The 110,905-nt window shown below is 36.6% G+C and overlaps 11 protein-coding genes and 7 long non-coding RNA genes across 25 annotated transcripts; 7 read left to right on the top strand and 11 right to left on the bottom strand.

Annotated features, from left to right (window-relative positions):
• Positions 1-4,682: 4,682 nt before the first annotated feature.
• On the bottom strand, positions 4,683-5,287 carry LOC124460486. The gene is made up of 3 exons (XR_006954385.1): positions 5,242-5,287; positions 5,010-5,176; positions 4,683-4,953 (listed from the first exon to the last, which is right to left on the bottom strand). It is a non-coding gene; the product is annotated as an uncharacterized LOC124460486 (long non-coding RNA).
• A 14,601-nt stretch (positions 5,288-19,888) lies between these two features.
• On the top strand, positions 19,889-20,814 carry LOC111519317. The gene is made up of 2 exons (XR_002724319.2): positions 19,889-19,982; positions 20,180-20,814. It is a non-coding gene; the product is annotated as an uncharacterized LOC111519317 (long non-coding RNA).
• Positions 20,815-31,050: 10,236 nt separating this feature from the next.
• On the bottom strand, positions 31,051-31,976 carry LOC111519315. Its single transcript, XR_002724318.2, has 2 exons — positions 31,883-31,976; positions 31,051-31,685 (listed from the first exon to the last, which is right to left on the bottom strand). It is a non-coding gene; the product is annotated as an uncharacterized LOC111519315 (long non-coding RNA).
• A 3,053-nt stretch (positions 31,977-35,029) lies between these two features.
• Positions 35,030-36,372, top strand: LOC6648891 (hatching enzyme 1.2). The gene is made up of 4 exons (XM_002071782.3): positions 35,030-35,215; positions 35,292-35,465; positions 35,518-35,954; positions 36,193-36,372. The coding sequence occupies exons 1-4, from the start codon at positions 35,056-35,058 to the stop codon at positions 36,370-36,372; spliced, it is 951 nt and encodes a 316-aa protein (XP_002071818.1). The 5' UTR covers positions 35,030-35,055.
• On the bottom strand, positions 36,330-39,221 carry LOC6648890 (serine/threonine-protein kinase fused). The gene is made up of 5 exons (XM_002071781.4): positions 39,017-39,221; positions 38,189-38,952; positions 37,503-38,123; positions 36,872-37,434; positions 36,330-36,810 (listed from the first exon to the last, which is right to left on the bottom strand). Exons 1-5 carry the CDS (start codon positions 39,125-39,127, stop codon positions 36,461-36,463), a joined length of 2,409 nt encoding a protein of 802 aa, XP_002071817.1. The 5' UTR covers positions 39,128-39,221; the 3' UTR covers positions 36,330-36,460.
• A 111-nt stretch (positions 39,222-39,332) lies between these two features.
• LOC6648889 (nucleoporin Nup35) lies at positions 39,333-40,763 on the top strand. Its single transcript, XM_002071780.4, has 2 exons — positions 39,333-39,599; positions 39,660-40,763. Exons 1-2 carry the CDS (start codon positions 39,419-39,421, stop codon positions 40,565-40,567), a joined length of 1,089 nt encoding a protein of 362 aa, XP_002071816.1. The 5' UTR covers positions 39,333-39,418; the 3' UTR covers positions 40,568-40,763.
• Positions 40,764-40,890: 127 nt separating this feature from the next.
• LOC6648888 (glucose-induced degradation protein 8-B homolog) lies at positions 40,891-41,956 on the bottom strand. Its single transcript, XM_002071779.3, has 2 exons — positions 41,710-41,956; positions 40,891-41,569 (listed from the first exon to the last, which is right to left on the bottom strand). The coding sequence occupies exons 1-2, from the start codon at positions 41,825-41,827 to the stop codon at positions 41,010-41,012; spliced, it is 678 nt and encodes a 225-aa protein (XP_002071815.1). The 5' UTR covers positions 41,828-41,956; the 3' UTR covers positions 40,891-41,009.
• A 424-nt stretch (positions 41,957-42,380) lies between these two features.
• Positions 42,381-45,238, bottom strand: LOC6648887 (inhibitor of growth protein 3). Its single transcript, XM_047011379.1, has 2 exons — positions 45,033-45,238; positions 42,381-44,971 (listed from the first exon to the last, which is right to left on the bottom strand). Exons 1-2 carry the CDS (start codon positions 45,130-45,132, stop codon positions 42,747-42,749), a joined length of 2,325 nt encoding a protein of 774 aa, XP_046867335.1. The 5' UTR covers positions 45,133-45,238; the 3' UTR covers positions 42,381-42,746.
• Positions 45,239-45,408: 170 nt separating this feature from the next.
• LOC6648886 (chromosome-associated kinesin KIF4A) lies at positions 45,409-50,254 on the bottom strand. Of its 2 annotated transcripts, none has more exons than XM_002071777.4 (5): positions 50,028-50,254; positions 48,893-49,608; positions 48,667-48,818; positions 45,940-48,589; positions 45,409-45,857 (listed from the first exon to the last, which is right to left on the bottom strand). In XM_002071777.4, the coding sequence occupies exons 1-5, from the start codon at positions 50,058-50,060 to the stop codon at positions 45,812-45,814; spliced, it is 3,597 nt and encodes a 1,198-aa protein (XP_002071813.1). In that variant the 5' UTR covers positions 50,061-50,254; the 3' UTR covers positions 45,409-45,811. The 2 variants fall into 2 exon arrangements, with proteins under 2 accessions (XP_002071813.1, XP_046867068.1); XM_047011112.1 differs by lacking the exon at positions 50,028-50,254 and adding an exon at positions 49,684-49,860.
• An 889-nt stretch (positions 50,255-51,143) lies between these two features.
• On the bottom strand, positions 51,144-54,835 carry LOC6648885 (C-mannosyltransferase dpy-19 homolog). Its single transcript, XM_002071776.4, has 8 exons — positions 54,776-54,835; positions 54,550-54,682; positions 54,220-54,481; positions 53,833-54,154; positions 52,279-53,775; positions 52,016-52,209; positions 51,772-51,897; positions 51,144-51,580 (listed from the first exon to the last, which is right to left on the bottom strand). Exons 2-8 carry the CDS (start codon positions 54,593-54,595, stop codon positions 51,376-51,378), a joined length of 2,652 nt encoding a protein of 883 aa, XP_002071812.1. The 5' UTR covers positions 54,596-54,682; positions 54,776-54,835; the 3' UTR covers positions 51,144-51,375.
• Positions 54,836-55,287: 452 nt separating this feature from the next.
• On the top strand, positions 55,288-74,038 carry LOC6648884 (rab11 family-interacting protein 1). Of its 4 annotated transcripts, none has more exons than XM_023178933.2 (7): positions 55,288-55,889; positions 69,199-69,343; positions 69,414-71,278; positions 72,061-72,215; positions 72,284-72,444; positions 72,741-72,776; positions 73,305-74,038. In XM_023178933.2, exons 1-7 carry the CDS (start codon positions 55,859-55,861, stop codon positions 73,309-73,311), a joined length of 2,400 nt encoding a protein of 799 aa, XP_023034701.1. In that variant the 5' UTR covers positions 55,288-55,858; the 3' UTR covers positions 73,312-74,038. The 4 variants fall into 4 exon arrangements, with proteins under 4 accessions (XP_023034701.1, XP_023034700.1, XP_023034702.1 ...); XM_023178932.2 differs by lacking the exon at positions 73,305-74,038 and adding an exon at positions 72,922-72,974; XM_023178934.2 differs by lacking the exon at positions 72,741-72,776.
• Positions 74,039-76,045: 2,007 nt separating this feature from the next.
• LOC6648807 (otefin) lies at positions 76,046-77,056 on the bottom strand. Its single transcript, XM_002071774.3, has one exon. It carries the CDS (start codon positions 77,054-77,056, stop codon positions 76,046-76,048), a length of 1,011 nt encoding a protein of 336 aa, XP_002071810.3.
• Positions 77,057-81,654: 4,598 nt separating this feature from the next.
• LOC124460436 lies at positions 81,655-82,963 on the top strand. The gene is made up of 3 exons (XM_047011180.1): positions 81,655-82,289; positions 82,347-82,739; positions 82,816-82,963. The coding sequence occupies exons 1-3, from the start codon at positions 81,997-81,999 to the stop codon at positions 82,961-82,963; spliced, it is 834 nt and encodes a 277-aa protein (XP_046867136.1). The 5' UTR covers positions 81,655-81,996.
• A 3,133-nt stretch (positions 82,964-86,096) lies between these two features.
• LOC111519323 lies at positions 86,097-87,270 on the bottom strand. Its single transcript, XR_002724322.2, has 3 exons — positions 86,978-87,270; positions 86,540-86,907; positions 86,097-86,474 (listed from the first exon to the last, which is right to left on the bottom strand). It is a non-coding gene; the product is annotated as an uncharacterized LOC111519323 (long non-coding RNA).
• Positions 87,271-87,418: 148 nt separating this feature from the next.
• LOC124460463 lies at positions 87,419-87,788 on the top strand. The gene is made up of 3 exons (XR_006954362.1): positions 87,419-87,461; positions 87,533-87,674; positions 87,745-87,788. It is a non-coding gene; the product is annotated as an uncharacterized LOC124460463 (long non-coding RNA).
• A 1,494-nt stretch (positions 87,789-89,282) lies between these two features.
• On the bottom strand, positions 89,283-90,456 carry LOC111519322. The gene is made up of 3 exons (XR_002724321.2): positions 90,164-90,456; positions 89,726-90,093; positions 89,283-89,660 (listed from the first exon to the last, which is right to left on the bottom strand). It is a non-coding gene; the product is annotated as an uncharacterized LOC111519322 (long non-coding RNA).
• A 614-nt stretch (positions 90,457-91,070) lies between these two features.
• LOC6648805 (tumor necrosis factor receptor superfamily member wengen) lies at positions 91,071-108,932 on the top strand. Of its 4 annotated transcripts, none has more exons than XM_002071772.4 (5): positions 91,071-91,326; positions 100,231-100,886; positions 100,964-101,228; positions 107,915-108,172; positions 108,802-108,932. In XM_002071772.4, exons 2-5 carry the CDS (start codon positions 100,233-100,235, stop codon positions 108,894-108,896), a joined length of 1,272 nt encoding a protein of 423 aa, XP_002071808.2. In that variant the 5' UTR covers positions 91,071-91,326; positions 100,231-100,232; the 3' UTR covers positions 108,897-108,932. The 4 variants fall into 4 exon arrangements, with proteins under 4 accessions (XP_002071808.2, XP_046867234.1, XP_046867233.1 ...); XM_047011278.1 differs by lacking the exon at positions 91,071-91,326 and adding an exon at positions 92,016-92,042; XM_047011277.1 differs by lacking the exon at positions 91,071-91,326 and adding an exon at positions 92,335-92,486.
• On the bottom strand, positions 96,692-103,945 carry LOC124460457. Its single transcript, XR_006954356.1, has 3 exons — positions 103,865-103,945; positions 103,201-103,485; positions 96,692-96,817 (listed from the first exon to the last, which is right to left on the bottom strand). It is a non-coding gene; the product is annotated as an uncharacterized LOC124460457 (long non-coding RNA).
• Positions 108,933-110,905: the final 1,973 nt, after the last annotated feature.

The raw sequence follows: 110,905 nt of genomic DNA, 5'->3' as shown, positions 1-110,905 counted from the left end.
ATCACAATTGAAACAGAAAAGAGTTTACAAATGATTACTAAATTGTAGGCAGCCTTTTTAGACTTTAGTGCCCAGTTGTTGAGTTTCGGCCATCTACCAGGACTTAGCTTTACTCTTCTTTCCAAAGGCTTGCACTCTGGATTGAACTTAAATCGTAAAATATTTCAGGATTATTGATTGGCCTTAAATGGTGGCAGTTTGTCGACTTTTTTAAGTAACTTTTTTTGAATACTTTATTTCCACCTCACTCTCTAATTATCTATAAGTGATTTAATAAAATGGCTAGCAATTAGTTTTCCTTTTTCTTTTTATTTTGCTTAAATTGTATTTGTTTACATTGCGTTAAAAAGAAGAATAGAAAAACCCAAGGACATGATATAATAGATGGCTTTTTCAATTTCGAGGGAGATACAGATTGAGATTGAAATCGAGATCGAAATGGCGATTTGAATATCATCGTATCGCTTGACTGACTTGCATATACACACACATATACATACATATATGGATGTATGTTATATATGCATACTATATAGTGGTAGCTGTCGCCTGTAGTTGCCTGTCAGCTTGCTTGGCAAGAACTGCATTTTGTTTTACACGTCAAGTAACCAACAGCCACAGCAACATCACATGTGTATTGGTGTTTCTGTGTATGTTTACCTGTTTTAAAAGACACTTTTTTAGTTTATTGAACTTTTGCACTTTGAGCCGCCCGCGCCATTACCCGCATCCATTCCGCCATTCCTACGCCATTTGCCATTACATATTGCCTCCCCTTCCATATCCTACTCTACCCTAACCAACTCTACCCTACTTCTATCTCCTCGTCTCTCTGGCGTTGGCGTTGCGTCTCCATCTCGGGCACAAGTTCGATCAAGGAAGGGGGTGAAGACAAGGTAGGTGGGAAGTTGTGTGTGTGATGCAGAAGGAGGGGTTGGTTGTCGAGGGGATTTCTACTATTGCGCATGCTTAGCTAGCCTCGTTCGCCGATCATTTTCATATATACTCGAAAATGGCCTTCAAAACGATAATTCAAGCGCTTAATTTTTATCCACACTCTTTGCAAAGTTTATTCAACTTGTTGCTGCTAGCTGCTTGCTGCTGCTGGTGCTGCTGCTGCTGCTATGGTACACATGCAAACACACACACACACCATCATACTGCTCTCAGATTCATTGAGGCACACACTCACATTCATATTTTTGGGCTGACTTTTGAGTAAATATTAATTTTTCTCAACCCTGTTTGACCCCCCACCCCACCCGCTTTTCACCAAAGAAAAACTACTCAAGGGTGTAGAAAGTTTTCAATTTACATATGCTGATTATCAGGCTAGCTAGATTCAAATGCAACCAACTTATACCCAATCGAAATGTGATTCCCCGTTGCATGTGATTCACATAATTTGATCATAAATTCGTATGTACAAGAACTGAAAACTGAAACTGAAAGTAACATGGCCATGATCGTAAGTGTTCGGTTCGATGACCCCATGTGAATTGCGGGTTGCTTAAGATTTCATTCAGGAGAGTAAAGTGGAAGCGACAAATTGTGAAAGGACTCAACGATGGGGTGAGTTTATGTATGTGTGATGTATGTACATATGATGCTTACGTGATAGATAATTGATGTACATAAATTTGAATTTACTCGAAAAAATAGTTCCTGCTAACCTTGGACAAAACGTATAAAATATAATTTAACTTAAACGTAAACGAAACCAAATTGTACACTCTTTTTGTATGAGTTCTCGTTCCAAGAAGTTTAAGTTTTCTCATTAATGAAGTTCATAGGAAAATAGAAGACAGCCAAACCTAAATTTATTTTCATAATGAATTGTAAATTTGTTTTGGGAGATTTAAGAGTCCTTTCAGGAGACATTGATTTAAAACGTAACTCTATTTGTTTTTCCAATATCAAAGACTTTGTTCTATGAACTCATTTGAAAACTGAGTGACTCATTTAGGCTTTTGAATATATTCATGCAAGAATCTAGTAGAAACCTAGATACATATATAATATATGTAGTTATGATTAAACGATTACGTATGTTAAGTGTATCGTGTGCTTCTGCTGTATTTATCAAGTATCATTGATGTACGTATGATGTACGTATAATGTACATACGATGAATGCATATAAAATTAAGATATAGATGCTAGACTTCACTTTATTGCTGATATAGTACAAAATTAATAAGACATTTTATTAAATGATTCAATAAATAAAATAAATACAGACAAATGATTGGATAAAGCATTACCAGCTAACCCGGATGGCCATGTTATAGTTGGTAATATACATACCACAGATCCTTTATCATCATTATCTGATATTCAATTCCAGAAACAGTTTGATCCAGTTTGAAAAAATTCGGTCTAGACCCTTAAAAGTTCCCCAATCACACATATACCTTAAAACAAAAGAAAAAAGAGTCTTCTGAAAAAAACTTTCAATATAACATTCGGGACCAAGACCCCACAAACATACATATGTACATCTCTGTGTAAATATACCTATGTATATACATATGTATAAAAAAAGAAAAAACGATTATTTAATTTAATTTTAATTGGAGAAAGTGCGAAGCCCCTCAATAAAAAAAAATATAAATAAATAAATAAAATAAAACCCAACCAAAAAAAAAAAAAAAATGTAAAACAAAAAAAACTGGGCTGAAAAGCAAACCAAACTGAAAGAAAAAAATGCTTAATCACTTCAAATTACAAACGCATTCGATGACAAATTATGAATGTTGACACCGCTCCAAACCCAACCAAACCAACCAGCGGCCAAACAACAGCAAACACACTTCGAGAGTTCCAACCAGTTTTCTATACCCTCTTGCCCAAAAAGGGTTAATGGGGTATATAACGATCGAGAAAGCCCACAGCCGAATGCCCTATCAAAAAGAAATCGAGTCGATCTGTGCGAATCCTGAAAAGAAGAAGGGTCTTGGGAAATTTCGCAAACTATCAAAAATTATTGATATATTTTATCCACAGATCACTCCTAAGTTTTGTTTACATTAATCATTGCATACATTTGGGGGGTAAATTTCGCTTCGGATTCGCCATTCCATTGGACTGGCTTAATTTAGTATTTCCAAATGAGTGAAGGGTATTTTGTCTTCTTTTTACAGGGTATTTTGTAGTCGACAATCCTTAACTAACTCTGATGGATTTTTGGATTTTTTTTCTTTTTTCTTTTTGATTTAAAAACCCAAAATAAATAAAATTAATGACCGCAATGGCAAAGAAATGCAAATATAAATACAAAAAAAAAAACCATCGAAAAAAGATTTCTACTTATGCAAAGTAGAAATATTGCCTAAAGACCCACCGACCCTAAAAGCATGTCACAATCTGCCCATAAGTGAGCGCTGAAAAGATGAAACAAACTTACATTTTAATCGAATCGTTGAATGCCCTTTCGACCCTAAGAAAATAGTTTATTTATTTATAAGTACAAACATACATACAGATGATTGAAGTTGCGTTGCTTAAGCATAGGATAGATGTCCATGGACACCGAAGGGAAGAAATGAATCCCATCCTTATCCCCTTCATAGTATGCACTCGCCCTACAAACAAACGAAACTCTTTTCACCGTACATGTACTTAGGAAAAAGAACTAAGATGTCGATCAAAAACTTCATCTAGACTAATTAAAATTAATAAGAAGTCTTGCCCTTAGGTATACAAAGTATTTCGATAAACTATTTTCCTTTCCACTATCCTGTATAGAACTATCTTGTCTAATATTGTTCAAACGAGGTAGATTTGCGTAAGTTGTAATTTTATTTGTAGGAGTCGCTTTAGTATAATCGCATGTGATAACCCGATTGCATGTTGTTCCTAAAATCCTGCATTTCGAAGGATGTTTGACTCACACATGCCTAACAAGCACTCAGCTCTGATCAAGTAATGCCATCGAAGACCCTTTCGATACACTTTCGTATCAGTTTTTCTTGAGTGTTGTTAAGCCTAACAAATACAATCCAAGGCAGTGAAATAGACGCATTCAAGTTTTTGCAAAACAAAATTCTTCCGGAGAGATCGGAATTAGTTGACGATCCTTGTCATGCCCACAAATTCATACCTAATCCGGTTCGCAGTTACACCTTTACACTATCAATTCGAGGATGGCTCGTGGTCAAAGTTTTGTAAAGTTTCGATTACAAGTGTTAGCCAATATGCCCTGTTTTGCTAGAGAGTAACAACAGCAGGCGCATTTTTAAGCGCCAGTTACATTAATTTTGAACCGATTATTTCTTTTTTTTTTATCTGTGTTTCTTAAAGTTTTTTTTTTTAGTTATCTTTTTTTTTTTGATTTTTGGTAGGCATTTTTATTATGCAAAACATGGAAAAAACTGAATTTTAAAATCATTCAAACTATAATTTAATTTCAATTTTTAATGCCCGGCCGTTGATCTGAAACTGGGGCGGGGGAGGTACAGGTAAGGTACGCGTGGACAATATGCGACAATCAACACACACACACACACACACACATCATACACACATACAAAAAATAAAAAAAAAACTACTGGGTTGGTTTCATTATTGTTAAATTGGTTTTTACGTAAGGCCCTTGAACGTGCAGCGCTCGTAAAGTTAAAAAAAAAAAAAAAAAAAACCAGCCCGGTGAAATTTTTTTTTTTACTCTCTGTGTGAGTTTTTTTAATTTCTTTATATTTGCTTGTAACGATACTCAAAAGTCCATCGTTCAGCCCAGTCACTAAGTCAACGTCAACAGCTGATTGCCATCGAACTCGGAATCGAACATCGGACATCGACTTGACGGATTTAAATTCGGATGCGGACGGGGGAGACAGACTTATCCAATCATTTGCGGTTGGCGTAACACAAGGGGGTCACAGGGCTCAGGGCATGGGGAGGGAGAGGGCACATCGACAATCGCAATCGAGATCGGCTTGAGAATTTGTACCGCCTACGAGATTGAACAACCATTAAAAAATTGGCTCTTTATGTAAATAGGATTATTACCGCATCAGTTATACACACATATGTATGTACATATATCCCCTTCCCCCTCTTACAGGTATACTTGTTGTGTGTTTGTTGGCCAACAGACGAGTGTACTCTTATGTAACTTTTGCACTTCATTTCAAGTGGGGCTTTTGCATTTATTCATTATCGATTGATTATCTTGGCTAAAATTTAAATATGGGAAAGCAAAGCAAATGGAAGTTACGAAAAATTTACAAACAAAACTTACTGAGAACTGAATATGGAATATTAAGGCAACACAGAGTGTTGAAGATACATAATCGGTTTTTGGGTCTGAAACTCGTGTATCTATTTGTTTAAGCTCTGAAACTGACAGCGTTAGAGGATCCTTGCCAACCTATTTCAACCTCGAATTGGAGAAACTTAAACTCGGTCGTCAATCTATTATTATCAGTATAGGATATAGTTGTCAACTATCAATCACTATACTGAATTTTACAAGCATTGGCAACTATGATGTTTGGCTTTGTCGAGAATTTCATCAATACACTAGTCTGGGATTCGAACCCATTCATCTACTGAGGAGTGCATGGTCAATTTATAGCTTATTTCAATACGGAATATTGATGCACCTAATAGCACTTCAAAAGTAACGAACCAATCAAGTTAAAAGGGATAAAAACTTTTAAAAATCGAAGATAGTGTCCAGTTGGATATAAGTAAGTTAGAAGAATGGTTGTAAGTCCAAGAAATTTACAACAATCTTTAACATTGAAACGTAATAGACATTTAAAATAACCGAAGAAATTATGTATAAACCGTTAAATCTTAATATAAGAATATAAATTTATTTGATCCTTTCACTAAACTCTGCTGATGTATTTAACAGCATAAAAACTAAAAAACAAATGAGTTATGAGCTTTACTGTGTTTTTTTTGCATCATCTACTTGTGATTCCCAATTAGTTCTAGTGTTGATTAGCGCAGTATGCTTATGAGTAGCGTGGAGTTGGCAGGGCCGAATAGGTGGGCAAGAAGAATAATCCAAATATTCTGTTAATATTTTACCTCGTCAACATCAAAAGAGCATAGAATTTTTAACTAGCTACAGGCAAAGCAGGTTCACTCGAATTGTTTAAATTTTATTGTCAAATGCAAGCAATATTATTCCCTACAGAACACTGTAATAGATAGATAGATGTCAGTGTAGACGCGTTCTTCGTAATTAGAGCTGTGAGTCGCTGTGAGTCGCTGTAATCCACTAGATTCACCGGGTTATCCATTCTTAAACCCACAAACTATGGTTTAGGTATATCAGCAATCCGTCCCGTGCCATTGTGCTGATATCCTTCGGCAGACCGAATAAAGTAAGTGGTATACCCATTCTGGCCTAGCCTTCATCTTGCAGCTCCTGCAGAGACTGTTGAAGGGGTCTTATCCTTTGAATCCGATACATACGGGGAAAGATTTCATCAGGTTGCTGCCCCATTAGAACATTGGTAACAGGCTTGACTCGTTGCTTGCAGACTTATGTTGGAATCTAATAAATGAAGCAAATGGAAAATAATTCTTATATTGTTAATATATATAATACACAGATATTATATAGACTGTATATGAATTTTTAAAAAAACCATACAAATACTGTCAGTTTTCATCATGATAACTTAAAAAACGAATGATGCAGTTCGATTCGCAAGACCCGAAATAAGGTGAAATCACAAAGTTTGGTAAAGGCTTTTTTTTTAAACTATCACAGTGATATTTAAGATCAGTAATTAAAAATTTAATTGTCATTGAGCAAGAAGTGTCCGATGCTATAGACATTGATGCTGCCAAAAAAGACTTTGACTTTGACTATGGTTAGCTATAAGTTCTAAAACGATACTGAATTCTGTTAATGTTATTGATTTGCTTTTTATATTCAATATAAATTACTGTTCCTTTCAAAGAGTTCCTTTGAATCTATATATTAACAAACATATGTAATGAAGTACACCTTCAATTTGGAGTTCCTACACCGACAAGGGGGTAAGGCAAGGCACATTTATCTTTCTTTGACTGCTGATGACAGAACGTAGGACCAAAACGACATATGTATGGATGTAGTTTTTGTCTAAATATTGTTAGTATTGTTAAAACAGTCACAATAATGTATATACCATACTGATAATAATAATAAATATTTCTATGAACTCCTTCCTTTTTATTCGAACAATTGTACGAAAATCGACAGTGTCTTTTTTATAAGTAAAAACCTTAAAGTGAATGAATTGGTAAAAAAATACAATTTTGAAAATATTTGGTTTTGTCAGCTAACGCCTTAACTAGTTGTGAATTATAACGAGTGAGGTGTAGCTGAAACTCCCGTTCAAATTGTGTGCTTTTATTGTTAATATATTGAAAATTTCATCTTTTTGAATAATTACCATTCTTAAAAAGTTATGTAAACTATTATGAATATATTAGGAATATACTCGTGCCCTAAGGAGGAATTCTATCGCTTTTGAATGTTGTAAAAGATATTAATTACGTGTTCTCTAGTATCTAGTCGTATTCAACCTTTGGCTAATAAATTAATAAGTCAAAGTCATTCATTTTCAGCAATGAAATTGCAATGATGCCAGATTCGATCGATTCCGTTTCGGATCGAATATCAATGCACGGCCGTGTTTTTATATATGTACTTGAAAATATTGTGCATACGTTTTGTATTTTTCCTTTTTGGTTGTTTTGATTTGCTTTTTGCTATTTGTTTTGTTTTCATTTCTGTTCTGTCAGCGACACTAAAAACAAAGCCTTCAGTGCAAGTCAGAAAAGAAAAAAAGCATCTAACGTGTGCAACTGCAACGTGCATATGGAAAAACACAAGGAGCAAACCAAACAAAGCAAAGCAAAACACACTGAAAGAGTTCTTTGTTTTTGTTTATCGTTTTAGTTTTTCTTTTTTTTCGTGTATTTTTTTTTATGTTTTTCTTCTCTGTGAGCATGTTGTTCCCTTGAAACATCTAGCTTTGTCCTCTCCTACCCAAACACATGAATCGGAAACTTTGGTCACGTGGTCAAAAGAACCAAGAGACATCAACTTGTGTTGTTTTTTTGCCAAGTCTGCTTAAATATTTACCCGACTCTTTTAAAGATGCAAGATATACATACATACATACATGGAGAATCAGATTCAACCAGATACTAAGTACTTGAAGAAAAAAAAACAAAATAAAATATATGAAAAAACACCACCGTAAAGCTAACTCAACTAAACTCTCTATACTCTTTCGAAATTACTTCATATTGTTTTTGAGTTTGAACTAAATTTGAAAAAAAAAACAATCTAATATTTTATATTCTTTATTTTTTTTTTTTTAAATATTTCAATCTAAATTGACGAAAATGACTCAAACAAATGAATTTGTAGTGTTGATCGATTTTCTATAGTGTATTTTAAAAATTTTCAGTACATTCCAATAAATTGTTGGAGATAAGAGACAAATAACACAAAAAATTGGCACAATTTAGATCGATTCGGTATATTATCAAGTTTTGTTTTTTATGGTTTTTGTTTTATTTGTGATTGTCGAAAGATAATATAGTAGATATATATACAAATATATTAAGTCGCCCTATATATATATATTTCACAACATAAGTAAAGAAAAACTAACATAAATGAAGTAAGTAAGTCGTCTCTCCGACTTCAATATACCATGCACCATGTTTCCATGTTTCCTTTCCGATAGCATTGAAATTCGCCTGCTGAATTTCGCTACGATAGTCAAAAAATTACGTGAGGCAATCGTTTTTTTCTAAATTATGGTTGCACAAGGGGGCGTGGCAAACATTTTTAAAAATCATAACCTGCTCGTATACTGCACAAGACTAAGTACTAAATTTGGTGACTTAAACTTGGTTAGTCTTCGAGAAAATCAGTTTTATTCAATTCTCGGCGAAAATGGGCGTGGCAAAATTCGAAAACAAACTAAATCTGCGCGCGTATTTAGTATACATACCAAATTTGGTGTCTCTAGCTAGTATAGTCTTTGAGGAAATCGGTTTTATCTAGTTTTCGGGTGCGGAAGTGGACGTGGAAAAACTTTAAAACAAACTTGATCACTGTACATACTACATAAGTCTACAAACCAAATTTGTTGCTTCTAGTTCTAATAGTCTCCGAGATCTAGGTGTTTATACTGACGGACGGACAGACGGGCAGACAGACAAAGCTAGATCGACTCGGATGTTGATGCTGATCAAGAATATTTATACTTTATGGGGTCGGAACACGTTCCTTCTGCCTGTTACATAAATTTTGGCGACTTTAACAAAAAATTTCACCCTATGGGTGCATGGTATACCAAATTAAAAGAGTTTCATTTAAATACCATATGATTAATTCCTTTCAGAAAAGTTAGGAAAAGGTTTGCCAACTTTACTCTATTAAGTAGCAAAGCACTTAAGCGCGCCTGTCGGCCAACTTTGCTCCTTCTATATAACTCGTTCATATGTATATTTGAATTTTTATGAAATTTAGTGGATCGTTAATACATCAAAAACTACATTAAAGAAACAGCCTTAAGCAACTTACTTAGATGTCTTCGCTGCGAAATTTGAGATTAATAGAAAGACAAAAAGTTAACTCTCGTTTTACTGATTCAGTGACTTCGAATATAAAAATGATCAAGTTACTTCAAAAGGGTCATGGAACTTCCTCAATAAATCAAGGTAAACCAGAGGGCCAGGGCTAACTTCGACCGCGTCAAAGTTTGTATATCCTTGCAACTTTTTTGGTAACTCTTTCCTTACCTATAGACATCAAAGTGGAAAAACGTTTTATCTAAAAAGTCTAAAGTTTGCGAAAGAATGGCCGACATTCTTAGCATAGGAAATAACGAAGTTTTTGAACAATGTCACTGTTTTCCACCGATTGTTCCTATGGGAGCTATATGATATAGTCAGCAGATCTTGATCAAATTCGCCACAGTCATTACCAAATATATTAAACTAACAAATGTTCAATTTGAAAGCAATCGCGGCAAAAGTAACGAAGTTTGTATGGGAGCTATATGATATAGTGGTGCGATTCGGCTGAATCCGAGATATACAAGCCCCGCAGTATATACAAGCCTACATGCAAAATTTCAACTCTGCAGCTCTAACGGTCTAGGAGGAGTTTGCGTTGATCCAGACGGACGGACGGACATGGCTATTTGAACTCGCCTCGTCGTGCTGATAAAGAATATATATGTATACTTAATAAGGTCGGAGATGCTTCCTTCTATGCGTTGCACACTTCTGACCAAAATTAATATACTCTTTTTGCAAGGGTATAAATATACCTAGTTTCAAGCCAATAACTTTAAAATTGACAGTCTGAAGTTGATTTGCACCGAAGTTTAGACGGACATGGCTATAGATTATCAAGCTGATCAAGAATTTATATACTTTATGTATATTTTTGTATATTATGGTGTCGAAAACGTTTTCACCTATAGTGAAGAACAATTTTGTAATAACTCCAATTATATATACTTATTAATTAGTTATAATATGGTCTCTGATTATAAATTAAGAATTCCTCTTCGATTGCTCAAAATGTGAACTTTAAAAGTATTAATTTTGATTAAGTTCTTACATAACTTTCTGTAAAAAAACTAACAATTGATTTCCTTTTTTTTTTTAGAAGTTTTTTAATTTAAAATTGCTCAAAAAAGAATTTATTTAGCAAAATTGCAACGTCAAATCAAGACTTCTTGATCTAGAGCATACCAGACGAGACTTCCATTTCCAAATAGAAATTAAAATAGATGTATGTGTGTACGGGTGAGTGTGTGTGTGTGTGTGTGTGTGTGTGTACCCACATATGTATGTATGCACATATGCATATAGAGACACTTCCTCAACTGATTCCCCCTTTCACTGTGTCAATCTTGTCGTGTTCTACTGATAATGATAATGAGAAATCATCGCTGGCCTCCGAACCAGATCAGACCAAAGTGAACGAAATGAAATAAATTTCAGACGACAAATCGATAAGCCGACTTTGCAAATACCCTGTAACCCATATGCTTACAATGTTTTATTCGATAAGAACTGAGATTGTCCCTAGATGCCAAGTAGATCAAATGGTTTTGTTTATATAAGAACAAATGATACCTTCTATAGAAGAACATTTTCAAATTCTATATACCTTTCAAACATTCTCTGGCTGTAGGGTATACAAATTGATGACGATTGTGGAGAAAGTCTCGTGCTTGGATCATCATAATGATGATGACGACGACAATGATGATGAAGATGACGCCGGAGCCAGCTGAGAGGCACACAGACAACCTCAACGGCTTGAGAACAGTGAAAAGTTCAATAAACTTCAACAAAGTTTGCCAAAAAAAAAAATAAATAAATAAATAAACCATACGCCAGCAACAACTGCGGCAGCAGCAACTGCGGCAACGACAGCAGCAACGTGCAACGTTTGTGAAAGCCACAAAAAACAAAAAAATTTAATAAAAAAAAAAAAATAAAAATAATTCAACCAAATTGTAAATGCGTTTGCATTGCGATGACGTTGTCGTCGCTGTCGCAGTCGCAGCTGAAGTCTCAGTCACTGACGTCGTCATCGTCGTCGGCGTCAGCGTCTTCCCATGTTTGCCTCTCAACCAGCCCACTCCTCCTCTTTTACCGTCCTCCCCATTATACCAATGAACTACCCTGAACACCTCTTTTAGTTCCCAATCTCTGACGGATTTTAAACGTCGCTGTTGCTGCCGCTGCCGCTGTCGGTGCCGGTGCCGCTGCCACTGACACTCTGCTGCTATCGCTATGGCCGCTCCTCTGTTGGCGTCTGCGCGACAGCGTTCGTTGACTTAACGCACTACTAACTCAGTGCCACAGTCACCGACTTTTGAAATGTGTGTTGTAAACACACACAAACACACACAGATCGTTGCGAGCTCTGTGTTTGTGTGTGTGCGTCTGTGTCTGTGTCTGTGGGTATGTTTGCTTCATTTTTTCAGCATTATTTATGCTAATGATCAAGCAGCGAGGTGTGCTACATTAGATTTCCATAAAGCAGAAATCAAAAATATATCACATGCTTTCCAAATTCCAATAATTAAGGAAATGGAATGAAATGAAACCACTTAACTTTGATAACTTATATAATGTATAGTCTGCTTTTAAGATAATCTTTTCCATGTTTTTCTGGCTAGCATTACGGTATTTCCTCACAGTTTTCTTGCTTGACTTTCTCATTGGTTCTCTTCCTGAATATAATCCCGATTACAGAGACTCTAATGTAGCAATTGATTACCATATTCCTAATGCTTAAACCAGTTGGGAATTACAATGTACAGTGAAACCTCGATATAACGAACTTCGTTATAACGAAAAACCCAATATAACGAATTTTTTGTTAAGTCCCTTGAAAGGACTAAGGTTTTACATTTCAGTACCTATAGCGAATCAATAGATATAACGAATAATTTTGCGATCCCCCTCAGATTCGTTATATCGAGGTTTCACTGTATTCCCAGTTTTTCAGGTCGCTATTCCTATTAAACTTCAATTGCACCCTTTAGTTAATAGTAAAATACCTATAAAAACTATTAGACATAATTATACATTATAGTTAATACTCAAAGTATAATGAAGTAATATATACACCAAATTGGTAAGTAGATGGATTTTATAATTGTAAAGACATTATCATACACAATGTATATAAACAATTAATTTTTCATTTTATTAAATAAACTATCAAATTTAAATTGAATTTAGTCGTTGTTCAAGCAAACTCTAGTGAATTTGAGATAATTAACAGATCTTTAGCACGACAGACATATGTCATATATACATACACACACAGAATTGTTCGAGCAACCCTCTCAAACATTTATCGTTTTGGCTCGTCCAACATCATTTTTTTCCTTCCTTCCTTTGAGCAACGCAACGACACACAAAAGTGTTTAATGGGTTTTATGTCTCGTTTTTCTATTAATTAGCAAAGATGATGAGTAAAATGATTTTAAGGAAATGCCCTTGTCAATTAGGTAAGCGATAGAGTGCGAGTGGATGAAGTAAGGAAAAGGAGGAGGAAAGGGTGTCAACTATATGCAATCTCTCTCTACCTCTCCCTCTCTCTATCTCTATATCTCTCTCTCTCTCTCTCTCTCTCTCTCTCTCTCTCTATCTCTCTCTCTCTCTCTCTCTCTCTGTTTCTCTCTCTCACTTTAGACACACTTCATTATCAGTTAAAGTGTTTCGAGCAAACAATTGAAGCCAAAATACAAAAAAACAAAACCAAAATTAATACATTCAAAAATAAAAACTTCAACTCGAACACACGGATGCAAATGCAACTTAATGTTGTTGTTGCTGTTGTTGTTGTTGTTGCTGCTGCTGTTGTTGTTGTTGTTGCTTATTGCCTTCTCTTCATACGGAAGAGAAGAAGTCAGTGAACAACTGCCAAATTGTTGGCATGGAAGTGAAAGCATCTCCGAAAGTTGTTAAATATGAATATGTGCACACAGCAACAAAAACAACAACAGCAACAATAACTACAACAAGCCATTGGTGTCTTTTTTATTTCTTCTTTTTTCATAACTTTCGTTCCCATATATGAAAACATACGCATGATATTCATATATTTATATAAATCCTATATTTATTAACATATAGATAATTTGCAAAAAAAAAAAGGTGAAAATCTGTATAATCAAACCCAATCAACACAGCTCTCAATATTCTAGATAAGTCAAATAGAAAATTATGATCAATTTGACTACCTATACATATATAATTATGATCATAGAATTAGAATCTCCCTTAACCGAATAGGGCAACAAAATGACAACCGTTCTAGCCAAGTTTTTCTATATTATCCCATAATTTCAGTTAATGCTGAATTGTATAATTTTAGTTCCATTGTTATTTTAATATATTTGAAATATTTCACTTAACAGCATAAATCTAGCGAGACACATTATAAATTAGATTAAATATACTTCCGAAATTTGTAAAGAATTCAACGAAAATTATCCAGTCTAAGGATATTTTCAGGTTAGGCAATTTTAGAGAAAACTAAACTAAGCAAAGCTGATCCAGGGGAAGAGGGACAGGGCAAACCTTAGACTCCCTGCAGGACACTGTCTGTTAAATAAACTCGTATACCTGACCAAATTTTTACAGTTTCTTTTTTTTTTATAGAACTTTGTCAATTTTCATTTTGTTTTATTACACTTCCAATATCCTTTTCGGGATCTATTCCTGAGACAAAGTCGATTAAATAAGTTAGAAACACATTAGCGCACCTAGCGGTGAACTACTTCTGTATGTCCAAGACGTTTGTTGTCTTTGGTAAAAAAACGTTTTTAACTTTTAATTTGTGCATAGTTCAAGAGATTTTTAGATATTTTTTCAAAAACTATCCAAATTTTAAATAAAACCCTCCATTTCAAATTGATAGCTCTAACTTTATTAGTTCTCGAGATCTCAATATGGGATAAGTTGGCCAGTTCAAAATTCTCTTCTTTTTGTTGTAGCTTAAATTCTTTTGTCGCCATAAGCATATTTGTTTTATTTTATTCAATAAATACAATTTACGACTGAAGGTAGGTCATGATGTGGCTTTCGCTCTGATCGCTCCAAAAGCAACGTACAAGGAAGAGAAATTTTTGCGCACAATTTTCTCTCTTTCACGTTGTGTCTCTGTGTGTGTGTGTGTGTGTGTGTGTGTGTGTGCGAGTATGTGTGCTTGTTTGATTGCCTATGTGTCCATGTGTGTGTGTGTTCAGCAAATAAATTAAATTTTAACTGCAATTGCCGTATTTCCATTCCCATCACCACCATCATCATCCGTATGATAATTTTTTGCCGCAGTTTTAATGCAAAGTTTTTTTTTTTTTTTTGTTCAAATAGGCCTAAAAAAACAGCTGGGCCAACGGTAAATTTTTGGGTTTCTTGAATTTTTTTTTCGCCGCAACTGACAATCGACAACGCAGCTCGACAACTTTTTAATTGCCCCCAAAATACCAAAAAGACTCAAAAAAGAGACACTTAGAGGGGGGCAACTTCGAAAATCGTAGACGGGCCCTCCAGCTCACAAGCTCGAGCAGCGGCAACAACAACAGCAACAGCAACAACAACATCAGCAATGGCGATGGCAGCGGCAGCGGCAACGCGTCTCTTCGCATAGGCCGTAAAAATTTCTTTCCATTGAGCGCAGAATCTGCAGTGCGGCAGCAGCGGGCACACGGAAAAAAAACCAAAAAAAAAAAAAAAACTTTACGAGCTGTGAGTTCTTGTTTAATTTTAATGGGTGGATAGGGGGAGGCGGTACGGTATGAGGAACTTTGGTTGGTTGGGGCAACGTCAGGGGGAGTCTTGTACTTTTTCACACTTTAGAAAGTTTGGCTTGAAAAATTTGCCTGGCGTTTTTTTTTTTTTTTTGTTTTTGGTTTTTGGTTGTGGAACAAAAAATATATATGTATATATATATGTATTTGTATACGCGTATGTGTAGCTTTAAATATTAAATATATTTTGCCAAACATTTCAAATTTCCACATGTTGTATTTTGAAAGTAAAAGTTTGCAATATATTTGGTTCAATTTAACTCTAGTTATTGATGCATGTACACTGCTGGTCAGTAGATTAGACGCATCCTTTGTTGAATTAACATTTTATTTATTAAAAAAGAAGTAACTATAGGAGTGAATAGGTTATATAAATTAAAATATCAAAGAAGCTAACTTCGGTTATGCTGAAGTTTATATACACTTGCAGTCCTTGGTAATAATATTTTTACATTTTGAAAATTCTTTCCCTGCAACTCAATTCATCAATACATAAGCAAAACATTATTACTCTTTTTTAAACTACAATTTTTATGATATAGTGGTCCGATCCTGATAATTTTCATACTTGATCTGCTCCAGATAATAAAAAGCACAGAAAATTTCAGAGAATTTCAGCCCGATAGCTCTTAAGATGGCCGAGTAAAACGCATACGCACGAACGGATAGACGGACAGACAGTCAGACGGACAGACGGACATGGCTATATCGACTCAGCTTCTCATGCTGATCAAGAATATATACATATACTTTATGGGGTCGGAAACGTCTTCTTCTGTGCGTTACAAACATCTGACCAATTTTATAATACCCTCTGCAAGGGTATAACAAAGGAACTTTTCTTGTTGGCCATTCAAATAGACGTATTCAATTTAATTATTTTTTTTGCCTTATTTGAAAAACTTTAAGTAGTTAAGAAGTTGGACCTACAGCTAATAATTTAACATTATAAGTTAGCTGAATATAATAGAAATAATAATAATTTGGGCCGCAACTCCCAGTTGCCTTTTCAAATTCTCATAAGTTGACACTTCTCAACAACTACTACTTTAACTTATCTAATTAAAGTTAAATTATCTAATCTATGTAAGTAATCTACAGATTCAATTACCTAACATAAGTAGTTAAGTATGTTAATTGTCAATTAACACCAGTATCGAATGCATTAATAACCTACTAGGGCCATCTAGAGGCAAGTACCTTTGAATTAAATGATTTAAGTGAAAGCCATAAACTAATAATCAGCTATGCTCTGCAATTAAACAAATTGATTATAATTGTATGTTGCATAACCTTGATCGAGTTTTGGCCAGACTTACAGATATTTCTGCGCCAAACATTTTTGGGCCCCCTTGGGAATTCAAAAGAAAAAAATATTCACTTTAGGAAGGAATTAATATCATAAACATTTCATTTCCAAATGCAATTGGATTCTATTTCAATCTCTTCTGTTAAAAACTCTAATTAGTAATTTAGTGTTTTTTTTTTGTCGTTCGTTTTTTACTTTAATTAAATTTTGTTGGTTTATTTTATTTCAGTTTATAATTCGAATTTGAATACAAGTAGGTGAAATGTCATTGAACTCGCAACTACCAGCGGCAGCAGCAGCAACAGCAACAGCAACGACAGCAACAAGCAACCGTCGCCGCCGCGGCAGCAGCAGCAGCAGCAGCAGCAGTAACCAACGTAAACAGCGGCACCTGACTGCCACGAAGTCAGCGGCGACGTCAACTGAGACGTAAAGTTTTACAACAAGAGTAAAAAAAAAAAAACAGAAAAAAAAACCCCGGGGAAACCCATTACAGGATGACATGCTGCTGCCGTGTCCTGTTGCTGTTAGTGACTGCAACTGGCAGTTTCATTGCTGTTTGGTCTGTTTGTTGTTGCCGTTGTTGCCGTTGCTGTTGTTGTTGTTGCTACTGCTGCCATCAAAAGCCGAGTTCAATAAACTTGATTTGGCATACATTTGTAGTCGTTGTCGTCTTTTTGGTTTTGGTTTTGGTTTTGAATTGGTTTTTGTGTGTGTGTTTTTTTTTCTTCTCTTTTCTTTTTTTCTTTTGTATTTGTATTTGATTTTGGGTTTTGGCTCAAGTTGCAGGTTGCAGCCTCACGTCTTATCAGAGCCAAAGCTGACTGCCGAAAATGATAAGAGCAACAGCAGCAGCAGCCAGCCCCCCCTTTTGGTGATCCGCTCAAACATGTTGGAACTCAAAAGTCACTCAAACAACAGAGAGCCACGCGAAGAGAGACAAGTGTGAGTGAGTGAGTGATCGAGAAGAGATTCCCACGAGTGCTTAAGAGAACTTTGCGGGCACAAACAGCTGATTTTGATTTAAAGAAAACACACGCGGCGTATGCGCATTCAGATCATTAGGTAAGAGCAGCAGCAGCCAATACTAAGGTATGGTAGCAGCCGCCGCATGTGGCATGCCCCAATGTCAGGCGGGCCGCGTTGCAGTCATTGTGCCACATTTTGTTTGTTATTTTGTTTTTTCTTTGCACTTCGTATGCAAAAAAACAAAACAAGGCATAGAGAGTGCAGCCCAGGCGGATGTGGCTGCTGCTGCTGCTGCTGCTGCTGTAATTTATGCATGCAAAGTTCATTAACATTGGCAACATATCGAACCAGAGAGTTAGATAGAGAGTTAGACAGAATGGGAAGCGTGGAGTGGAGTGGATGGGCTATATAGAGTGTTGTGGCAACCGGCTACAAATGTTCTGCTTTCGCTCTAGCCCGCACACACACACACACACACACACACACATACAATTTTCTTCAGGCCTCTAATCAGAATCAATTTGAAAATTGCCCCAACATTATCATCGCTCCTCTCCGTAGGAGTAGAAAGTTGGTAATCAATCAAATTTTAGTTTTTTTTTTTGTTGTTTCTATTTTGCACAAAGATAACTTTCGCTCAAGCGAAAAAAAAAGGAAAAAGAAGAAACCAAATTAAAATTGGAGTTTTCTAGCAAGTTTGTGGCCTCAGTCTTTTGTTTTAGTCTTTATATGTGCATGTATATGAAAATTATGTCAAAGGTAACTACTCCTCTGGGCACTCTTAGATTTTTTGGGCACTGAGTAATTCCTTTTGTTAATCACAGATGCCATTAAATAAATATAATAATAAAATACGAAATAAAATACCAATGACTTGAAAATAGTTCTAGGATAAGATATTGAAGTGCAACGAAATTATATTTCGTTTTGTATAAAAAAAATTAGGTAAGTAATTCGTCTAGCCATACTTAATTGTACATATAATAATAAATAAAACAAATGTTTTAAATTTGCACCAAACTTATATGATGTGAGGATTTGACTTTATGTTTTATTATATTAATTATTTAGGTATTCTGTGAATATACATTGTATTTTCAGTTACAAGTTTATATGAGAACACAAATACAAACAAAAATAATAATACTAAATTTAACTTTAGTTTACGAATTTGTGTGAAAGATTTGATCCAGGCGGGAGTGCAAGTGAGTTCTTTCGGCATCGATGTCCTCTTCAACTAAAATTTTAAAACCTTTACGAATATGATAGTTTTCCATGTAAAACATCATATCCCAAAATTTTAATAAGATCGGATAAATAGAACATAAGTTATAGTCATTATACATCGACTCTGCTCAAACTCTAACGACAGCGCTGCCAGCAGCCTACTACGTCATTGCTCGAAATGAGCAGAATGGATACACATACCGATGCAACGTTACATAAACTGCGTGATATATGTATATGTAGGAGATGTGGAAGGGCGGTTAAAGTGAAATGGAAAGGGATAGAGTGAGAGCTTGAGAGATTTAAAAATATTGCCAAAGACTGCAAGACTATATTAACTTTGGCAATTTATTATACCCTTGCAGGGGGTATTATGAAATTGGTCAGACGTTTGTAAAGTAAAGAAGGAGACGTTTCCGATACCATAAAGTATATATATTCTTGATCAGCATGAGAAGCTCAGTCTATAGAGCCATGTCCCTCTTTCCGTCGGTGCGTAGCGTTTTACTCAGCCACCTTAAAAGCTTTCGGGATGAAATTTTTTTGGGCTTTTTATTACTCGCCTGAGAAAATCGCCCGAATCGGACTACTATATAATAAAGTTATATAAGAAATATAGGTGAAGGAGTTGAAATTCAAAAATGTGATAGTTTTGGATACAGCTATATGATATAGTCATCCGATGTTTATAAAAATTGGTACAGTGATTTACAGGTATACAAAACTAAAAAATATTTATTTTTATGACAATGGCTTAGACTGTTCGTGACTATTCCATTTGTATGATGTAGATGTTCGATACGGCTGAAATCGAAATATACAAGGCGGAGTTGGCCCTGATCTAGACGGACGGACAGACGCACGGACATGACTATTTGAACTCGTCTCGTCGTGCTGATCAAGAATATATATACTTTATATGGTCAGAGATGATTCCTTCCTTCCACTTCTCACGAAAACTAATATACCCTTTTTGCAAGGGTATAAAAATCGATAAGAAAAATAAACTGTTATGTTCAATTGAAAATAAAAGTAGGCCTTGTGTTTCTTCTGTCATTTTCATTTTCAATACCCCAGATCCGATTCGGATTCATTTCAGTAGCAAAGCAGAGCACGAGCAGGAAACACATCAATTAGTCTCTAAACAAAATTAAGGTAAGTAAAAAAACCCAAAAAACAAAAGGAATAATATCCTGGTAAGTATCGAATTAAAGTAAGAATCATAGAATAAAAAGGGTTTGCCTTAGGATATTGAAAATGGGAAGGCGACACACACACACATCCTCTCACAACTTGCAACAGAACGGATGTTACTGTAATCCTTTTTCAAACTTTTTCTTTTTCTCTTCTAGGACAGGAAGAATCGCAGCAGCCCATGAAGACACTATAGATTGATTGGCGCAAAACATATGTTCAGTGGGGCCATATGACGTCTTATTTGAGCGACTTCAATCTATGGTATTTTCGTCTGCTGCTGCGATGAAGAGCCGTCCATTGTACTGTCACAGGAGTGACCTCATTAAGTTGAAATCCCGAAAAATCCCAAAGAAGTCTTCCAGCAAATTTCAAAAGTTTTGGCATTCAAGGAAGAAACGAGCAAAACAAAGGGCCTGTTCTCTGGGAGTATGGTCACGTAAGGGGGCCGCTGTCCATTCCATTTCCGATTTCATCGAGCGTGGTCTGGATTTAATGTCGCAGCCTAGCATACCGCATGCCTCCTCCATACATCCACACGAGGGGCTTTCTACACTCTCCTCACTCGACTGAATATTCAGTCACTGAATTTTCCCTATTCCTAATACTTACCGTTTAGTCTTTGTGGGTTTTCCATGTCCCTGGCACTCAATCGTGGATGGCTGTACGCATTCGCTACTGGATCCTGAGGATAGCTCACTGACGGATGATTCGCTTCCTTCGAGCGACACAACTTCAATACTGTTTGCTTATATAAAGAAGTGAATAAATTTTGCATTTTTTTATAAATTAATATGACTTTTTATATAATTCATTGTATAATTACTTTACGTCATTATGATAACATTGTAATAAAGGGCTTAAAACGTTTATTCTATAACTTTGCTGTTTTTAGTCCGACTTTATTTAAATTTGTTATGTTGCTAAATATTACCAACAAATTTAAATATAACAAGTTTAATTGCGTCAGTTAAGATGTTGCGAGAGATAAATAGATTTTTTTAATTAATATTAAAATGACAAATTTTGTTCCTATTCCAGTTAATACACCAAATTCGGTGGCAGTAGCTCACGCAGTCTCCGAGATCTACATAGATAGATATATACATACCAGAAATGTTTAATTCACCTCTAATTCTCGTGTTAAGCCCAATTAAAAATTTTTAGTTTGTTTGAATTTTTTTTTAACTGTTCTTGGCGATGTTTTTTCAATTGAAAAATATTAACTTTTTTAAGCTATGAAAGAAAATAAATTAGTTTCCCCGTCGAATGGGATATTGTCAAAATGATCAAAATCGAACAAAAATTGGATAGACTTTGCCTTAAATGTTTGTATTTCAAAATTGAGAATTTTGGGGTTTATCAGAAGGTAACGAAGTTTGCGAGTTGTCTTAATCTAGTTATCAACAGTAAATTTAAAGTGATGGCTTATCATATGATAACAACTTGAGTTAAGTCCTGTAAATTTTTTAATGTATGATCAATCACTTTGTGATTCTTGAGTGATGACGTGAGTCGATGAATAGTGACCAAGTTAGACTTAGTCTTAGACCAACTTAATCCAGTCGGGCGTTCGATTAAGCAATCATCAATATCTGTGTGAAGTGCGTTCATTGCTTCTTTCTCTTTGGCTGTTCCCTTTCACTGACCCAGAGACATCGACAAGAACAACAGCAGCAGCAACAGCAACAACAATGGGTCTGACTATACAGTATTACTTAGCTAAGAATGGACAGTAGTAGGTCAGGTTCAAATGCCAGATTCAGAGTGAAGGCAAAAGGTTCTGAGGTATTTTATTTTAACTGGCATTACCTTGAGGCAAAAGCTTTTGCTTTATGTGAAGCATTTAACCAATTAACGAGTATTTTGTTGTTGATAGATAGATATACTGACTGACAGGTAAATTTTTATTTATTTATTTTTTTTTTGTTGTATTTTTCCTCTTTCTTTCTGCCTGCACTTTCACTATGCGAAAATTACACCAAAAATCTAAGACCCACATTTCCAGTATGTTCGTACATAAATACATACATATGTATACTCTCTTGCAATGATGTGTGCTGCTGTTGTTGCTGTTGTTGTTGTTGGATAGCTTCTTTTTAGAGAACATTTTGTGTTGGTCATGGCAACTGGAAATGCGCTTGGTTTTGCAGCAGCAGCAGCGGATGCAGCATCTATCTATCTATGTATCTGCGATGTACTTGATCTTTTTTCTTATGTCTATTTTTTTGTTGTTTTGTTTTTGGTGGAAAACTTGACACACTTTTTTTCGGTCAACGACATTCCCTTGTCCCCCTCATTGTGCCACCCCTCCATTCACCACCACACACCCTCTTTGGCCAAGCTGGTAGCGCGGAAAATTCGAGGGAAATCGTCGACAACGTTCAAATGCAATTTTCAATTGAGAAAGTTGAAGCGGGGCACAGAGATTGCAAGTTTTAGACAAGCGATGACGATGATGTTGAATGTTAAAGTCGGTTCGAGTCGAGTCGAGTCAAGTTGAGTTGAGGCTTTTCCTTAAGGCGGTAATTGACTTCCTGCAACAGCTAACAAAACGCAGCAACAACTGAGAACATTTTCTATTACACTAAACAACACACACTAAATCCAACTTAGAGTTTCCAAAAAAACTAAGCTACAACCTAGTAATGAAGTATCATTGCTTATGTAATCATTACTTGGTAGACAGTTCCGATTCCCGTTCCATACATTTGACGTAGCTTACTTTTCTATGGGCATGGTCGCCTTTCTCAGTCAGTTTGAATAAAACAAAGATTACATTAGATACAAATGTAATCACACACATTATCCCTGTAATTTCTAAAAAAGTAATCTACAAAGTAAAAAGCAAGCTACATAATCAGTTACTAATTCAATTACTACTGTTGAGCATCTTAGTAATCGCTTTTACAGAAAATAAAAAAGTTACTTTAAAATTGCCATCAATACGATTCAAACCTACATCGCATTTATAATTTTGTGTTTCTTTCATGGTCTTGACTCAATGAAATTGCATTATCCCAGCCATCAACTCGGATTAGGCATTAGGATCACCTAAGTAAGGGAAATAGATCTTGATCAGTACTTACAAGAACGCTGGTGGGTCACTTATCAGTGCTTACAAAACTGATGCTAACTAAAGCAAGGGTTTTTTTGAATACTGATTACAGCGTTACAATATTCCCAAAAGAGAAAAGGGCTTTTCATCAATGCTTATAAAACTGACGGTAGAGCTTGGACAGTTTCATCGGTGGAAAAGCGAAAGTTTCATCGGCACACAAAACTTATGCAAATGATTGATTCTTTCATTGATTCATAAACGGAATGCTCGGATAATATCCGGCCGGGTTAGGATACAGTATAAATAAAGGCCGTTAAAGCATACAAGTAGAAATACGTTTAATCGAGGAAATATGAAATTTCGGATAACATGGATAAAGGCAAACATAATTATTGGTTGTATGCCCATTGTATTTCTGCAATATTCATGTGGAAAGCTCGATCCGTTCAGTGAGTCGGAATCCAGTCAATCGTTGTCTGAATATTTGAAATTTCACTCAAAAAATGTTAATTTATTTCACTGTTTTTTGTTTTAGTCGAAACTCAAAACTTCTACCAATTGAGTTTGAAACTCTTCTAATAGATTTGTTGATCAGTGTAAATCTTGGCATCTGATAAAACACAATGAAAAAAATATGAATTGATCATAGTTATATTAAGTGGATAAGAAGACTTTGCCAATACCCTGTATATTTACAATTCGAAAATGTTGTCCTTTTTCTTGTACATATAAAAAGCCAGGTGTTGATAATTCTGATAGCACGACAGACAAAAGTACATATAAAAGGTAAATTAAATGCTAATAATCATCACTTTTTGAAGCATCTGATGATCTGAGTGCTTGAATTTGACTGCTACTAAAATGTTTTAAGAACTGTTAAAAACAAATATTTGAGGAATTTTTACTACAACAATCAGTGTGACATAGTATCTGGGAAAAGAACTTTGATTTTTAGTCTTAAATCTGTTCCTTTTTATAAAGTGCTGTACACTCAAATGACCCAAATAAAAGGAATATTTTGGAATAAATATAAAAGTGCCCAAACACTCAATTGCTAAAGGGTATCGAAATTCGTGATAGTAGACTGCCATATGTTTTGAGGGGAGTCTTTGCCGGTCCTTAACTGAGACTTGCCTGTTGATATTGTTGTTGTTGTTGTTTGTTTCTGTTGTTGCTTGTTTGTTTTTCACTTTTGGCCGGCAGTCACTTTCTGCGCCAGTGACCCAGAAACAAGACACAAGAAGAAGAAAAGAAAAAAACAAAAAAAAAGGTGCCTACCTCTTTGTCAGCTGCAATTCTGCGATTCTTTTCTTTTTCGCCTAGAGGAATCGTTGCTTTTTTTTTGTTTTTTAGTGGCGTTGGGGATAGTTAAGCGCATTTGTTTGCACAACAATTGAGAAATACTCAATTAGAAATGAGCCAGGCCTGTAGAATAAAAATCTAGCAAACTTGGCATACAAAAGAAAGAAGAAATAAAAAAAGAAACCCTGAAAGGATTTTTCATTTTAGAAGTTGTTGCTCTTTCTAAATGCCTCGAATTCAAAAATTACAAAAATCTCAATGACTTAAAGGGTACCTAGGACTAGATTTGAGATTTCTTTTTAAATAGTTGCATAACTTAATATTAATATTGTTCAAAAGAATGCAATGCATCGAAGAAAGCCTTATAAATTATATATTCTAGGTCACAACGACGAATCGAGTGTAAATCCACGTGAATCTGCCGGATAGGAGAACTAAATACATACATAATACTGCTTCCATAGCAAAGATAGGTCAAACATAAAGTTTTAGTTCACCAACTTTCTTTTCCCTTATCGAAATTATTTGATAGCCTAATTTTTTGGATATTATTGTCTAGATTTTGACCCTTTAAAAGTTAATCAAAACTAAAATAACTAAAACCATTGTAAATCATTGACTTTTCCATTTCATGTAGTTGGAACTACAGTAGAATCCTATTATAACGACGCTCAAGGGACCGACGATTTTCGTCGTTATATCCGAAAGACGTACCAACTGGAAGCCCTTCCATATAAGTTTGTCTTGGGTTCAACCAATCACTCATCGAACTTTAGTCGTTATAACCGGACGGACGTTATAAGGGGAGTCGTTGTAACCTGATTCTACTGTAGTTTTATGCTTCGTACGGCCATTGCAAGCTCTTGATCGCTTAGCAAAGTCTGATATTATTATAACTTGGTGGCTATTTGGACAACCAGCTCACGTGTAAAATTTTACAAGTGTTTTCAAACGATTTAGATTTAAATTTTTAGTTGGATTTTCTTATATATGTACATACATACATTTGTATAAAAGTGTGTACAATATTATATTTGATCTGAAAATATGACTACAATGTCATCTACCTAGCTTTTATAGGAACAACCAATCAAGAATACATATTTATTATAAAACAATAGATTTATTGATTTTAAATTAATATTGAAAAATTTGTTCAAAAAATGTAATACTAATTGGTGAATTACACGTGAGCTTCTCGAATTTCATTACGATGACAATAATTGTAAGTACTTATCTCAGATAAAAAGTTTTGGGTATACAGTAGAGGTGCATTGGCCGCGAAATCTGGCCAACTCAATAACAGATCATTTTCGGTCCTTTTGGGCTTTTACCTAATATACCAAACCCGCTTCCTTCTTCTTGGCTGAATCGCAAAGTTTCTCCTAGTTCACTCTCGTTTTTCCTTCTTAGCTCCTTCTTCAAAGTTCATCACCGATTTGAACGTCAGCCTTATTATTAGGCTACAACTTTGCTTGATTTCATCAATATCTAAGTATTCAGTAATATATCCTGTAGCTATTAAGTGTGACAAAAAATTTTAAGGGAATATAAACTGTAGGCTCCCTGATTTTTCCTTCGGTTAGATACAATAATTCGTTATTGGATTGTCCTTGTTTTCTTTCCATACTTTTCAAATCTGAAATCCTTAAGGATTAATTAACTATTTTCCTTGAAAACTTTCTCATCAGTTTTATCTTATTTTGTTAGTTTGTTAGTTAGCGGAAAAAAAATCTATACAAAATGAAAAATTGTGTATAGAAATTGTCTCCACCACGTTCGCTAACATGGATGCTCCCAGCTCACTGATTTTTTTAGTCTTATTTAGCCAAGTTTTTTGAAATTCAAAATACTTTTGGAGATATGAGGTTTTTTTGTGAGGCAATGTTCTCGTCATTTGAAGCAAACTTTCAACGTCAAACTCATTTTTCTCGAAACCACTTATATTTTAACTGGCGACAAGAATACGTCCCGTAGCTCTGAACCGATTTTAATAAAATAAAGGGAAAATCGAGCGTAAAGCTAGAGAGATGAAATTTGATGACTGTATCATATAGCTCCCATAGGAACGATCGGTCGAAAACAGTGACTTTAATCAATAACTTTAGTAATTTTCACACAATTGCCCTAAAATTTTTCAGTTTAATGAAACTGTTAATGACTGTGTTAAATTTGATCAAAATCGGATGACTATTTTAAAAGCTGTCATATATACAGAATTGACTTCATATTTAAGATGATATTAAAAAAAAAACTATTGCTACAATTCGATCCGAAGAGGCACAGATCATGTTACGAAATCCTTGCTTGGGCGCCTTCGAGAAAACTTGCATATGCCTAAAATTGCATATCCCCTCTAATTCATCTAATCTATATTTCTCGAACACAATAACGTTTAGCACTTGCACTTTATTGAAGGCTAACAAAGCGTAAGTGCGTTTTCATTAATTGCTATGTATAACAAGATCGGAATGCACCTGCAAGCTGAACCTACTAACAACTTCTGCCTTAAACCAAAATGGCACTAAGATTTTTTATGATATTTATAACTTAGGACAAAAAATACAACAAACGTTAATTCGCGCCTTGTTTTGGTTACGCCCAAATTTTGACACTATAAATTTCTTTAAAGCATTAGAAAATTAAATGTGGATTGGTTCAAAAGTTACATATTTTTGCCAGTAACTATATCGAAATCAGACATTGTGCGTCGTACAAACATAAAGCCGTTAAAATGTATGTAACAGCTTTTCCGACCCCATAAAGTATATATATTCAAGATCAGTCTCAACAGTCATGTCGATTCGATTTAGCCATGTCCGTCCGTCTTTCCTGATCTCGTAGTTTATAAAAGCTAGAGGCACCAAATGTGCAGGCAGATCAAGTTTATTTCAAAATTTTGCCACGCCTACTTCCAAGTTTGGGAACTAATTAATGTTGTTCTTTTTTATTGTCATACCAAATTTAATAAAAATTAGCCTGACAATAGCCAAGTTATGCAAATAAACGATTTTTACTATATGGGCCATAACACCGTAGTTGGCCGTTGGCTGTTGGCGGCGCTAGAGTGCTGATGTGAAGACTTATGTACATGTGGTCTACGAAATTTGAAAGATTCTTTCACTTCAATTCAACTACTTCATTTAATTTTTCAACTTCAAACTGTTCTGTTTTCAAATGATAATTTTTTGAAAAAGGGTAAAAAAAAACTGGCTTCCAACCAACCCATAGAGCTCTCTAATCTCTATATGTGTACATATGTATGTATGTATTTCTCCTGTGGCATTTCGCTCTTGAATTCGATCCTTTGAACAAATGAAAGGAGTTTTTGCTTTATTTTTGCTGTGTCTCCCGATTTGTCTAACGGGGGAGACTTATTAATTTAACGCTCATCTCCATCTCCCCCTTGCATCTGTTTAGGAATGTCCCTGAACTTGACAGATCGTTAAGTCGCCCCCTGCTGACCCCTGGCTTATGTACGACTTTCGCCAACAAAACCAAATACAAAATTAAAACATCTCCAATTTTAAAACCAGAAAAGATTTCACCAATTAAACTAAAAGAAATTTCTTGAAACAATTTTGTAAAGTGGCAAAACGAAAAAAAAAGTAAATAAATGAAAAAAAAAACACAAAACACAAAAACCAAATGGGAAGCAACCAGATATCGGAAAATGCATTCAGTCATGACGTGTTGCCGTTGTTATTGTTGTTGTTGTTGTTGTTGTTGTTGTTTTTGGTGTGTGCCACTACTGACATACTGACTGTGGCAACAAGTGTTGCATGTGCGAGAGTGTGTTGGTGGAGATTGTTTTTGTTGTTGATGCCAAAAAAAAAAAAATGGAAAAAAATTTGTTGACCATGAACGTGAAAAATCAGTAAAGTGAAACATAATTGATTCAGGAAGGAAACTGCCGTAACTGGTTTTCATTGGTGGTGCAGTTGCAACTTTGCATTTAGGTGTCGTAACAGTTAAAAACATCTTTTTTTGTTTTGTTTTGTTTTTAATTTTTATTTATTTTTTATGTTGTTGTTGGTGCTTTGCTTTTCCGATGATGGGTGAAATTTTTCTCGTGGCTTGGCATTTTTTTTTTGTACGTTTCTGGTGTACAAGGAGTTGTCAGTGTAGAAACAGCAACAGCAGCATCATTACAATTGCATACCCTAACCTGAGGGAGCATGTAAAGCCAGCAATGTAGATGGACAACAGATGCCATGTGATCGATTGCGAAACTTCTTTTCCACTTGTCTTGGTTAAGGGGAAAATGGGAAAGATCCTTTCACCAATAAAGTGACTCAACCTAAAGAAGCTTTTCCCTTAAATGCGATTTTTTTTTTTGGAATAACTAGAGTATTTGATGTTCGTTATGAAAAGAAAGGGTTTTCTCTTTTTTATATATTTTATTTTGCTGTTGTTGCACTTGACATTCGCTTCGGCTGCAGCTGATATGTTGATGACAGTTTTGTGTCAACGACAGCGATGCGCTAAAAGGAAGTGGAGAAATCTGACATATGTGGTCAAGACAATTTAAGTAAACAACAAACCAAAAAAAAAAAAAAAAGAAAAAAAAAGTGGGAGACAAAAAGGAAAAATGTACAAAACAGAAATTAACTACACACATACATAAATTTGGGAAAAAATGAAACGATTTTCCCAAATTGAATGCAATGATCGAATGCTTTGTAGCTAGTACTCAATTTTTTTTTATTTTTTGCTTAGGTCTAGTATTTATACTAATAATAATAATGCAATGAATTATCTCCGACAATGCAAATGGTCAATAATCCAAGTTCAATAAAATAGCTTTTAAGTTACGGTATTTATAGTATACAAGTCATATAACAATATAACAGTAGAACAGTGCAGAAATGTTATCTTTCTTCAACTGATTCAGTTAAAAAAAACAAATCTAGAAATCACAGTTGATAAACCCTTTTTATATCCTTGTATAAGGAGAGGGTTCTTTGAAATCGATGAGATCAAGATTAGCGGAGGGGACGTTTCCTACCCCACAAAGTATATTGTATGTACATACATACATATATTCTTGATCAGCATGAGAAGTCAAGTCAATATGTCCATCTGTGCGTATGAACTTCATGTCTTCATTTAGAAAACTGCTGGAATAAAATTCGATATTGCCTTAGTGAAATCAAGTTTGAAAAGACGTTAGATCACTATAATATATAGCTGCCATAGAAACCAGCGATCGCAAAGCATCGAATTTCTTATATTGAAAGATAGATATATCAGAAAATAGAAGTATAAAAGCCTTATTAAAGTAGGCTTAGTAAGACAAGAGTTTTAAATGCGAATTCAAAGATATTCAAATTCAAAACAATTGCATAAATTTTAAAAATCAATTGAAATTTGGTCTATACCAAAAAAACTTTTACTTGGATAACTTCTTACTTCTTTGGTCGATTTCGAATATATTTCAAAAAGTTATTGCTCAATTCAGACGCAATTGAAAAATTACAAAATTATTTTCAAATAAAGACCTTCTTAAATGGGTAACTTTTGTGAATTAATATATGTAGTAAAAAATTAATTTAATAAACAATATTTAATTATTTCACTGTTTCATGCACCCATAAGATGAAATGTTATATAATCGTCGCCTGAATACGTTCAGACAGAAGAAATCTTTTCCGACCACAAAAATATATATATTCTTGTTTAGCATTAATAGTCGTGTTGGTCCAGTCATATCCGCTGTCCGTATGAACATCTAGATCTCGGAGACTGCGAGAGTTACTGCCACCGAATTTGGTGTATTAACTGGAATAGGAACAAAATTTGTCATTTTAAAATTAATTAAAACCAGAGGGCCGGGGCTAACTTCGACCGCGTCAAAGTTTGAATACCCTTGCAACTTTTATGGTAACTCTTTCCTTACCTATAGCCATCAAAGTGAAAAGACGTTCAAGCTAAAAAGGCTAATGTTTGCGAAAGAACGGCCTACAATCTTAGCATAGGAAAAAACTAAGATATTGATCAAAGTCACTGTTTTCCACCGATCGTTCTTATAGGAGCTATATGATATAGTCACCCGATCTTGATCAAATTTGGCATAGTCGTTTATATGTGTAATTAACTCACCAATATTAAATTTCATCACAATAGCTCAGAAAATAACGAAGTTGTTAAAAAAAGTCACTGTTCGTGACTTTGCCATTTGTATGGGAGCTATATGATAAAGTGATCCGATCCGGCTGAATTCGAGCCTGCAGTATATACAAGCCTACATGCAAAACAGCTCTGTAGCTCCAACGGTCTAGGAGGAGTTTGCGTTGATCCAGACGGACGGACAGACGGACAGACGGACGGACGGACGGACGGACATGACTATTTCAACTCGTCTCGTCGTGCTGATCAAGAATATATATACTTTATATGGTCGGAAATGCTTCCTTCTATGCGTTGCACACTTCTGACCAAAATTAATATACCCTTTTTGCAATCAATTTATCTCTCGCAACATCTTAACTGACGCAATTAAACTTGTTATATTTAGATTTGTTGGTAATATCTAGCAAAATAACAAATTTAAATAAAGTCGGACTAAAAACAGCAAAGTTATAGAATAAACGTTTTAAGCCCTTTATTACAATGTTATCATAATGACGTAAAGTAATTATACAATGAATTATATAAAAAGTCATATTAATTTATAAAAAAATGCAAAATTTATTCACTTCTTTATATAAGCAAACAGTATTGAAGTTGTGTCGCTCGAAGGAAGCGAATCATCCGTCAGTGAGCTATCCTCAGGATCCAGTAGCGAATGCGTACAGCCATCCACGATTGAGTGCCAGGGACATGGAAAACCCACAAAGACTAAACGGTAAGTATTAGGAATAGGGAAAATTCAGTGACTGAATATTCAGTCGAGTGAGGAGAGTGTAGAAAGCCCCTCGTGTGGATGTATGGAGGAGGCATGCGGTATGCTAGGCTGCGACATTAAATCCAGACCACGCTCGATGAAATCGGAAATGGAATGGACAGCGGCCCCCTTACGTGACCATACTCCCAGAGAACAGGCCCTTTGTTTTGCTCGTTTCTTCCTTGAATGCCAAAACTTTTGAAATTTGCTGGAAGACTTCTTTGGGATTTTTCGGGATTTCAACTTAATGAGGTCACTCCTGTGACAGTACAATGGACGGCTCTTCATCGCAGCAGCAGACGAAAATACCATAGATTGAAGTCGCTCAAATAAGACGTCATATGGCCCCACTGAACATATGTTTTGCGCCAATCAATCTATAGTGTCTTCATGGGCTGCTGCGATTCTTCCTGTCCTAGAAGAGAAAAAGAAAAAGTTTGAAAAAGGATTACAGTAACATCCGTTCTGTTGCAAGTTGTGAGAGGATGTGTGTGTGTGTCGCCTTCCCATTTTCAATATCCTAAGGCAAACCCTTTTTATTCTATGATTCTTACTTTAATTCGATACTTACCAGGATATTATTCCTTTTGTTTTTTGGGTTTTTTTACTTACCTTAATTTTGTTTAGAGACTAATTGATGTGTTTCCTGCTCGTGCTCTGCTTTGCTACTGAAATGAATCCGAATCGGATCTGGGGTATTGAAAATGAAAATGACAGAAGAAACACAAGGCCTACTTTTATTTTCAATTGAAAATAACAAGTCAATTTTTTTTTATCGTTTTCTATGCCCTTGGGAAAAGTGTATATTAGTTTTAGTGAGGAGTGTGCAACGAATAGAAGGAATCATCTTTGACCATATAAAGTATATATATTCTTGATCAGCACGACGAGAAGAGTTTAAATAGCCATGTCCGTGCGTCTGTTCGTCCGTCTAGATCAGGGCCAACTCCGCCTTGTATATTTCGATTTCAGCCGTATCGAACATCTACATCATACAAATGGAATAGTCACGAACAGTCTAAGCCATTGTCATAAAAATAAATATTTTTTAGTTTTGTATACCTGTAAATCACTGTACCAATTTTTATAAACATCGGATGACTATATCATATAGCTGTATCCAAAACTATCACATTTTTGAATTTCAACTCCTTCACCTATATTTCTTATATAACTTTATTATATAGTAGTCCAATTCGGGCGATTTTCTCAGGCGAGTAATAAAAAGCCCAAAAAAATTTCATCCCGAAAGCTTTTAAGGTGGCTGAGTAAAACGCTACGCACCGACGGACAGAGGGACATGGCTATATCGACTCAGCTTTTCATGCTGATCAAGAATATATATACTTTATGGTATCGGAAACGTCTCCTTCTTTACAAACATCTGACCACTTTTATAATACCCTCTGCAAGGGTATAAAAATAAAAATAATTTTTTTACCTCACAAAAGAAATGGGAAATTACAAGAGTTTTTATTAATTAATTAATTATTAAAATAGTCGAAATTCATGAAGTTCGATTTGTTCGATGTTCTCATGACGATATTTCTCAATGTTTACTAATCAAATTTTATCATATAATTATATGAAGCTGTCTTTAAGAAACCTTTTCAAACCTTACTTAAGTTGGCAAAATGTTAGCAAATAAAATAAATTGAATAAGCCCAAATTAGGTAATCGCAATTTCATATCGTAAAGTAAGGCCTATAAATACTTTATTAAATAGTTTTTGGAAGATAAGCCTAACAGCGGGTTTCAATAATTTATTAATTCTTTAATCATTTAAGATTAATTTTAAATACTGTTATGAGAATTATTATTTCGATTATTAGAAAACAGTAAACAGTAATATATGTACAACGATGCATCGATTTTAGTCCGATGTTTCAAACACCATCGATTATTACCCTTGAAACCATCGATGAACTGTCTATATCGAGGTTTTTATTGAATTTTACATCACTATATACTAGATATTTTAGTTTTAAGCGTTCAGAAATTATTTGCTCAAATGTTTTGCCATGCCCATTTTCGCCCCGTAATGTGACTAAAAGAAACCCTATTTTATTTGTACAACTTTTTCGGAGTCATTTCCGAAAAAACAAAAAAATTAGCAGGTTGTCTGTAAGTTCTCTCATCAGCTGACTTTGCTAACCACTCTGGAATTGTAAGCTCATACCATTTCTTCAGCACTAAAACCAGTTGTGAATTTTGAACTTTTTAACTAACGCATTTGCATACTTTAATTTGTTATTAAATATTGACTTTAAATGAAATCGTAGGTATACCATACACCACTAAAGCAAATATTTATTTTAAATAAATGCATTTTCACATGCTTTTTACAAGCACATCTTATTGTTAATATTCCCCTCACTCCAGCATACGAGCACCCTAGCGCCGCCACCACCCAACGGCCAACTCCGGCCTTATGGAAAAACGTTTATATGCATAACTTGGCTATTTTTTGTCCGATTTTGATCAAATTTGGCATTTTGCTGGATATTAGTATCAAATTTAGGTGCACAAGGTAGAAAATTACGGGAGATATTCGAGATTTTCAAATTGCGGAGTCGGAAAGGAGCGTGGCAAAATCTTAATACATGCAAAATGTGCTAATTTACTAAGCAAACATACATACTAAATATGGTGTCTCTAGTTAGAATAGTTTTTGAGATAAACGCTTTTTTTAAATTGCGGGGGCGGAAAGAGGCGTGGCAAATATTTGAAATAAACTTAATCACTCTACATACTACAGGACCAAACACCAAATTTGGTGGCTCTAGCTTTTAGAGTGTCCGAGATCTATGTATGTAGGTGTTCATCTAGGTGGACAGACGGACAAAGCTAGATCGACCCGGCTGTTGATGCTGATCAAGAAGATATATACTTTATGGGGTCGGAAAAGCTTCCTTCTGCCTGCTACATACATTTTGGCGACTTTAATATACCATTTCACCCTATGGGTGTATGGTATAAAAAGGATAGTTAGGCATGTAAACTTTTTTCACTATGTGTGTTTATGTGCTTGTTGGAATGAGCGGAATAGCGAGATATACCTGGTATGCAGGATGTAAATAGAATTTGTAATATGTACATGCATTTATCTTATCTTATGGTCGTATAAAATTAAAACATTTGTTTCACTTGCTTCATTCCTTTGATTTTGGCATTCAGAAAACCGATTTTTTGTCTCGAAAAGTACATATATTTTAAAATGTTCTGCCTTCAAATAGCACCTGAGAAAAAGGAAATATGTAATAAAAAAAACCATTATATGTTGTCAACATAAAGTTGACAATTTGATTTCGTAATCCATATATTTGGCAATGAAAACCTGGCACTAACCTACGAACTCTTTCACCTACAGGTGTGTACAGTGGGCTGTACTACTGTATATGCATATGTTCGAACCACTGTAAGTACCATCGAATGACTGTGCTATTTTTATATGCGCACACTGTTGCCACTGATAACCCAATATCCCAGTTAAATATTTATAAAATCAAAAGCCATAAAAGCACATCAAGAAAAATGTTGAAAATAGTGGAGAAAGAAAGACAGAGAGAGAGAGAGAGAAAGAAGAAAAGAGTATATACGTATAATAAAAAGAAACACAAAAAAAATATATACATACATAGATATGTAAATCCGTTAGGCATGAGCTTGGCGTGGGCGGAGGGGCCCGCCGATCAATTACCAACTCATATGCATGTACATACTTTCAAATTGATCGTATAAAAGCCAAGACCCATACAGGGCCGCGTTTCTTTCAACTCCAAACAATGTGGAGAGCGAGTGAGCTTCTTATTATCATCATCATCTGTTGTTGTTGGCCCCTATTGATTGTGGGCGTGTCTGCAGCTGAATTAGCCCGATACGATCCGCCCGTCCCGCCCACACCGAAATGGGGCGCCAATATGCAAATGTTACGCCGGCATAACAGTGAGAAAAGAATGACCAAGAATACCTTTCAGATAGGCTCTTTTCCATTTCAATTAACTGATTTTCGCTATTTGAGGTGCCGCCTTCAATTTCTGGACGGAGGATAGTGATACGAATATCTGGGAACACTGTGGACTCTTTGAGGGTGACATAATGCTCCATCGAGAACTTTTGCGCAATGGTTTGCTCAATGAACGTTTAACCTGGGAGGATGCATCAGTACCGTTCTATATAGATCCACAGGATTTCAGTGAGTATGCCATAGAAGACTGAAACATCAACTCATTCCATACCCCACACAGCGTCTAATCAGACAATGACTATACTGAAAGCCTTTAAGGAATATCACGAACGCACCTGCATACGGTTTCGTCCTTATGCCAAGGGCGACAAGAACTGGATACTGATCAAGGGCAACTATTCCGGCTGTTGGTCCAGTGTCGGACGCCGCCAGGGTGGGCAAATACTCAACTTGAATACACCGAAGTGTGTAACCCATGGTGTGGTGGTGCATGAGTTACTCCATGCATTGGGTTTTTATCATCAGCAAAGTGCCACCGAACGCGATGAGTATGTGAAAATCAATTGGGAGAATATTTTGGATGGACATGCTCATAATTTTAATAAGTACGCTAGAACGCATATTACAAATTTCGGTGTGGAATATGATTATCAGAGCGTTATGCATTATAGTTCGAAAGCATTTAGTAAAAATGGAAAGGCCACAATTGAACCTCTGGTAAGTGCCAACTATCCTAATCCTAATCTATGTGTAAAACAACAAAAATTCTGACAATCTTTCTTTATAACATTTATTTTTACAAGAAAACAAAAAAAAATACATTGGAAAGACTTTAAAGACAACAAAACAATGTTATAAACTATCTTCATATACTAAACATTAAGCATAATTGTCAGATTTTCGCATTTGTATTTGTATATCCAGTTCAATTAATTTCGTAATATATTCTCAACAGGATCCTTATGCCTCTTTGGGTCAACGTCGAGGTCTCTCCGATAAGGATATCTCCAAACTGAATGAAATGTATGAACAGGATTGCAACGAAAGTTATTTGTTAAATTTCGATCGTTTTGGCAACTATTTAGATGATCTATTAGACTATTTTCAAAACAATTTGCAAGATCTTTTCGGTTAGAGATTAAGTAAGAATAATAATCAGAACTTATGAGATTCGATACGATGCGATGCGATGCAATGTGTGATTCGATTTGATTTGTTTGCTGTTAGGCTAGAAAAAAACTAAATTGACTTAGTTCGTCCAGGGTTTGGGCAGCCTCCAGACGCAGCGGTGGACAACTATGTTCTTCGGCCAAGGATTGAAGAGCACATTTCAAATCCGTCGACCAAATGCATTGGACACCGCGTAGACTGAAACGAGCCAACAGACGCAATAGCTGGCACGACCTTTGACGCAGCAATTGATGTTGACTCTGCAGTAGAGCTGATAAATGCAAACGGGGATTGAATATGATCTTCTCCACTAGCTCAGCGTTTTCGGGTAGCTCACGAAGCACACAACAGAATAGGGCCAACATGCAGCTGGCCAGGCGAACGGCTGACGAGTGCTTAAAATCTGTTATAAATTATGAAAGGAATAAGTCTCTTTTTGATTGATTTGCACATTTAAAACTTACCATGGGTTAGGATATTAATGAACAAATCGTTTACGGCCAAAATGGCGACAGCATCACAGAATTGACTTAGAAACTGTTGTTGCTGATGGGCCAAATGACAGACCAATTCATATAGACTGCAGGCCGTATTCATTTCCTCGGCATTTAGTTCATCAATGCTACGCAGAGTGCGACTCAATGAGTTGCCAGCGCCAATTGTTAATGAATCGTTTAAGTGTTTTTGCGATAAAAGCAATTTGCAGGCATACATTAGATTGGGCACCAATTTAACATCTATATAGACGCTTTTAATGGCATCGAGCACTAAATGCGGTTCGGCTAACACAAATGGCAACGATAGCAATTGCGCCACACTGTGCAAAACCGATGGAATGGCCTTTGAGTTGCGCAAAGGTGCCACAATAATACTGACCAAATTATGTTGCTTCAATGAATCGAATTCGCCATCAAGTAGTTCCTGCGTGGAACGATTTAGGAATGCCAACCATTCATCATTCTCAATGGGTGGACTCTGTGACTCATCGCAACTATCCCAACCGGGCAACAAGCATGGTGGAGTATTGCTAAATACAGAAAAGGATACAGATACAGATGCATATAGCAAACAAGTTATTGAGAATTCACTACTCACTCATTGCTAAGTTTATCGTCCTGCGTTGAATGCATCGATTGCTTAAGCTGCTCCCTGTCCCTAGGCTTTCTATCCTGTGTCAACATCTCTGTTGTCTTACGCTGAACATCTACATCGATGCTCTGACCCAAGCGCAGTGAAAAATTATCCAGATTTTGGCTCAACTTGCGCTTTTCTAGATCCTTACTACGCGTCTGCTTTAAATTCACCGATGAAGCAGGAGCAGCAGCAGCAACAGGTGCATTTGGCTTCAGCTTTATGGCACCCTTTACCATTGTTGGATGCTCTACTGGAAAATTGTCATTGAGATGATTGAGTATCATGTTGGAGTTGCCACTGATGAAGCAGGTTTGAGAATTAATCAATGGGGCTGGTGCTGCTCCAGCGCAAATCGCACTTGGCACTGGCAACTCCCTCAGCGAGTTCTCAGCAAATGGAACAATAACACGAGGCGCCATGTTATCCTCGATGTCAGTTTCAAGTTGTTCTATATCACTGGGAGCTATAGCATTGATGCTATCTCGGGAAGTACTAAGGTTCTCGTTAATCACAGCAGCAGCTGCCGCATCGCTTAGCTTAAGGGCAGCCAGAACATCAACTAAATCCGCTGTACAAGTCTCACTGAAAGGTATCACAAATTAGACACGTTGATACAGAGATAAAAAGGTGACACCCCCAAAACCCACCTGGACGATTTTGTGGGAGCCACTTTATGGTCTTTAGTTTGCCGTGGGGGATTGATAAAGGGTGATTGTTGGGCCAGCTCCGCTTGAACTTCGGCTATATACAATTTGCCTTCGATAAATGGATGGCATAGCAATTGTTTCCATGGCATGCGCATATTGGGATCCTTCTCCAGCAGTCCCTGCAGGAAAGATCTGCATTCACTGCCCAATGTGCTTGGCCATTTGACATCCTCGTGCTTAATCATTTTCACTAAATGCAGTATGGAGGTGGCACAAAATGGTGGCTGACCCGCCATACTCTCATAGGCTATGCAGCCCAGTGACCAAATATCCGCCTGATGATTATACGGTTGCTCGGCCAGTAGTTCGGGTGCCATATAGAGCGGTGTCCCCTTAATGGAGGTCAGCACATGGGTCCCCATTGTCATATTTCTAGCCAAACCAAAATCGCATAATTTCGCATTCATCTGCTCATCCAATAAAACATTTTGTGGCTTCAGATCGCGATGCAAAATGCGGTGGGAATGCAAATAATAGAGAGCGGAAACCAAATGAGATATCACACGACTTGCCTCCGTTTCGGGCAGAGATCCATGTCGAGACAGATACCGATGCAGGTCAGTAATGGCGAATTCCGTGACCACAAATAAATCAGATTTCGATTCAAAGGATTCAAGCATTTCGATGACATGCGGATGCTTCAGACGCGCTGGTATATCACATTCTCGTCTCAGATTCTTTAGTTCACGCTCGGAGCGGCCTCTCTGCAAAGATTGAAATAACTATATAAATACACTTGTTGCGTTTGGTTAGTTCATTTGCTCTCACTTTTGATATCATCTTAATGGCCACCACTTTTTTGTCCTTTCGTCGCTCTGCCTTGTACACACAACCAAATGAGCCTTGACCCACCATCGATTTTACCGCATAGCGGTCCATTTTCTTCTAATTATTTTCTTCTTTTTTTTTAATTTGTATATGTTTTTCTTTTTGTTATCTTTTTGGCAACAACAATTCAATTCGCAAAAGGATTTTCTGTGCCCTTCTGGTATTTTCATCGACTTTTTGGTATTTTTGTGTCTTTCTAGTATTTTATGTGTGGCCGTTGCAACCGCACACCAACAACAAAATCAAACTCAACGAATTTTTTTTTTGCTACTCTGGTAGTAATTTTATGTATATACTTTCGTACAATCAATTGTTTTATTTTGTGTTTATTGCTGTAAGAAAATGGAGCCAATGAACTTGGGGAGCCCAGTAAACAGCCCAGGTGCAATTGCCGGCGGTGGCAATAATCAGAGTCAATATTTGCCGCCATTTCTGATGGGTGATCCGCAGGCATCTATGACGCCGCACAACAACACATTGTCACCCAAGCCGGGATTAGCGCGCGGCTACAATGTGGGATTTGGTAAGTGACCTGCCGATGATCAGCTGCAACTAATCATAACTAACTAATTGAACATTGCAGTCACCTCACCAGGTGGTGGGGGACCAAGTTCAGGGCAGCAGACGACACAGGCAGATTTTAGTCGCTCAATGAACTTGAGTAGCCGCTCTTTGTTTGGTGGTGGTGTAGCGAGTGGAGGAAACGCCTCAGCAAGTATGACAACCGGCGGCGTTGGCTCAGGCGGTCATCAGGCTGGACCGCCAACGCAAGGATTATTCGATTCATTACGGGATGTCAGCGCCGGATCTACCCCGCATCGAAACCATTTGATGGGGCTTCAGAATCAGCATCATCTGAATCAAACATCAAGTCAACATAATTTCAGTCTCAATCAAAGCTATCAAAACGATTCGTTTGCACCCAATGCTCCGAATGCCATAAATGCCTCAATGCGTGCCTTGTGTTCGCCCCTGGGGGCAAATATGTCGTCCATCCCGAATGGATCTGGTGCTACACCATCCACTATGCAATTTAAACCACGAAGTGCTGATTTCTGGGTAACGATTTATGGCTATTCACCCGGTGCCAGTTCAATGATTCTGCAGCATTTCACCGTCTGCGGTACTATAGCCGAAGTGCAGCATGCCCCACAGAATGGCAATTGGATGCATGTGCGCTTCTCGTCCCGCATCGAGAGTGATAAAGCTTTGAACTACAATCAAAAGGTAATTGCCGGCAATGTTATGGTCGGTGTGACGCGATGCACAGATAAGGCCATTCTGGATAAGGAGAATTGCAATGCCAATGCATTTAACGCAAATGTATCTGAGCCATCCGATACGCTGGGTTCACCCAAGGTTCGTCCCTTTGCCCAACAATCGTATCAGTTGGCACAAAGTGGTAATACAGTCTCGCCCACAAACAAAAATGCACCTCAAAAAAGTTCTGGATTAGTTAACAAGGCAATGGACATGATATTTGGATGGTAAAAGCCACAATGTTTGCAAATTTATCATAGCTCAAATAAGATTTAAGCCCAAAAAAAAAAGAACATTTAATAAAAGAATTAACAATGAAAATCCGAGATACGAGCGAGATAGTTTGAACTACGAAATGGGTCATCCACAGCCAAAAAGCCAGTCCCTAGCACGTCAAAAATCAATAAATTTACAAGTAATAAATGAAGTTAAAAAGTTCGTGTAGTTTTTATGAATTCAAAAGACAACACAAATTGTTTTCTACTTACATATTAATATTTATTGCGTATTTTCTTATTTTTTTTTTTGTTTAGTTTTTTTACACAGTACATTTATAGTATATAACTATTAAATTTCGATTTATTCCAAAAAAAAATCGAGTAGTGAAAATTGTTATTTTTTTTAAATTAACAATTATTATATATTTTGAAGCTGTCACTATATTTGTTTATTTCTATTTTGGCTCCAATTGGGCCGATTCCAGATCTTTCATTTTTGGATAGTTTATCGATCGACTATCCAATTTGGATTGGGCCCACCGTATTAGCTTCAGTAGAAACATCATTTTTGGTGTAGAATCCTCGCTATGTTCGCAACGTAAAATCGCAGAATTCAATTCACTGGCAATTTTCTGGCGATACGATTGTTCCAAGAGATCGGCAAATGGGCTCTCTTGTGGCTTCTCGAATGCCAATAGGGCCAAGGTGCGCTCCAGTTCGAACATTGCATCCTCGCCCGATTCGGATAGTTTGCTTTGGGCAAATGCCAAAGCCTCCTCCACTTTGCCCGCTCGAATAAGCTCAATCAATTGCAATTGCTGCAAATGGAAGAATAAATATCGCTCACTTCCAAGTAAATCCGGATGCAATTGATTGACCAAGTGTGTGGCTTCCTCGATGCGTCCAGCTTGGACGGCTTCACGGATGAGAATGCGATCATCTAGGCTACTCAATTCTACACTCGGTTCGAGTTCAGCTTCATGTTGGAACTTTTCGGCAGCCTCCTTGAATCCCTCTATGGATCGATGGATGGGTAGAGGGAGAAAACACAAAGAATGGGAGAGAGGTATCCGATTAGTATAGTTTGGAAAAGTAAGGGTAAAATGGGACAGCCGCCGCCAGTCGGCAAAGTCATCCTTCGTGCATTCGCCTCACCTGTTACCAAATAGTTCATTATCAGGCGATTCATGTCTGCCTGCTTGAAAGGAAACTGCTCTAATCTTTGTAGCCATTCGTCCTTTGTTATGACTTCCGATTTCTCATTGTAACTCATTTTCTTGTTTTTCCGTATTTTGCCAATTTTGAGGCCGTTTATAAAGATGCGAAAATGAAAATTTATTTATGTATTTATTACAACAATACAAAAAAACGAACGACGCTGAGGATTTTCTTTTGTTTCGTTTTGGCTGCGTACAGTGTACAGAGTTGCCAGTATGTGTAACCAAAAGCCTATTCGATTCTGGCAATACCAAACGTGATGCCAGATGTTTTGGAACAGTAAACATAATCGATAAAGGAAAATTCAATTCTCTAAAGCAATGCCAACTTGCAGATACCCTAAGTCCGCCCAGTTTTAATACAAAGGGTACATGGGGATTTTTAAAATAACTTTCACTAGCAACGAGTGTGCTCTTATTTAATTCAAGTAGATTGATACCTTGTACAGGATTTTAGATGCCCAAAATTCAAATTTGGAAAAATGTATTTGAGTAAAAGTTATTGCATTAAGTTTCATAAATTATATTGAAGCCCATATATATATATATTAGCTACATATGTATATACGTATATATGTATGTATTTATATATAATTACAATTGATATAATAATTAATAATAACTTTCCGCTAATTCGGCTGAGTTTCGTGTAAAATTGAATACTCTAAAAATATTTTTATAAATAAGTTATAGAAGGAAAAAAAATAAAATAAAACAAATAGGTTGAAATGATCGATATAAATTGGGATTAGTTTTAAAATTGGAATTGTATGTAATATATTGGTTGGTTGCTTTGTGTAAGGGCCTTACAAAACTAAAGTAAAATAACTCACCTCAATGATGTAATAATAATTACATTAGTAATTCAAGTACTAGTGCTCTCTCTCTCTCTCTCTCTCTTGATCTGGGCTACTTAAAATGGTGCCTACTAAAATCCCAACGAAATTTCTGTAAGGATTTCCCTAGCTTTGATATTCAATTCTTTCGATTGCCTCGTCGCCTCATCGAGGCGGTACATTTGGGGCAATACCATTTGCCCTTGGGCGGTTGGGTTATGCCCACACAGGGGTAATGGAACCATTCGTAGGGACAGGCATCATTGTCGCAGGCAACCATATCGCCATAGGACACCTGATTGCAAGTACAATAGCGTGGCTCATTTGGATCGTAGGACCATTCGCCGCCCTCGGCTGTTTGCTCCACAACGAGTCCATTCTCATTAATGGTCAATTGGGAGGAGGCTAGCGAGGGTGGCGGCAGGCTATTGGTGGGCAGGCTGTTGTTAAGAGTCTGTCCAGAATTTGTATTGGACGACACTGACGATGAGGAGACGGATGATGATGACACCGTGGTGGTTGGCAGATGATGATGGTGATGATGGTGGTGATGCTGCTGCTGCTGTTGGTGGTGATGCTGCTGTTGTTGTTGCTGCTGCTGCTGCTGCTGCTGTTGTTGGTGATGATGTTGATTGTGATGCGTAGGCAGTACTGTGGCCTGGCTAGACGTTGATGAGATCCCGATTTGATTGCCAGAGGCTGGCGGACAAATGGGCAATGTATTGGAAGTCATATGATTTTTTGTACCGCCAGTGACACTGCTCCCGCCGGCGTTGCTGGACGTAATGTGATTTGCGAGTGAGGCATTGGTAGTTCCAACTGGTCCACTTGCAGCAAGCAAATCAAACGTATCCACTGCCACGCCGACACCAACTCCCATCCCGCCACTAAGGCTGGAAGATGATGAAGACGATGCCGATGCAGCTATAACATTTAGCGAGGAGGATCCAGTGGAGGAAGCGGAGGATGAATTCTGCAGTGATGCAACAGTGGGCAACGTGATATGGGTATTTAATTTTTTCTTTTTCTTCTCCTGCTGCAAATGCTGCAGAGAATTGACTGGCAGTGTATGATGCCCATGTGCATGACCATGACCGTGTCCATGCCCATGACCATGTCCGTGGCCATGTCCATGTCCATGGCCATGACCATGCTGACCATGTTGACCATGATGATTGGTACTAGTTACAGCACCTGTATTTGCTACAGCTGCCGCCACTGTTGCACCACCAGCAGCACCTGCAGTTGCCGCACCACCACCCGCCGCTCCGCTTCCTGCCCAGAAATCAGTAGTTCCGCCATGTATGGCCTCAAAGCTGGCCTTCAAGCTGGCTGTCCTGCGTCCCTGTTGCATTTGTTGGGTTGCCACAATAGCCTGACTGGCCGCCGCTGCTATGGCACTAGAGGCAGCTGCCCCACCACCCAGATGCTGCAGATTGTAGCTCACGTTGCCGCCAGCACTCGATGCACCTACTCCTCCAGATCCACCACTTGAGCCACCAGCCGCCGAGACATTTGGACCACAATTGGCCGTTGTTGAGCCAGTGGCAAGGACATGATTGTGGGACAAATTCGTTGCCAATTGACGGACAACGGAAACCCCGCCAGCTGTTGAGCCCGTAACTATGGAATTTACTGTTGCCGGTGCCACTGGCAATGTTGGCAAATGACCTACATGATTTGCCACCGTCGGTAGAGTTGTGGGTTGCCCGGTGCCACCTGTGACTACTGCTGCGGAGGATGTGGTATTCGATGCTGCCATTAATGTGGGCAGTGAATGATTGAGATTTGGCCGTTTCTCTTGCACGGGCACAGTACAGATGGTCTCACGCCGTTTCTCTAGCTTGCGATGATGACGCTGATTCAACTGATGACCTAATTGATGGGCACTTAATGGATTAACTGCCCCACCGGCTCCAGCACCACCACCGACCGGTGTGGTAACTGCGACGGTGTGTGCATTGGACGCTCCACCACCAGTTGCTATAATTCCTGCCGAATTATTGACCAGATTATAGCGATTTTCCTTCTGATTCATATTCAACATCAGAGCTGAGGCTGCTGTCGATGTGTTGCCATCTAGTTCGAGCGATCGCTTTTCCAAGATCTCGGTAATGCCATTATTATCCGCCTCCAGCTCGCATTTGAATTTAAAGAGTTCGCTATCGAGGCGGCGTAAATAACGTTCGACTAACTCATGGATTTGCGTAGCAATCGCCACTTTTTCATCGGCATCTTCCATTACCTTGAAGTATTCCCGCCTCAGGCCATGGAACTCTGTGTCCATCGATTCGTGCTGCAGTTCGCCGCGTTTGCATTGCTGAAAGAAAAGGCGTGACTTCTTGTCCAGAGAGTCCATATTGTCTGCCAGAGAGATTGGGAGAGAGTGACGACAATTGTTACAAACGAACAAGGACGCACTTACTCTGCACGGCCAGATCCAGTTCGCGCATCTCGGTAAAGCGATCGCGCAACTCCTGCGGCAAATGCTCAATCATCTCCAAATAGTCCTCCAAGTACAACATTGCCACAGGACTCTATTTTACCTTCTAAAAGGATCTAAAGTGATAAAATTATAATCAATTTTTTTCCTTTCCCTTAACGAAAAAGTTATCGCATATTATCGATAATTTCGCTACTATCGAAATGCCATGATGCGCTACCAATGCTGCCAGACGTTCGTACAACAAAATAACCGCTAAATAAAATTATTTTTTTTTTTAATTTTTGCATTTAATTTTTTTATTTAACCATTTAGAATTTAATTAAAGTTAATTGAACAAATAAAGGAAAGGAATCAGTCGAGGGTAGCCAATATACTTAAAATTATGCAAACATTATATAAACGGTAAGGGAGAGAGGAATGTCAGAAAACTGCATATTCGATGACATTCTATATCTTCTAACTTCTAATATTTTTGTTTAGCTTAAATACAAATTGACATATTTAGACTATAAGTATAAAGTGTTTCTTGGAAGGAGAGGGGAAGTGCGGCATACATAGCATATATTAGGTGGTGAAGTATTCTTCATACAGTTTTTGTCTCCGAACGAAAAACAGGATGGATGGATTGCAAACAGACAGGACAGGATAGGACCTTCCGTTGTTAGTGCTGCTGATCATATCCATCTATATAGGCTTGGAATGACTTTTGGTTTCCGTTGGAGTTTTCAGAATACGCATTAGTTTGCGCACTCCCCTAATTAAAAAAATTTCCTTCGCGGCGTATTAAAAGTTAGTCCGGACATTCTGGTAAAAAAAAAAAAGAAGAAAGGTAAAAGATGTAAAATAAATGTGTTAAAATTGTTTTTTTTTTTATGTATAATGTTACCTAGCCAATTTTGGTATATTTTCATCACTAGTAGTCGGAGTGCTGGGTAACGTAGTCATTGATCCTGGCTCACTTTTTATTGTCTCTATGCTGGAGGTGCGCTTCGCCAGATTCGGATTACTTTGCAGTGGTCGATCTGTGGTAGGTGGTGGCATTTCGACCAAATTCTCTTTGTCATTATCATCCTGATCTTCATCCTCGAAAATTGAGTTTGAGGGATTGTGGCAAGAGCCCTTACAACGACAGCTGGGTAAACAACTCGATCCATTTACATAGCAGAGACAACGCTTTGAATCGCATCTAATCCGGCATTTGCATGACACCAATCCCGAACAATTTGAGTTGGATGATTGATCGGCTTCAGATATTGTAGTTTCCTCCGCCTTCGATTTGTTGGTGACATCCAGCTTTTTGCGGCGCCTGGAAATGCTGGGCTTCCAGTCAGGATCTAATTCGCAGCTGTCATCCATCTCCATTATGGAATCTTCCAGGATCTCGATACACTCGGTCGCAAGGGTATCTCGTGGAGCGGATTTCTTTGGTTTGTCCGCCTTTGATTTCAGTGCATCCAATTCCAATTGTATAGCCTCCTTGGACGCTAACAAATCCTCAATTATAAACGTTTGGCCGCCTTTCTCAAATTGCTGCTGTACATCTCCATTGTTTGCTTGGGCAGAGCGCAGTAGGACGGCTACCTTCTCCTCATACTCTCGCTGTTGGCAATGCATTTCCTCCCTATGCTGCTGTTCGGCTCGCTGCAGTTGCTCGGCCAATTCAAGTTGTTTCGCCTCGAACACGGTTAACTGATTGATATGATTAGTGAGACGTATACGTTGCTCGGCCATGGCCTGGGCATGATCACGTCGCTGCTGAATCATGGTTTTAAGCACATGTTTGCTCACTGTTCGAGACTCGCCCAAACTTTGAACGTTATCGGCCAATATGGACACATGGGTGTCTATATTGTTGAGTTGCACCTTTTGCTGGAAATCAGCGATCTGGGCATTCCTCATCTCCAAGTCTTCCTCCATTGCCGATAGTAATGCTTGATTTTCTTCATCGCCAGCATTTTGTTTTAGCTCTTGATATTCCTGGGCGAGAATGGCTCGATCTTCCATGAGGGTTTCCAGAATAATTTCCGCATCGAGTACCGATAAAATGATCTCCAGCTCCTGGTCAATAGCAGCAATATTATCCTTAGTCTTAGTGGTGGTGTTACCATTTTGTTGCTGACGTTGACGCTGAGCCTGGGCCGAAGCCTTCCTCTCCAAGGCGTCTTTCAGTCTCTTATTGGCGGCCAATGCCTCCTCACATTTGCGTTTGAGTACGTTTCGCTGCTTGACATGCAGTTGCTCCTGCCTAGCCATTTCGCTTTTCAATTTACGATCCTTGGATTTAAGTTGAGTGACCTCCTTTTCTCTAATCATTTTCCATTGACGGAATTTCTCTGATTCCTGACGCATGGCCCGTATCAGCTTGACCTTTGCTTCTTTCATATCCCTGATCTCTTGACTGAGATTCGTGATCTTTGCCTTTTCTTTTTCATGCATTTTAACCACATTGCTCATGGTCTGTAATCTGCGGCGCATTCCACCCAGTTCTTGTTCCAGTTGATGCAGTCTCTTCCTACGCTCCTCGGCCAATTTGGAGACATTGGTGTCCTTGCATTTCATTGAGCGCAGCTTCTCGAGCAGCTGGCGTCGTTCAGACTCGAGTTCATCTATCTTCTTGTTGGCAGCCGCCTCCTCTGCCAGGGTAGACTGGCCAACTTCCATCTGGAGGCGACTGAAATTGCTTAGGACACGTTCGTGCAGCTCCTGCTTGAGATTGAGCTGACGATTAATGTTCTTCAGTTCACCATTGAGATTTAACTGTTTGGCCGTGTACTCCTCCATCTGATTTAGCTCCTGAAGCTCACCGGCGTTGTCGGTGTCATTGTTGCTTGCAGTCGACCTAATAGATGTATGCGTTAACTCTTTCATCTCCGTTTCGGAACGCTCCATTTCCTGATGGGCCAAATCAACCGCCTCGTTAAACACCTGCCAAAATTCGGTCATATCGCCAGCCTCCTCCTTTTTCTGGTTCTGCTCATACTGTAGCTTTAGTTTAGTTTTCATCTCAAGTAAATGAGTTTTAATCTTATCATGATTTTGTTCGGCAATATGCGCTCTCATCTCATTCTCGGCAACATCGACTAGGGCATTGTGGAGATCCTTTTGCAATTTGAGATTCTTTTGCTCTAACAACTGCAATTTCTCCATCAGACGCTGCCTCTCTGTGGCACTCATGCCACTGCCCATTGGACTAACAGTTTGTACCGACTCCAAGCCGGCTGAACCCAGGGCGGCGGTCAGGGAACTGCTCATTCCTCCAACTGCTCCTTGTGATAGCAAATCCATACGCAGTTTTTGAATGATATCCTTTAGTTGATTGACCTCGGCAGCATGAGGATCCAAATTGACCACTGGACGATTCTTAATTTGAAGGGCACGATCCGCATACCGCAAAGTGCTCAAAGTTTCGGCTACATTATAATCGGCTGGACTGACGCAGGCAATCATCAAGGTTATTGAGTTACCACCCAGCGAATCTTGTAATAACCTCGTCAACTTCGATTGCCGATAGGCTATAAAGCCAGAGGCTTGACCAGCTATATATATAAATACATTTAAATAGATTAAAAGCGAGATTAAAGTCTAAACGAATGAATGATAGAAAAGTACTTACAGCCCAGCGAATTGATCACATTGCCCAATGCTAGTAATCCTTTGTTAATATTAACGCCCTCCTTAAATCGATCACCGCTGGCTAATGTCTTGGAAGCACGTTCGGATCCGGCCAAGTCCACCAGATTGAATTTTGAGGTTGTCACCGAATCTCTATATTAGAAGACCAGAAACGATTCAATAGAAAATATTCTGAGCATAGGATTGGCATATTTGAGTCTATTTACCTGCCGTCCGTTTGGCTGGCCACAACAGTTATTGTAAATATGGCATGGGATCGTGAGGAGGACTCATTCATGGCTGTAGAGCCGACAGCTCGGCCAGCCGAGCCTTTCATTAGATAATCAGTCACTTCTTTTGCCGATTGCACTTGCAGCTCGGTCAAGCCAGGCATCACAATCCGACTCTTCACCTCACGCACATCCACTGTACTCCGATTTGGGGAAAACAAATCAATTAATTGCTCCTGATACAGTTCCACAAATGAGCATGTGACCACAAATTTGCTTTTACTTGTCGTATCTGACGACGACATGGCATCGATCTCTTTGAATATCTCATGAATGGCTCGCGGTATCACCCCGGCATTCTCGTCCATTATGCCATTGAATGATGTGCCCATGGTATACGTTTTTCCGGACCCGGTCTGACCATATGCGAGTATCGTAACATTATAACCGCTTAGCAATTTCTTCAGTTTCGGATGCACACAATCATCATAGATATCCTGCTGGCTATCAGCGGTGTCGAACACATAGTTATAGGTGAATGTTTCGGCTCGATTCACGGTTACCTGTGGTGATCCATCACCGGCCCGCTGTACGGCTATCTGGCATCCTCGTTCAATCTCCGACCTGACCAAGGGACGCACTCGAAGCGCCACAGACACCGTATCCGCCTCGCCGTCGCTATTAGCATTCGTATTTAAACTGGTAGTGGACATCTACAAGAATTTTAGACCTTATTAGCATGTGTTAGCTATTTTTTTTCCCATAGTCCTTCCTTTTTCCCCACATACCTTCTAGGAATGTAATGTTTCTTAACAGATTTTTAAAAAATACCACAACAATACACAACAACAGGTTGAGATATGGTTTTTTTGAAACTAGTCAAAACAAATAATTATAGTAACAATCACAATTACAATTACTAAATGCTTCTTTTGGACGGACGCCAGCAGCCAAAAAAAAAACAACTGCACAGTTAATTTCGAAAATGGTGGGTTAATGTTATCGACTGCATTGTCGAGTTATCGATAGACAAAATGCTACATTGTTGTCTTATCTAATCTACCCATCTCAGCATGTTTACCAAAACAATTTTGTAGATACATGACCTTCGATCTATTTATCTCATGCTTACCGTAACACCCTCAAGGTAATTGACAATCGACATCAAGCAAAAAAGTATTCTGCCAGCATGACCTCCAGCTCGACTCGTGCAATTTGTTGTTTAGTTTTTCTGTATTGATAAGAGAACCTCTGGTACATATGAGTTTTACATAAGCTATTGCGGCCTAATACGGGCAAAACAGTATGTGAATTTCGTACAAAAATAAATAAAAAAAAAAAAATCGGAGCACAATCTCAGATGCGCCTTTACTATTTATTGTCTAGTTATTCTGTAATTAATAAAACAAAATTGACAGTTAAAAATGATCGGCTATCGGCGTTGTCGTCGTTAAGCATATCGATTAATGATTAAACCTGTTCAGAAAGTGCTGCCACACTTGCCCAAAAATAAGCATGCAACATAGAAATGAATAGGATGGCAGTAGGTAACGAAGCCAATGATCATATATCCATTTCTGTCATTCTTATGCAATGCTCGTCGTTAAATTCACATTTGTATATCAACGGTAAGCCGTTATAACTTTGCCCCTATTTTAAATGTTTTAAGTCCACAGTTTGAATGATCAATTGTTGCTTCCACACAGAAGCAGACATTAGGTGGACTATCCCGCCACTGTCACATCGGCAATTAACAATCCCAACCAATAAATCACAACTTCAAATGGTTAATTTTATATTTATCATAATTTGTTGTTAAACTTTCTTTTATTGCCTTCGTCTGCTTAAATCTCTATGCTTAATGAGGGACTTGGTTTTTTTTTTTTTTTGTGGGGGGGGGGGGGGAGGGGGGTCACAACAAGTCTCAAAATTGGTATCTTTCTCCTCATCGACCATTTTCAATACAAAAACACATTTTGTATCTGCGACAGTAACGGTAGACAAATAAACAAAAAAAAAAAAGCTTAGCTCAAACTTAAAATTTAAACCTGACTCAAAAACAGGCAGGGGAGGTGAAGGAATGGCTTTGAGAGATAGATAGAGAAAGAAAAGAAAACATTGAGAACAAAAGTAAACGAGAAACTTAAATGCAATAGAATTCTCGAAAAGTTATTCTTTTTTTTTTCTGTTTAACTCATGCACATTTCGTTTGCTTCCGTTTTTCTTTCTTTGTCCCTTTTTGGTTTTGGTGTCGTCTGGTTTTTTGTTTTTGTTGTTTTTATATTTGTTTTCCTTTTGTTGTCGAGAAGGTAAAGGAGGATGGAAAAAGGTTTAATGTGACAGTCTTTTTCAATCCATCTCTTTCTTCCGCCAAATTCCTAATCCTTATGCTTCCGTTGACCGCTCTTTCTCCTGCTGCTGCGATGGCGGCGACGGCGACGACATTGGCTTGGACTATGGCAACGGCAACAATTCTCCTCTCAAATGGACATTTCGGGCATTTTATTGTGCTTCAAATTGATTTGTACCGATTGTGAGAACATCTTGATAATCCCATAATTGTCATTCGCATAGACTTTAAGGAAACTTGGCACATTCTTGTGCAGCAATTCATGACAGAATTGCGGATAATTGCGGTAAGTAGGCTGCTTGTCATCCCATATAGATAGAATATCACAGTCATCCCTAAAAGTAATGGATAGATAAAAGTTCTTATTAGTTAAGGATGGAAGACAACGCCATTTTCGTTACAAGAAACTTTGCAACGATTCTCCCTTAAAAAATGCGTTACTTAGCAATTGAAATATCTCGAATCCATAGCCCCCTGTATCTACATTGTATGTGGTAAGTACTTTTTGGCTATTTTTAAGACTCACCGCACTTCATTGGTGCACTCATCGAGCGATATGATCAAGTATTGAATTTTCAATTGTGAGCACTGATTGTAGATATCTGAAGATTGTTGACGACTATATACCGAATAGACATGCTCCGTACGTTCACTGTCATGAGAGTAGGAGTAGGAGGAGGGGAAGATAAGATAAAAAGAATTTTTTTTTTTTAGGTTACATGACTTAAGTCACGCAAAAGTCCAAAATGTTTCGGTATTTTGTCTCTTACGCAATTTGTCGCATCTCAAGATGGGCATGATTAACAATTGGCCTTTTGGTTGTCAAGTGAACAGTGCCAATGATCTCCACGGGTCCGGCAAAAACTGCATCTCTCTCTGTATTGACTTTAATCCATTCCAGCATACTATCCAAATCGTCTGTATTTTGGGTATAACGTGTTGGAAAGTATTCTTCACGTATGTTCTGATAAAAAGAAACCAAAAATGAGGAGTCAATGGAAAGTAGAGTATCGTTAGAACTCAAAGAAATTACCACCATGCCGGGATCAAACATGCTGAGTAAGAAGACGGCCAAGGAGACAGACCAAAAGATATTGCGCTGTCGATGATACCAGACTTTGGAGCATACAGTTGGAGCTATAACACAACCCTGAGTAAAGCTAAGGAAGAACAATTTGCGCACTGTGAGGCCGATAACGGTGAAGACAAGCATTTGAAGGAAGCTATACATATAATGAAGATTAAGGATTTGTGCATTTGTTGTGGGCACAACCGAGAACGATGATGTGGATGACATGGAATTCCTATGTGAGCGATGGCAACGGGAATGGGAATGGTTATGATTATGCGTATGGGATGATGAATGGCCATTGCGATTGGGTGACGATGACGATGATGATGATGACTTGTTGGTTGTCTCATCAGTGGTTTTGGACGGCAAGGTTTCTTCCGTTTTCTCCTTATCCTTAGTGGCATTTATAGTATTAGTAGTTGTTGTTGTAGTGGAAGTGGAATCGGCTGCAGGATCAGAAGCAGGAATGAACGTTTTCTCTGCTTCTGTGTCCTGGGTCTGGGCTTGCTGCTGTTGCAGTTCATCTTTGTTTTCGCCCTGCTCTCGCTCTTTGTTACGATTTATTTGCTCTTTCAAACGCTTTATATCGGCTATGAAATCATCCCGTTCAGCTGGTTGTTCCTGCTGCATTTTAGCCTTTTCACGTTTATATCGCTCATAGTCATGATCACAACTCTCGAGCATTTTTAGGCATTTTTGTAGCTGCTGTTCGGTCTGTTTATTAGACATTTCGGACATGGAAACACGATGCTCTTCGAGGAAATCCTCGAGCACATAGTTGCGGGCTCGTTCCCGTTGCTCTTGGCTAGCAGCCCGTTGTGGCACATTAGATTTGCGCCATTTGCGAAAGAACATGGCCAGCATGACCACACCGTACATGCAATACGGTTTAACGATCAATGTCTTAACCAATTGCCACAATTCGGACCAGGCAACTGGCACATAATGCGGATTGCATGCAGATAAATTGGTGACAAAGTTTACCTTCATCTGCAGCGCCCAGTGGGCCCAGAGATCACAGTAATGCACACAGGTATTATCCTGAGGATTCAGCATGCCGGCCTTGACCAATAGGTCAAGCAATTTGGCCTGCATGCTGCTCGCAAAGAGTAGAGCGAGCAAAATGAATTTCAATGAGAAATAATCACCCTGCAGGGGATCATTGGTCAGGCGACGACTGCGCACTTGTCGCACCATTGTGATTAGGAATAGACTGAGCGAGACACTCAATTGCCATGTGAAGAGCAATTGGCCATTGCCATGCGAAATGATGAAGGCCAATGCATTGCCCAACAGATGTGATATGGAAAAGTCCAAAGCGAATGCATTCGCTGTGCCCGTGGGCATGACACTGATATTCCATGATGTCATCACAATCAAAATTTGCGTTGTAAATATGAATGTGGAGAATTGCCAGGAGAGCAGAGCAATGGCAATGAATATCGACATAGTAAAGATCTATTCAAAGGGATTAGAATTAGCTTTTTAAGTAGAATTTTGTGGGGGAAAACTTACCTTTAACAATCTGGAGCTGTGTCTTTGCGTATAGATGACCTGACCAATGCAGAAGCAAAGATAAAACATTTGCAGAAATATAAAGGGGAATGCAAAATTTTCCCTTGCCAAGGGACGTTCATAGATTTTGGCAGCAAAGCTATGAAACATTAGATACGAGATCACACCATAGATACCGCCAAAGACATTTTCGCTCAGCATAATGCCATACAAATAGAGAACCAACAGAGTGACACCGCCCATTATCCAAACGAATTCGAAATAGAATTGCATTGGCTGCAAAATAGGATTATAGCCCGATCGTACTATATGGAAAACATATCTAAAAGACAATGAAAAAAAACATAAGCAGTAGGACCAAAATGGATAGAATAGAGTAAAACTTACGCCGTAACCAATTCGGGTAGGACATAGAAACGTTGCAAAACATTTACACTTTGTGGATATTCAATGTCGGTGACATTTTTCAATTGCTCATAGCCATGCCAAAAATTTGGTCCATCTACTAGCTTCTTATAGAAGCTATAATATAAGGCGTCCTCGTTACGGATCAGTGATTCCTTCTCCAATTGACTCAATTGATGGATATTTGTGCGTGTCTCGAAAATCACACGAACATGCTGCATATACAGAAAGAAGAAGCCAGAGCCTGCAATGGAGGAAAGTTGTTGGAGTTGTTGTTACATCAGTATGCGACACGGAATTCTCTTTAGTTACCAATCAACGCATGCGATAGAATCACATACACATTGGGCTCGCGCATCTTGGCTGCTGGGGCCTGTGTACTTGATGTTTTTGCTGCTCTGCCTCTACCTCAGCTCTATTTAATTGTTGCAGTCACTTGGTATATCTAACAGACAATTTTGTTTGATCATTATTCAATTCGCTAATTTAACACAAATGCACATATATTTCACAAGAAAAAAGAAAATAAAACACTCACAAGGAATCAGCTGTTCCGGCCGGAGGGCAGCAGTAGAGCTGGGAATTCCATCGATGGCAGAATCGATAATGGCAACTTTCGATAGATCGATAAGCATTTTCCTATGGTAATATATCAAAATTTTTTTTTAATTCTTGATATTATCACAAAGTTCTTAATATGCATTTCCAAAACTTGTAGGAAATTCTAAAAATCAAATCAAAATTATTTCAATTTCCGAAATAGTGAGTTTACTGTCGACTATTGATATCGATCGCACGATGCATACAAAATTAATTCAGTAGTTTATATTTTCATATAATTATCCGAAAAATTAATTCCACGCTGCAAAAGTATATAAAAGATTAACAGTAAATATAAAATATTATTATAGATATTCTTAATTTGCATTTCCGAACATAAAATTGTTCGCTGGGTTGTTTTATTGTTGTTATTTTGCAGTGTTTTAGAGTTGGTAATCTATCGATAGTGGCACCACTCTATGGTGCCATCGTTGGAATTCCCATCTCTACAGTGTTGGTTTTCTTTTCAAGTTGGGAGGTTGTGCGGCCGTTCGTACGAAGGAATTGTTAAAGACGCATAGCGAAAGAAAGAAAAAAAGGAAAATCGAAACATTTTTGTTTTTTACTTGGATTGAAAATCAAAGGGAATTTTGTGTCTTTCGCGGTTTCTGTTTATTTACGGTACGGCACGCGATTTTCCATCTGTAACTTCCACCGCCAACGACTACTTTTTGTGCCTAGCCTTTCTAATAAATATTTTGTTTGTTTTTTGTTTGTAAGCGTTTGTGCGTACTCTATATATAATACATACATACACACATATATATTTTGCCCTTTAAACAACAAATAAAAAATTTTTACAATTTGAAAACAAAAACGGCGCGTGCAATTTTCGCGGTTGTATGCGTGCGTGCGTCTATGTTTGTGTCTGTGTGTGCGTGAAATGAAATAACGGCTCAGCAGGCTAAGGAATTTGTGGTCAAAAAAGAAGAAAGATAGAAATTCCAAAGAACTAACTATATTTTGGAACCCAAAAGAAGAGAAAGCAAACAGTAGAGGAAGAACCAGGCGAGAGAGCGACATGTGGAGTCCAACACATTGCAGTGTAACGGGTGAGTTTAAAACAAAACCCAACAAGAAAAAACACCCGTTAAATAAATCGCATTAAAAAAAATTAAACTTGTTTTCGGTCCCTATGTATGTGTGTGTGTGTGTGTGTGTGTGTGTTAAGCAGCTAGAGAGGGAAACACAGAGTTGTTGTTGTTATTTTTATTGCTGCTGTTTGTGTTTAGTTGGTGAAAATAACTTTATTCAAAATTTCACTTTTTTGTCTTCTTCGTTGTTTGTTTTCTTTGCGTCGCTTCTCCCTTCCTTTGCCCTTTGCTAGTTGTAGGTGGTCTAAAAGAAGATTACCATGAAATTACATTGGCCGCCAGCTGGCGCCAGGATGCGAAATTCAATGTGTGAATTGGATTTTATATTCCAATAAGCTGACATCCCTTTTTTCTATTATCTTCCTGTTCCATGCACAGTTATGTATGTGTACATAGAAATACATTTTCTACTGATAAGATAAAAGCTCACTTTTTTGTCGTTCTTTCTTATATGAACATACATACGTGTTTAGTCATCGGAAAGATGAAGAAGAAGAACAAAAATATATGTATTTCTCTTTCTGATGTTCCTTTTTCTTTTTTGCTATTTGCTAGTTTTGATTTTTTTTCTTTCTTTTGCATTCTTCTTCTTTGTAGTTGAGATTTATTTTGATTTCATAATTCGCATTCTTTAGCATACGTTGCCTTGCCTTTTTCCCTCTCTTTTTGCTTCTGTTTTTTTTTTGTCTGATTCTTGTTTATGGTTGAATGTCAATGAGAAATCAAAATTCTATCATAATACTGAGAGGCATAATAAGAGAGAGCGAGAAAAAGTCTCTCGCCGGAATTCGCTCTCTTAAAATTATGAAAACAAATAGCAAAATAATTAATTGAGTATATATATATGTATATAATAATATATAATCTGTTGCAAAAAAAAGAGAAACAAAAATGCTAACGAATAAAATAAATATATACATATATATGTATACATGTATGACTCATCGCAAAGCTGGTTTTTGCAATTGATTTGTTACTAACATTAAACTGTTTAAACCATTAGTTGTTACTTAGTTTTGGTCACCCTGCAAATTCTATTATTTTTTAGCCATAAGGGTCAATAATTAGTTATCAAATTTAAGTCGTTTATTAGTCTTGAATGAATCAGATATATTCATATAACCGCAATGACGAGAACCCACAGGAAGATGTAAAGGAAAAGGTTAAGCAATCAGATGTGTCATTGTGACCACCCACCACTCACTGAGTAGGATGGGTTAGTTCCTCTATAAACATTGTGGCGTTGCCCCTCCCATCAGCAATATGATTAAATAGTATTGGCAATAAATTTGATCATTAAAACGAATTTAAAGTCTGACACTGTTTTACCATGTACCAAGTGTAAAAACTATTTCAAAACACGATACACGGGCTAAAGTCTAGATCGTCTCTGGCGATCCATCCTTCTGCGTGTTTCATACATTTTGGTCACTTAAATGTTTCATTTCATTTTCTGGGAGAAGAAAAAAAACTTATTTTCCCATCACAATGTTATGCCTTTAGAGAACAAATCAAAAATCTAATCAGTGCAATGGAATAGAGGTCTCAACTGATTAGGTGAATTGATTGATTGATCTACGAATCGCTTGGATTGTTGTAATCGCTTGGTCTTATCTCTGTCTCACTTGGTTCACCTTTAATGTTCGCTTTATGAATTTACTCACTGGAAGAAATGTGAAAGACTTTAGGAATGGATTTCACTCATGTTTTTCCTTCGTTTGATCAAGTGTACCCACCTGCCCTCGCCCCCGCCCCACCCTCCGAGCAGTTCATGGTCCTGCATTAAACGGGGTTTACCCGTGCGTGATTTGTTTATATGTACATATATACGGTATGTATGTACTTATTGCTATAAAAAACAGACTCAGACAAATGACGTCAATTAATAAACAAATCATCATCATCCCAGTCATGGGGTGACTTTGTGTGTACGATTATTTTTCACTCTATTCTATTTACAACTTAAAAAATTCAATCCGAACCAAAAACCTCTCTCTGTATTATGTATTATTATTGTTATTGTTGTCGAAACTTGTGTCAATATTTGTCTGTGTCGAGATGTTGAGAGCGTACGCCAAAAACTTAAAAATGCAAACAAAATCAAATTTAGACAGCTGTTTATATCAAATTGCATAAAGAAAAGCACAAAGTAACAAAAAATTTGTTTAATTTACTTTGTAGAATTTGTGGAAGTTTGTTTCTCCTTTATCTACCATACATTAGATAATATTTTCGACACTCCCTTCAGAAATTAAATATATGAATTGCGTGCATTATTTTTAGTCATTTGATGTGGTTTTTTTCCATCATTTCTTGGGGAGTGCCTTACCTTATTAACTTAAAAAAAAAATACCCAAACTATTTCATTTCAGTTTGCTGTGAACTTTCCCTTTTCATTCTTTTGCAAGTACTTTTTCATATAAATTTCATATAAAATTCACACTCTAATCGTTTGAAGTCTATTCCGATCGAAATCTCAGAAATGGATGTTTCTCGATGCTTACCGATGTCTTTGTTGATGTCGAAGTTAAGCGGATGCATCGATGTTTTGGAAACACATCGGATCTATTTGTCATATATCATTGTGACGTTCTTCAAACAACCTTTTTAAGCGCATTTTTTCAAAATGACTACAAAGATTAGGCCAAGGGTTTTTCAGCGACTCCCAAAATGTTACCAGACGAAATAAGTAGACTATAGCCCGAATCAGCTAAACAGAATTTTGATTTGCAAGGTTTATATCCCAATTAGCAGATGGTGATATTAAATTGGTCAGATGTGTGTAACACAGAGAAGGAGACGTTTTCGACCACATAAAGTATATATGTATGTACATAGATATTCTTGATCAGCATGATAAGCTATGTCGATATAGCTGTGTCCATCTGTGCGTCCGTCCTTCGGTGCACTTCGTCAAGGTATTGTAATTGTATTTATGCTATTTATAGCCTGCGTGAGATAAAGTATGAAAATCGTGCCGATCTGCCCACTATATCTTTTAGTGCTATACGAAAATCAGCGAAGCAGTTGAGTCATTTTTATGAAATTTACTTATTAGATAGTTAATAATGTAAAAGATTATATCCCCAAATTTCTTCAAGATCGGATAAATAGAATACAAGGTATAAAAAATATAAATCGGCTTTGCTTAAACGCTGCCTACAGCGCGGCCAGCAGCCTGCTAAGTTATTCAGAGCACACACACATGCATACATATGTCATGTATTGACATCGATGTTCTATTGAAATTTATATCACTCGTAGCGCGATGTTTTGTTTTCTACCTTCAATTGACAAGTGTTCAAATTTTAAATACCAAAGCAATTTTCATTTTGAGATTTGTGTAAGAGACCTACATAGAGTCCTCCGGTAATCTTTCTCCCGTTTTCTGGCTACCTGCTGCGATTTTGAAATGCTTAAACATTTTAGTTATCGTAGAACGATTAAAATGGGCTTGTTTTATCGAAAGTATTTCTGTTTGAAATTGCACTTTTAAGTGCCGCAAGTTTTTCATTTCATTTGAGTCACGTTTGCTTTTAATTTTAAAGCCGAGCAACTAACTAATAAGTTTCGTAATGTACAAGTCTGAGAAAAATATGTTTGTTGTTCATAATAATGTGAGACGAATGCGTTTAAGACTTTTAAAGCGGAACCAAAAACTAAACTTCAGTTGCTCCTCCACCATCTCTTCGTCACCCTGTCTGATGTACTTATGTATGTACATACATATATACAATATAGTATTTCTTTTGATCTTATGGCCGGAAGGGGGGCGACTTTTTGTTAAGACAGAGAGAGAGAGGGACAGAGAAGGCGATTTCATCTACCCTATAAAGATATTATGTTTTCTAATTGTGTCAACTCTGTTGCCCTCCAGTCTAAAGTTTAATTTATGCATTTTTTGATGATGATGATGATCACCGCAAGTCACAAAAGTCACAAACTCAAAAACAAAAAGCAAACTGTTTATAATAATCATTTTGGACCTTATTAACCTGTCTAGTCTCCTGTGTATGTGTTTGTGTGTGTGTGTGTGTTTGCTTTGAAGTTCTACCAATTCTTTGTGACTTTTAGAGAAATGGAAAATCTGGTGCGATCATCATCATCATGATGATCATTACTTGTTGTTGACCGTTTGGTTTCAGAATTCTCCCGTTTTGTTTCTTTCTTTTTCTCTTTCTCTGCGAGTTCTCTGTGCGCCGTTTTATTGCGTGATCCGTTTTAATAATATCGCCGCGCGCTTTTTGCCGATGCACTCTTAACAGTTACGTTTCATTGCTCCCCGTCCGACCCATTTAAAATTGAAGAAACAGGTCTGATGATCGTACACACACACACATTCAGACACACACACACACACTCAGGCATTTTTCTCTGTTGCCATCTTAACGCAATTGATTACACACTTTACTTCAACATCCACTTTAGAGTTCCAGTTTGCAGTCGTCGTAGAGTTTCAACCCCTCCCCACCCCGCTCCCTGTGAGTAGGCCGGCCCCCCGTCTCGTACATTTTCGAGATTCTTTCAAATACCACGCCTTGCATAGAATTATTCCATTCCATTTGAAATTGTAATTTCCTTTCACATCACCTTAACTTATTTTCATTTCAAAATCTCTCGCACAAGCGCAAAAATTATTCAACTGAAGCGAAGAAGTAGACCCAAGTCTCTGGAGAGTCAACCGATACCTACATTTCCCCTCCATTCATATGCTTGAATGTACTTTAGAGTGTCTCTTAAACATTGGAGTTTTTTCTTTTGTTTGTTGGAAAAATAAAAAATCTTAATACTTGTCAGAATAATGCTTCGAGTTCCCAGGATCCCGATAGCATTTGGCCAAATCATCCATCTTTTAAAATATTCAACATTAATTTTATAAAAGGGCAGATGAAAAATTATTTGATGTTGATAAGATTTAAAGATTTATTTAGATTAGAGCACAAAGTTTAGTCGGTTTTACTTTAATTTGCATTAAATTGCGATACACATTGTTTTTGCTTCTTTGGAATTTTTCTAATTTTATAATCTTCTCTAAATGCATAGAATTTTGAAAAGAAAATGGAGTTGGAAGCAAGCTATGTATCATTATCCATTCGTCCATATGTATGTATGTGTTTTCATCTATTTCTCAATTCACCTCACGCATTTTATTTCAAGATTTCTTAGTTCTTTTTTGGCTTGTTCCCATTTTCTTCGTTTTGGTGCGTTCTTGAGGCTAAGGTAAGGTAAGGCAGGGCTGGGCAGGGCAGGGCGGGGATTGTATAGAGAAGGCGTGCCATAATGTCAGAGAGTCTGAGATATAAAACAGACGAAGCGATTGTTAGTTGCTGTGTCTCCCAAGAAATGGTGAGGCCAATGGCCAACGGCAAGCCAACAGCAGCGGTGGCTAACCATGCATGCTAATAAGAGGCAATTGCTCCCCAAAATCTCTCTGTTGATCTGCCTTGAGTACATGTACATACAATGTGTGTCTGTGTTTGTGTCTCTATATATAGTAGGAGAGAGACGACATGGCCATTACAATCAGGTGCAATTCAATGGGCAACTCTTGCCACATTCTGCTGCCGCTGCTCCTCTCCAAAAAATAAAGAAATCTCTCTATCATCACCTTTCATTACTAGTTCTCCATTAACATTCATCGAAACTTTAGTTTTCATCAAATGATTAAGAGAAATGGGTTCATCGATTAAAATTAAATTAATCAAGTTAACAGCGATTAGGTGTAGGGCATTATTAGGACCATCTATCCGTGTGCGTGTGTATGTGTGTGGGAGAAACTAGTTGGCATTAAATAACGTGCAGTATGCGATCCTCAAGGAAAGTCCCTGAGAAATGTGTAAAGGGGTGTCTCCTAACTCTAAGAAAAAAGCGTGCCTAACTAAAAGTCTTCCCCATTAGTTTACCTAACTTAAATGTTCTACTTTGCTCAATTTTTCTTTTTGTTCAATCGCTTCTTTATCCTAATTTTTTCTTGCTAGAGATGTAATTATGAACATAAATCTCAGAATGTCGATTAAACACTCTGACAATGATAGAAACCATTTACCCTTAAATGAGAAGAATATAATTCTGATTTCTTTGTCGTGATGACTTTTAAGGTATATTTTCATACATTTTAGTTTAAACATTAAATAAACTGAACACTAAAGTGATTAATTCTGTATAAATATGTTCAAGAGATAAATCTTATAGCAACTGAAAACTACAAGTTATACGAAATGATAGAGTTGTGTCAAAAGTTTATCAAGCGATTTTCACGTAACCGAATACTTCACTTAAATATACATATATATATGGTAAAAGTCGAGAAGGATTACTTGAAGTTTTTGAAAGGGCGTCGGCAACACATTACTAACTAGATGGGTAGGGCGGGGATGGGGCAGTGGGTGAATGGTTGTTAGGGGGATGTTCCCTGGTGCACAATGAAAACGGAAATCGTAGAGGGAAAGGCGAAAACGACGAAATGTCAACTGAGAAATGATTTCATTGAAATTAATTAACCCAAAAGTTGACCTCCAACCGGTTAGTAGTCTGTCTCTCTCGCTCTCTAGCTATCTGTCTCCGTCTCAGTCTACTCGTCTCTCGGAAAGGCCAAACAAAACCCACCCATTGTTGACTTTTGGGGTCGCATCGCAAATAAAGGTGCAGCAGCGGCGCATTCATTTTTTTCGCGTGTGTGTGTAAATGTGTGTGTGTTGAGGGTGTTTGTGTGTGTGGAAACTAAACCAGCCATGTGAAGCATTTCAAATTAAATTGACAATCAAATATTAAAAAAAAAAACAACACCAAACAACAAAAAACGCGAGCGGCATTTAGTCAAGTTGTAGATCCTATATAGAATTGTAGCTGAAAACAACTGCAGCAAATCCCTTAAGATTTCTCTACTTTACCCTCTGATAACTGCTTTGGAGCAATGACTCATTTATACATATAATAAAAAAATGTGTATATCATCATCATATCATATCAGTTGGTAAAAAAAAAGATTCCATTGCAATGAGTAATATGAATTCCAAGCCCATTTCGTATCAATGTTTGGCGATGAAGCAAATGACAAGAACAATTATCACCGGTTTAAGTAACATTAGGTAAGATTTACTATATCGAATCAAAAGCAAGGTCTGCAAAACGACTTGAAAACTCGAACGCATTTTGTAAACAAAATGTTCTCTAAACGAAAAATAATGAAATAGCAATGAAATTAAAAATTCTAAGGAACCTCGGAGGAAATGAAGCGAAATAGTGACCAAAAAAGAACAGTTGGAAGAGAACAACATATTCAGTGGCTCAGTTAAGTGAACAACTCTGTATCGTTCACTCATTCATGAGCAACCCAAGTTTTTCATATTTATTCTTCATGGGGGAAAAATAAGGAAATAATCCTCAATCAAAATCAATTTTTTTACTGCCTAAACTATAGTTTCGTTGTACAAGAACAATTTCCTCTCTTAAAATGTCAAAAAGCTAGATCCAGATTCAGGCTTACAAAAGGATCTTTCTTCGACGAAAACCGTTTTTTCAAACCCCTGCTTAGACCATTTGGGTTTATCTTACTGCGATTTACCGTTACTATTGAGAGTTTACGCGGATCTGTCTCTTAATTTTGTACTATCGATTATTTTGCCAACTAATATCGATGGGTTGCCATCGCCTTTTTATCTTTTTCTATCTGGAGTCTATTGTATCAGCAGATGCTCTTATGAATGGGTGTGGGTGTCTGTATAGGGTATCTTGGTAGTCTGGTAGTCGATGGGTCTAGATATAAACATTAATAGCGTGAGTGATGTTGCAAAACTTAATCGATTAATAAAAAAGTGAGAGAAGAATTTTACAATTCCGTTTTGTTTTATTTATTTATTTTTTTTGTTTGTTTTTGTTAAATAATAACAAAATAAAAAAACAAATTATTGCAAAAAAATTTGCCTCTTTCTATCGTTAGTTTTACGTAATTTGCAAATGAAAAAATTTCATAATGATTAAGAAAAAACAAAAAAAAAAAAATACAACAAACAGAAAACAAGTAAAATTTAATTAAAGTGAAAAGTGTTAGGTTGTTGTTGCTCGTTGCATGAGAAAATGGTGAAAATTGAAAGAGAAAACGATGAAAATATTTTCGATCTGCCATCGCCGCCTTTGCTGCTGGACGCTGCTGCTGCTGATTTGGTGGGTGGTGGTGGCCAACGCCTTCTCCTCCCTCCCTCCTTTCCTTCTCCCTTCCTTCTGTAACAATTATTATCGCATTAACAGTTTTTTGTTTTCTTCCGTTTCTCTTCTCGCCATAAACATTATAACTTAAGCCAATTTGGCAAGTGTTTTTATGCAATTGAGGTTAAAGGCAATCTCTTAACAACAACAACAGCAACAACAACGAAGAAGCAGAAGAAAGATGACGAAAGAAGAGAAAACCCGTAAGTTTTAAGTGAGACACAAGAAGAAAGAAAGAAATGTATTCAAATGTCTTTCCTTTTTGCCCCCTCCAATTTGAATTCCAATACCGAGTCAATAATAATAGTAAGAAAAACAACAACAACACCTAAATGTGCAAAAGACTAATGGATGGATATACATATGATAATGACCAAGACCACCAGACTATAATGATGAGAAAGGGGAGGGGGTTGGTAGACCTTGCCAAAATAGAAAATGCTAAATGGCAAATGGGCAAATGTATTTATATGGCTAACAGCGCCAAAAAGCCGCAACCATTTAAAGAAAAGATGGGGCAAAGAGGAGAGTGACTGAAAGAGAAACAGAATTGAACGAGTGGGAGGTGTAACAGGGGCGAGCGGCAACCTACCAACCGACCGACCGACCGACATACCAGCTGACCAACCGTTAAGTTGGTCTGCTTTTTATGGCCAACATCAGCAACTCAATTCGCCTTAGCGGAACATTCGAAACGCCAAATTGTTCGGCAGTAAACAAATTTGGTTACGCGCAAAGTCTGGCTCAAATGCCTGCGAAATCGGATTTAACTTTGTCATAAATACCTGGATTCTATCTATATAAGCCAAGACAATAATTCCCAGACGTATGTTGAGAGGGAATATCTGAATCCAAAATCCTTTAAGCCCAAAGTCTCAAGAAAATGTATTTCTAGAATGAAATTATGATTACTAACGTTTTCAGAATCTATTGAAAGCTCAATTCATCAGAAAAAAGTCATGATAACTATCGATGGCTTATGCTTAATCGAAATCTGTATAAAAACCATTTCAAGTTTAAATTGGCTTAAGGCATGGATGTGTCTAATATCCTTCAAATCAAGACACTTCTTTCTCAAAATGAGCTAATACAATATCGACGATTTTCTTAAAAAAATCGATAAATATGAAACAGAGCGATTTTCTATGCCGCAATGACGTAAATCCATTGAACTCAGCATTATAGACGATATAGCCAACTGTCCGAAATCACGAAAAAATGTCTTTAATTTCATTTTCACTTTGGCATTTCTATTTTCGAATTTTTCATGTGCGCCAGTATTATTGCTAGTCTTTCTGAGTCACGGGACGGGCATCCCGAGTTATCGTCAAATGAGCATGATAAAAGAAAGGAAACAAAACAGAAAAAAAACCCAAAACCAAAACGCAAAAACGACAAAAGCGACAAATTGTTTGCACTTTTCACATTTCAATTGAGGAGGTTTTTAGTTGTTGTTGTTATTATTGTAGCGATGACAACAAGCAAGCAACGACTAACCGATTCAACCAACCAACCTACTAAGGTTGGCGTCATCCCAATGACAAAACGCGGCGAAAGATAAAAAAATGCCAACCACACAGCCAACCCGCCGCCCACGCCAACAGAAAACACGACAAATAATGCCCCACAAATAATAATTGAAGAGGAGAAACTACAAGCAGAGAGACCTACATTTCGGTTATAGCGAAATTGTTGTTAAAGAGTTGCTAAACTTTACCAAAAATTATGAGCAATATCCAATGAAGAATCAATTTGACTTATATATTTGAAACAAGTTGAATGAAAACCTTTAGAAAATCGTGCCTTACTTTTTTCCCTTCATCGAGTTGTAGTTCCCAACTAGTTTTAGCGTAGTAAAGTAACGACTTTGTGGCATCAAAATTATTGAATGTGGGTTATAAAATAATAAGTCAAAAACATAAAATCAAACATTTTCGCAACAGGTTTTAATGCAAATATTTAACAAATATATTTTCATATTAAATTTTAGCCAAAAAAATTGCTAGTAATGTTTTTGAGACAACAAAATAATAAATGAGTTTCTTTAAAAACACTTGAAATATCTATTTTAGAAAAAAAAACCCGGAAGAATCCAGACTCCCCGGTAGGTCACTAAATTATCGATATTTCGAATCATAAAAAACAATTTCGTAGAGTCGAAAACATTGCCTTATAAAAAAACGAATTATCTTCCAAAGTATTTCAAACTTTAATAAACCCATCTGGGACGATATTCTTACATATATTTCAAAGCATAATTTAAACTCAAAAAAATCGAAAAAATTTTGCTTTCCAAAAAGATCCCCTTAATATTATCTAGAGTTGTCCGTGGTAAATTATAATACTTGCATTTTTTCAATACTTTTCTGGTTTTAAAATTAATAATTTTTAGTCTCTTAAACTTATTTTAAAGTGACCTTCTAAGGCAATGATAATAAAAATAGAAACAAGTAATTTGCAGCTATCTATGAAATGTCTTTTTTAAACAGTTTTTTTCTCAAAGACGCATTTTCAATTTCAAGTTAATATTGTAGAGATTGTAGGTATATACATACAGACTAGAACTAAGACTGTTCAAGCTGCATTTTACCAACGCAGAGAATAATGTTTTCGGTTTGTGCAGTCAAATAAAAAAAAACCAAAATTCAAACTAATCATTTATTTTATATCGTTGATCGTTAGAAAAATTGACTTATTGGCAGCAACAAAACGACAATTTTTTGTTGCCTAAAAAGTTGATTTTTTTTTGTAACTCAAGCTATTTAGTTAAAAATATGCATATTTTTTAAAGTTCCTAGTCTACTGCATGGGAAAAACCTTTCTAGTTAATTACAAATTTGTAATTTTGTAGTTTCAGCTGGTTTGAATCGTAGCAAATTTTTAAATTAAAAAATTATATAATATATGTAGATTATTAAATATGAGGAAACTTGACAAATTAAATGCTGAACCTACTAAACAATAGAGCTTCAGAGTTGGCAAGTGTTTTGGCCATGTTTTATATTACTTTTTGTTTGGTACAAGTAGACGAGACGAAAATTTTCCAAATGTCTCATGAGTGTAACTCCTTATTTAAAAGCAATTCTTGAAAAAGGCGCAAAGTGTTTGTGTTCAAATCGTTATAGAACTTGAATTATCACTGGAATTCTAAGCAAGCTAGTGTCAGATTATCGAAAGGTGATTAAGGGCTCTCTAACGCTTTTCCTTATGGTCCCACTTAAGTTAAAAAAGTTAGTTTTAGTTAAAAAACTTTTCAAACTAGATAGAGACCAAAGAAATGTGAATATCATTCTCCTCTGAACTTTTGGTATTCTTATGCATATATGTAACTGGATAAATGGAACTTATTTCAAATACAATGATGGGATCATTGAAAATATTAAAATATTTATGCAGTGAGTTTTCGGTTTGTGGTTTTTATCCATCGTCAGCAGCAGCCACAAATCGCAAAGTGCCGGATGCTCTTCTTCTTCTTTTGCTTCTTGTCCGGGTTACTCTTCGAGGTCATGAGTGAAACTCTAATGGTTTGTGTTGCCTTTTGTTTTTCGCTCGTCTTCTTCTTCTTTGTTTTAAATGTGAGTCACTCGTGCGACGAATGTTTTATTAATTTTTTTAAGTTTTGTATTACACTTCGCATAGGCGAAACGGCAGAGCAAAGAGTAAAGTGCGGGAGGGAGGGAAATGAAATGTTTGGTGGGGTCGGATGGTTGGTTGGTTGGGTGTTCTGTTGACACAGCTGCCGGAAATGGCAACCGAAAACATCGTCGTCTCAAATCAAAATTACTTAATTAAGTCATTCGCCCATAGCCAATGTTTTTTATTTTACAAAAAACAACAGCAAGAAAGAAACAAACAAAAATATATGAAAGTGGCAAATGGGAATGAACTTCTTTTTTTATTGTGCTTCTTTTGTGTTCGTTGAAACTTTGTAATATTTTTAGAACTGTTGCAAAATAGGTAAAAAAAAAATAGTCAAACATGTGTAAAAACCCTTGAGTAAAGCCAATATAAATGATCTTACACTTAATTTTAATTAACCTTTAAATGCATTTCGTTGACTTTTGGCAATTAAGTCTTTATAACGCTTTTACTTATACATATGCATATGGGATCAATGAATCGCCTTGCCATTCGGGAACCAAACCTACTGAAATTTTTGTCCGCTTAATCATAGAATGAAATGTTTAAAACATATCGAAACTTCTTGAAATTGAAGTCGTTCCTCGCATTTAAGCCGGCTCAAGATCAATCTTCAAAAGAAGTTTATTTCAATGGCAGCACAAAAAACAGTGAGCAGATTGTCTTGAACCATCATCTATTATCATCATCAGCATCAGACCTTGATTAAGAACTCCAGAATTGCAATGTCCATACCATGTCTGCGAGGCTAAAACGAGTTGGGAATTGGAACTAAATGGAGCGAAAAAAGATTGACAAACCCCTGCATACCCCTAGGCGCCACGAAATTTGATATCTGCGATAACACAGATGTGTTTTCTTCAATAAACGCGCGTTAACACTCTGTAAGGGGTATTCACGCGATTTCAGTGATTTTAGTTGCCAGCTACCCGACTTGAACCCTTACTTATAACCTCCTAATTTTTATTATTATTTGCATTGTATTGCATTATTATTTTGATTGACAATCAAATAAATCACCAAAGTCATGCACTTCAGGGTTAAATTTATTTAAAAAATATTTTTTCTAAGAGTGAGCTCAATGACGATTGATCGTTGACTTGCTTTGAAACGATCGAAGATCTTATTATTCGACTGCCTTTGACTAGGTATATTCGGTCCAAAGAGGGAATAATGGAATAACAAAACTTAAAAAATATACTAAACTTGATTATATGTAAATCGTGTGAAATTCCCTGTTCAACTGATTAACTTGTCGAACTTTTGAAAATGAAATTCCCTTAATCTGCAATCGCAAGGGAATAAGGGAATAAAGGGAACCATTTTGGTCAATTTTCGCATTAGACTTAAGCTGAATGATTGAATTTTAATTTCATTATCTTAATGCTTCATTATCTTTGCATTTTATTTTCATTTATTGCAGTTCAGCGAGCGCGCGGATTGCTAACCAAAGGCAAAAATGGCACCAACAATTGCTTTGTTACCATTGCCCTGGGCAAAGAGAAATATCAAACATCGGTTAAGGACAAGGCCGAGCCGACTGTTAACTGGAATGAGGAATGCGAATTGTTAGTATGAAATACAAATTTTATATTAATTTGTTTTATTTTTTATTCATTATTTATTTGTTTTGTACAGAAAAATACCGGATCAGGGAAATCGAGCTGAATTAACATTGACATGTCTGCATCGCAATAATCTGGGCATTGATGAGTTTCTTGGCCAGGCCACATTGCCATTAAACGAAATGGATGTCTATGATCGACCCAGGGCCAAATGGTTTAAGCTGGAAAGTAAACCAGGCAAAGAGAAAAAGAACAAAGAGCGCGGCGAATTGGAAGTTCGTATTGCGTTTGTTGTCAAATCGGGCTCGTTGAACGATGTCTCCAAAACTGGGCACAAATCATCAATTGGCCAACTAGCAAGCTCTGTGGGCGGCAGTCTCTTTTCCATTGGCAAGGGCGAGAAACGGAAGAGCATTAAAAAGTTTGCCGGCTCGATATTGCATATCAAAGGGAAAAAGAAACATCCGTCGGATGGCGGTGATGATAATAGTTCGTTTAGTGGTTCATTCGCTAGCCTGGGCACACCCACCAGTTCGACGGGTGGCCGGAGGCGTGGTCAGGGCCAGCGTGCCGGCGAAGCTGATCCGGGTGTCATCAGTGAGGATGAAGATGAATTTGTCTTTGATAATTTATCGCACAAAAGTTCAGGTAGTTCTCTAAATATACAAAGAAATAGTGGAGGAGGAGGCTTACAGGCGCCATTGGCCAATTTTGCACCAAGAAATCCATCGCCATTGCTAAATAATGGAGGAGGAGGAACAGCAGCCGCAGCCGCAGCCAAAATGAATGGAGGTAAGCCGGATGCAAGGACTTTGCATGATGACGATGAGGCCAAAATGCAGCTTGATAATGTAAAGGAGATGGCACAGCTTGAGCTAGACTTCAGTGTACGGGCACAACACCCACAGTCGCAGCAGACGCCATCGCCACCGCAGCCGTCGCCTCCCTCAAAGCCGCCTAGGCAAAAGGAAGAGCAGCTGCCGCTACCACCGACGCCGCCGTCACCTTCGCCACCAAAGCACAAAGAGGAACCACAGCAGCAGCAGCAGCAGCAGCAAACTAACGATGAATGGGCCAGCAAATTGTATTTAGATTTGGATGCTCGCAATAGTGATTCTCTTAAACGACGTAGCTGGGAGAGTCGTGTGCCTTTGCCCGCAACAATTGAAGAGGCACCAACAAAAACTAGATTATCCACTTCCTCCGTCACCTCAGCATCGACAACATCAACATCATCATCATCATCAAGCTCTGAGGCTGAAGAAGAAGAAGCTCCAAGAGGGCCACCGCCGCCAGTGCCGGCACCAACAATCACCACATCGCTCTTCTCACCCGTTGTGGAGCAACGTAATTTCGAGGATCTAAATTCCAGTTTTGCCCAATTTGAGCTTAGGAATAGCACAGCCATTTACGGCGATGACAATGACACTGACGAGGAGCAACGCAGGGAGACGGAGCAACCAATGCCGAAACCCCAACCTCGAGCTCTCTCTAACCAGCAACTGTCGCAGCAACAAAAGGCTGAGGAGGATGAGAAAACTGAACGAGAAGCTCGCCGCCTGCGAGAAGCTGAAGATGCCCGCCTCGAGGAGGAGTTGCGTCTGAATGAGCAAAGACTACGTGATGAGGAAGATGCCCTACAGCGTGAGCTCGAAGAGCAAAAGAGTATCAAACGTCGCCAAGAGGATCAAAGACTTCTTAGCTTTGCCAAACAGCAGCAACAACAACAACAACAGCAACAGCAACAACAACAGCAACAGCAACAACAACAGCAACAACAGCTTATTGGCCAGCCCATTGAAAACTCACAACTGGAAGCCAATTTCATTCTCACACCGGAGCAATCACCCAAAGAGGAACTGGGTGGTGGCCTTGCGGCCAATGGACGTGGCGAGAAACAGCAGCGATTGGGAAAATTCAAATATGGGCACAAGCGAGGTGAGCAGCGGCAGGAAAAGTGGAAGAGGGAGGCGCTTCTGGCTGGCGGATCTGCAACAACAATAACAGAAAATTTTACAATAGCAATAGCACATTTAGAAGAAGAATGAGGAATAATATCAAAAATCCTCCCAACTCCTCCTCCCCCACCTTCCGACCTAAATCACTTTTTACCATACATGAAAAATCAATCCATGTATTCGCAATTTCAAACTAGTTTCCTTACCCACCCTCCATATACTCTCTGTCTCTTAGTCCTTTAAGCTGTTCCCATCTCTTATCTCGTTTGGCATTGTCGTCTGTCTAATCATATATACCTATATATAGATATATCATCAATTCCATCATATCCTGTACCTCACATGTTACGTTATCGTACTTGATTTTTTTTTTTTTTTTTTTAAATTTCTTATTTATTTTGCAAAAAGGAGTAATGAAAAGAACATGTTTTGTTGTGCATCCGCCAGCGGAACTAGTTTCAAATCCATATTGTTTTCAATCTAATTTCGTTTGCTTTTTCAACTTTTCGTTTGAAAAGATTTCGAAAATGAACCTGTTTCATGGATATACCTAGTTTTTTTTTTTTTCTAGAAGATGTCCTTTTAGTCATAATGTGTTTAATTTTTTTTTTCATTATTGTGTTACGCATTAACTCAGTTTCATTTTGCCACATACTTGCGTGTTTTTTGCATATGCGCCGGAACTAGTTTTGAAATAATAATTACTTGAAGGAAGAATTCTTGGCTCAACAATAATTTATCGTGTTTCTTTCTGCTTTATAGATAAACATAATAATGATAGTGAAAGCAATTCACCCAGTCCCAAGTCAACAGAACGCATTATCATTGGCCACGAGAAATCTGGAGGTTCACATGCCGAACGACGATCGGAGATCTCTGCCCAATTAGCCAAAAAATATGAAGGCAAATCGCGAGAGGTAAGCAAAAAACAAGCCTTATTATCCCATCTTACATTGTGTTACATTTTTATGATTGTTAATCACAGGAGCTGATGCTGATTGCGAATGGAATGGAGAACGAGGCTCTGTTGCAGCGACAGCGAGTCAAGGAGCTAGAGGATTATCTGGATAATCTATTATTGCGTGTTATGGAAACACATCCGAAAATACTGCAAAACCCTTATTCACGTACCACATCGGCCAAGAGGTGAGTGAGCAGGCAATGGAGATGAAATATTTCATCAATTCTCTCTCATTTCCGCCCAAGAATTTGTTGGCATATATCAATAATTCTAGCGAGAATATTGCAATGTTTTTTCTGTGTTTTTTTTTCTTTGTTTTTTTTTTTATGTTGTATATTAGCTTGCTTTTCACACGCATGTTTAAAGTGTAACTAACATTTTTAATTGTTTAGTTTATGTTAAGATTGTTTGTTTGTGCATTTTACTTATTTATACTTATCAAATTGCATTTCTATTATGTATGTATTTTCTCTTTATTTAGTTATAAAAATTACATCAATATGAATGACTTTTTAAAGTAAGTATAAACTGTAAATTTGTAAAACAAAAAGACAAAAAGAAAAAAAAAAACAAAAACAAACACAAAACAAAAAGAAAAGCACTCAAACAATTAACCCCCAAAAAACAACAACAACAACATCTACCGCCACAACAACCACTAGAAGACGATAATAATCAAGGATATGATGATGATGATGATGATGTTGATGATGAACAAGATGAATATAACAAAAATATAATGGCAAAATATACAAAAATCAAGAATCAAAAGTAAGAGAAGAATGAAAATTGTTGTCGTCCTCTCTCTCACTCACTCACTCACTTTCTCTATCGCTCTCGCTATCGTTTTCCATCTATCGATCCTTTCTACCCGTCTAATAACCAATCACCATTCCATGCATTCTTTTTAGACTAGGCATCTTTATTATATACATATTTATATATCTGTGTGTTGTTTTTATTGCATGAAAACTGTTTTCTTTCCGATGATTGACACCTTGAAAAATTTAAAACCTTATTAATTTGCCCATTTTTCTTCTTGCAGCGGCTAATGAAGAAATCTGCAGGAACAGGATACCGTAATTAGGAATCCAAAAAAAAAAAACAAACACCAAGTTGCCTTTTATTGCGAAACAGCAACCGAAACAATAAAGTGCTTTCTTCTTCTTTCTATTTTTTTTTGGTTTGTTAAGGATCTTAAGCAAAAAAAAGAAAAAAAAAAACACAAAACTACAAGAAATTATACAAAAATGAAACATCTATTTAGTCGCTAAGCAAAATTATTAATTGTATCAAAATGAAACTAAAAACAAAAAAAAAAAAAATGAAAGAAAAATCCTAAACAACATTTATATTGTAATGTAAAATTGATATTCTCTGTTTTAGATTATTTAATTATTGTAAACAAAACGAAAAACAATTTGCTAGACAATTGATTGAAATTATTGAAAAGTATTTACCCAATTTGAATTCCCCCGACACACACATACATATATATAAATACATGCATATGTATGTTTGTGTTTTTTGCCCCTCTTTTTATTTGTGCGTTAAGTTTTTACATCATTTTCGTAATATATATATTTTTTTTTAATTTATTTATGTCCTAGTTTTGTAAGTTGAAAAAATTATGATGATGAAAAAGAGAGAAAAAAAAAACAAGAAAATAATGTCGATAAAAAATGATTTATACTTATATATATTTATATTTATACCTGTATTTGGATAAACCGTTTAAACGAAACAATAAAACAGTAAACACACACATTTTTAATACAATTTATAGCCTTTGGTTTGTTCAATTTGTCGAAATCGGCATTAGAATGGAATGTATCTATGACGTACAGTTGCGATAATAAAAATAGCACCACTTTAGCATTTATCGTAAAAAAACGATATGTAGGTAACGAAAACTAAAGCAATAATCACACATTTTTTAATGCAGGTGCAAATGAAGGTGTTCTTGTGAATTAATTGCGCAGAATGTAATTAATTGTAATTCTCAAAAAAAATTTTATTTGAAAGGTACATTTTCGTATTTTTTGTTAATATTCTTAAATCAATAAACAATGTCACCCCCGACCTGGATTCCACAGTGCAGACTCGTCACCCAAAATGGAGGAGGTAAAGTTTTGGCAGCTTTTTGGGAAAACAAAAAAAAAAGACATTCGTTATTTTTATACCATACACCCATAGGGTGAATGTATAGAGTTAATTCGAATTTTGGCCACGCCCCCAGAATTTACATAAAACTGTTTTTCTTACAAAGTATAGCAGATAGAGACATCAAATTTGGTTTATATACTCGTTTAGTTAGCGCGCAAAAAATAATTGTTCCAACTTTTTGCCACACCCCCTTCCGCCCCGTAATTTACAAAAAACTGATTTTCTTAAAAACTATGAAAGCTACCGACATTAAATTTGGTATGTAAGCTAGCTTAATAGATGCGCAGATATTGACTATTTAAAAATTTTGCCACGCCCATTTCCGCCCCTGCAAATTAAATAAAACTGATTTTCTCGAAAACTAAAAAAGCTTGTGTCACCAAATTTAGTATGTATACTGGCTTAGTATGCGCGCAGAATATATGTATTTTAATACGTTGCCACGCCCACTTCTGCCTCCATAATTGAGAAAAAACCGATTGTCTCTTGCAATTTTTTGACCATCGCGATCAAATTTGGCAGACTAATAAATCTTATCCATTTCTATCAAACTATCAAATTTGATTGAAATCGGACTAGAAACATGCAAAATACATATACGTATGAATGTATTTTGCTACGCGATCCATAAGGGTAGAATTGGCCGTTGTCTAGTTTGTAGAGTCGGCGAGACGACTTACTTACTTCATTGGAATTACGTTGGCTATGTTTTTCCGATCGAATTTTTTTTCTACTTTTTTCATACTTTAAGAGGTCATAAAAATTTAAGGAAATTTAATTTCGAAAGAGAACTTCGGGAAAAAGTACCGGTATGTTTTTCGAACATTTTAAGACTAAAATTATTAAAATCGGACTAATTTTAGCGTAAGAAACGTTACCAAAACGGTAGAAAAACACTATTTTCGGGAAAACGCGCTTGGGTTCCCAGAAACGGCCGGAGATGGGGACCTTTCGGTTACCAGAAACATGAGACGAATGCGATTTCCACAAAACCCTTTCTGTCACGTATTGTCAAATAGTAGTAGGTTAAAAAAAGATTAAAATAAATCGATTTTTTTTCGGACTTTGTCAGACCCCCTTAAAGGAGTATAAATTTCCTTAAATTCTCTTATTTAGTTTTGAAAAAACAGAAACTATGCTTATACCATACAGCCGTATGGTGAAGTGGTATATTAAAGTCGCCAAAATGTATGTAACAGGCAGAAAATTATATATTCTTGATCAGCATTAAAAGCCGAATCGATCTAGCTATGTCAGTCTGTCCGTCCGTCCGTATGAACACCTAGATCTCGGAGACTGTAAGAGCTACAGCCACCAAATTTGGTATGTAGACTCGTGTAGTATGTAGAGTGATCAAGTTTATTACAAATTTTCGTCACACCTCTTTTCGCCCCCGCAATTTAACTGGTGTATGCTATACCTAAGTCGGCGAGACGACTTTCTTACTTCATTTTTTGTTTTTTTTATTTGATGCCAACACTCAACGATATACGAAAATCTTAAAAAGGGCCTTATAACAATCTGGCAATGGAAGTTAAGAACATAAACTATAAATTGTGTTCAATGCTTTAAAGGCTTCCTCAGGAACATTTATAAATCCAAGTCTTGATTATGGTTTCTTTAGTGAAATATGATATATAAGCCAATCAGAATTAGAACGACAACCAAAAGGAATATAATGGACTCTAATCCGAATTTCTCATCCAAACTATTTATCCAGTTGGAAAAGGCCACGGACACACTTGTGTCCTCGGGACGTAGGGCACGGGGTGCATGAGGTTTGTAGCGTGCTTGAAGTTCGTAGTCAACATTAGAAAACGAATATCCAGCCACAGTGCGTCTGGAATAGCTGTTAGCCGCTCTTAGCCGAGCCAGATTTCGAACGAATCGATTCATGTACAAGGGAGCAGCTGGTGAATGGCGATAGCGTGTTGTGGCAGAGCTAGTATTAGTCATGGTGTAGCTGCTATAGCGACTGCCATGGGTGCCAATTGCAATCTGAGAAGCGACTGAAACGAGGTTTGGAGCCTTTAGCGTCTTCTCGTCCTCTTCGTCATCGGACTCTAGCACAATAACAGAATCGTCCTCCAAAGTTTTCCTTGCCGATTTCGTCTCATCGGAATCGTAATCCAAAGTTTTCGTCGATGATTTAGTCTCATCGTCCTCTTTGCCATCAGACTCCAGCACAATAACAGAATTGTCCTCCACAGTTTTCTCGTTCTGAACATTCCGTGTCGGTGGCTGTAATTCATCCACTATGGTCTCCAGCTTTTTGGTCCCATCTCGGTCCTCTATGCTTGGAGGTGCCGTGTTGGTGTTAGATTTGCGGCGCGTCTGTTTAGGAACAAGTGAAGCCGGTTGTTTGGTTTTCTTCTCTACCATGCGGCTGCGACGTTCGGTCTCTTTGGCTTCCGAACTGTTGGATGGCTGCAATGTATCACGCCGTTTGGAGGATTTCTTTGGGCTTGCTCCAGCTGATGACGGCGACCCAGGCGTCTCGCCAGCCAAAGACGCGCGCAAACGCTTGACTAAAACATTTCGGCTACTGTCCGTCACAGCAATGTTGGGTAAACCCTGGGACACCATTTTGGCTTTTAATTCGGCATTGGACAGGGTGTCCTGATCTTCCATGTCGGTCATAATTGAAATGGTTTTTATTTAAATTCCTTTTATTTATACTTAAAATATTTTGTTGAAAATTAAAATTTGGCGTCACTTTTAAAGTGAGGTGGAGAAAACACTAATGTTTTTTTCACTGTATCAATGTTTTTTGAATTGTCGTATCAAAGTTTTCTAGGTACATATATTCCAGCTTCTGACACGTAACTCGGGGACCTGAGAACAGCCCCATTCTCCATTTAGGGTTCCTTGTTGTATTCCAGGAACACCATTTAGGTTGAGGGACATCCTTGGCCACTAAATTAGAATAACTTGGTTGCAGGAAACAGGAATCTAGCTCTATTCCTGTTATTTTTCGTCAACATCTTGCTAAAATGTCGAAAGTACGATCCTATGATCTACCATATATGAATAGGAATTCCGGGAGAAGAAAAATAACCCAATCTTCTTTCGTTGAATTCAAAATATGAACTGATTTTATTTAGGGAAATGTTGTGTATATAAATGAATTCTTAGACTCTAGGCTCGAGACTCGAGGCGACAATTGTTCTTAAAACTGCTTATTATTTAACCAGAGGGCCGCGGCTAACTTCGACCGCGTGAAAGTTTGTATACCCTTGCAACTTTTTTGGTAACTCTTTCCTTACCTATAGCCATCAAAGTGAAAAAACGTTTTAGCTAAAATTGCTAAAGCTTGCGAAAGAATGGCCTACAATCTTAGCATAAGAAATAACGAAGTTATTGGACAAAGTCACAGTTTTCCACCGATCGTTCCTATGGGAGCTATATGATATAGTCACCCGATCTTGAAAAATTTGGCATAGTCATTTATATGTGTAAGAAACTCACCAATATTTAATTTCACTATTACTAAGCGAATATACATACCAAATATGGTGTCTCTAGCTGGAATAGTTTTTGAGAGAAACGTTTTTTTTTAAATTGCGGGGGCGGAAAGGGGCGTGGCAAAAATTTGAAATAAACTTGATCACTCTACATACTACACGAGTCTACATACCAAATTTGGTGGCTGTAGCTCTTACAGTCTCCGAGATCTAGGTGTTCATACGGACAGACGGACGGACGGACAGACGGACATGGCTAGATCGACTCGGTTGTTGATCCTGATCAAGAATATATATACTTTGTGGGGTCGGAGATGCTTCCTTCTGCCTGTTACATACATTTTGGCGACTTTAATATACCATTTTACCCTATGGGTGAATGGTATAAAAATTTATTCTGTGTAGGATTTAGTCTAAAAGACCGTGTATTCCACGGAGTAGGCAGTTTAAAATTTCGGGATGGATCTGGACGCCCTGAACCATCCATGCACTCCAAATGCCACTTATCTTTTAAAGTCTCAGTTTATCTTTAGCTTTGGGGGTTTAGGCCTTTACTTTTGCAAACAATATCGAAAAGTTTCGTAACTATTTATTAAATATGGTCGAAAACTTCATTTTTCTTCCCTCTATGCCCGCCGCCCATCTATCAACACTGATCGTGAACGCAGCTGTGCTTATTTATTTACTCGTTGAGGCAATTACTTTTGTTTTTCTAAATCGGTAAGTTATGATTATTTATCTGGCACTACATGTGGCATTAGTAATCTAATTTGCCTTATGTCGATGAACAAATGTATCTCTTGGGCAACAAATACATATAAAGCCGATTCTTCTGCTTTTTAAACAAAATATGTTTTCGTTACAGTTTTTAAGAAAATAATACCTAAATTAATGCCAGAATGGGGTCTAAATTGGAACACGTAATTAATCGATTTATAAATTTATAAAAATATTAGTTTTCCTACCTTAGGTAAGTTTATATTTTTGTTAAACTAAACCTGCGATTTTTAAGTTCAGAAAAGAGAAATTGTTCAGAAAGTTTGCGTTTCCTGATTTGTAGAATAAAAAAGCATTTTTATTGACAATCCACAATTTTCCATCAATTTCCATCTCATTAAATCTCATGAAAAGGGAAGTGGCAGGTCTAAAATATTTAAAAGTCTGTCCACTAAGGGTGCGAGATATATAGCTGCCTTCTGATTGTTATATGTACATATATCAGAGAGTGAGCCTGTTTGTGGGTCGTGTTTTGCAATGATCCTATAAAATATAAAGGGATTAAATTAATATGAAGATGAAGTTGATAGTTGAAAAAGTAATTTCGTTACGTAACTTTTTCCCAAAGAAATTATAGTGATATAAGTAACCCAATGATTTATGCAAAAATACTTTTTTGTCAAACAACAATAGGGCCAAGTTGTGGGCTATCTGCAACAACAAATTTTGAAATTAAGGATGTTGATTTCATTTATAAGTCTTCTCTCAAAAGCTGATGAAATAATTAATGCATTCCACTGGACGACAAACGTTTGGCATTTTGTTTTCATTATCAACTCGATGGCTGGTATAGATACATATATGTATGCGGTATGTTTATTCAGAAAAAGGTATCAGCGAACTTGATCCGGGCACTTTTCTCCTACCAACTCCAATTCTGAATATAAAGAAAATGATTTAAGATCTGTGATTCCCAAAAAGATGTCCGATCTCTATCATATATATCGGGACCGTCTTTCCTTCAATTTACATCTTTAATAGAGTTATGTATAGAAAAAAAAACAACAAGAAGGACCAATCTTCCAACATTAACTTCGGTGGTGGGGAACTTTTTGAAAAGTCCTCGTACCGAGAGAACAAGTTTTATTTTTTAACCTCAATCAATTTTTCCGTTTTCAAATGATACTTCTTTTAAAAAGGTTCAAAAAAACAGATCAAACCAAGAATACCCGTTAAAAATATTCAAACATGAAAACCAAGAAAACCAACTCGTTTTCAAAAATAAAAACTATCATGAATAGGTTCCGAACGACAAATAAAAATACTCCGGGTAAATTAAGAAATTCCTGCATTAATGTGCAATAAATTGTATTAAATAAATGATTGAAAAAAAATATTTCTTTGATTTGAAAAGATTTTAGATAAGTATTTAAGGGTAGATAAGGGTTTAGATAAGTATTGTTCGGGGCCACCAATCTGTATTTGTATTAATCTTTTAAAAATTGAGATTTTTTTGAGTGTATTACGGGCCGGAGAGTCTAATAAAGAGGAAGAGCGAAAAATACCAATCGAGAGAGAAGCCGGGAGCGACTGTCCAATGAGCCATGCGAGACTATAACCGCAAAAGAGAGAGAGAGAGAGAGAGAGAGAGAGAGAGAGAGAGAGAGAGAGAGAGAGAGAGAGAGAGAGAGCGCAACCTGGAGCGAGAATTCTTCAACCTGCCCTGCCTGCAGTGCTGCCAACTTAGCCTTTTTCCTGCCATATCTGGCATTTTTCAACTGCCGAATGCAGGAAAAATTATGATCTAGCTGCTGGCGGGAAAATTAGCATTTTTGTAACTCAAACTGGCCTTTTATAACATTATTTTAACATATGTCAGCACTGCTCAAAATTAGGAAACGGGGCATCACATTTATCGATAGCATGAAGTTGATGAAGCCTTCTTGTCATCTTTTTGTATATTTTTCCATTACTAACAAGAATTTCACGTTAAATGAACCCGTGAAAAAAGAGGATCATTGAAATGCTGAATGTTCAATATAAACAGAAACCGCGTGACACCTGGTTGCGAGATCCATCGTTTAAGGATTGGTTAACAATAGATCCGAATGATGAGTCGAAGTGCTATTGCAGATATTGCAAGTCAAGTATAGTATCAAAAATTTACGTCTTGCAGGGGCATGCAAAAACAAAAAAACATATGGTGGCTCCAAGCAGCTTCACACAAAAAAATAAAATTGTGTTCACATCGAATGTGCTTCCCAAAACTTAACAACAAGAAGCTGCCTTATGTTTGTATATTGCCACCCATTCTGCAATTTCACCAATTGATCACTTGGGTATATTGTGCGCCACAAAATTCGATGCAGATAAAATTAAAGTCCACAGAACGAAGTGCACGAATATAATAAAAAATGTTTTGGGACCATGTTTTCTGGAAGAATTAAAAACTGATATTGGTGATGCCCAATTCAGTCTATTGCTGGACGAAAGTACTGATGTCGGTGTTTGCAAGTCTCTTGGTAAGTTAAAAATAAATTTTATGAATTAATACGGATAAACCATACGATTCATCTTTTTAGGTATTGTAATTAATTATTTCAGTTCCCACCGGCAGTAAATGGTATCGACATTTTTGTCTCTTGTCCCACTTGAGGCAGGAGATTCGAAGACCATAGCTAACAGCCTTCGTCAAGAGATAAAAGGATTAGGACTTAATATTTTAAACTTGATTGGTATTGGTACAGACAACGCTAGTGTAATGGTTGGCTCAAACCAAAGCGTATATACTGAATTGAAGAAGGGTGTACCGTCCTTAATATTAATCAAATGCATATGCCATTCAGTTCAATTAGCAGTGAATTCGGCCTGTACAAAGTTTTTGCCTGAATCTTTGGAATATATTGTGTACGAAACCTTTAATTGGTTCTCGAAAAGCAGTAAACGCCAATCAGATTATCAAAAAATATATGAGTTGATTAATAGTGATAAAGTAAGTTAGAATATATGTTTTATGTGTTTGTGTGTGTTTGAGTACTCAATACATAGTTCCTTAAAATTTGTATATGTCTTTTCAGATATAACTAATCTGTATTGTGTTTGTCCAGTGTTATTTGTCTTGTTTTACTTTGCAGTCTTATTTCTCTATTTTCTAACACTTTTTATCATATTTAAGGCACCTTTTAAAAGTCTGCAAGTCTGCAAAACACGATGGCTATCCATTGAATCTGCAGTTGCCAGAATTTTGCATCAGTGGATTGAACTTAAGCTACATTTCAGTCTTGCAGCAACAAAAGAAAAAAATGTTTTAAAGCGCAAAGCTTGCATAAATTCTATAGCGATGAAGTTAATTTGTTATACTTAACGTTTTTAAAGCCAGTATTAAGCGAAATGCAGGCTATAAACAAAAATTTCCAGGCCACCAATTCAAATGCAAGCAAACTTTTAACTGATCTTGTATTTGGAATAAATTCTTTAAAATCAAAAATAATATCCCCTGAAGACATAGTTGACGTTCTGAATACTGATTTTAAAGGACATGTCAAGAGGGATCTACCTTTGGGTTATGCATTCGAAATGTTGCTCAAAAAAATAAAGGAAAATATTTCCGATGAAATAGAAATGGAAATTCGATTTAGGTGCACGGAATTTCTAATTTCACTTATAGATGAGCTTAGAAAGAGGTAAGTAGTTTTCTATAAATGTAATTAAATAGGCTAACCATTTTTTTCTTTTTTCAGATTACCAGAAAACTACCAAATATTAAAGCAAATCGACATTTTTTCTGTTGACAAAATATTGAACGCCAAAAAGGGCTCTGTTATTCAAATCCTAAACCTTTTCAAATTGCCTGTCACTCAGATTGAAGAGCTCATTCTGCAGTACAACACCATACATCTTTTGAAATGGGAAAATACCGATTGTACCTTGAAATTTTGGGCTGAAGCAAACAATTATGTGGATTCGGGAGGTAATCATCGATTTAAATCATTAGCTACTTTTGTCTTGAGCTTACTATCGCTACCGTGGTCAAACGCGGAAGTCGAACGAGTGTTTAGTCAGATGAACATTGTAAAATCAAAGCTGAGGAACTCAATGAACATAGACACACTTAATTCGATTTTACACATACGGTAATTAATAATTTTAACACAATACATATCCAAAATTTTGACGTCTTATTAAACGTAAATGTATATATATTTCCAGTTATGGATTGCGTAGATCAAATAAATGTTGCCACAACTTTGAAGTGCCTCCAAAGTATTTGAATTTAATTGGAACAAACAACTCCTATACTCTTGAGGAGAATATGGACTTTATTGAGCTTGATAATTGTCTATCAATTTTCAAATAAAAAAATATGTTACTAAAACAAAAAAATGGCCATTTTTATGGATGTTTTTGAATTTGATCTAGCCGTTTCTAGCAGGTTTACAAAGTTAATTTAGCATTTTTTAGCCCAGAAGAGTTGGCAGCACTGCCTGGAGCGAGAATTCTTCAACCTGCCCTGCCTGAAATCTCGGTGGCATGCCTCTTTCGTATTGGTAGTTTTTTGTTCTCTTTGTTCCATGCTCTTTGTTCTCTTTTCTTCGACGTTCGACTCCAAGGTTGCATGTTCGACTCTATTGTCGGAGTTTGACTCTTTTGCTCGATTGAATGGTCGGAGTCTGACTCTATTGCTCGATTCCGACCATTTCTCACGATTTTTACTCTCTTCTTACTCTCTTTTGCATAAACAGCGCTCTTTTGTTTGATGTTGCATCGAGTTGCATGTTGAATCGAGCTGCGACATCGAGCATCGAGTTGCGAACCCCCCAGTGCAGTGGCGCCGTCAAACATACTCATTTTCAACCCCTTTTAAATTAACTTTTTGAAATTTGCTAATATTTATATTATATATCTAAATTGTTAAAGCTAAGAAGTAAATTTTAAAGATTAATAAAGTTCAAATATATTTTTTACTAATTTGTTATAAAATTAATTGTTCATACATTTTTACTGCAAAGTCAAAGAAGAAAGATTCCAGTTAAAAACGTTTTCGCCTTTAAAAAGATTTCATTTTCATTTTATGAAAATTTTTGACGTTTTGTAAACAATTTAAAAAATAAATTGTTAAATTGTTATTTATTTGTTAATTTCAATGGAATAACAATTCAATTGCAGCTGCAGCAGAATGCGTTTTTTTTTTATCACCAAAAATTCATTTAACTTATTCATTAAATTCAATTACTAACTATGGTAATTTAAAGATTTTGTTTAAATGTGTACATTTATCAAAATAAAAAATAACTCAAAAAAGTGCATTTATTTCCATAAATATTTCAAAGCATTTTGTTAGAATTGACAGAATTTTGTTTTATTCAAACCTGTAAACTCTATTTAATTCCATATAAATTTTTCTATTTCATTATTTTACAAATAATGCAAATTGCTTTTTTTTTTACTTTTTTATAATGTTATAATGCGCGCATCTCTAGACCATATGTTGGTCTAAAAAAATTGGCCGAAAAAATTGAAAAGAAAACTTGGAAGATTGTCAAATTTATAATGTTTTGAAATAAATTTTGGAGTAAATTTACTTGGCTTTTAGCACATTCTATTTAAACGAATCTTTTTGCTAGAGAAATTAAAAGATGCTGATGCTGGCGTTATTCATAATTTTCCAAACTCAACAATGGCAGGAACAAAATGCATTCTAATTGTTTTTTATCTATTGCTTCTGTTTAATTCATCTCAGTTGTCGGACTTTGAAAGGTCCTTGGAAGCCCCGATGTGCCCGCATGCCACTACAGCACCAGCACATTATTGGGGGGAATGGGATTGCATGGATATCAAATTAAAGACGGCCCCAACTGTGTTTATACCCCGCCCTGAAGTTTGTCAGATTAGTTATAGAAAATTATAAAAATGATAAAGCAAGTAATGTCGTTGTCTATACTACATACATAGGTTACCCTTTGCGGACGCCACTGCCATGTGATAACCGGATGGTCTGCGAGTAGCTCGAATCGAACCACGTGCCCGTGTCGCCGTGGCCTGGTCTGGGCCAGGGTATACGGCCGCGCTGTACAGTGCAGACTCTCCAATGTAAAGCGCCACATCGCCACAAAACACGATGGTGATGGCGCAACCGCCAAAAAATGCCTTTTTGAGGCAACCCCTCGAGAGGAACCGACACCGACACCGACGACCCCACCACCACCACCACCATTGTCATTCTCGGTGTCGGCGATCGAATGGTTTGAGGAGGAGGAAGAGCAACAACAATCGCCGCCGCCTCCACCTCAACCTCTTTCTGAGGACGAGTCCGAGTCAGATTCCGACTTGGAATTTGACTTTCGCGCCCTGCCAGAGAAGCAGCAAGGTGCTTATCTGGCTCAAAAAGGGCTAATTTGGCGTTCATGGCCAATGAAGAAGAGAGTCTTTTTCGAAAGACTGGGTCCTACCAACGACCCCGAGGAGCTTTTAAAGAAGCACCCAATTTGCCTCTTCACGTAAGTTTTTAATTTATCAAATTACAAATTACAAATATACAATCATAAATTGTATATGTATATTTCAGGATGTTTGAGTCCGTTCGGAAGCAAGGAGGCTTTCAACGCGTGACTTCTTGGCCTTTGGTGGCAGTGACGGCTGGGGTCTCGTATTCCACGGAAATCCAGCAAAACATATACTCCACTGTTTTCCTGGAATTCCAGTCAAAGGAATACAAGCGGATTGAGGAGTTAAAGTCCCTCGGTATCCCGGATTGGTTCGACAACGGCCAATTCATCGGGTACCGAAACTTTAACGTCTGTTTCCCCCGAAAGACGCAAAGTCCAGGCGTCGTTAGGAAGATTTTGGACAAAATATACCAAACATATTTTGTTCCAAGCCAAGAGTCTGGATCCCTATTCTGGGTGAAGGACTCTTGGGTGGCAGCCACCAAAATGTCAGCAGGGGCCATAACTGGTGCTATGGTTGAAATCGGTATGTATAGGATTTAACTTGCTTTTAACCAATAATAATTTATCGTTTCCAAAACAGCCAAACAGATGCCGCCAGACTGAAGACCTGGTCCAGAGAAGGAGGAGGCGTCTTAAAAGGTCCCGCCTTGACGTTTTTTGCCGGAGAAGGGAAGTATTTTGGAGTATGACAATGCAATTTGTGGTCCTAAATTTATTTTTTCTTTATTTTCAGTTCTATTTCGCATTGTCCCTTTGCTTGTTCGCGAAAAAAGGAAGTATCTGTATTTAGATTTGTAATTTATTTTTGATTTATGATCTAAATTGAATTTTCTTTATTTTCAGGTGAACTGAGGTCGGGATAGCATCATCCTGCCCCAAAAGGAAAGTAATTTTAATACTATATACATAAATCAAATTTAACATTCTCTTTTTTCGCTTTATTTTCAGTTATTTATAAGTTTTATCTTTAAGTTAAGCTTAATTATACATAAAAACTATACTGTAATAAAATTTGTAACAATTAATGTATTAACACTCACATATAATTAATAAAATATCACAATTTTGTTCGAAATTTGTCATATTTTTCTTTTTAACAATGTTCAAAAATATTTCAGAATCGAACTACATAGTTCCAAGAAGAAATTCGCTTTCGCCGTCAAAATTTGATTGTTGCTCGTCGTCGTAATCCGTCGTAGATTGTGTGTGTTTAGCTCATCGTCGGTTACCGGCGCCACGGATTAATATATCCGCCAATATCTCCGCCGATGGCTGGCCATAATCTTTTCGCATATCATCCAAAACCACACGAAATTTTTCACGTTCAACAGCTGAGGAATTTTCGGGGCTGTCATCTTGCAGATGTTTGTTTTTAGAAAGCTTCTGCCTTTACCCCTCCTTGACGTTTACGTTCACAGGCTGCAATGTGTGATCAATGTCAATAAAAACAGGAAATATCATATGCATATGACAGAATTTCTTACCCTGTCCATCATGCCTCCCCAATGTATTTGCTATTTGAGCATTCTCCGGCTCTAACCTCTGCCAGCTGGACGTGGGGCTTGGAATTTTCTTTTCTGCTTCACTCTTCAAGCCATTGGATCGACTTTCTTTTGGTTTGCGTCGTTTATTAAGCAGGATTTGAAATATGTCCACTTTTTCGTAATCCTACTGACAGGCCAACTCCTCTACACGAAGGTTAAATCCTTGCGTTGCCAGTCTCTGGGCGAGCTCTGATGTTTGATTTTTAAACGGTGGTAACTGTCACTCGGAATGCTCCTCATACATATAATTGGGTTTGGGTCTTCTGCACGTGATGCATACAGGAGCAATCGCTTGAAGTAGCTGTGGACTGGCGTTAGACTAGGTTGAAATTCGATGTGATCTTTGCTTGCACTTTCCGTGCTTGATTCGTTGCATACCTTGCTGAGTAGAGTCTCAAAGATTAAGCAAATGTTCCTCTCCTACTGTTGTCGTTGCAAAGCTGGTGGTAGACTGTCATTTAGATTATATTCTTGGTCCTTTTCCTTGCGCTCCTTGTTAAGCTTATCGTCCACTTGCCGTCCCAGCTGACTTTTCACCCCAAAACGTTGGGCAAAGTCTCAGTGTAATGGGCAAGTAAGACCTTGCGCAGCTCCACAAGCTCCATCCAATCTGCTTATCTGGTTGATCATTCCTAGGTAAAAAGTTAGGTCCATCAATAAATAACAAAAACAAAAATACAAAATACAATACAATACAAATAATACAAAACTTATCGAATATTTATTGATGATCGATAAAGGGTATTGATTAATCGGTTGACATCATCTGAGAAAAGTGCATTAAATTGTTAAATTTGCTAATGTTTAATTTGGCCCTTAAAAGAAATTATACCACCACCACCGGTGACAAATGGTTTGAAAGGTTGGAGAGTGGCGTTATTCAAATGCATTCTAATTGTTTTTTATCTATTGCTTCTGTTTAATTCATCTCAGTTGTCGGACTTTGAAAGGTCCTTGGAAGCCCCGATGTGCCCGCATGCCACTACAGCACCAGCACATTATTGGGGGGAATGGGATTGCATGGATATCAAATTAAAGACGGCCCCAACTGTGTTTATACCCCGCCCTGAAGTTTGTCAGATTAGTTATAGAAAATTATAAAAATGATAAAGCAAGTAATGTCGTTGTCTATACTACATACATAGGTTACCCTTTGCGGACGCCACTGCCATGTGATAACCGGATGGTCTGCGAGTAGCTCGAATCGAACCACGTGCCCGTGTCGCCGTGGCCTGGTCTGGGCCAGGGTATACGGCCGCGCTGTACAGTGCAGACTCTCCAATGTAAAGCGCCACATCGCCACAAAACACGATGGTGATGGCGCAACCGCCAAAAAATGCCTTTTTGAGGCAACCCCTCGAGAGGAACCGACACCGACACCGACGACCCCACCACCACCACCACCATTGTCATTCTCGGTGTCGGCGATCGAATGGTTTGAGGAGGAGGAAGAGCAACAACAATCGCCGCCGCCTCCACCTCAACCTCTTTCTGAGGACGAGTCCGAGTCAGATTCCGACTTGGAATTTGACTTTCGCGCCCTGCCAGAGAAGCAGCAAGGTGCTTATCTGGCTCAAAAAGGGCTAATTTGGCGTTCATGGCCAATGAAGAAGAGAGTCTTTTTCGAAAGACTGGGTCCTACCAACGACCCCGAGGAGCTTTTAAAGAAGCACCCAATTTGCCTCTTCACGTAAGTTTTTAATTTATCAAATTACAAATTACAAATATACAATCATAAATTGTATATGTATATTTCAGGATGTTTGAGTCCGTTCGGAAGCAAGGAGGCTTTCAACGCGTGACTTCTTGGCCTTTGGTGGCAGTGACGGCTGGGGTCTCGTATTCCACGGAAATCCAGCAAAACATATACTCCACTGTTTTCCTGGAATTCCAGTCAAAGGAATACAAGCGGATTGAGGAGTTAAAGTCCCTCGGTATCCCGGATTGGTTCGACAACGGCCAATTCATCGGGTACCGAAACTTTAACGTCTGTTTCCCCCGAAAGACGCAAAGTCCAGGCGTCGTTAGGAAGATTTTGGACAAAATATACCAAACATATTTTGTTCCAAGCCAAGAGTCTGGATCCCTATTCTGGGTGAAGGACTCTTGGGTGGCAGCCACCAAAATGTCAGCAGGGGCCATAACTGGTGCTATGGTTGAAATCGGTATGTATAGGATTTAACTTGCTTTTAACCAATAATAATTTATCGTTTCCAAAACAGCCAAACAGATGCCGCCAGACTGAAGACCTGGTCCAGAGAAGGAGGAGGCGTCTTAAAAGGTCCCGCCTTGACGTTTTTTGCCGGAGAAGGGAAGTATTTTGGAGTATGACAATGCAATTTGTGGTCCTAAATTTATTTTTTCTTTATTTTCAGTTCTATTTCGCATTGTCCCTTTGCTTGTTCGCGAAAAAAGGAAGTATCTGTATTTAGATTTGTAATTTATTTTTGATTTATGATCTAAATTGAATTTTCTTTATTTTCAGGTGAACTGAGGTCGGGATAGCATCATCCTGCCCCAAAAGGAAAGTAATTTTAATACTATATACATAAATCAAATTTAACATTCTCTTTTTTCGCTTTATTTTCAGTTATTTATAAGTTTTATCTTTAAGTTAAGCTTAATTATACATAAAAACTATACTGTAATAAAATTTGTAACAATTAATGTATTAACACTCACATATAATTAATAAAATATCACAATTTTGTTCGAAATTTGTCATATTTTTCTTTTTAACAATGTTCAAAAATATTTCAGAATCGAACTACATAGTTCCAAGAAGAAATTCGCTTTCGCCGTCAAAATTTGATTGTTGCTCGTCGTCGTAATCCGTCGTAGATTGTGTGTGTTTAGCTCATCGTCGGTTACCGGCGCCACGGATTAATATATCCGCCAATATCTCCGCCGATGGCTGGCCATAATCTTTTCGCATATCATCCAAAACCACACGAAATTTTTCACGTTCAACAGCTGAGGAATTTTCGGGGCTGTCATCTTGCAGATGTTTGTTTTTAGAAAGCTTCTGCCTTTACCCCTCCTTGACGTTTACGTTCACAGGCTGCAATGTGTGATCAATGTCAATAAAAACAGGAAATATCATATGCATATGACAGAATTTCTTACCCTGTCCATCATGCCTCCCCAATGTATTTGCTATTTGAGCATTCTCCGGCTCTAACCTCTGCCAGCTGGACGTGGGGCTTGGAATTTTCTTTTCTGCTTCACTCTTCAAGCCATTGGATCGACTTTCTTTTGGTTTGCGTCGTTTATTAAGCAGGATTTGAAATATGTCCACTTTTTCGTAATCCTACTGACAGGCCAACTCCTCTACACGAAGGTTAAATCCTTGCGTTGCCAGTCTCTGGGCGAGCTCTGATGTTTGATTTTTAAACGGTGGTAACTGTCACTCGGAATGCTCCTCATACATATAATTGGGTTTGGGTCTTCTGCACGTGATGCATACAGGAGCAATCGCTTGAAGTAGCTGTGGACTGGCGTTAGACTAGGTTGAAATTCGATGTGATCTTTGCTTGCACTTTCCGTGCTTGATTCGTTGCATACCTTGCTGAGTAGAGTCTCAAAGATTAAGCAAATGTTCCTCTCCTACTGTTGTCGTTGCAAAGCTGGTGGTAGACTGTCATTTAGATTATATTCTTGGTCCTTTTCCTTGAGCTCCTTGTTAAGCTTATCGTCCACTTGCCGTCCCAGCTGACTTTTCACCCCAAAACGTTGGGCAAAGTCTCAGTGTAATGGGCAAGTAAGACCTTGCGCAGCTCCACAAACTCCATCCAATCTGCTTATCTGGTTGATCATTCCTAGGTAAAAAGTTAGGTCCATCAATAAATAACAAAAACAAAAATACAAAATACAATACAATACAAATAATACAAAACTTATCGAATATTTATTGATGATCGATAAAGGGTATTGATTAATCGGTTGACATCATCTGAGAAAAGTGCATTAAATTGTTAAATTTGCTAATGTTTAATTTGGCCCTTAAAAGAAATTATACCACCACCACCGGTGACAAATGGTTTGAAAGGTTGGAGAGTGGCGTTATTCAAATGCATTCTAATTGTTTTTTATCTATTGCTTCTGTTTAATTCATCTCAGTTGTCGGACTTTGAAAGGTCCTTGGAAGCCCCGATGTGCCCGCATGCCACTACAGCACCAGCACATTATTGGAGGGAATGGGATTGCATGGATATCAAATTAAAGACGGCCCCAACTGTGTTTATACCCCGCCCTGAAGTTTGTCAGATTAGTTATAGAAAATTATAAAAATGATAAAGCAAGTAATGTCGTTGTCTATACTACATACATAGGTTACCCTTTGCGGACGCCACTGCCATGTGATAACCGGATGGTCTGCGAGTAGCTGGTATTTGAACGTGTTTGGTGTTTCCAGAATCGAACCACGACGTGTCGTCGTGGCCTGGTCTGGGCCAGGCCATAGTCGATGGGTATACAGCCGCGCTGTACAGTGGTACCAAACAACAACAAGAAATTTATAAATTTCGGGCAACGAAGCTGTTCGGTTGTGCGTCGGAGTGACGGGAATTCTGTTTTCTCTTGTTCTTGCAATTGGCGTGTGCATTTCGCGTTTATTGTTCTAATTAATATTGTTGATAATTTAATTATTTATTTTTTTTGTTTTTTGTTCAAATGACTTGAATTATTTAACACAAAAGTGCGCAAAAGTGAACTCACGTTTCTTCCATGTAAGTTGAGAGTTTGAAAATCAAAAAAAAAAAAAAAAAAACAAATATTAAACAAACAACACTCGAAGGAAACTAGTCAAAATAGAAACAACAACAAGAAATTTAAAAATTTGATTTTGAAATTATTGGAATTTAGAATATTAAATTTACTTGCAATTGTTTTTCGTTTTTTGTTTATTTTTTTGTTTTAATTTTAATTTATTGTTTATACCGTCGCTTGTGTTGGCGTCATTTCGTATGCGAATCAGAGGCAAAAGTGGATAGCAAATCAAAAAGAATTTACAGAATTTAATAAAGATATTTAACATGCAATTAATTATAACAACAACAACAAAGTAAATACATAAAATATAATTATTATTAAAAAAAAACAAAACAAAGCACGCGACGAGCCGCGGATCGTGGCGATTGCCTGAAGCAGAAGAATCCCTATAAACATTAACGTCTTTTATATATACATATACACATATATATGCTTTTTTTTTTATTTAATTATTATAATACGCGACGGTAGAAGTGAATTTTTTTCTAGTGCAAAAAAAAAAAAAAAACAACCAACCAAACAAAAAAATAACCCAAAATAATTGTGCAAAAATGGAATAACAACAAAAAGAAGAAGAAAGCAAACAAGCAAAACGAATAATAAATAATATCAACAAGAAAAAAAAACCCTATATACCTATTATATATGTATATATAATAAATAAAGCGAAAAAGTGAGTGATTTATTTAATATACCTACTCATATATGACAATTTTTTTTCTCCATGATTTCGGAAGCAGCAGCAAAAGTTGATGATGCTGAGGCTGATGATGATGATGATGATGATGATCCTCATCATTATGATCTCTCTTGTGTGGAATTAAATTAAATCAAATGATAAAAAATATAAATCGAGTGTAGAAACAGAGGCAGCCCTCTATGCCAAAACAAAAAACAAAAAAATACTGAAAAAAAAACAAACAACACACACACACACATACACACAAATGGAAAAAAAAGCACATACAGACAACAGAAAACCAAATCGGAATCAACAGAAACCCCTCTAAATGGAGGAACTGAACTGAACTCGCTGTCTGTATGCCAAAACATTGGGGGCTCTTCCACACACAGACGCACTAATGGATGTACTTTACATACATACAAACATACATAGGTACATACATACATACATATGTACATATGTAGGTATATATAGATATAACAGCGGAAGGAACAAGCGCAACAACGCACAAGCAAAAGGGTAGAGACATCATCAGACCAGACCATCCACAGACCTCCGACGACTCCATGCGATCTGTTCGAATAGAGAGTCAAAGTGAGAGGGAGTGAAAGGGAGAGAAAGAGAGCGAATGCTCTTCGATCATTATATTTCGATAAAGCTCATTTCAAATCCATATGGTTTCCAAATCAACCTTTTTGTCATTTTATTTGTTTCAAATCCCTTTCTCAACTGTTCTTGACTTTGTTTGCCTTAAGAAATCTCTGAATTCCTTTTTGTTTCTTTTCAAAACTTTTATCCTAAACTTATTTTTTTGGTTTCAAACTGTAAATTTTTGTATGGTAATTTCCAAAAATTTAAAAATATTTTCATAATGCAACGTAATTAAATTAAATGAAAATCTAGTAATAACTTATGAGAACAACTTTAAAAACCAATTATCAAGACTGAGAAAAATATTTTCATAATGCAACGTAATTAAATTAAATGAAAATCTAGTAATAACTTATGAGAACAACTTTAAAAACCAATTATCAAGACTGAGAAATTTTTAAATACAGAATGTCGAGTCCTGCAGAGTAACAATATCGTCTGTGGCCAAGATAATGAACCAAAATATCGAGAACAATTGTTATTATTCACGATACTAAGTGTATTCAGCAAAATTTAGTATCAGTATCAGTATCAGACTCACACCTATTAATCTGGCCTTGGGTGTAAGCACACAATTAATCAAAGATTAATGACAAATTCTGGTCGACTATAAGTTTAGATATCTTTAATGTATATTTGTTTTTACAGAGCTAATTGATGTCAAGAATAAGATAGTTCTTGCATAATATTTACAAAAAATATTTCCAAATTTCTTAATAACTTGTGAGGATTTAGAAATCTTTCAAATTCCACTTGAAAATCTCTTCGATTTTTTCACATAGACAAAAATGTAGTAAATATTTCTTATTAATAAACAAATGAAGCCATCAAAAGGAACTAAAATTAATAAATTGTTGCTTAACATTTGGTTTTTTTTTGTTGTTGTTTGTTTGTTGCTGCCTTCTAACGTGCTTCTTCTTTCATTAAAATTCTCTATTTATTGTTCATGTTGTTGTTGTTGTTGTTGTTGTTGTTAGAAACCGCTTAATGGTTTGTCGCGTTTTGGAATTTACACAATGACAGTACGAAAAATAAACTACAACAACAATCAAAAAACAAAATGCAAAAAAAAAGCAAAACACACACTCAGAATAGGTAAATAAAAAATAAAACTACACTCCACACAAAATGTCTACACTCTTTTTTTAATTTGATTTTGGTCTGATTTTTATTTAAGTTGTCTAACTTCAATGAAATATAAAAACTATTGAAAGAAATGTCATTTATTTCATTAATTTGTATTTGCCAACTGAATCTCAGATTGAATATGCTTCTGCTTTTAGTAAGGGTATTCACAAACAACAACAAAAAGAATACCTCTAACGACAACAATCATAAAAAAAAATTTTTTTTGAGTAAGCATTCAGTTGACATTTTAATAAATGTCACTCTCTGTCTCTCTTTCACTCTCTCGTCTTCTGTCTCTATCCCTCTTTGCCTTAAGTTGCTGCTGCTGTTTGTTAAGTGGGCGTAGAATAATAAAAAATTAAAAAATAAATCACAAAAATCCAAAGAAATTCGTAAAATTCGAAATATGTAGACAGGATGGATATCCATTCAACTGAGATTTTTGTGTTGAAGAGATCGATAAATACATAGAAATTAAGCAAGAACATTTTCTGAGGGTTTTCCACCGCATTTAAACCAAAACTCACTTGATTTTTTTTTCTTTTGGCAAAGACTTCGACCAGCTGCTATATGTCAAATCTAAATATATAACCAAAAACCAAAAGAAAAAACAACAACTAAATAAATAAAACGAAAATCAAAAAGGGATTGCTTTGGCTTCTCTCAATTTTCGTTTTGGCATCAACAAAATGGGTCAAATTTAAATTAAATGTATTTTAAATTTAAGATTACGTGATTGCGTAACCAAGAGGTAAGAAGAGAGTTTAGCTTAAGGGGGAGGGAGTGAACTAATGACTTTACAGATAATCTTCTTATCTAAATACTAAAAACTAGTCTTGGTTAATTGCATTTAGGGCCAGATATCCCAAAGGATCGGCCCTTGGCTAGTCCAATTTTAAGTGGACAGAGGTCGATCAAGTCTTAAATACTTAGGCTGCAAAAGAAAATTCAATAAAACGGCAAATTTTGTCTCAACTTTTTGCTAGGTTGATACCCTTGGACCAACCCCCAAGGGTCTTTGACCAGTTTGTACAGTTGTCTTTATCATAGATAATGAATCGATATTGTACAGTCCGTAAAGCAATAATGTTTACCGCACATGTACATGGCCTATTTCGATTCTGTTTCAAAATCTTCTGGGTCAAATCTTAAAAATTGAAAGAGAAATTGAATTTTACCAAATTTGGACCTATCGAGTGAATGATCCCTTTTGGTCTTCGCCAAATGAAAGCGCCGAATCCGCTAAATAAGAGATCTGTGACCGTTTTGCCCTTATCGAGTTAGTCGATATAGATCACACCCTGTGTATTCCAGGAAATGCTGGTCATTCGCTTCTTTGAATACTTATGCCTTGGTCCTAAAGTCCTCTATTTCTAATGTGCCAACACTCGAAAGAGTGTTATAGTCGATCCATGTTTTGTCAATGGTCAGGGAAAGATACAGAATATCCTTCGGATTGTCCTAGTCTTAATTGATCTGCCTTAACTGGCTATAGATAGGTTTCCTATGCTTTAAATTTTATGCAAGCTATGGCCAACGAGGTCTTCTGACCTTAAAAGACGGATACGATGGATTAGTGAACTTTGAGACTAAGCAGGACTAGAGTACGTGTCTCTCTATTGGACGCTTGGATTGTGTGGCGAGTCTAGGAGTAGATTTTGGGGAGTAAAATCGATCTTCGATATCCAAAGTTTAGCAGTTTCTTGGATGAAGAGAGAAGATGAAGACTTAAAAACAAAACACGGAGAAGAGTATTTTGAAATACTTTTTCGAACGGGGTCTAACATTAATTATTAATCCCATTTGACTGATCCATTTGGAAACGCTTTTTGCTTTTGTTGTTTTTTTGCTAAAGGCAAAATTTGTTGTCTTTGCCTTAGGCCTTAATTAGTGCATCAAGAGACGAGAAAGCAAATAGCAACAACAACAACAAATATGCAACATGATTTAAATTGCTGTCACTGTCAGTTTGTCAGACAGCGGCGACAACAACAACACCAACAGCAACAACAACTAAAACAACAAGACAAGAACCTCGCACCAAAATGTATCTTTAAAATATAGCTACACGATCGCTGACATAATAATCTTTCACACAATATATTGCTGTTGTTGTTGTTGTTGTTGCTGTTGCTGCTGATATTGTTGTTGTTATTGTTGTTGCTGTCGCTTTTGTCGACTCCCTTTTTCGTTGTTATTTCTCAAATGTCTTGTGCCATTTCGGACTTGGAAATTCTTTTTCTTTTCTGGATGCTAAAAATATGCATACACTTGATTTTCTCTTTTCTCATGCACACACACACACACATATGTACATACATACTATTTTTACTTTTATTTTGGTTGTGTATGTGTGTGCTTCTCCTTACTCTGGTAAAAGGCATATTAGTTTCTACATACATACAGAAATTCGTATAGGTTCTAAGCCCTGTTTAGGCGTGGAAATTTTTTACAATTTACAATCAATTTATTCAAAATAATTAAAATATAATTCCAAAGTTTACAAATTTTTTAAAAATTACACCATTTTATAATGATATTTTCGATCCAAATTCACCCAGAAATACATTTTTTGGGCGATTCCTAAATTTCGTATTGAATACATATTAAATAATTGCTTTGTGTATATTTCTGTATTTTAAGAAAATACATCCTGTATCCTGTACACAGAATTTAGTCTGAATTAGTTCATGATAACTTAATGATTTAATTTTACAACTAAAACTCAAAGATCAATTTTATAATTTGTCTTGACTTCGACCTTTTTGAATTTCTATAAAATATAACTTTCTTTTTTGTTTCTATTAGTTGTAATTCTCAAGTACATAGTTGTAGCGTTGAGCGTTGAAGTTCTTCGATTCTCTAGCAAAGTCTACCAATGATAAAACTTACTTGACTTCTTGTGCTGCCAATGAGTTTATAATTTTTGTTGTATTACAGATTCTTGAGCCAGTAAACCAACGTGTTACAAGTTAATTCTGAAACTGTTTAACATTTTTATTAGATTTCTTTTAAAAACCTGAATTATCTATCAGATTACCATAGAAACAGTTGAATTGAATGGCTTTAAATTAATAAATAAAATCGCGTTATTTTATCTTATTATGATTTTTAAGGAACAATAAAGTTGTTTATAGCAAACTTAATGAAGATCTTATGACTTCCAACTACTACTCAATTCAGTGAGGGTATAGAAATTTCGAATGGGCCAATCTTAGTTTTGGCCTTCTTTTGTCATTCATTTTGTATATTTAATTCTTTTAAGGCCAAATGCATTCTATTTTGGGTTGGAAATAAATTTTCCTAGACCGACAAAAAGTGGCATGAGGATGCTTGTCAATCTGAGATACAAAAAGTTGACTTCCCGCACATTGATTTAAATAGAACATAAAGTATTTTAGATTTGAACCATTTTAATTGTTCTTAGCTAAGAGATTGGTATTAGCTAACTCCCTTAAATGAAACAAACTTTGCCAGAGCATATAAATATCAATATTTTCATTATTTTCTTGGCATTCTGACAGAATTATTTTTTAAATAAGTCTAAATTAATTACCTTTCAAAAAACCAGAAAAAAACAAATAAATTTAACTATTAGTTAAATCAAAACCGGAAATATACAACAACGAAAAAAAAACTCATCAAACTAATTAAATGCGTTTTTAATGGTTGGAAGAGAAATGGTTTTTCATTTCACTGGGTTTCCATAATTTTTCAAACTTTTTTTGATGGTCAATCAGGAAATGCCAAGTGTCTATATATAGGGGAATTTCCGATTTGACAATTTGAAATTCATTTGATACACTCGGCAGCCCTTTAAGCACCACTAAGCACTTGTTTTTCCATAAAACGATCAATTGTAGAAACTGTTGGACATGCTAATGAGGTAACCACCTTCTTCCACTCCCCTCTCTTTCTCTCTCTCTCTCTCTCTCTCTCTCTCTCTCACTCCCCCATCTTCGCCTTGTATTCGACTAGGTTATATTGCCAATTGATTGGGCTGGTACGATCGATCGTTCGATTGTTTGATCGATTGGGGAAACTGTTTAAGTCTTTCTTTTTGTTTTTGTCTTGTTGCTCTTTTTTGAACTTAGTTTGCTGGCAGATGGATGGATAAATGATCTCCCCACATAATCCATTTTCATTCTCTATTCTCCATCGTTCACTACCCCCCTCCGCCCCTTGCACTGCCATCAGCAGCACCACCACCACCACCACCATTATTGCCTCTCCCTTTGCCTTAGTTCTTCTTGTTGGGCCGGTGACCATAATGGTTGATTTTAATTAAATATTTCTTCTTCCTGTTTGCCTTGTTTCCATTATTTGCGTATGCATGTGTGTGTGTAGACACACACATGTGTGTGTGTGTGTGTTTGTCCGAGTGTGTGTATTTGTCTGTTTCTATTTCTAATATTCAGCCCTCCCACACCTTTACCCTTACTTCTTACTAGTTTTTCTACCTATTACAAAAATAGACGACAAGTGTAATTATATATTTTCATAGCTAATGATTTCCTACATTCCAGCTTAGTCAAGAAATGTTGAGAAACTAATATACTTTCAGTCTGGAATCTAGATATTCATTTCGACATATGTATATCGTAACAATAAATCGAACATTCTAATCGATATTTCGACGATGTTGTGGTTTATAGATTATTTTTATCTATTATGATCAATAAAGACTTTTGATTAGAAGATAATTTCTGATTGAATATCCAAGAAGAACGAATTTCACTATAAAAGAAAGTTACTTTTACTTATTATTTTAATAACTTTGAACAGGCTAAACATGAGTTTAGTTCATCTTTGTTGATCGTTTTGAGTATCGACTGGATTGTCGTTTTTTCTTCTTTTGATCCGGTCTAGGGTATTTGGTTTTATATTAGTTTTAGCAGTCTACGGTGCTCACAGCTGGCGACTGGAGCCATTTGGATGCACTATCCTCCATTTCCGTCTGCATCTCCACCTTTTTTACTCCTCCTTCACCAGCAGAGACGGCATTATCATCATTCGCACAACGGCAAACTAATAAACGGCCGTTGGTCATGATAATATTGCTGATAATGCGACGCCATCTCCCTCATCATCATCATCATCATCATCATCATCATCTTCGTCATCAACATCAACATCAAAACCAACATCATCGTCGTCATCATGATCGTCATCAACATTATCATTATCATAAATGCGTACAGTTTGCAATCAACTTTAATCTCCCCGACTACCGACTACCAGACTACAGACAACCAGAGGCGGAGCCGGCGGTGGACATGTTCGGTTCATTGGCTTAACCCGCGTTTTTTCCCCCCTCTAGGCCCCTTTTCCCCTGCAGCTCTTTAGCTCTTTTATTTTCATGTTCATTTTGTTGATTCCTTCCAACGACGAAAACTAGTAACATAAATGGGCATACAAAATTATTATTTATTCAGGGAATGGTATAGCAATATATTTTGATTCTAGGCAAAGAGTCCACAATGATTGAAAGACGATAGGATAGAAAGGATATTGTGTGTGGCTAGAAATTAGTATTAATAGCCATCAGAAAGCCAATTAAAGTGAGTGGGAAAAACATGTGACATTACTAGAAATAGAATTGATCTGTTCTCGTTTCCAAATCGAAATGCTCATAAGCGAGAACTAAATTTGACGTGAAACATGTTACAAATGTTGTAAAAATTCAATTCCGTTGCCAGGACTAGAGTTCAATTAGTTAAAAAACCATTCATAAATTAAACCTGAGTTATTTTTGACAATTGTACTCGAAAATTAATTGATATATTAATAGGCGAAAGAAAAATACTTTGAACTTAGCTTTGAAAACGGAAACGATCAACATTTGACTTCAAATTGAGAACATCAAGTTCGAAAATAGTTTGGAATTGCTCTCGATTAATGTTTGAAATCGACTGGAAAACGAGAACATACTTGAATAGTACATTTTTTAAAAGTATTTCTTAATCATGATGACATATAAATACAAAAGATTATTTGAGCAAATAATCAATAAAATTTTTTATAATTCTCGAGATGAAAAATACAAATTTGGGAAGTATCCACAAAAAAATACAAAGGAATGTCAAAGAATCGATCGATTAATTTATAACAAACGCATATTTCCCTTGTAATTTGTAAAATATGATGAAAAATATCCAAAAAATGAATGGTTAATTCAAAAAACTCAAAAATTTAACTTTAGTTTATTGAAAGAAGGATTTTGTCATTAAAAAAGATCTTTTGTGGTGTAAGATTTATTTGTTTAAACTACAGACAATAGAAATGACTTTTGAATACCAAATTCATCAAAAAGTGTTCAAGTTTTTCGAATGGTTTTTTCCATTTGTTTGGATGAAGTTTTATATTAACTTTTGGTTCCTTTTTTGTTTGTTTGCAGAAATGATGCCGCCAAAGCTGCCAGGCAGCTCAGAAGTAGCAGCAGGAGCAGCAACACCAACAACATTAAATCTGACGAAACTAACAACGAGTAGAAATAGCAGCAACAACAACAACAATAACAATAACAACAGCAATAATAACTTAACACATTTAAGAACCACAACAACAAAAACAACTAGAAGAAACACCGAAAACAGAAAAGAACTACCACAAACATCAATATCGTTTCACAAACGCCGACGAAGGCGACAATCGAACACATTCACAATGCCAACGAGAAGATGGAGAAGTCTAACCGATTTTAGCTTAATGCTATTAATCTCCACTGCCTCTTCAGTTGCCTGTGTTGCCGCCGCCGCCTCCGCCGCATCCTCCGCCGCAGTCACAGGATCCTCCGCCTCAGCAGTGACTGCATCCCCTACATCTAGTATTGCTCACACAAGTTTTAGCTCCAGCTCAAGTTCTAGCTCACCATGTGCTCCGCATCATTGGTGGGATGCCATGCAGGATAAGTGTATACCCTGTACAAGTTGTCAGGGTGAGATGATACCATTGCGACCATGTCAATTGCATACTGATACAATATGCGGTTCCATCTATGATTTGAAAATCGATTGGGTTGTCCTGGCCAAAACTGAGCCCAATTGGAAAGAGGTAAGCACTTGTCAAAGTTTCAAGGATCCAACCGTTCAATCTAATTGCAACAATTGGATTATTTATTCATTTGGCAGCGCCGAAAGTCGTCATCATCCTCTGAGTATGAGCACTTTGAACAATCCCAATCGCATAAGTTGGCCCAGTCGACATTGCAGCATTTGACCCATGAGCAATTGCAGCAGCTGCACGATGAGGCAGCAGCTGCCTGGGCATTGGATTGGCCAACGAGTATCTTCTATATAGCCGTATTGTTCTGTTTGATCTTCTTTACGGTTGCCGCCGGCATACTCATTCATCATATGCGTCAATGGCGTCGCATGGAAAGGCGTTTAGATCAAGGTGAGTCCCATTTGTTAATTAACAAACCCCACCAAAATCAAAAACAAGTCCCTTCATCTCCTTTGCACAAACAACTCTTGGATACAACTGTACTGATTGCCTTACTTACTTATGTTTACTGTTTTTTTTTTTTTTTGTATTATTTCTTTTGGGTCTTAGTTTAGTTTTTGTACAAACAACATTTCGATTGTTCAGTTCATATGCAAAACATGTCGTTGTACGACGCCAAATATCTTGACGTTTTCGTTCTACATTGAACGAGACTTGTGGCAGCCAATCGTCCAGTGGTTCTTTGAGTTAGAGCTAACAGCGTGACACGAATACTTGGCAAGAGAAAGTCACATCAAATTATGGATTCCCACAGAGCATTAGCCAACCAACCAGCCAACCATGTGGCCTTTAAGACTGTTTCTCAATCAAGGCAGCAACATTTCTCCAAAGAATTTAGATCAAATCTACGCCGAGCTCAAGGCCATTGGAAAGAGTAGTCGACATAATGGAGAACTTGTAGCAAAAGGATAATAATAATTAAGGGAACCTCTTTTGTCCATAATGATATTTGTGTTTTGTAGGAAAATGAAAACTCATTTAGCGATCTTACTGAAAATTTACTTGCATATTTTGAATGCATGGACAGATTCATGGAGGGAGTCATGGGGGTCAAGAAATATCAGTATTTTAAATAATTTTTAATATTTTTCGGCACTTTCTATACACAACAAATGTAACTTCCAATAAATTCTCATAAAATCTCATCGCAAAAGTGAGCCAAAAACTTTTTTGATAGGATCCTAACCGAAATTTTTTCTAGATTCGCCCATTTTCGAATGATATTACTTGTAATATATTTTTTTTAATTGAATACTCTAGAAAATTCGATCCAATGTTTTCCCTGCAAGTATTTCTTAGTCAAGTTTTTTTTAAATTATTGTTTTGGATTCATATATGGCAATTAATAAACACATAAAGTTGAGTTTTTTGACTTTCAAATCACAAGAAACTACCTTATAATATTTTTTTCGGAAAAATATTTGTGCTTTCGTACTTTTACATATCAAAATGAAAAGATATATTAGTTTAATATAAAAAAAAAAAATAGGTCCATGGCAATTTTTAAAAAATATAACATTTAAAGTTTTAAGTTTCCTGAATATCATAGTCGGATCTAGAAAACTAAACATCTCCCAAAATTTCGATCTCTTGTATAATTTTTGTGTTTTTTCTGCTCATTCCTTACAAGAGTTCAGTCCCATCCAGCAGCATTTGCAGGGATCTTTTTTGATCCCTCTTGTTAAATAAAATAGTTTTATTTTCTTAGTGGATTAAACTAACTCAAAATATGACTTTAAAACGAGTTTGACACGATTCAATTTGTGATTCTACGATTGGTTGATAAAACTAGTCGTTTATGATTAAAAGTATTACTTAAAAAGGAATCAAAACTAATTTAAAGAAGGCGTGTAAACAACTAATGAGTTGTTTAAACGTACCCTAAATGTAGGGTATCATTTTCTCCCGACCAAATGAAAGAACGTACTCATTTATGACTATTTAATCGGAAGGGGGATTCGAAAAGGGAAATGCTATGTAGGAGTGTGTCTTTGATCATTTTTATATATCCTCATACAGATAAAATGCCCTCAGTTTAAATTACAGAATTTTTTCTAGATTAGTTCATGTTAAATATTAAGTCTGTATGAACTTTATAGATTGTTGGGTCCTTGGTTACTCAAAGAACCGCATCAGGAGTTTATTTAATCTATGAGAAGTAATTCAGTCAGTCAAGATCCCGTTTAGAAACATAAATCGCTCGTTTTCGATTTGAAATTTGTAATATTTAAAATATTTGTGTTTAAAAAATCAAGTTGATAAACATATTTCAAATCTGAAATCAATTCTGATTTCAAACAAAATTCATTTGAAATCGAATGGGAGACTTGATCCTTAGAAACTCAGTACTTTACTTGCTTACAGTGTGTGTGTGTGTGTGTGTGTGTGTGTTCACGTTGTCATCGTTAGCCATTGCGTTTGTCTCGTTAATATGCTGGAGAGGCCTTTTTCTCATACAGCTCGTGCAGCAATTCGCTGGAAATTCTGCGCAACGCGCGCGCCTCTTTTGGCAATGCCGCCTCCGACGCCGCCGTCGCCGCCAACGTCGCCTCCAATGCCGCTGATGAGAATCAGTTTCAGTTTCTCAAAGTCTCCAAGTGACTGGAGGAGCTCTCATACATCAAAGTGTTGTCGTGTTGTTCGTGTTCTGGGCTTATAAATATTCACATACATTGTTTGTTTAAATATGTTTGCTTTGGATTTTTGTAGGGCTTAACCTATGGTTGTTGTTGTTTTTCGCAGCAGCAGCAGCAGCTTTCTAATTCAACAGGCTGAACTTGTCGTTGGGCATGTTAAGTAGGGATTGGTGTTTGGATTGGATCGGTGGTGTTTGAAGACCTTTGGCAATCAATGGCCAATGTGAAGAGGTGATGCATTTCGGGTCACTGGCAACATGCTATGCATTTACAATTGTTAAGCGTGTGAAAGTCAATTCTTTACTCTTTTTTTTTGGGCGGGATGGGGGCGAGTTTCTAAGCGTTTCTAACTATGTATCTAACAGTTCTTAATAGTTGGCAAATATTTACGAAATCGTTGGGCTTCCATTTCGTTGAGATCGTTTTGTTAGTTGATTTTGTTTCTGTTTTCTGTTTTTGGTTTCCCTCCGAATGAATAAAATAGTTTGCCAGACGTGGGCCACATGTTGCCTGGGCATGGGCACTGCATGAGTTTTTCCACATAGACACACTGTTTGCGCGCCAATCGTGTTGCTGCTGCTGCTGCTGCTGCTGCTCTCTCAACCTCAACCTCATCCTCCTCTAGTCCCCCATCTAGAGATTTTCAACAAAATTTATGCCCTGTTTTGATAGGGTCTCTTCTAGGTACATACATATACATATACATACGTACGTACATATATCGTTGCCTTTTCTAGTTGTTGTTATTCTTTCTCTTGTAATCATAATTCAGCGCGTGTCGTCGCCGTTGTCCCACGCAGTGAATGTAGGAAAAGTGCAGCGTGTAAATTTATGAAGCTGAAAAATAAATAAGAAAGAGCGAGTAAGTTAGATAGATTGCTAGAGAGAGAGAGAGTGAGAGAGAGAGAGAGAGAAGGATAGACAATAGGTAAGTCCTATAGACACTTGCGCATCCGGAAGTGTGGTTACAATTTCCTCAGGTATAAAATGTCACGTATTCCACTCGTAGTTCTCAAGGACAAGCGGATGTTGTTTTGGGAGTTTTCTTATTCTTTTTTTCTCTCTTTCTTTGGTGTTTTGGTAAATCATGTCACAAACTATATAAGAAATCATCATCATCATCATCATCATCTACTACAATGTTATGGAGGAGCAGCAAACGACGGAGAAGAAGCAGGGGAAGTTGTAGTAAGTAGCAGAAGAAGAGGGGAAAAACATGAAAAAACATTCATTTTGCTCTACTCTGCTTCCGCCTTTAGCCTTTCCGACTTTAGCCTATAAATAGGAACTTTGATTTCCTTTTCTTTCCTTCCCTCCCCCGCCAACGATTTTGTCTAATGATTAAATGTTCGACCAGCTGCTTGTACAGGAAGTTCTTGTTGAGTTAAGGTGGTTGAGAATACACATACACACACACACACACACCCAGTATTATGGGTACTTATATAGTCGATCTCTCAAAAAACTTTTCAAATCGATCATTTTCCCACTCATATTAAAGTCATTTAGTGGCACGCGCAAATATCATCATCTAAAAATAAATAATTGAAATGAGAAAAAATTGAAACAATTGAGACAAGAGTGGTCCAGGGGACGGGGAGAGTAAAGAGTAGCAATAAAGTATCATTTTGTGAGCCGATTGAACAAGTTGTCAACGAACCAATTAAAGCAAATTAAATTGATGAATAGATTCGCAACAGATCGTAGAACTATACATATATAATAGATGTTCAATGGGCATTTACTCCAAAAAGGTTCACTGATAACTTAAAAAATTGTGGTTTTACTTTTAAACAATATTAACTATTATGAGTTTTAGTAAAAGTGACAGACAAATTAATGAAATAGTAGTTGAATTACAATTTTTCAATACTAGGTAATTAGAATGATGCAAAATTTATATGTAGTTCTTCATTATTATTAATGATTTTATTGCAAAAGAAACACCGGAAATTTAGTTTTAAATCAGTGACTTTGTTATTTTTCAAATGATTCTAATGAAATCGAATAATTTTGGACTGTACCATATTTTATATTCATGATTACCTTCCATAGCTATTGATAGCCCATCCGACTTCTAAAAATGATCGACTTGAAAAGCAATTTCGGTCAGGAAAACTTTTTGAGTCTTTTGATATCAGATACATATGTCAGATACATATGTCCATGTAAAAATAAGTTCAAATTCGTAACTGATATACGGTGTCCTTGTTTTTAGTTTTAATCTCTTCAGTTGATCAGCCTTACGTACAATTGTCAGTACATTATCCACACTCTTGTGTATATATCTCAAAAAGATCGATTTCTTTACGAAAAACTTTGAAGATGTGAAGCTTCCATAATAATTTGTCTTTTTGTAATACGTGAAAATGATTTTGAAGTGCCCATTTCTTATTGGTTTTATAGTCGATCGGATTCTTTAGACAAATCAAAGATATATGTACAGTCATTAACTAATGCTAAAATCACTGCCTGAAGTGAAATAAACTTGAATTCTATAAAGAACCAGGATGATTTCCTTGGTAATCTCATCTATGATACTATTTATTATTAAATGGTAGTCGAAGTACTATTTAAAGAAATATTAATAATGCACATTATTAATTATAAAACTTCCTACTTTCATATACCATCTAAAAGACCTAAATAACCTGTGAGTTGGAGTTGAGTGAAGTTGTTTTTCAATTTTTTTTTTTGTTTATAAATTCACTTAATAACTTTAAAAGCTTAACTTACTTAATTTGTTTCCTTTTGTAAAAAGATGTCAGTTCATAAAAAAAAATCTTGTCTATATTCAATTCAGTGTATACATATTTACAAGTACTAGAAGCCCGAAAAAGATAATTTTGGAACAATATTTTAGGATAAACTATTTCAAATTTGTTACTAGGATTTTAATATTAAAATATTACATATGTACATATGTATATTAAGTCTACGTTTATTAAAAAATAATGCAAATTATAAGGAGCAATGTAAAATCATTCTCCACGCTATTCAATGACATTTCCATAGATTGCGAATAGATTTAGGAAAATCTCCAATTTTACTGATTTTTTGAAAACAAATTATGTTTTTGTTTCTTTCTTTGCCATCTGCAAACAGGAAACGAACAGTTCTTGAAAGGGAAATGCCCATACACATACATACATATGTGTGTATGTATATGTTAAAGTCAAAGATCGGAGAGAAACAACAATTTTGCCATATCTTTCTGGTACTTTTCGAGAAAAAATGGAATCATTACGTTTTGAACCAAATCCAAAAATTGTAACAAAATGAACAACAAAAATTAAGATATTTTTTTTGACGAAATATTTATTATTTTGAATTTTTTTCTCCATCCCCCTTTAGCCGCTTGCAGGAAATTCAGAATTCGAAATCGATCGATGTGGGGGAAGGGGCGATTCTAATGGTGAGGGGTTTTTGAACTCGGTACGGCGCATTTCCGACTTGTAAACAAGAATGGCTGCCAACATCCATTGGGTTTCTAGCCCTCTGAGGCTAGATAATTAATCATTTATTTATAAACTATAGGCCAGAGGCTAGCGAAAAAAGAAAAAAAAAAACTGAAAAATAAGAGGAAAAATTAAGTTTCTTTTGGCCAAGATAGAAGAAGATTTCTGCTTCTGCTCCCCAGCATATTTCATTTTGGCTATAATAACAGAAAGAAAAAAAAGAAAACAAAAGCAATTACTCTGACGGAATACTGACACTTGAATACCCTAACATATACGCTTTTGCATTAAATTATAGTAGAATAGAGAAGAAAGAGACTTAAACTTTCTTTGAAGTTGCAATTATTATTTGATAGCCCTTTCTAAGAAATGGCCCTCAATGCTTATGCCATCTGATCAAAGTGAATGTAACCTATTAGGTAAGGGTATCTACACAAAATCACATCCACAGTTGTGTTGCTATTGGCCATTGAGAATTTTGTAGAAAACTAAACAACAACTTTTCAAATTTGCGCAGTTCAATTAGATTTGTGGCCAGAGAAGAGAGAGAATAAGCGAGTGACGAATGAAGAGGGGGGCAGGAGGTAAAGAGAAGTCGGCGTAGTATCTTGCATAGACATATGTACGGAATTATCTGTGTTGTCTGGGGTTTTTGTTTGGAATATTGGGAAAAAGCAGAGCAGCCAACAGCCTCACCACTTTAAGTTTTTCCATGGAAAATTCAATGAACACAGAATTCTGGCAAGCTGATTAGTGAATAATAATAAAAAAAAAAAAAAAATAAAACCTATATACATATGTACACAAAAAACATTTGAGAAAACAAAGAAGAAACTTTGTTTTGGGGTTAATATTGGAATGAGTGTGAACAGAAGAAACATTATCAACAGAATTACACTCAGCGAAAAGGAACCCGAACAAAAGAATCAAATCTTGATCAATAATAATTCAAATTTGTTTTTGCTTTTGATTTTTCTTGCAGATGTGGAAGAGTTGTCCACAAAACTGATGGCCAAATTGGCTGAAGTGCAGAGTTTGGATGGTGGCACATTTTTCATTGGCAATGCCGATGCCCTCAGGGGTCTGCCGGTCACGGCTGCTGTTACAGCTGCCCAGGGAGGTGGCACAACGATGTCAGGGCACCATCACCATCATCATCATCGTCATTTTCTGCATTCCTCGACTGGCCTACCGTCGGGTGGTGTTGGCATCTTTCAGCCGCAGCATGTGCTGTTGCCTGGTAAGTCCCATAGTAACATAGTAAAAATATGTCAAAGGTCAAAACCCACTTGAGACCACTTGAGAGACCATGAAATCCTTAAATGCCCTGTCGGTGGTCGTTTCACAGAGCGTGACAAAAAGAAAAATGCATATACATATAAAGACAAAAAAAAACAAAAATTATAATGCAAAGAAATTTGCATAAAAATCCTCTTGGGCGGCGGCGACAATAGCCTCTTAATGTTCAATGCAATGTGACTATGCGAATGGAATTTATAATATTTCGATTTTTACTTATCATAAGCTCCTTACTACCCCTTACTTACACGGGGCTTATTAGACGAATTAGTCTGTCTGTTTAAGTGCAATCTACTTTCTCAGTTTGTAAGCCACTTGAATGAAACTTTGGGGTAAGAATTGTTTTTGAAGGATGTAGCAAACTTGTTGAGATCGTCCAGATCAGACTGCTATAACATACATATATTTTCTATACAAAATGAGTTAAGTGAGTGATCTAGAGATATTTACAAGTCGATGCATTGAATTTTGAAACATGTCTTGATATTTTCTTTGATTTGGGAACCTCCATGTGAAAATATATAATAACTTCGATCTTTTTCCCCTTTCCCCCTCCTCTTCCCTTTGCAGACAAACATCATGGCAAACACCATCAACAGGAGCGACGCATATTGAAAACCTTACAGCCGGGCAATGTCTACATCGAGGAGAACAATAAGGGTTAAAGTGCCACAGAAATTGGACAGTGGCAGGCAGAGGAATGAACTACTTAATGAACTCAAAAAAAAAAAAAAAAAAAAAAATGAAAATCAAAAATTTTTGGCAATAAAAAATGGGAAAAAGAAAACTCAAAAAAAAAATATATATATATATATACTGAAACGAATTAATTGTATTTGTACTTTTTTTTTGCTAATATTTTAATATTTAAATTAAATGTTATGTTGACTTGTTTGTAATGCGAGAAAGTGAAAGAAGATATCGAATTGAATGCGAAAGAGAGAGAGAGAGAGAAAGAGCGAAAGCGCGAGCGAGTGTAAACGATTTGGCAAAGTTTTGACAAAGTAATTTTTTCGAAAATTTCGAATATTTTTATACTTTTCACATCATTTGTTTAAACATCTGCCAAATTTGGTAAAACGAATTCAAATTATTATTATTACTATTATTATTATTATAATTCTTTTTTTTTTTTGTACATACGAGATACATATACGAGTCGCTTAAAAGTGAGGGCAAAAATCTATAAAGTTTCGACCATATATATATACTGATATATATATATACATACTTTTAAATGAGTTGCAAACCATAAACATATTATTATTATTATGATTAAAATTAACAAATTTTCTACTTAATGTAAATATTAAGACCCAAACAAATAAACAAACATTAAGAAAAAAAAAACCGAAAACCAACAATAAAAAATATACAAAAAAAAAAAAAAACAAAACGAAGCCAAGAGCAATATCGGCCACATATCAACTACTATATGTTTATTCTATATAGTCCGTGCATATTGTACATGACACACAAACACACACACACACACACCCAGCTATACATATACATATATATACTCTCTCTATACATATTATTAAATTTTAATTATTTAACGAGCGCATTTTTATTATTATTATCATTATAATTTTTGTTCTTCTTGTTTTGGTTTAATATAAAAAGCAAAAACTTTTGATAATAATTTTCATACAGAATTCAAATTTGGCAAACAATATTAAAAAATAAGTAATAACAAAATTACAACTAGTAAAAAAGTGCGACAGAGATAGAGAGAGAAAAGTAGAGTGAGCGAGAGAGAAGATGAAATGTTTATATTCTAAGTGCTATAAAAATGTGTGCAACAATAAAAAGTTTTAATGAATTAATTTTTGCTTCTTGATGCCTCAATTGATCTTCCTCCCACCAACCTTGGAATTGGCCAATAGTTACACTCGTATTGGCTATATACATACATATATGTATTAACTGTATAATATTGTATTGCCTTGACTTGAACAGATAATATGTATATACCCTTGGTCCATGTGCAAGTAAGTTGCCACAACGATGATGATGATGATGATGATGATAATGAAGATGATGATGCTGATATAAACATGAACAAAATTTATTTATCAAGTTGTTTATGAGGCCATATCCTCCATGCTCCATCCACTCGTCGTCTCCAATCGCATCTGGCCAGTATCTCGGGATGATTGATGCTTATGACTTTTAAACGGAATGCCAACATCTTCTTCAAGCAATGCCAATTGAATAAAAAATTGTTCCATATGAACTTTTCATTTTAAAGTCACATATTGATCGCTGATCTCTTGAACTTTTTATCCATTAGCTTGTTTCTGCATTAGAAAATTGAGTAACATTTTGAGCTCTTTCTTTTGATTGCTTTTTGCGAGTGTCGATTTAAAAGTCGGGGACATCAAGGGATTTTATAGCTTTCTGTGTTGTCTCAATCTCCAATTGTATAGAGATCTCTGCAAATTGTCAAGCCACTTTGTCACAATAGTCACTTTCAGATCTCATCTATAGTTAGCTTAACAATGCACTCGTATCCTTTCAGTTGGAAATGTAAGTATGATATGTATAAAGCAGATTATATATTTGGTTTGGGGAATGTTGCTAGGGTCAGAAAATATTGTTATAAATTTAAATAAAAACATCAATGCGTTCCAAATTCGTTATGGATGAGATGGATCGATGCATATCTGAT

The sequence above is a fragment of the Drosophila willistoni genome, assembly GCF_018902025.1.
Source record: "Drosophila willistoni isolate 14030-0811.24 chromosome XL unlocalized genomic scaffold, UCI_dwil_1.1 Seg141, whole genome shotgun sequence".
NCBI lineage: Eukaryota > Metazoa > Arthropoda > Insecta > Diptera > Drosophilidae > Drosophila > Drosophila willistoni.
Note: the sequence above shows the minus strand (reverse complement) of the source record. Positions and strands in the feature narration are given on the sequence as shown.

Excerpts from the sequence above, each read along its gene's own strand:
- LOC6648891 (XM_002071782.3), top strand. The coding sequence starts at position 35,056 with ATGTGGAGAGCGAGTGAGCTTCTTATTATCATCATCATCTGTTGTTGT. Across the intron at positions 35,216-35,291 it reads AATGTTACGCCGGCATAACA|GTGCCGCCTTCAATTTCTGG; the intron begins GTGAGAAAAGAA and ends TCGCTATTTGAG. Across the intron at positions 35,466-35,517 it reads TATAGATCCACAGGATTTCA|CGTCTAATCAGACAATGACT; the intron begins GTGAGTATGCCA and ends TACCCCACACAG.
- LOC6648890 (XM_002071781.4), bottom strand. The coding sequence starts at position 39,127 with ATGGACCGCTATGCGGTAAAATCGATGGTGGGTCAAGGCTCATTTGGT. Across the intron at positions 37,435-37,502 it reads GACGATAAACTTAGCAATGA|CAATACTCCACCATGCTTGT; the intron begins GTGAGTAGTGAA and ends TTCTGTATTTAG. Across the intron at positions 36,811-36,871 it reads CATTAATATCCTAACCCATG|ATTTTAAGCACTCGTCAGCC; the intron begins GTAAGTTTTAAA and ends AATTTATAACAG.
- LOC6648889 (XM_002071780.4), top strand. The coding sequence starts at position 39,419 with ATGGAGCCAATGAACTTGGGGAGCCCAGTAAACAGCCCAGGTGCAATT. Across the intron at positions 39,600-39,659 it reads CGGCTACAATGTGGGATTTG|TCACCTCACCAGGTGGTGGG; the intron begins GTAAGTGACCTG and ends TGAACATTGCAG.
- LOC6648888 (XM_002071779.3), bottom strand. The coding sequence starts at position 41,827 with ATGAGTTACAATGAGAAATCGGAAGTCATAACAAAGGACGAATGGCTA. Across the intron at positions 41,570-41,709 it reads AATGAACTATTTGGTAACAG|AGGGATTCAAGGAGGCTGCC; the intron begins GTGAGGCGAATG and ends ATCGATCCATAG.
- LOC6648887 (XM_047011379.1), bottom strand. The coding sequence starts at position 45,132 with ATGTTGTACTTGGAGGACTATTTGGAGATGATTGAGCATTTGCCGCAG. Across the intron at positions 44,972-45,032 it reads ACTGGATCTGGCCGTGCAGA|ACAATATGGACTCTCTGGAC; the intron begins GTAAGTGCGTCC and ends TCTCTCTGGCAG.
- LOC6648886 (XM_002071777.4), bottom strand. The coding sequence starts at position 50,060 with ATGTCGATTGTCAATTACCTTGAGGGTGTTACG. Across the intron at positions 49,609-50,027 it reads ATTACCTTGAGGGTGTTACG|ATGTCCACTACCAGTTTAAA; the intron begins GTAAGCATGAGA and ends AAATTCTTGTAG. Across the intron at positions 45,858-45,939 it reads AATATACCAAAATTGGCTAG|AATGTCCGGACTAACTTTTA; the intron begins GTAACATTATAC and ends TTTTTTTACCAG.
- LOC6648885 (XM_002071776.4), bottom strand. The coding sequence starts at position 54,595 with ATGCGCGAGCCCAATGTGTATGTGATTCTATCGCATGCGTTGATTG. Across the intron at positions 52,210-52,278 it reads TGTTTGATCCCGGCATGGTG|AACATACGTGAAGAATACTT; the intron begins GTAATTTCTTTG and ends TCTTTTTATCAG. Across the intron at positions 51,581-51,771 it reads GAGTGCACCAATGAAGTGCG|GGATGACTGTGATATTCTAT; the intron begins GTGAGTCTTAAA and ends CATTACTTTTAG.
- LOC6648884 (XM_023178932.2), top strand. The coding sequence starts at position 55,859 with ATGTGGAGTCCAACACATTGCAGTGTAACGG. Across the intron at positions 55,890-69,198 it reads AACACATTGCAGTGTAACGG|TTCAGCGAGCGCGCGGATTG; the intron begins GTGAGTTTAAAA and ends CATTTATTGCAG. Across the intron at positions 71,279-72,060 it reads CAAATATGGGCACAAGCGAG|ATAAACATAATAATGATAGT; the intron begins GTGAGCAGCGGC and ends TCTGCTTTATAG.
- LOC6648807 (XM_002071774.3), bottom strand. The coding sequence starts at position 77,056 with ATGGAAGATCAGGACACCCTGTCCAATGCCGAATTAAAAGCCAAAATG.
- LOC124460436 (XM_047011180.1), top strand. The coding sequence starts at position 81,997 with ATGCAGGCTATAAACAAAAATTTCCAGGCCACCAATTCAAATGCAAGC. Across the intron at positions 82,290-82,346 it reads ATAGATGAGCTTAGAAAGAG|ATTACCAGAAAACTACCAAA; the intron begins GTAAGTAGTTTT and ends TTCTTTTTTCAG. Across the intron at positions 82,740-82,815 it reads AATTCGATTTTACACATACG|TTATGGATTGCGTAGATCAA; the intron begins GTAATTAATAAT and ends ATATATTTCCAG.
- LOC6648805 (XM_047011277.1), top strand. The coding sequence starts at position 92,456 with ATGTACTTTACATACATACAAACATACATAG. Across the intron at positions 92,487-100,230 it reads ATACATACAAACATACATAG|AAATGATGCCGCCAAAGCTG; the intron begins GTACATACATAC and ends GTTTGTTTGCAG. Across the intron at positions 100,887-100,963 it reads CTGAGCCCAATTGGAAAGAG|CGCCGAAAGTCGTCATCATC; the intron begins GTAAGCACTTGT and ends TTCATTTGGCAG.